This window comes from Perca fluviatilis, chromosome 1 (assembly GCF_010015445.1).
Source record: "Perca fluviatilis chromosome 1, GENO_Pfluv_1.0, whole genome shotgun sequence".
NCBI classification, from domain to species: domain Eukaryota; kingdom Metazoa; phylum Chordata; class Actinopteri; order Perciformes; family Percidae; genus Perca; species Perca fluviatilis.
The window spans coordinates 19,999,733-20,112,994 of NC_053112.1; the positions used below are offsets into that span (position 1 = coordinate 19,999,733).

The 113,262-nt window shown below is 39.7% G+C and overlaps 5 protein-coding genes across 10 annotated transcripts in view; all 5 read right to left on the reverse strand.

The window, feature by feature from the left end:
- tmod1 (tropomodulin 1) overlaps positions 1-6,929 on the reverse strand; it is a 21,252-nt gene extending 14,323 nt beyond the window's left edge. The window contains exons 1-4 of one of the 3 annotated variants that reach the window (XM_039813642.1): positions 6,639-6,929; positions 1,615-1,697; positions 767-815; positions 239-375 (exon numbers count right to left, since the gene is read on the reverse strand). In XM_039813642.1, the coding sequence (XP_039669576.1) occupies positions 239-361 (123 nt within the window). In that variant the 5' untranslated portion in view covers positions 362-375; positions 767-815; positions 1,615-1,697; positions 6,639-6,929. The remainder of the gene's footprint in view (positions 1-238; positions 376-766; positions 816-1,614; positions 1,698-6,638) is intronic. The other 2 variants (XM_039813659.1, XM_039813651.1) reach the window with 2 other exon arrangements.
- Positions 6,930-11,421: 4,492 nt separating this feature from the next.
- Positions 11,422-33,106, reverse strand: tdrd7a (tudor domain containing 7 a). Its single transcript, XM_039810663.1, has 22 exons — positions 32,982-33,106; positions 31,932-32,136; positions 31,574-31,718; positions 31,268-31,382; positions 28,895-28,987; positions 28,538-28,593; positions 26,588-26,628; positions 25,279-25,440; positions 23,514-24,278; positions 23,009-23,205; positions 21,785-21,977; positions 21,418-21,529; positions 21,002-21,213; positions 20,526-20,660; positions 18,076-18,159; positions 17,798-17,932; positions 16,698-16,808; positions 15,458-15,641; positions 15,014-15,168; positions 13,929-14,122; positions 13,448-13,608; positions 11,422-11,647 (listed from the first exon to the last, which is right to left on the reverse strand). The coding sequence occupies exons 2-22, from the start codon at positions 32,133-32,135 to the stop codon at positions 11,424-11,426; spliced, it is 3,678 nt and encodes a 1,225-aa protein (XP_039666597.1). The 5' UTR covers position 32,136; positions 32,982-33,106; the 3' UTR covers positions 11,422-11,423.
- A 1,000-nt stretch (positions 33,107-34,106) lies between these two features.
- Positions 34,107-42,352, reverse strand: stra6l (STRA6-like). The gene is made up of 18 exons (XM_039810678.1): positions 42,144-42,352; positions 41,797-41,869; positions 41,009-41,109; positions 40,329-40,459; positions 40,093-40,213; positions 39,749-39,794; positions 39,447-39,563; positions 39,032-39,105; positions 38,393-38,501; positions 38,100-38,253; positions 37,811-37,886; positions 37,551-37,632; positions 37,178-37,226; positions 36,502-36,619; positions 36,285-36,404; positions 35,760-35,923; positions 35,198-35,341; positions 34,107-34,890 (listed from the first exon to the last, which is right to left on the reverse strand). The coding sequence occupies exons 1-18, from the start codon at positions 42,170-42,172 to the stop codon at positions 34,613-34,615; spliced, it is 1,986 nt and encodes a 661-aa protein (XP_039666612.1). The 5' UTR covers positions 42,173-42,352; the 3' UTR covers positions 34,107-34,612.
- A 679-nt stretch (positions 42,353-43,031) lies between these two features.
- Positions 43,032-44,994, reverse strand: spink4 (serine peptidase inhibitor, Kazal type 4). The gene is made up of 4 exons (XM_039810737.1): positions 44,837-44,994; positions 44,137-44,168; positions 43,849-43,964; positions 43,032-43,214 (listed from the first exon to the last, which is right to left on the reverse strand). The coding sequence occupies exons 1-4, from the start codon at positions 44,886-44,888 to the stop codon at positions 43,169-43,171; spliced, it is 246 nt and encodes an 81-aa protein (XP_039666671.1). The 5' UTR covers positions 44,889-44,994; the 3' UTR covers positions 43,032-43,168.
- A 238-nt stretch (positions 44,995-45,232) lies between these two features.
- LOC120565191 (phospholipid-transporting ATPase ABCA1-like) lies at positions 45,233-88,907 on the reverse strand. Of its 4 annotated transcripts, none has more exons than XM_039810701.1 (49): positions 88,732-88,907; positions 83,794-83,902; positions 82,341-82,434; positions 81,221-81,362; positions 80,838-80,956; positions 75,828-75,949; positions 73,377-73,568; positions 71,767-71,856; positions 66,254-66,497; positions 65,987-66,126; positions 65,772-65,888; positions 63,924-64,118; positions 62,051-62,259; positions 61,777-61,953; positions 61,465-61,687; positions 60,953-61,174; positions 60,648-60,852; positions 60,402-60,515; positions 59,688-59,862; positions 59,403-59,534; positions 59,172-59,311; positions 58,928-59,065; positions 58,045-58,274; positions 57,844-57,916; positions 57,509-57,711; positions 57,293-57,344; positions 56,994-57,107; positions 56,583-56,731; positions 56,295-56,419; positions 55,675-55,773; positions 55,313-55,502; positions 55,099-55,193; positions 54,961-54,993; positions 54,535-54,640; positions 54,179-54,253; positions 53,696-53,865; positions 53,404-53,581; positions 53,125-53,240; positions 52,876-53,020; positions 52,627-52,750; positions 52,371-52,500; positions 51,998-52,181; positions 51,678-51,784; positions 51,230-51,371; positions 50,835-50,969; positions 50,598-50,701; positions 50,379-50,471; positions 49,606-49,849; positions 45,233-47,953 (listed from the first exon to the last, which is right to left on the reverse strand). In XM_039810701.1, exons 2-49 carry the CDS (start codon positions 83,857-83,859, stop codon positions 47,810-47,812), a joined length of 6,816 nt encoding a protein of 2,271 aa, XP_039666635.1. In that variant the 5' UTR covers positions 83,860-83,902; positions 88,732-88,907; the 3' UTR covers positions 45,233-47,809. The 4 variants fall into 4 exon arrangements, with proteins under 4 accessions (XP_039666635.1, XP_039666644.1, XP_039666655.1 ...); XM_039810710.1 differs by having other exon boundaries at positions 88,728-88,907; XM_039810721.1 differs by lacking the exon at positions 88,732-88,907 and adding an exon at positions 84,434-84,569 and having other exon boundaries at positions 57,003-57,107.
- Positions 88,908-113,262: the final 24,355 nt, after the last annotated feature.

Sequence of the window (113,262 nt, forward strand, 5' to 3'; positions counted from 1 at the left end):
AAGCCTTATATCTGAGAAGCTGGAACCACCAATGTTTCGCTTTTTTCTTGATTAATAATTAGAAATTAGCTAACAGCAATTCAGATGAAAACACAAGGACATGTAGGTATAGCAATATACAGTACGCTGCAGTATCACATCAGGGGCCTCTAATAAGCCTGTGTAACCACATAACTCTCCACTGACATCAACATAGTGACAGAAGCTCCTCCTTATGGACTTCATATTATAAACTTACATCAGGATCCAGCTCCTCTAATTCATCCTCTAATCGCTGCAGCTCTTCCTCCGATAGTTTCTTCAGCAGCTCGTCCTCGTCTATGTCCCTGTACTTCTCCATCTCCTTCCTCAACACCGACATGTTGGACAGCACACCTACGATCATGGATAATGTCACTTCAGCACAACATGCATGTGAACTCTTGCAAAAAAAAAAAAGAGCTGATACACAAAATTAAAACATTATTTGCTGGTTGGATTTTCAGTTCAGGATTTATCTCATAAAATAAACATTTGGATAGAAGCTATATATTTTGGCCAACTTTCGTCTGATTTCTGGCAATGACGGTGTGCTTTCAAAAGTTTCCTACAACATCGATCTTGTATAAGCAATTAGCAATTAATCCAAACTTTTACTTCAATCATCGTCTTGTATTCTATTTGTGAGGTTTAGATTTCTGAGATGTGAGATCTGGTGCTGCCAGGGTAAATATATACTTTACAAATACACAATGGGATCTGGGAAGTAATACAATGGTTCCCTCACCTCAATCACCCCTGCAAATAAGAAAGACAAAATGTAGGAGATCAGAAGCCTGCAAGAAAAGAAAAAAAACATTTAACTATGGATAGAAACAGCAGAGAAAGCACTAATAAAATAAAAAAGTTGATATAACGTTGTGGCAACTCATAGTGTTTGAAGGACCAGAGCAAAGCAAAGCTAACTGTGATGGTCAATTAGCAAAAGAAAAGAAAAAACACATGCTTTTCGACGCTGCCGTTTGCCATTTTAAAAAGGTCCCATGGCAAGAAAATTTCACTTTATGAGGTTTTTTAACATTAATATGAGTTCCCCCAGCCTGCCTATGGTCCCCCAGTGGCTAGAAATGGCGATAGGTGTAAACCGAGCCCTGGGTATCCTGCTCTGCCTTTGAGAAAATGAAAGCTCAGATGGGCCGATCTGGAATCTTGCTCCTTATGGAGGTCATAAGGAGCAAGATTACATCCCCTTTCTCTGCTTTGCCCGCCCAGAGAATTTGGCCCACCCATGAGAGAGAGAGAGACATCATGGCTTTCAAACGAGCAAAGTAGCAGTTGATCAAGGCCACAACCCCACACTCTACCTTGCCCCCCCCTCTCTCCTCCTCAATAGCTACAGACACAGAAATGGCACATCCTAAGGAAAGCTCATTGTGGGACTGGCTCTAGTAGCTGTAATTCTGCACCAAGGCTGAATTTTGGGGAAAAGACTTCAGATACAGTATTAGGGGACCACTAAAGTCTATATAAAAGAGACTTCAGATACAGTATTAGGGGACCACTAAGGTCTATATAAAAGCATCCAAAGAGCACCATGTCATGGGACCTTTAAAAAAAACGTGCACCTGAACTCACCTCAATGACCCCCAGCTCAGGGGTAAAATAACAGCAAAAGGCAGCCAAGTGCCTGTAGCAGCGCTCCTGGGAAAGAGACAGACCTGGAGGAGGCAGAGGCACACAGTGAAGAGAGATCGATGGCTCTCAAAATTAGAAAGCCATAGATGCACTAAGACATCTAGGGAGAAAGATATTTAGCATCATATTTCGCTGCTTGCTTTCCTTTTTTTTTATTTTTTATTTTCCCCGTCTTCATTTCTTCCTAAAGTAACTGACAAGGTAGCCACAGAAGGCTGGGAAATAGCAGTGTTGTTTTAAACTGTTTAAACAATTTTTTTTGTCCCATGTCGTAAAAGATGTGTTGCAGTTTTTAGTGTCTCCTTATTAAACGACCACATCTGAAATACTTGTGTAAGAACATAACCTTTACAGGCCATTTGATGCTGTTTTCACTGCAGATGCACTTTACATCTCACAATTCTCTGCTATTCTAATTGCACGTAGAAGCATTTGGATATAGCTAAGATACATCTCAAGTTCCAAGTTTCCTGATAAGGCAACTGGTGTCATTTTAACCTCAACACATTTGTTAGCTGGATTTCTTCAGGGTAGCTGGTCTTGACATTTGGGGAAAAGAATGGTACATTTATTTCCGTTCTTGCCGAGAGTAAGATGAGGAAATTGATACTACTCTCATGTCTGTATGGCTAATATGCAGCTACAGGCAGTTAGCTTAACTCAGCATAAAGACTGAAAACAGGGGAAACAGTTTGCTTGGCTCTGTCCGAAGTTATGTGCCAGAATATTTATTGGCTGTAACTACCTGGAATCTGCGCTGGTTGTCTGAAAACTCCCAGCCAAGAAAGAGTCCAGCAGTTAAGTCCCCATAAAACGACCAATTGTTATTTTTACACAACATGATATAACATGTCAAATCAGTGAGCTTGAGAGGTGCTGGTGGATTTTGTTATCTTTTGAACAGAGCCAGGCTAGCCATTTCCACCAGTTTCCAGTCTTTGTGCTAAGCTAAGTTAACTGGGTGTTAGTTGTAGCTTTTATATTTAACGTAGTGGTACGAGAGTGGTATTGATCTTCAATGAGCGTATTTTCCATACCGTCAAGCTATAATTGTTTATTGGAGATGTAACACTTTGAGGTTTGGTCCATATGTTTCTATATGGTGTAATTTACGCTAACAACTGGACAAAATATATATATAAACAAGACAAGAATGTAATGTTGTACAGGGATAAATATTGGTCTAGATGCCATCACAAGATTATTTACTGACTGAATTGTCGCTGTAATAAAGAGTTGTGTTAGTTTTCTGATGTTTGCCTCATTTTAAAAACAACAGTGTTAAACCTAGACAAGGTTGTCGTGTGATTGGTTGGAAGTTGACAAATCTACTGGGTAATGTAGAATGTGTTATGACAATTTGTTTGAAAAGTAAAATAGAGTTAAACCATCTGAAGTCACTGCAGGTAGCGACCTAGCTGTGAATGTTATAAAAATGACAGATCGATGTCTAACAGCAGAAAGAAAAAAAAAAACATTTGTTCAACATTTAACATTCAAAGTTCAACTACAGACTTCTGAAGTGTGACTTGCTGCAACAGCTAAAGTATATGAACAAGTCCCTTTTATGGGATTATAACAGCAGGCAAGCTTTAAGCTAGCACTACAAGTTTTCACCTGTTCACTTGTGATCTAAACTGACACTCTATATCCTCCCAGAATGATATCCTGTTGCTGACCCCTCTGCCATGAATCACTGTCACAACTACTGGTTTTTTTTCTCAAAGCACTCAGCAGAAATAGGTTAAAGTAAACCCTGGATAAACCAAATCTCTTGTCCAGGAAAGTGTTTTTCTCATGCTTTCCTTCGCTGCTGGCAGAGTGGACAGATAGAGATCTGTTTTCCTCTCTCTCACTCTCATTTCAGTTTGGGCTTTGGGACCAGATGACTGATAATGGATGAGCTGCAGCGGGACATTTGTGGGTCACACAGCACCAAAACGCTTGGCATATGTGCTGTCTCTAAGCCCCAGCTCCTTAAAACTGTGGGTCAGGGTTTGAAATGTGTTGTGACCTGCAGCTGATAGAGGTCCACATGACAACACTAATAATAATAATAATATTAATACTTTTACTGAGCCTGGATCAAAGGATGACAATGTTCTCAAAGTAGGCAGAAAGGGTTGAGATGTAGCTTGAAAACCCAATCAAAGTGCAGACAATGATGCACTGAAGGAGTACCAAACCTTTCTTTTTGATCTCAAGTATGTCAGCAAGTGTGTTCCTAGCAAGTGGAGTCAAGCGTGCCGTTTTTTTTTTTTTTTTTTCTGCTTTCTCTAAGCTCCACGACAAGACAAGTTTCCAAAACTAAAGATGAAGAACTGGGCTGAACTCCAAATAACGCTGCAAGTCTGCTGGAAGAAGCCTGACCTGCTCTGATGATATCAAACAGATCCGTGCCTGTATTTATAACATTTCTACAAGCTTCTGCTTCATTGGAGGACATTCACTGGGCAGAAAGGGAAGACAATTTAAAAAGACCTGAGCCAGAATGTACCCTGTAAAGTCATAAGCACTTGACCTAAACAAGGCCTGTCCAGTCCCCAAGCCTCTAAGAATAGCAGCACTGATACAGGATCCTTAATCAAGTCAGATGTGTGTAAAACATTTAAACTGACTGTTAAATGGCATTTGGTCTCTCATGAGCGCAGCCTTTGTCACATTACATTTAAAAAAAATAGAGAGTTCATAACTGAAATATCTGCTCACACCCATATACACAATGCAGCTCCTCCTGTAACTAAGTGCTATGATGGCCTGCTTTAACTGCTATTTCTTTGTAAATCTTTCAGTTTGATATTAAACATAAACCCTGCAAAAGTTTTTCACCCATCAAATACACACACATCTCTATAAAGCTCACATGCTCTCAGAGTGGCCAAAAACTCTTCCAGCCAATAAATCAGCACATAAAACACAGCTGAGAGCACAGCGGTGGACTTTTAGATGCTACAGCAGACGACTTCCTGCTTAATGTCGTCAAGCAGCTTACACAGTCATGAAAATCTGTCAGATGTACAGTAAAGTGGCGTGTGAATTTTTCACTTAAAATGTCTTCAGTTAAGGAAGTTCGAGATATACTCTAAGCTTATGTCAAACTTGGTTAACACAAGAGCTTGAACTAGGAGGCGCTATCCTCCACACGTTTGTACATACTTTAATAAGTATTTTATAGATTTAGATGCGAATAAAAACGTTATCAATGCTACCAACTCCAGTTCCCGCTATGTTTAAAAAAATAAAAATAAAAAATAGCAAATGAGGTTGTAATTGACAAATTTAACTTTAAAACATCTTAAATGTCCTTATCTGGTCAACCTGAGAATTCTAACCAGATGTTAACTGCAGGTTTGAAGGTGGACCAGTGGACTTGGTAACAACAAATAACCATATTACTACTATAGGAATATGTTTTGCATTTACAAACTCCATTATGCTTTAAGTTTTTTCTTCTTTTTAAGCTTCTCCTGTGGTATAGGAATTAAAGCTTAATTGTGACATTTGTTTGGTGTCTGTCTAAACTAATTTGCAGGATTGCAGTCGTTAGAATGGTCTCTGAAATGACCCAGTAGAAAACAGCTGAGAGGCAACTGGTCAGCTTTCCTATGCGCGTAAATGAGATAAGCTGCAGGACTATGCGCGCGTGTGTGCGTGTGTGTGTTTTCTGCTGTGACAGTAAGAAGGGTGTCCATTTACATAGTGGTGACCACTGATACAATGCATAGATGCTTACCAAAATAGATTAGTACACCACAGAAAGTTTATGTGAACTTGAGATAACAGAGTGTGAAAGCCATGACCAAACAGTCAAACCAAACATTGTCTAATTCTACTAACTTTTAGTGCAGACAAAACTAAACCAATCGGTGATGGCTGCTGTGCCATTTGTCTCCACTTTGGAGTCGTATATCATGAAGTGTGTAATCAGGAGCCTTGCTGCTTTAGACCTGTTGTCTGAACATTTGTGCATTCTGCAGAGGTCAAAAAGTCTGTGGTGTATCACTGCACTAATCAGAGCGTCATTTCAAGCTATCTGCTAACATGCTACATTACTAATCCAAGAGATGAACAGATTTACGAATGCATGTGTGCATGTTTTAGATGATGGAACGCTGTGCAACAATGAGTGTAGCGAGATGACCAAAGATGCCGTTTTGTCTGTCTTTGTATGCACAGCTATGTTAAAACTAAGAGGGAAAGCATATTTACCAAGTAGGTTAACAAAGATCACAAGGATCCATTTACTCTACAGTAATGTACTGTATGTATGTCACAGAGGAACTGACAACCAACCTGTCACCAGACAACTGTTCCGTCTCAGTACATGATGAAATCCTGATTATGCAAGGTGGTTTTACATTTTCTACTTAAATTAACTTTACATGAATAGCTACTGATTTTTATTACATCATTAACCACTAGGGTAACCCACTTTAGAGCATGACCCCAACTTACCTCAAGCCTATTTTTTCTTTTTGTTATAGTGATTATTTTAAAATCCAGCTTAAGTTTGTACAATGAATGTAGAATAAGTATTAGACATTTGCCAATTGATAATAACTGGCATCAAATTAGTCACAGTATAAATACTTCACTAATTTTCTTCCATCAAGGACCCCCAAAGTGGTAAATGAGTGCATTGAAATCCCCATCTGTGCAGGACTTTGGCGTTATAGGACTCGCAGTGCCAGTACTTTAAGAAGGAAGCCCACAGCAGCCAATAAGACATTCTCCAACAGGAGGGGCAAATAACAGTGAAATAAAGCAAATATAAATATTTAAATATAAAATATTCCAGTTTTACCGGAGAAGTCCCCTTTATTCTCATGACCTTATGGTAACCAATTTTCTCCAAGTAATTCTAAAAGTGTTGTACTGTACATTATTTTAACCTTGATATGCAATCTTAACTAATTTGACTGTTTAACAGTGTGCAGTATCATTTTTGCATTTTATTTCCGTACCTCCTCCAGCGCTATTTATAGCCGGACGGTCCCGCTGGGTGACAGCAACGAATACTTTGACCAGATATGGTTTCCTTCAGAGCCGCCTGGAGTCGCACTGCGCGGTCCGCTCTGCTGCAGGCGCACAACCCGGGAATCTGCAAAAAAACTCCAACTAGACGAACCCGTCCATGACCCGCAGATAATCCTGAATTCAGCAGATTTCACAGCGTGCTCACAAAGTTTCCTCCCCCGTTCCCTGGTCGTCTCTCGGCGGAGGCTGAATCTCATCTCCCGCAAAGGGCAAAGTAAACTTATGGGGAAGAGATCCTCCTCCTCCTCCTCCCCAACACGGCTGCCCTGTCACTCCAGTGATGTCATGAGGTGGAACTGCGTCCATTATCGGACACGTGGACTCTCCAGCATTCATTGTACGTCTGACCGCAAGTTTGACCCACTCGAGCTTGCTTGCTTGTTTGTTTCGTGACGCACAGAGGATAATATTGTGGAGTAGTTACTAAGATAATGTAAAAGTCCTTTGTAAATGTATACTCTGGTCCCTGCAGCGGGGAAGTTTTCTGCGCCCAGAGAAGAAAACTTGGTAAAATGGTAAATTAACTATAACGTGTTAATTAGTCAGCTGCAGCTCAGTTGTTTGCTGTTCAAGGCATGCTAGCTAACCGACTGCCGGCTGTCTGAGTGTTCATTATTTTACATGTAGACGCAATCACTTTATAAACTATACACTCACCTAAAGGATTATTAGGAACACCATACTAATACCGTGTTTGACCCTATCCAATCAATATGAGCCAACATTTCTAAAGAATGCTTCCAGCACCTTGTGAATCAATGACATAAAGAACGAAGGCAGTTCTGAAGGCGAAAGGGATCCCCCACACCATTACACCCCCACCACCACCAGCAGCCTGCTCAGTGGTGACAAGGCATGATGGATCCATGTTCTCATTCTGTTTATGCCAAATTCTGACTCTACCATCTGAATGTCTCGAGACTCATCAGACCAGGCAACATTTTTCCAGTCTTCAACTGTCCAATTTTGGTGAGCTTGTGCAAAATGTAGCCTCATTTTCCTATTTTTAGTGGAGATAAGTGGTACCCGGTGGGGTCTTCTGCTGGTGTAGCCCATCCGCCTCAAGGTTGTGTGTGTTGTCTTTAATGTAAGTCTTTAATGACATCCACTCAAATACAGATAGTGGCAAAACTTCAGTCTCAGTGTTACTTGACCTTAGTGCTGCATTTGACACAGTCGACCATGACATATTACCAGACTGATTGAAAAACTGGGTTGGCCTTTCTGTCTTAGTTCTAAACTGGTTTGAATCCTATCTAAATGATAGAATAAAGACTACTTTGTGTCTATAGGCAATTATGTATCTGAGCATACAAAAATGACGTGTGGAGTTCCCCAAGGCTCGGTTCTAGGACCTCTTCTGTTCAACATCTACATGCTTCCACTGGCTCAGATTATGGAAAATAAGATAAGTCACCATAGCTATGCAGACGACACAATTTTATATAACTTTATCGCCAGGAGACTATAGTCCTATACAAAAACTGACTAAATGCATTGAACAAATTAATGACTGGATGTGCCATGTGTCTTAAATGAAGAAAAAACTGAGGTGGTCATTTGTGGAGCAAAAGAGGAACAACTGAAAGTCAGCCTAACGGCAATGTTAAAAACAACAGAAAGCCAGAAATCTTGGTGTAGTTATGGACTCAGACCTGAATTTCGACAAACACATTAAGACAATAACAAAATCAACCTATTACCATTTCAAGAATATATCAAGGATTAAAGGATTTATGTCTCAGCAGGATTTGGAAAAACTTGTCCACGCTTTTAGCTTTAGTAGACTTTTGACTATTGTAACGGTGTCCTTACAGGCCTCCCTAAAAAAAAACCGGAGTGTCTATTTGCACCCCCGGTACGAATAGCTTCGGCCACACAGCTGAGCTATTTACACCCTGTGACGTAACAACAAAAACACGTTGCTTGCATGCACCGAAATCATGGCGGACGTTCATCTTCCATGACAGCAGAAACTGGCATATTAGGGAAGTTTTGTCTCTAAAGTTTATAACAATTGAATTTCTAGCGGAAAATGGATACTACAGTTGCGCTGTCTTCAGTGAAAGCATACAACCGTTAGTTTGTTAGTACCTATTTTTTGTATACAGTACAAAAAATAGTAACCCTGCAACCGAGGCTTGAAGACAGCAAGTAGTAAACAGTTGTGCAATATACTGTAAGAGCTGCTAGGTGAGTGGTTAGAACCCTGAGCTTTTTGTCTGGGAGATGGGAGTTCGATTCCCCTGTGAGGCGATCTTGTTTTTTTCATTTTGGATTAGATAATTTGCCTGCAACTGCGCAAATCAGGGCCCGCGAACGCAAATGTTTTTTTGCAGGGTGGTAGGGGAAGACTCATGAATATGCCTGCTCTGGTTGGGTTGGTTAGGTTTAGGCAAGAGGAGTGGGATTGGTTATGGTGAGGGTAAGAATGTCAGGGCGATAATATTCCAAAAAGGTGTAATACATGAGTAGTATGGATAACTGTGTGTAAATATATGCCAAGGTACTGTAAATGCACAGGGGTGCAAATAGCATACACTGATATTTGTACCAGATAGGGTATTAATAGAACACATTGCTGTGTGCACTGGCGGGGTACGAATAGCATTGATTTCTAATTGTACCAGGGTACGAATAGCATTCATTTCTAATTGTACCAGGGTACGAATAGCATTCATTTCTAATTGTACCAGGGTACGAATAGCATTCATTTCTAATTGTACCAGGGGTGCAAATAGCCTCACCCAAAAAAAAATCAATTAGACAGCTGCTGCCTGAGTTCTCACTAAGACCAAGAAAGTTTTTCACATCACTCCAGTTCTGAAGTCTTTACACTGGCTTCCTGTGCCTCAAAGAGTTGATTTCAAAAATACTTCTGCTGGTTTATAAATCCGTAAATGGCTTGGGGCGAAAACATATTTCTGATCAGTTATTGCACTGTGAACTACTAAGATCTCTCCGGTCGTCTGGGACAGGTTTGCTTGTTGTCCCCAGAGTCAGAACTAAACGGGGGGGGGGGAAGCAGCGTTCAGTTTTTATGCTCCACATATTTGGAACAGTCCAGGTCTGCCGCAACTCTCAGCTCTTTTAAATAAAGGCTTAAGACATTTCTTTTTGATGTTGCCTTTCCTTAATTCTTATACTGTACTATGAATTTTATTCTTGTATTTTATCTCGTATTAAATCTGTATTCATTAATATTTAAAATTTTCTATTTTGTTTGATGTTTTATGTAAATGACTATATACATAAAATTGCCTTGCCGCGTCACAAATGCTTTGCTGCATACCTCAGTTGTAATGAGGAGATAACGAGATCCTTCAATTACAAAACGAGAGATGCACCGATTACAACTTTCTAGGCCGATTCCGATTTTCTTTGAGTTAGGCCAGCCGATACCGATTTTAGCCAATTCAGATTTCATTTTTTGTAACCACTTTACAGCACACACAAATATTTATTTTCTATCTTTAATAGAATTTTTTTTGAAAAGATAATGGATCACTATAAAATAGAACTACATACATTACTCCTGGTGTGGGAAATTCACGCACATCTAAAGTGCAATATTAGAACCACATCCAATATCCAACTAAACGTACGTAAAAGTATGATTTTGGTTTTTGGTGTCGTCCCTCCACGCCCTACTTTTTCCTTGCAGGTGTTGCACATTGAAAACTTGTTATATTCTGCACACATGCTGAAGAATTTCCAAACAGCTGACATGTTGCAGATTAATTCCCGAGGTTCCCTACACGTGCGAGAATAGCGCGGACACGCGCTTCACACCACGAGACATGCACGACACACGGCGCTAAAGTTGAGAGAAAGGAAAAAAAGACTGTACTGTCGCGTGCGTGCTTCCTTGAAAACTGTAACCTGTATAACTTATGTTGTCAGTTAATTGTAGCACTGACCAGCATGAAATCGACATGTCAGACTGACCTGCTGGTCGCCGGTAATGGACGAGCACATGAAAACCGGCCAATTCCGGTCACCGGCCAGTCTATCGGTGCATCTCTATTACAAACTCTTATTTTACTGGCAGTTCATCTTGACATAGCAGCTCACATTGGCAGAACACTCTGCACACTTAAAAAAATAAAAATAAAACTTAAGGCTTTCAGTACACCCTCATTTGGCAACATGTTTTAATAGAACAAATCCTTGTGAACAAAGTAAAAGCATATATACATAGACACAAAATTAAGTGCAAAATGAGCCACACCACTGCATGCATGAGGCACGGCTAACAGAAAACAAAATAGATGGAGTGTAATAAAAAACAACATGCAACACACAAGTGACTTAACTTTAACAAAAAGGTTCACAATGATTACGGTAATGGACATTATATATTTTTTTTGCCTTTCCCCCCCCCCTCATTAACTCAACAACTGCACTCAATAGTGCCCCTGAGACAGTTTCACAGGTCTTAAATCCAGAAAAAATGAACTCAACCAAAAAACATCTTCTGTCTCAAATTGACATGGCCCTTATTTATAATAGATATAACCCACACATTAAAAATAATTCTTTAAAGTCTTTGATTGGGAGAAAGACCCACCACACTGAAAATGAACGAAGTGCAGAAAAGGTGATTTTTGGCCTCCAAAGTTTACTGAGCACTTTCACCATTTTTAGAAAAAGAACTGTCAGACTCACAGTCAGCTTGCTAGTTAATTTACCAACACGCATGAGAAGACATCCTAGGCTGCCGAAGACAGCTCACCGCTGATGTCGGCCATGATGCTGTGAATCCAAAGGTCCTTGTCCTCCAATGTAGTGTCCACCAGGTAAACCGTCAACCTGCGTTCCCACATCTCACGTTTAACCTCCGACACACTCTCCACCAGGGCTACCAGCGCTCGATCCTCCACGTGGTTCCTGAATAACATGGAGGCCTCCTCTGACCAATGTTGCGGTGTCATACCTGCAGGACCAACGGGGTATTAGTAATCTGACTGATCCACCTAGTGTCATCAAGGTGGGATTCAATTAATCATAATTAATTGGCTGATAACCTGATAACGAAAATAAACTTAGTTGAAGCTAGGGCTGCAATATTACGGGAATATGTAAGGTGGAAACCTTCCATGGGAATTAACACGAAGTAAACAGGTTATATTTACCAATTCATATGCAGATAGAAACAAACTTCTAACAAATCATCATATCAGACATAATTGTAAACCCTTCTAATAGAAATTAAAAAAATAGTTGAATAAGTCAACTCATTTAATTTGACATTGCTTGAAATGAGGCTTGACACAGTATTGGCAAATGTACACAGATTGTCCATCTACATTGGTTAGGGTGAAATGTCGACACATGAGATGGTGCATGGGATATGTTCTTTGGAGATTAAAAAAAAGGTTAACTAACCTGTTATAAACTAGTGATGCATCGAAATGAATATTCTTGGCCGAAACCGAAAACCGAAAGAGGAAACCAAGACCGAAAACCGAAACACCGAAAGAAATTATGCCAATTATTAGTACCATTGCATTTATGGCTATGACTGTGTACTAACTTTACTAAAATCAAGGCATTGCAATTGTATAAATTAATATTAAAGTTTAATTAAAAAAATATCTAGCAGAAATATGGCTACAATCTGATAGTCACATACAGTATATAGTACCCTAAGAACAGAACAGCTTAACTATTATTATTATTTGAGGCACTTTCTTGCAGGATTTCACTGAACATATCAGACAACGAGGGTGCATGCCCCTCATCTGGTGCAGAGAGACGAGTCTTTTTTTTCTGCGCTCTGAGCTCCTCCTGCGCTGGGCGCTGCGCTGGGCGCTGCTCCGTGCGCGCTCCGTCTCTGTGCGGGTTCTCCGCATCCATCGCGGCCTGGATCATTTCTCGTGCGCCCTGCTTTATTTCCGCATCCAAGTAATGGTCTTTATAACGTGGATCAAGTACGGTCGCGATGAAGTGCAGAGGATCCGAATAGATCTCACTGAAACGTGTGCTGACAGACTCTAAGAGCGTACTTTTCATTGTTTTCACTCCGTGGTCCGTCTCAACCTCTTTGCTTAGGAGACGCTTTGCAGGTGGAATGGATCGGGTACTGACACACGTGCAGGTCGCGGTTTCGGTTTGCGTCATCACAACATTTCGGCCGTATTGTTTCGGTGATAAAAGTATTTCGGCCAAAAAAAAAAATTTCGGTGGCCGAATATTCGGTGCATCCCTATTATAAACCACCTTTTTCTTTTATTTTCACCCATTTGCCATACCCAAATAAGAAAAGCTTGTAACAGAAGAACTGCAAGAGTGCATGAATGAAGCTTTATTTGAAAGCTAAAATTCTTCTAGTTTCTGAAAATGTGCTTGTTTATCATGCGATTAAAACAATCTACACTTCAGCTTTTCTTAGACATAAGTGGGGGGCGCCAAGGAAAAAAGGTTGGGAACCACTGCTTTATGCCACAATATGCAAATCACCACACAACAGCGCCGTGTCAGGGCTGGAGTATGGTCTGGCTAAACCACGTATTTATTCTGGGATAAAAATTCTCTGGCATGTTTGCATTTCTTTAAACCAATTACAACCGTCCTGGGCGGTGTCAAGCCCCAATGGTGAAGATATTGAAAGGGGACGGACATGATGTCATGCTTTATCCTATCAATGTACATCCATTGAACCTGACTACATATAAAATAACAACTTGAATGCATGTTGACCAGTAAAGCCACAGAGAATTATGTTCTAACTCACCAGCAAGTTGTGCAGCGATAGCCTGGAAGGGCAGCTGTCTGAATTCCTCTATCAGAGGCCTGAGGAGAGTACTGCGGACCAGCTCATGTTTGCCGTAGTCCAACTCAAAGACAGAAACCAACCCATTGGACAGAATCCCCTTCACCTGCACACGGTGCCAACTAGGTAGAGGCATGCATCAATTAAGCCATCAACCATCAGACAATAGCAAGCTCTTGATTTTACATTTTTGTCAACCCAGCACAAAATAGACAGGGTATCCCCCCAAATCTCTGAGATACACACAATCAGTACAATGGCAGTAATCTAGATAATGCATTCATTTACTAAATTATTTTGTCAATATGCATTTGTCCTCATAACACAGGACTGCGGTTAATATAAACTCTTGGTCCTAAAGTGCTCCAAGATCTAATGAGATCAACTACTGTATAAGGAGCCCATGTGGTTCTTGACTTATGGTCATAAGGAGTTTACCTACTTTTTGACTATTTTTGCAGCGTAGATCTCTCCTCTCTGGATGTGTGGAGCTGAGTTGGTCTTCAACGTCTGGTTATAATAGAGGATCATCTCCCCCATCAACACCACCAGCTTATGCAGGTCCTGCCACGGCTGCAGCACAAAGTAACCAGGGTGGCAGGCCACAGGCACAAACACATCCATATTCTGACCAGGCTGAAAGAAGATGTGGAGGAGAATGAGGTGTATATTACCACAAGGTTTTGTTGAATATTTGTTTCTATTTTGGCTAGTGAAGGCATTCCGAGTTGTTTTTCTTACCATTTCTGGGTTACAGTTATTCTACTGCCAACATATATGTCAAAAAGTGTTTCCAGGTTTATTTGACCACAAATTATGAATTGTTGTTTATTTATTATACAACAGCAACTTCAAAACTAGAAATAACCGCCGTTGTATGTCTCCGCCAACCAGTCAAGTTGCAGTTTACATCCACATTATTTCACCGTGAAGTTGACCTTAGGGATATAAAATATAATTCCATCCTATTAGACATTTTTGTGAAATTGTATCATAATTTGAGTATGGATTCTTGAGTAATGGCCAAAGATGTGTTATGTGAGGTCACACTGAGCTTGACCTTTGACTTGCAAAATCTAACCCTTTCATCCTTAAGTCCAAGAGGATGTGTGTGCCAAATTTGAAGAAATTCCCTCAAAGCATTCCTGAGATATCGCTTTCATGGGAATGGGACAGAATGACGGATCTACAGACAGACAACCCAAAAACGCAATGCTTCGGGCCACGGCTTTTGCAGGCACAGAGGCATAAAAATAAATTACCAGTTTGTAGTCTGTATACTGTATAGGCTGATGGTAAATATCTGACAGGCTAATACAATTTGGTTTGGATTTGATCCACAGGCCATTACAAATGATTTTTCTTGAATAGAAATCTACAAACAAACAAATGATGAATCATACAGTAAAATGATTAGGGTGATGATAGCCAGCAGCCTGAAGGACAAGCCACAACGTGCATCATTTACATCTGCTTCCCTCACATGATAAGTGAGCCCCTACAGAAAGTATGTCCATCTCCACACACCTGGGGGAATTCCAGAGGGGGGGGCATCGGAAGTGGCTGCATCCCAATTTTGGTGGTCGTGTCTGCAGAATATGAGTCCTCTGCTCCGTGAAGAGGTCGGGTTGAGGTCTTGACGATGTGGTTTGGGACCGGGCTGCTCAGAGTCAACTTCTCCACTGGTACATACAGGTACATGCAAAACACCCTCAAATTAAAGCTGAGTCAGCACTTTAACCTCATAGTGACTGTGCTTAAATACAAATCCTAAAACAACAAACTGTCTTAATACCTTGACTTTACATGGTAGAACAGTTTGGAGAACACAAAAAGCTTTAAATAAATAAATAAATAAATAAATAAATGGGACAGTTTGACCAGACTTGTTCATCTATACAAATACTGACTGTTAGTGGGAACCGTACCAGACCCAGCATGGACTTTTTGTTAATGTCTGCGCAGTATTACCTGTATCCACGCTGCTGTTTTTGCCAATAATTGTGTTGTGGTTGTTCTGTGTTGTGAGTTTCTGCCACAACTCTGACTGTGCCAGCTGATGGTTGATGCTCTTGTCCAGCTCCTGACTGTCAGCACCAATGAAGAGGTACATATAGACCAGTACGTCCCCTTTGCGCTGGTCTAATTTCAAGATCTAAAATGAGGGAACAAAGGGAGAAAAAAACAAACAAAGATCACACATAAGAAGTTAGAGACCTTGAGGTGACCGTGACTGTTTTGCACTGTTCAACAAGGCCTTACTTGTAAGCTTGATTTGTAGGGTTTATATTTAAAATATTTAGAGCTAGATTAACACGACTCCCGCTACACCATACACTGTTGTTGTGCTTCAGGCAGTCAGCCTTTATAATCAAACACTGTGGTCACTTTATTAGGTACACCTTTCAGTTGTTGCCTGCACCAGTGAGGGGAAGGATTCCGAGAGCGGCCCGGCCTTTTCGTCCAGTGGTGTGAGCTGAACCACCTGCAGCTTACCACTGGGTAGACGGAGGAGTTGGTGATGGACTTCAGCAGGTGGAAAACACCCCTACACCTATTTCATTCCAGGGGGTGGATGTGAACACTGTACGAGACAACAAGTTAGACTGGGCTACAAACAACGAGGCTGTGAAGAAGCGGCGGTCATTCACTGTCTGCATTATCACGCTGAGGATTTTCTACCAGTCTATGGTTAGCAAGAGTGAGGACAACTCCACAACTCATCTACCTCATGTCGAGAGAGAGATGGACTGCTACTACTTACAACTGACTCATTGGCATAATGGGACATTAGGTGCAATATCATGGACATAATCATGAACATTCTGTACTAACCATGTACTTTATACTGTACATATCTATATGCAACCCCACCTAGACTGATCCCTACCATTAATTGTTAATATTTTTATGTTGACATTGAATATATTTTGGCTCTGTACCTTATTGTTATCCTATGACTTTTTTATATTTATACTTTTCCCACTTTGTAATGCAACTGCCACACAGCAATTTTCCTTGGGATACATAAAGTTTGATCTTTTAACAAGCAGGTGTACATGTGTACCTAATAAAGTGGCCACTGAGTGTGGTTCCCTGTCGTATTTATTACACGTTTGTCCTGCGGCAGCAATCATTGTGGGAAATACAGGACAAATAGAAGTGATGTGTAACTTAAACATGTGTTAAATGTTATGTTACAGTAGGTTACCTTCATCTTACAGTCTTCAGAGCCCAAGACAGCCTCCTTCACCCACACAACGGCCTCTGGACTCCAGTCTCCCTCTGGAACTGTGACGTCAGCCAGGCGACATTTGATAGCCTAAAGAGATGCATAAAAAACTGTGTTACAAGCAACTTTATCAGACAACTCTTTTTGACAGATTGAGAGAAATCTAAATATTAAATTATTGTTTATTAGTTATTGTTATTAGTTAGAGAGGTGACCAATAGTTGGTCACCTCTCTAACTAATAAAAGTCAGAGGCAATCTACTCATAACAAATAAATCAGATTATACCGATGCAAACATGTTAAAAACCATGCATCACAAGCCATTCCAAATTGTATCCGGTGCAAACTTTTCTTTATTTATTTTTATTTATTTTTTTTAAATCAGTGCATCATGCAATGTTATGTCTGCACACTAGAGATGCCCCGATCACGTTTTTAGCCACAGTTACAGACTGTTGATCATCAATGAATCAATAAAGGGCCAATGCCAATTATGTTTGTGTTGTTTTGTTTACTAATAGCAGCTGATGTAGCTATATTATAGTACTGGCCAGTTTCCCTGTTTGTAGTGTTTTGGGATCTCCACCAGGTGGCAGTCTATATAAGGGTGTGTCACTATTTTAGGCCTATGAATAAGAATCACAAATCTGTCTCGTTTCTTATACCCTTTTCCCACATAAAACAGACAGACTCCTTTCCCATTGCAAGTAGACGACTATGTTTTAGTTTTTTTTAAGCTATCTGTAAAGTGTCTCTTGTTATGATTTGATACTATAAATAAAATTGTATTGAAAAATAGGCCATAATGGCGGATCATTGGGAATACGAGAATACAGGCATGCGGTTGTTGCTCTAAGCAGAGTGTTTAACTATACAGTATGTGTGAAGTAGTTTATCGGCGGCTAAAAGAGATTAATGCCGCACGCCCAATCACACGTTTTTAGTAAATATCGACCGATAATCAACGGCAGTCAATCAATCAGGGCATTCCTACAGCACACTTTTATAAAAATCTGTGAATCTTTCCATCCCTAATAGACATAAGTTTCAAATAATGTACAGATGAAAGGTGACTGACCAGTGGCGGGATGATGGTAAAGTTCTTGAGAAAAAGAGGTGGGATCTCTCGGAGATCAGTGACCTCTACAGTTGCTGCGACACCCATGTCAATGTAGAGGATCTCAATCACTCTGTTGCTGTACATGTTGGTGATCTGAAAAACAAAAGCAACAGAACGAGAGTGGGTGCCAAAGAAATATGACATCAAACTGCCTGGTCAACAATAAAATATCCTAATACTTTTAATGCCCAAAATAATTTTTTTAAGAAAATACATTTTAATGATTATGTTCTTACCTCCACTCTGGACCACATTCCTTTGTAGCGGGCTAGACAGAACTTGCCACTGAATGGTCTGGACACCAGGGACTCAGAAGTCATCTGGTAGGATTAATTACAAAGAAACAAATATGAAGACCTACCTTTCCTGAGAGGACTTTTGGAGTTGTGTATAAAATCTAATGCAGCAGCTGTGGGGAACACTGCATTTGTGAAATGGCAAAAACCCTAAATCAGAGACTGAATTACCACCTGTAATTAGCAAGAGCTGTCTAAAAACACCAGACCAAAACCGATCAGAACAAAAACTGGGGGTCAAAGTCATCAAGCAGGAGATCAAAGACATTCCTTGCACGGGGGCTCCAATCACCCTCACCAGATCTAGATTTTATTATTATAGATACAGTTTTTAAAAAGTACCACCTCGTGATTTAAAACCAAATTTATTTGGGAGCCAAACCTTTAAGTGGTTGCTAGTAGAGTTTTGAAGCTGTATCACATTCTGGAGCCAGTGAAGTAATTAAGGCCCTGACACACCAAGCCGACGACCGACTGTGGCGTGGCCTCGCGTCGGCGGTCATCAGAACCGAACAGAGCCTAAGGTCCCTCCGCTTCACTCCCCGCTGAGAAGACAGCAGACACTAGGAGATGGCTAACCAGACTATACCTCTCCCAAGCTGTAATCCGTATTCTCGGCAAAGAAGTCTCCCTACAGTGACTACGTTTACAAGCTGTCAATTTTCGGGTTATGGTCTAAGGTCAGTATTCGGGTTTCTGAAACATTCGGAATAACCCGTTTACATGCGTGAGCAGAGAGAGTTACTCCACATGGAATTTGTAATCAAATGGCAACATCCCGATGTAAACGGCGACGCACGGTTAGCGTCTGGACGTAGCCTACAGACAACCTTAAGACGCAATAACTTTTCGGTCACCTTCTTATAAATCTCACTATCTCGGTACTGTCTGCCATCAACAAAAGACATTATATTCATGGTTTTCACCACACTAATAAAGAAATTGGTTCCCTCCTCGCTCCAAAAGTGTGGTGCTGTGCTGCGTCTCGCCATGTTTACCTCTACTTCTTGTTTACTTCCGGTATACTGCGCGCAGGTTTTCTGCATATAACTATATTATTATAGTATATAATTATTATTATAACTGTTTTCTGGCGCATACAAGAAGTTCCTCTACTCAAAAGACCAAGATTCCTTGCGAATAGAACATGCGCAGAACACAAATCAATGTTCCTTTTGATGGGGATATGCCGATACGCGTTTACATGACCAAAATTTCGGGTTAGAAAAGGGGTAACCCAGGTAGCATATTCGGGTTTTTGCCGGTGTTTACATGGCCGTGCGCGACCGGGTTATTGCTAATATTCCGGTTTTGAACGGGTTATTGGCTGCATGTAAACGCAGTCAGTGAGAGCGGAGGGACCTAACAGCCCGCTGCTGACTCGTTAGCTAACGTTAGCTTGCTAATTTCACCCACCTAATTTAGAGGCTAGCCGGCTGGCTGGTAAGATAGCTAGCTTGCTTGCTAGGGGGCTAATTGTTCACGGTCTTTATATTAAATATCCCAGTATAGGATATTAGTTTATTAACGTTAGTTTATTTTTTAATGTGTAGGTATGTAGAGATCTTTTGTACATTTGCCATCTTATGGACATAGTGTGCAAAAATTGATATTCCAATGGTTCGAACCTGTGTGTTTTTTAAGAAGAAACATTCAATCGTAATTTTTGATCATTTTGGCAGCTCCTATGTGTATTGGAATGATCAGATGAGATGAAAAATTAAAGGATCCTTGTGTGTGCTTGTCACAGTTGTTTTTCCTCACTCTCGTCAAGCTGAACAGCCAATCAGATAAATTGGCGGAAGCCGACATCCACAGACGCTGTTGAATCACCCGAAAAAAGGCAGACGAAGGCCGATGTGCGCCGATGGTGCGGGCCCAACTAGGACCGACAGACAGCTTGGTGTGTCAGGGCCTTAAGCCACACCGCAGTCAGGGATCAGTCAGTCTGATTTCACATGCTTAATCATCAGCATGCTCAAAAGGTTTCAAAGATGTGCGACAGTACTGTTTGTGATTCAGTGTAGGTTTACTCTTGCTACAAATATTTGGATAAAGTCATACCTCCTCTTTATCCTCTTCACATCTCAATGACTGTAAAACTTTGTTTGCCTGCCTATGTCAGCACAAGCACGGCTCTAACAAAAACAAGGTGTAGATCCCATCTTATAGGTCTGTTATTATAAAGCACTTTAAAAAGTACTTTATAATTCATTGAACTTAACAGTTAATTTAAACTTGTGCATTATCTTGAGATGAAACAGCCTCTCTGTGTCAAGCAGCCCACTGGGCAGATACCTAAAAACTACACTGCTGGTATACTATATACTATCACAACATGAAATGCTACAACACTATTATGTGCTAAGACAAATGGAGGTCTTGTTAACCTGGGAGATGAAGAAGGTCTCCGTTTCTTCCAGTAACTTGCGGAGTCTTGCAGTTCCTCTGGAGGGCAGCTGGCAGTAGATTATACCATCTGCACACACATTTGTGACACACACATCCTGATAGGTAGCATTTACCTACAGGCAACAGAAAGATTAATGTTAGATAACACAGAGAGGATTGATAAAACGGAGGACCTTGCCATCATTGCTGGCCAGCTGCTTGTTTTAATTCCAACTAAATGGGACTCCTATAAAATGTAACAGACCGTTATGAGAAAGGTACAACAGCACCACTCACTGGTAGAGCTAAGCTATGATGTCAAGAAAATTAAAAAAACGAAACTGCCTCTTTGCAGCCATTTAATTGGCTTTACACATGCATATGTTTGTTAAATACATGCAGAAACTGCTATTGTAAGAGAGGGCTCTCCTTGATCTTATGCATCTATACTTGTAGTTAGCACCACTATCCTTACAGTCAGAGGATTGTTCATGGTCACGTCCTGGAGAATCTTCAGGCAGGTGGAGTTGATGTTAATGTCATCAGCCTGCGAAGTGTCGTACAGCAATGCCACAGGCGTCTCATTGTGTTGACACGGCTCTAATGTCTCCATCAGCAGGATCTTTCCGACTGCCAACTTTTCCAAAGTGGACAGCACCAGTGGATGGGAGCTGAATGCCTCTAGACCTGGGAGAAAGAAAATAAAGGATAGGATGAAAGAGGAAGAGGGAGAGCACAAGAGAAGCAGTGCCATTACTGACCTCTGACCTATGTTGTACATCCACTGGCCAATGTAATGTTTTGTCTGTTCTGTGGTGACATCTGTATGCTTTCATCTACATCAGTTACACAAAAAGAAGTCTGAAAGTTATTTCCTTCTCCTCTATGTACCTGCAAGTCTAACACTGATAGCCTGGAAGGGCAGAGAGAGGAAGTCTTTGTGCAGCTCCATCAGATTAGTCCCACTGGTTTCCACAGAGAAGCCATAGTCCACATAGTATACCTAGCAAACAGACAGACAAAAGCTATTTTGCTGCAGAAACAATGACCCATGTAGCTACTGAATGTCTTCCTCCAACAAACTGAAAATCACTACAAGTAATGTCCCACATTAGGGGCTGAAAGTCTTAATGTCTTAACTGAATACATTACAAAGTGCTAAAAAAAACAACAACACCTTGACATTTTCCAGGGTTCTGTTTTTTTTTAAAGTAAAAACAGCTTGACAGCTAACTAAAAACAAACTAAATTGAATTACCTTGAACCTGTTAAGGGTCATAATCTCCATGACTTGAGCTCTTGCCAGCTCTTCTCCATCCTCCCCTCTGACTGCTACCAACTGACCAACAACAGGTTTGGAGAGAGGACGGTGGGTGGAGCTTTGGCTGTAGAAAGATTGCATGGCCTCCTCCATGGCCTCCTGGGCATTGGAGTAGTTCTCCCCTACATACCTGAACAGAGAGACACATGTTTCTCAATCTGTGCATGGTAGTCTCCAAAAACAGTAACCTGGATTTTGCAATAACAAAACACACATGAATGGTTGCTCATACTTTGTTTTTATGTTGTGATCTTAAGATGGAATGAAATCATTCTGCACATCGTAGTAAGCTAGATGGTTGCTTATTAATATTAAGGAGGCAGAAGGAGATGTTGATAACATGGTGTATGTTCATATTATCTGGAACATTACATTATACATTATTTTAAAGTTCAATGCTGGATGATACTGGACAGAAGGTCGAAATCTGCAACTGCAGTCTGCTGCATTTTCGATTACATTAGACAGAGTGTGCTACAGTACTTGGGTCTGGCAGATCATTAGAGGTGGGGGAAAAAAATCGATACAGCATAGTATCGCGATATTTTTCGTGGCAATACTGTATCGATACACAGACGCCAAGTATCGATTTTTTTATGATATATGTGTTGGTCACTTTGTCTGCTTGACAATCACATTTTGCACCAATAAAATTGAAGTGAGATGAACAAAGAGAAATGTATCTTTTTAGATAAAACAGATGTTGACAAAATTGTCCTTTCGGGACATCATTTGAAATTGGGAAAAATCTGAAGTTGGAAAAAAGGTAATACATTGCAATATATCGCAGAATATTGTAATATGTTATATGGTATTGTGACATAAGTATCGGGATGATATCGTATCGTAAGGCCTCTGGTGATTCCCACCCCTACAGATCATGGTGGAGAAATGAGAAAGAGGTAATTTGTTTTAAGCTAAATACATCTCTTCCTGTGTTGAACTGAGATTTTGCAACACTGCACAATCAAATACAACATAGTTGAGGGTAAACAACTGTCCCACAGAAACATATCCTCACAAAGCTTTTAAAGTATTCTTAAAATAGTTTTCATTGGCAGGTGAACCTCTCTTCTGTTGTGTGTACCCATGTAAACATACCATTTTTGGCTTCAGGAACAATTAATTCCATTAAATGTTTGCAATAATAATGTGTCTCACCTTACAGTAACAGCATTGCTGCCCTTGGCATCGGTAATCAGCACAGAGGGGTACTGCTCTGAGGGAAGAACCAGACAGGGAGGCAAAACAGGACCCATGACCTCCAAACCAGAGGGAAGGGGACGGCTTCTGCACTGCTGGATTTCTTGGCTGTATGTGGCTTCCATGTCTGCTATGCTTGAGTTATACAGGATGGCCTGACCACAGGAAAGTACATCAACGACAAACAAATTAATAGATAAACATATTTTAAGACAAAAGCCTAAGCAGAAACTATGTCCCTGAGCTCCATAAATAATTAAAAGTTGAAATCATGACTGTTGAAAACAATTCCCTTTTTTCCACAACCATCAATCAGGCAAGTGATAAGTTATTCCAACTGATCAAGGTTCACTTGTCACTGGCAAGTGAGACAGCATTAATTTTTAAGCAACTTCACACTACTCTTGAGGACTTAATTAACTTGTACATTGTGTTTAACTCTGTTATCACGTCGTGCACTTACCTTCTTCTTGTCATGCGGCATAGGGTACTCCACAGTGCATATATCCAGCAAAAGAGACAAGTTGTTCAGAACATGTTCGGGGAACGGTGTCTTGTATGTGTCCATAAAGAGTTTGGGCAAAGCGTGGGCCCAAAGACCTTGTCTATACTTGGACAGAAGCTCCTTTAGTCTCTCACGCACCTCAGCCGACACAAGACCAGCAGTCGATTTTAAAGGACAAGGGACAGAATCAGAGGTAGGGGAGAAGGTGACCTTCAAAAGGGGTAACATTTCAGGGCCATGTTTGAGGGAGGAAGCCAACGAAGGAGCGTTCGTTGATGCAGCGCAAGTCCAGGCAGGGGCAAAGTGCCGAGTGTTTTGGTTGAGGGTAGTTGGAGGCAAATTGTTATTATCTTTACATCCACCATTGACTGCAAGATAATCACGGGGGGGCAGTTGCAAACCAAGAGCTGGGTTGCGGGCAGGGCTGCGCAATGTGACTGACGGCAACATCTTGTCTGAAGAGGCAGCACCAAGTTGTGGATGAAAAACGAAAGTGGATTTAGCCAATAGGGAACCTCTAGGTTTAGGGACAGGGGTAGGAAGGAGGGGGGTGGAAGGTTGTTCAGGTGTTGAGGGGCGTGAAGAAGTGAATGTGGTGATGGTATTAGAATCGGTGGATGATGTTGGGGGTGTGTTGGGGACGCTACTTCTAGGGAAAGGCTTAGGAGGAAGAGGAGGGTAGATAAGGCAGTCGGCTCGGTTGGTGCTGGAAGGTTGCTCCACCTGTGAAGGCCAGACGAGCCAGAGACAGAACGAGAAGGAAAGATTTTAACTCCTATCAATTCCTGCTAAGGCTTGGGACAGCTTTTAATAAATACTTCCGATGGAACCTCGAACTGTATTTGGAAAAAAGATTTTCTATTTAAAGCGCCCATATTATACTCATTTTCAGGTTCATAATTGTATTTTAAGATTGTACCAGAATAGATTTACATGGTTTCATTTTCAAAAAACACAATTTTTTATTGTACTGCACAGCTCTCTCGCTCACTGCTGCAGCTCCTCTTTTCACCTTGTCTCTATTTTAGCTACAGAGTTAGACCTCTTTTCTTCTTCTGTACCATCTTTGATTGCACTCGCACATGCGCAGTAGCTCAGATGTAGATCATGTCAGCTAGCTAGCTCCATAGACAGTAAAAGAAAGCCTGTTTCTCCAACTTCGGTCAGTTACAAGGCAGGATTAGCTGGGAGACGACTTCTAAACGAGGACATGTAACACATGTAAGTAGTTCTTTTGTAGATTATGGTGAACTTGTGTGTGTTGTAGCAGTGCTTTGCTATTGAGAACGAGGTAGCATGCTAACGCTAGCACGCTAACGGTTGCAGTTAGCCAGCTCGTTTAGGCTTGTGACGTAGAAAGCCGTGCAGATTTTGAACAGCTCACCTGGAGACTGAAGGCAGGACACATTCAGAAACTGTATCTCACTCAAAACAGCATGGATGGATTTTTTTCAAAGTTTTTATGCGTGTGGAAGCACCAGAGACACAAAATAACACCCCAAATCCCAGAAAGTGATTTTTTCATAATATGGGCACTTTAAAAACACAACTGCCTTTATCAACCGTATTTAAATATCAGATAATTCCCCTGCCCCTCCCCCCCTGCCAAAGGCCAGATATGCAAGTTTGTATAGGCCTCAAACAGACTTACAAAGCTTCATAATACCTACTTTGTTTGATGGGGGTATAATAAATAATGGGGGATATAAAGTAAATGACCCACCATAACAATGTGTGTCCACTTTTTCAGCTCTATGAGCGCCTGAGGGTGTAGCTTCTGACCGAACATTTCACCGTAGACCTTGGATAGTTTCGACATCCACAATCCACTGTTGTATTTCTCCAGGAGCTTAGTTATGTTGTTCTGTACCAGCTCCACGTCATACTGCATGTGGAGATTTCACATGACAGATTGCAACAAGTATATCCCCATGCTTTTTTCCATATAAAATAAACATAGATCAACTAAGTAAAAAATAAACTCAAAAGCTCTGAAGGGAAATGACTGCATTAATTAGGGTGTGGCACAAACAGAATTGACAAGACACTGACACATTATCTTCTAACATCTTATGAAAATGTTATGAGGGCTCTTTTAATATGTGGATTCAGTGAACTTGTGCTCCTGTCTGGTAGCTCCCTGAAGGACTTTAACAGAATAAACAGAGGTAGAGTAGAGCCTGTTTTCAACGGGCACGGCACTAGTTGTTGTAAATTAGAACAAAGCAGTATTTTCAGAGTACCATGCCTTTTTTCTATTCAAAGCTCAGTGCCTGGGCCCTCACATTCCCCCAGGCTAACGTCCATGAAATAAATCATATAATTCCCGATATCAAAATACTGAGTGAAGTTTAGAAAGATGACGTCATTAATGTGCATATTAAGTACCCATGTGGACTTACTGATCCAGCGGAGAGGATGGTTTGTTCACAAGACTTTGTCCAAATTTAAAGACTTGTGGCAAACCATAACAGTTAAAACATACTACACGTTTCCACAGAGCTTGTGGAAAAAAAAACAAAACAAGAATCACTATTTACAGTAGGGCTGTGGTTGTTAAAACAGCACTGTGTAGGAACCGCATGCAGACAGAGCAAATTGAAATATCGCTTTCTTGACAACTGACAATGGCTGGTCCAGCACTTTGGTCAACCTGGTTGTTTTAAATGTGCTTTACAAATAAAGTTGGATTGGATTGGTCGTCAAGTGCAATCATACATTGGGCAAGACCCTAGTTATTTTTTTTACAGCCAAAAATCTCCAAACAGCTGGCATTGCTCCTCTTCCGTCGCCTGTACCTGCTTGACGGAAAAATTATTGTCACACTGCTATGAGGTGGTATCGGTTGTGGTAGTATCGGAGTCATTTTATGACTAGTACGAGGACACGTGCACGGCATCGGACCGATACGGATAATGGCAACGGTATCTGTGCATCCCTACAAAATGCTATGCACCGCAACTCAAATGTAAGTGGTCCGGTCATTTTGGGCAGAAATGTGACACAGTAAGCAGAGAAAGTTTATTCTGTACCTGGGATTGGCCGAGTCTGGAGACTTGTTCGGCAGGAGTCACTGTGAAAAATTGTGCAAAGGAAGAAGGAAAGGTTAACATGTGCCGATACCAGTTAACAGTGTGTAGCAGATTAATTCTGCAGGTTATTGGTTTATCTGGTTAGCATAAACTGTTTTTTTGTTTGGGCAGTGTCGTCCAATATTGATATTATAGACAAATCTGCATATACTTCCCCAGTGAGGGGAAAAGGTCTGAACTGTGTCTTTAAGTTCCCTTCAATAAACCTCTGGACAATGACGGGACAATATGAAAACTAATGCCAACCTTACACCAAACAACTTTTCAAGCGACTCCACTGTCGCAGACTAATTTCCAATATCGGAATGAAATTATGAGTCTTGCTAGAGTTGGGGTGCACTCCCGTCATCTCAATCGTTTGTTATAAGGTGGTCATTAAACTCAGTTCGAGTCAGTCTATTTCCAGTCTTGACGTTCTGACAAAATCAAACATGTTTGATATTATCGTAAATTTTAAGTCTTGGTAGTGAAGTTAAATCATGTGAACATTGTCAACAACCAATGGGTAACGCTCATTCCAGTAACAAACAGGAACAGCAACCGGCTAGAGCCAGTGTTGTTTATGATTGCTATGGCAGCGCGCTAAGCTAAACGCTAAAGAGGAAAGTTGCAGATTTACAACCCTTCTGAAGCGTGTCATCCAACGGGAGTTTTACCGGCAGATAAACACGGACCTTTGGGTACTGCCGCCATTCATCTGCATGTACGGCATAACAGAAAATAGGCAAACGTTCCCTTAAGTTACAAGCTAACGCTAGCTAGCTTGGTTAAATTTTTCTAAATGAATCTAGTTGCAGTCTTGCAATTTGTGACCCTGCAAGATCCCCAGTCTTTACATAATATGACAAACGTTAGATGTGAGATGGCGGTCTTTAGATGCGAGATGGTGTCAGACTTTAGTCTTTTGAAAGTCTGTTCATAGTCTTCTAGTGTATGGTAGGCACAAGCAGATCAGCTGGATCATTAAGACTTTTTTCTCTCTGTGACAAGAAAAGGCAACTGGACTTGCTAGCAATTCTTGAAGAAAAAGGCGAAACGCCTGCAAAAATTTCTATCAAGTCTTGTTGCCTTTGCTTATCACAGATAACGACCATGACCTGAACAACTGCGAACCTTCACAGAAAAGCCAAACAAATGTTAATCGATCACAATTCATTTACGGTACTTTGTTTATTGTGACCCTGTGTGATCTGCCAGTGTGCTGATGATTAGTGTGATCCACTGCACTGAGATGCTAGCTTTATTGTCAAACAGAGGTATTCATTTGTCAAGTGCACTATCTAAATTGTTTTGGATAAATCTAAATATAGATCTACTTTAGGCCATGAATGTCTTGTGCAGCTGTTCTATGCAAGAAAAATAATGGATCGGGACTTGAGTTGCCAGTTTTACAATAGACTTGGAATCAGGGGGAGATATACTGAACAAAAAGAAAAATGCAACTATGTTGCAACTTAACACCCAAATTGCACTGAGTCTACAAACTATAGGTGGGAAGAGGCACCCTTCATCTTTGTGGAGTGCAAACTGATTGAATCTATCGGTATAGTGCAAGAAATATGCAGTTGTTGGTTATGAATTATGCTGGTTGCTGCCACCCAACCACATGCCCCTTGAGGCAGACCAATAAGACAAAAATCAAATGGTGAAAAAACAACAAAAAAAACAGACATTTGAAACAAGTGGGTCAACAAAAAAATCTGTTCTATAAATTATCTAATTATTGGAACCTTGATCATCTTATTATTATTATTATTATTATTATTATAATAATAATAATAATAACAGAATAAAATTAAATTTCAAAAAACACTATTTGCAAAAGCAAGTAGAGTATTACAGTAACACAATACTGATTAAATGTTATACTGATATAAATATAGTACACACCAAGAAGGTCCAGCGTCCCTTTGGGTGTCTGACAGTTTACCAAGCTCTTCTCCTTCCTGTTGACAACATAGCAGTCTGTTAAGCATAATGTGCTTTTCACGGAAAGAAACAAATTCAATACAGGTTGGTTTTTTACTATACAACTGCTTATATATTAAAACAATTGCTCTGAGCAATATTTAAGCACTATATAGTATTTAAAAAAAAAGCTAACTTTTATACTTATGCAGATATGACTCACAAACTGAAAATGTATAATTGCTTAAAGTTAATACTGGATATAGAAGAACCAAGTTTTTGATTCAACAGTGCAAAGTTGCCTAGCTGCATAATGTTTGTCCACATGTGTATGTTCACCTGTCAGGCATGAAAGACTGTTTTACAGCTGGTTGAGGAGCCTGTTGTCTGTGTTCCACCGGGGTGGTAGAGCTTAATCTTTGGTCCAACTTTCTGATGTTTGGGGAGAACAAAAGCAAAAACTATTAGTTTTGTAATTGACTTAAGATTATGCACAGACTGAAGGATAACTATATTGTATTCTTTGAAGAGTGACAGAGAATTCCAATTACTGAAAGCAAACACCGCTAGGGTTTCCACTAGGGGTGCACCGATCCGATATTAGGATCGGATATCGGCCCCGATATTGAAAAAATAGCTGGATCGGGGAACGGAAAAATTAACAACTCCACGGGCCAATCCAGTTTGTTTGTTTTTTTCCCCCTCTGTCGCAGCACCGGGACCCCTGTGAACTGCGTACCCTTCTCACTCATGGTAGTAACTTTATAACACAACAATTAATAACCCACAACTAACTCTTTAAAAGGAACAGTTTCTAACACTAATAATTTTACATTTACAAATGTAGCTACACTGCCCAACGGCATGCTGGGTAACATTATAGCTGCCAGCCTAGCTGCGCTGGTAGTCGCGACACTAGTTGCAGTCTTCTCCTGAACACCGGTGGCGCTAATGAGCAAAGGCTACTGATGTTGCTATTTCTACTGGCTAGAAGAAGAAGAAAAAGGTAAACAACGGCAGAACTGAAAGCAGCATTGCCGTCAATGCTTCGATTTGATTCAATGACCTACTTCATCGGATCGAGCCTTTCATTCACCATGAAAGCACTCATCTTAACCCAGTAAGTTTACCAGAGAGACTTGCGGTCACTCTGAGAGTCCTGGCATCCGGTTGTCGGCGAACTCATTCAGGGCTCCTGTTTCCGCTTTGTCGCGCGCCGCTGAGAAAAAAAAATAATAATAAATTAAAAAAAAAAGAGATGTGCGCGACCTCGGCTCACGCGCCATAAATCGGACGCGCCGGCCGGATATTACATCATTTTGACGTCACGATGTCGCGCGCCACCTTGGATGCGTCTAGTATATAACGGCTTTAACAGTCTGTTAAGCTGGGAGAGGCTCCGGTCGGTACTGCACATTCAAGAACCGAGAAGAAAGTTTTTGTTTCTAAAAAATCTGACATAATTTAGCCACTGTTGTTGCCTGTTGCTCTAACGTTACCATGCTAACGTTACTGTGCTAGCGTTAAAGACAGCACTTCAAGCATGCAGCGGAGCAACATTATGAATGCAATCCACCTACGGTCCCGCTACAGACCGTTGAGAAAGACGGGTTCAGAGCAATGATTAAAACACTGGATTTAAGAGGTCTTGCCTCGCTGAAATACGTCCGGCAACCTGCTAACATTATTCAAACAGCGAAGGAGGCTGACAGCGGAGCTCCGTTCAGTCCCCCACTACAACCGCACTACAACAACCTAACTTACCTGTGGCCATGGTAGTGTTTATACAGTACTAGCTTACAACTATTTAGTTTTGAAAGGGAAACAATGTTCAAGTTGTTTGTATGTGTAGGCTATTCATTTGATTTGAGTTTATTTTACTACTTTGCAGTTTGCACAATAAAAATAGTTTAGCTTCTGTAACTGTTTCATGGATTCTCCTTCATATAAAGTTATTGTATAATGTCATGGCGCCAAATCCTTTAGTAATAAAAGCTTTTAGTAAACATGATATTATGTTTTTGCGATATTCAATGTACCCCTGACAGTAGAAGAAGTCATTATAAACCTATATAAAAGGTGACCCATTATTGAAGGCCTATTATTGTTATTTATTTAAATTTATTTTAAGAAGTTTGATTACATTACATTTTCGAGTTGAATGCACAATTGTTTTTTAAATAACAAATAAGTAAGAACTCCATACATTATATCTATGTTATTTTGTCTTAGTTAGGAAAACAATGTTTAGTTAGGAAGGTCTGGTGCCTTTAGTCTCTTCCACATGGTGGAAGGAAAGTATAAGGTTGAAGGTATACAGTTTATTATTAATTCAGCAACGGTATCAGATCGGTATCGGGTATCGACACATACACAAAGCCCTGGTATCGGGACTGAAAAAGTCGGATCAGCGCATCCCTAGTTTCCACAAACTGATATGTTAAACCTGACATGTATGTTTAACAGTTGAATAATAAGGCTGCTGCATGGTGGCTGGGCTATTATTTCTACTGACAAAAGCCTATCCAGGGACAAGGACTGCAAATTAGCCTACGGCTATTAGTCCCATATACATTGCATCGGTTGCACTTTAGATCTAACAATACATGTATTGTCCCTGACAAATAAACTGATAAAATAAAAATGTTGCCCAAACAAGCTGTAAGTGGAGCTACTGTCCATCATTTTTTGATAAAAACCTTTATTGTTTACCTGTAATCTCCTGAGGCGCTGAAGCCTCTGCAGCCGCCGCGGGACCAAGAACGGTTTGTTGACCAGTTAGAGGCACTATGAGCTGAGGGTTGGCGGAGAGAGGACCTTGGCCTCACTACATTTATAGAAAGGGTTATAATAGATTATGGTTAGGGTGAAAAAAGAAGGTTTGATGAATGATGAAGAATCACCCAGAAGTATTTTGCAAGTTAATGTCCACACCTCTCATTGCTTTCCTTCAAAAAATAAATATATAAAAAACTTTGCAGAGACAGAGCCCTGATGTAAGAAACATGTGTATCCTACCATTGAGCATGTATGGGTTGGAAGGTTTGAATCTCATTTTGCAGTTCACGAATTGCGAGCGGCCAGATTTCTTGGAGCTCTTCTGCTTGGCCACCAGCTCAGCGATGTGGGCTGTCTCTCGGCACACTGCAGCGAAGCATTTCATCTACAGAGCAGATTTATTGTATTGTTATAAATTCATAAAGTGCTAAGTAGAAGTCGGCACAATGCATGGAATTTAGCCAATTTTGATCAACTACAAACGACTTTCTTAGTTCTGTGCTGATGCTAGCTGGCCTAGGGCAGTAGTATAGGGATGCAAATTAACAACTAAGTGCTAATGATCTTAAACCTAGGAATATTAAAAAACAGCCCTTACTTCACCCATGCGATGCTCCAGGCGGACCACAGAGGGGATGCTCCTGAGGTAGTCCTCCAATTGTGAGTAGCCCAGCTTCCTCAGCGGGATGCTCTCTCCGCACAGTGACCGGTACTCTGACTGGAGGGTGCTAATAGACACGCCTGCCTTGCTGGACTGGAGTACAGACCGCAACATTTTTTTGATGGACTCGCTGTCCGACATCCTGGTAAATTCACATAGAAAAAGAAACATTGCTAGATAAAGACCAATGCGCTTAGAAATGCAAGTAACCTTACAGTACTAGTTAAAAAAAATGTAACACTGGCATTTTGGGGGATACTCGGGATTTTGGGCTCCACCTGCTGGATTTCAATCCGACACTGCTTGGTGGATTTAGCTAATGTGGCTATATAACGTTACAAAACATACATGTTCACTGGAACATTCTTGTTTAAGGTTACTTTATTTGCGAAAGCAAACATTTAACGTTTGCTAACGACAATTTGTGTAACGTTAAAGTTATCTTAAAATAACGGAGTTCGTCTTCCAAGTTAGCAGAACAAACTGCAGCGGAGCAAGCTGGCGTAAGGCCAGCGCCCGCCACACGCACAAGACAGTTTTGGTGTCTCAAGCTAGCTAGCTAGATTTCAGATTCTCAAGCAACAAAATCATGACGTTAACTTAAAACACGACTGTAAAACCACATGGCTAATTTTTGTTCGCCTATTTGCTCGGTAACTTTATAAAGTTGGCCTTATTAATGCAAAGCGTGACACGTTGGAGGTCCATTATCACACTTAAATCTCCACGGAGACAACCATAGACAGTAGAGACAACGGGTCTGGTTCGACAACGCATGTCTGCCGCTAGCTAGCTAAATTAGCTGTTGGTTGGCCGAGTGATGGACAATGCGGGCGCTAGCTAACGGCTATCTGTTCGTTTGCAGCTAACGTTTGTTATTTCGGCCCACAATTGACCTTTTACAAACCAGCCAAAAAAAATATGTAATGTGCAATTACGTTAGCTCAAGTTTAATGGCAGACAAATATGTTTCCATATTTACATTACCTGTAAATTTAACTAGCCAAACTACCCTGGTATCTTCAGTGTCAGCGCTTTCAAAAGCACATGTACGTCAACGTTTACGCCCATTAGTTCAAAAGGTCACTCCCGGTTATTTCGTCATTTTAGACTAGGCGTTCAATGTTGAACATATAGATCACATTTATCTAATGAGAATTTAACTAGCTCAAATAATAACTTTTATGGTGATCAACAACTAAATATTGCAGAAAACGGTTGTTATTTATTATTTTTAATTAAGGCTGCTTTTAGTGCTGTCGGAAATCTTACTTAAAGATAAGCGGACCATTTAGCTAAAATATTCAAAACATTAATTCAAATCATATTATGTTTAAGTCAATCACACCAAGCTTTTACAATTTTGTTTTTTTATTAAGAGCAGATTTGTTTGTGCAGCAACAACACAACTTCCAAATACATAGTAGAAGCTTACACAAGCTTGTTTCAGGCCTAACATATGCAGAGTTCTAGAATTTGCATGACCACCATGAAGTGCCGCCACAATGATTATTGATAGAGCATGGATACAGCAGCTATAAACATTTTTAGCTAGTTACATTTTACAACACAACCTAGAACGACAAGCAGAATGGCTGATTTTAATAAAAAAAACAAAAACATTGTTAGATGGAAAAATGGCCAGCTGTAGTACATCACATCCATTTTTTGAACAGATGCTGTTCTAGTGACTAAAGGTCAAGGTCTAGACCACGTGTCAAACTCAAGGCCCGGGGCCAAATCCGGCCCTTTGCAAATTTTGATCTGGCCTGCATTTCAATTTAGGTTCACAGCTAATTTTGGACTGAACAGTTTTTCATACTGTAATTATGCAACACTGCCGTGCAGAATTTGACAGATTTGCCGACTTTGAGACTCAGAATTCCCCACAGAAGCAGATAGATGTATACTATTCAGGCTGTGAAACAGGTTGTTGTGAGTCGGCTGGGTGGTAGCTGCTTTTAAAAATGTAATGTTTGTTTTTCATGACTTGCTAAATTCTACGACGGCTAAGAAACGTATTTGCTGACTTTTTTTTATTGTTTTATGTCAACCAAACTGTATGGGAGAAAGCTATATGAGACTTGCAATAATACAAAGTTAATTTACTTTTTTTGTTAAATAAAAGCATGTCAATAAACTCAACATGTTTGGCCCTTATTGTGATCGTCATTTCCAGTGTGGCCCTTAGTGAAATTGAGTTTGACACCCCTGGTCTAGACTTTACTGCAGTTAAAACATTTTCAGCAGATGTTTTGGTCTGACCATTCAGATACAGGCAGGGCATAAACACTCTGAACTCAAGAGTGAATACAATTGTATATTCCAGACAACAACACACTTATTAAAACCCTTAAACTCAACCTATACAACCATTTTGTGGCACATGATCTCACAGTTTCTTTAAGTCAAATTCAACATGAGAACATTTCTAAGGATGAAATGAAATGTCTACTGAGCTGATAGAATGGTGACCTAATTATTGACGAGCATTAACTAGAATATATCTTTTCAGTCAGATGTTGGTGCTCAACATTTTGAAATGACATTGAAAACACCACAGTACTCCTTCTACCACATGGGGATCCACCGCCAAACGACTCAAACAATTTTGGATTCTAACCTATATTGTTTTTAACATGATCACAATCAATGGAAATGTCTTCTGCTGGCGTGACTATGATCGCTGGTGGTGACTGTGACTCTGCTTGACGACTCTGTGTTTGAGACGCCATGAAGCAAGCCTGCACAAGTGTGTGTGACTGGGGAGATGATGATGTGTGTACTGATGAAGATGAGGAGAGGTGGTGCTTTCTGAGCAGGATCAGATGAGGGTTCCTCAGTAAGGTATAAAACAACATCCAACGCCTCCTGACCCGGTTGTTCACAGAGGATTCTGGAAAAAAGTAAAAGTCTAATAAACTGGAAGTTAAGAAATAAATAATGATGAAACAAACACACAAATACTAATAACAAAACATCAGTTCTGATGAAGCATCAACAATAAAACTGCATAAATGCAATAAAGTGCATTTTGTGAGCTAATTTAAAAGAAGAAACTATAGTTTGGTCACTTGGTGCATCTTAAAGTTATAAGTAGTTATTTAGTAGATGATTTTTCATGCAAGAGCTACAAACCCACACACACACACACACACATACACACACACACACACAGACACACACACACACACACTACTGACCAGATGACACATTGCTGAATGTGGAGTATGCAGATGCAGTGTGTTTCGCCGGCGTGTTGGAGACCAGCAGTTGGCAGAAACACACCATGACTGGATTGTTATGATAGTGGTCAGCAAAGATCATCCCAATCCAAGTGCTGTAGCCTGGAACATGCAAGAAATAATGTTAGAGCTTAACACCATATATGAGAAATAGCACTGAATTAACAGTATTTCAACAATATGTGTTTGAGGAGTATGCACTGCACGACTGAGGAAAAAATCCTTTTTCTTTGGAAAATGCTGGAAGAAAGATCCTGGAAGAAAATAATCTTCAAGGATGAATGACAATCTATAATATAACCCTGATGAACTACACCAGCATCAAATCATAATAATAATGATGATAATGATTGTATATGTATAGTATGATGAGTCTCTTATCTACTATCACTGTATATAAAAAAGAAAGAGGTTTGGCCGTGACATTTTATGGTGATAAATATGGAGACTTAACTTCTTAAACCCTTAAACCTATATTTCATCTTTGTCTACACAAATTTTGGTTGAAAGTTATGCTTACCGGCATCTATGGTTTCATATCCTCTCTGCATAATGGTCCGGTCTAAGCGGGACACCAGCCACGTTCCCACTACAATGCTGCACAGCAACCTCATTATGCAGTTGCTGATCCCCATCACCACGTTGTAGAAAAAGAAGAAGTAGTTGAAGCAGTGGAACGCCTTCCTGAAGAGGGGGAAGAGAAACTTTGATTTCAAGCTACAGATTTACTTTTAATTATATTCTGTTCCATTAACATGTGACATAATGGATTTTCCACACTGTACAACACACCATCACATACTCTGTCTGCATGTTTCAACAATCATTGAAGCTACTTTACACTACTGAGTAAGTAAAAAAGTGCATGTTTTATGGCTTCACTATCACTCACTATCTACAGTTAGTAATTTATTACTATTATAGCCTTTATGACCAGCACTTTCCCCTTTCAACAATCAATGTTTTCTGGCAAATAAAGGACCTGCATGGGTTTAATAGTCTTATGGTCCACGCTTACATAATACCTATGTTAAAAAGTACCCACCTGTTATTAAGGGCCAAAGGTTTTTGTTTATCAGTGGGAGACATTTTGTCCTGAAGGAAGAAGATCTGAACCAGAACTATCTGGAGAATCACCAGGCCGATGACTAGACCGATGGTCAGACTGAGAGAAACAGGAGAAATATATCAACTAACGTATCAATCAAACCATCCATTCATATACCGCCATATATCCACAACTACAGGGAAAGCAGACTTACAGTATAAGACCCAGGTTGGTGAGCATGATCAGTGCTTTTCCATGCTGTATAGGAAGAATCAGCATATAGACCAACAGCAGAGCAAACAGGAAGTAGATAAAATGGACAATCAGGTAGCCTAAATAGAAAATACAGAAGAGACATCCAATTATTTCATATAATCTCTCTTTATGTTGCTTATCTTCACATTTTACTCACGCAGTGGAACTGTGCTGTTGCTACTGTCTGCTGCGTTTTATCATGTTTCTATTTCATTCTCAAAACTATTCTTTTCTGTGTGATAGGACAATAACAGATATGCAGATATATTCATGCTCCTTAAAAGATCTCAACATGACCACTATCAACAAATGTAATGGCGTAGTAGGATGTTTCTCAACCACCACACGCCTGTAATGAGTTGAGTTGACTTAATAATTGCATCCATTATATGGGCTTGATCACTGAAAAGTTAATAACTGCCTAAAGCTCGCTGTTAATGGATACTTTCCCTCCTTCTCTTCCCTCAGACTTCTGAAAACGTCCCGCTTTTGAGCAACAACAGCGAGACAAATGTTGGGTTCAGTCCCATAACATAGGATGTGTCGATGTACATCTGCTAAGCCGCTGTTTTTGTTTTTTCAAAGAATGCAGTACATGTCAGTTCTTCATGTATATCAGGAGACGAAAGTCTTACCCCACAGTGTAAACGCTATTTGCCAACCAGAGTATCTTGCAATGCAAGCCTGCGGAAATTGAAAGAGAAAACTTGTTTCAAATGCATAAAACAAGAAGAAGAAATAAAATGAGATGCAAACTTATAGCATATTCAGTAGAACCTGCTTGTGGGGTGCAGTGGCCATGTGGTTTATAATATGAGGACCACATTTTTCAAAAATATGTCGATCATAGACTGTGACACAAACATAATGGCCTGGAAACAGTTACACTGCGGCCAATGTCACACTACTGAATGCTGGTTTGGAGTTTAGAGCCTGATCTGAATCTGATTTGCATTCTTGATTTGCATCTGCCTTGTGTATATGTGTGTGTATGTGTGTGATACTTACTACACTGACAGCAGATCTAGGGTTGTGAAACTTTTCAGGAAGAAAACCCTTCTGCCCTTTCCACAGCCTCTTCATGTGTTTTCTATGGCGACAGTAGACCACTCATCTATGTTTTTGTTGTTGTTGTTGTTGTTTTAATACCTGCTTAGGAAATGTCATCTAACTTCCCATGAACTAAATCAGTTTATATACTTCTTTTGGGAGATTTATCATACAATTCCAATACATTTAATTTATTTCAGATATTTTAAGGACCTTACCTGTAACATGCCAAGACATGGAAGCAATAGGCTACAGAGTTGAGAGTAGAAAAGATGGTGGTAGCTAGCCAAGACTCTGGAATAAAAGAAATAACGACAACGTTACTTAGTTTGATTTATGAGGTCTCAGTGTATCAGCGTAGAGTTGATTTTTTTGGCTTTTTCTTATTGGAAATGTTTAGAATTATGGAAGCAGGGCAAATGTTGTGTAAATGTTCTCAAAACTTGTCTGATGTCCACTATGGAGCATTAATCACACAGACTGTTAGGGGGGAGCAGACCAACTCACTCCGAGCCACGTCGATGAATTCTTCCAGCTGTGGTATCATGACTCCGAGAGCTTCAGTCTGGTTACAAGACGTAACCAGCTGTTTTAGTGTATTCTTCCACCTGTCTATTTGGTCAAAAGCCACATTACTGAGACTGTAGTCTACCAGGGTCAACTAGAGAAATGACAATAAGGCAAATTAATACCTACAGCAGAGCCACATATAAGTTGTTCATGTAACACTTTTCCAAAACAAAGTGTATGGATGAGACGTTTGGTTTACATAACTTAACATAAGAGAAGTCTTGCTGTACCGTATACAGGCCTATAAGGGATATGATGACAGTGCCGATGATTCTGTTGGGAAACTTGAAGTAAGGGTCCCACTCATACACTCTGCTCTGGAACCAGCTGAGGGTCTTACTGAACAAGAGAAAGGAGTGTCAAATCAATTGTCTCTATATATGTACGTATGTGTGTCTATAAATAACTGTGTTGTGAGAAGCTGACTCCCAAGTCTTGGGCGTTAGTGTCTACCAGGAGCACCTGAAAACACCAGACTGGACATGAAGTCACTGAACTGCATGACCACGCAACAACAACGTCACTTTGAAAATAGATAAGATTTGAAAGACATGGGTTTAATAGTGTAAACAGATAATAGTTCCTGCAACTAATCTGACTCAGAAAATCTCAATGTCCAACTCTCCATGTTGAGTTTAATATTTTACTGAAATAAATGATATGTCGTCAGTGAGTGAAATGTAGTAAAAACAAAAGAAAGTAATGTTATGTTTATGAATACATTTAACTGTTCTCAATTTTTGGTAAACTGGTTAAAAAAGTGCAGAAATAGTGGATCCCTTTACAAGAGAAATAACTGAAAATACCTAGTTGTACAAGGGACACTTGAATACAGCATTGGTGAACACGTGCATGAGTGTGTATTCTACCTGTGTGCAGGTGTTTTCCTCAGCAGTCTCTTAACATGCTGTATCTGGTGTTTTTCAATCAACTCTTCAGGGTCCTGGCAGCAGATTTAGCATGTTAACAGTCATACAGAGTTTATTATTCAGAAAATTCAGTTATATAATGATTGCAGACCCTACTGGGAGGGAGAAGAGAATGCAATAGAATACAATGTTTCGTATAAATGTCTTAAAGGTCCCATGGCATGAAAATTTCACTTTATGAGGTCATAAGGAGCAAGGTTACCTCCCCTTTCTCTGCTTTGCCTGCCCAGAGAATTTGGCCCACCCATGAGAGAGAGACATCATGGCTTTCAAACAAGCAAAATGGCAGTTGGTCAAGGCCACACCCCCACCCTTTCCCCCCCCCCCCCCCATTTCATACATTAGGCATACTGACCTCCTGTTCCACTATTTGAACAGCTTTAACCAGCATGTAAAGAAATCGTCCCAAAAGGAAGATGAGGGAGAGGATGCAGGGCCACTGGACAATCCACCTCTGGTATTTACCTAGAATCTTTAAAACCACACACACAAAGTCAGTCATTAATTATTATTTAGTTTCAACTAAATACCAACAGGCTAACGCTTCATAACTGAATGTGTTTTAGAGCCTCATTTATTTAGGTGTAGGAAGAGGCTGGCTCCTTGTTAGAAGCAACAGGCACATTACATTTACACTAGCTTACACTACTCACCTACCTTACCACTGGGACAGGTGAATGAATCCCAGACTGTAACGACGATCCTAAAAAAAAAGCATCGAGACATGATGTATTTTCAGAGACTATTAAAATGTGATCATCCACATATCAACCCATGTATCTATTCATCTAGCCAAACTTGTCTTCTTTACTTTTTTTTATTAATGTAAATTATGCTTCTGTTCAGCTTTTAACTGTGAGTGTGAATGCTAATACACTCAAACTCAAGTAACCATCATATACATTTTTTTTATTCTTTTTTACAATGTTGTGTAAAAGACACACACTAGTGAAGGAAACCCTTTCCTGTACTAATTCACATTTTGAGACATGTACATTTACCAGGCCAAAGAGTAGCATATTCCCAGAACTGCCCCAGCTGCTCTGAAAGGTGTTGACAGACAGGCAAAGAAAGGGAAATAGACCAGGCCCACCTCTAAAGCTCCAACCAGATACACTATAGCTGAGGAGAATAATCAGGAAAACATTACATCCGTCAAAGTGTTTATTTCTTGTATCTGCAAGGTACACAGGTTCGAATATAGAGCCTGAATAACAATGGCAAACAGTGGAAGTACCTCGGGCCCAGGCCGGGACAGAGAAGGGGATGTAACGTTCAGAAAAGAGCAGAAGGACGCTGGCGGACACGGCCCCAAATGCAAACCCATAGGACCAACGATTACTGAGGCTGCCTATAGTATCCAAAGGCCTGGGACACAGTAATATCATTAAGACAAACAAAGCCACATTGCTGAAATATATCAGGCTGATATATATCAAAACAGTATGGATAGATGTTACATGATTCAGTTGCCTAACAACTTCAGCAGTGAATTTTAAAGCTTTAGTGCGTAACTTTTTTATAATAATCAACGTCCGTTACATTCAAGCCATTGCCAAATGAGTTGATTCAAAGCTAATTAATAAAACAAAACACTCTCTGTATTTCTCAGCATGGCTATGTTTAGAAATTGGTGTCGTCCGGCGACTCTCGTGCGCAGAAACTCGAGTAAAGATAATTTTCCTCTTCCTCTTCTCTTTTTTTTAATCCTCTGTGTCCTCCTTGGCTACGTAGCAACTGTATGGAGGAAAGTCATGGAAGGCTTGTATCATGTGGACGCACCGACAGAATTGTTGTCGTTACTCAGAATTGCTCATGGGGGAGACAGAAAGTATGCACTATAGATTCAAATACTTTAGTTGTGATAATGAAAAAAATATCGTTGCTCTTTTTCTTTTGAGATTCCTAGCTGCTTACACCACAATGGCAAAACGTCCCCGCAGGAAGGGCAATCTGTGATCGATGGCCAGTTTCTGGGCTCTCTTCTGGAGGAATGAGAGCACCCCTACAATCACAACCTGAAAAACAAGAAATCAATACATAATATATCAACAAAACTCAGTGAATTGAGAGGCTATCTTGTAAAAACCAAGGTCTCACACTTTGTGCATCACCAGCCTTGCAAGTGTCCAATCAAAGTAGTTTTGATCAAGCTGCTGCACCTACCTGCTTACCTGTTTGTTTTTTGTTTTTTATTTAATGCACGTTAATTAACATAAGCACTCTAGTCCAACATGTGAATGTGCCAGATATAACCATACAGGCTAATTTTCATCTGCAGTCCCTGGCAGGTTGATGACATACATAAGCACTTCATTGTAGATGTAGTGGTATGTGTTGTGTTGCAGTTTTTGTTGTCGGTATTCCAAGACACCCTTCATCATTTGCTTATATGGTGAACACAGAACGGCAATTTCCCACAGTTGTAAATATAAGATGCTTATGGCATTACCATGTACAAAACTATTCCTTTTCCTTGCTGTCCTGTGGAAATCATGTATCTCCAAATGTTGTGATCTTTAATGTTTCAGGAAGACTAAGGGATTAAGTGTTTCTGGTTGAGAATATTTACCGGTCGGTTTTACAGAACAGGAACCAATAAAAATTCATTGTATTGTATCTGTAGAAATTTACGGAAAGCCGTTTAGTATGTCAACTTTCCAGCCAAATATTCATATCCCCGGTAAAATAGATGGACAACTTACTGCTGGTATGAGTGAAAAGTGCAGGAAGAGCTCAATAGATATTCCATTTTGACAGTCCTTAATGGTGGAGACCCTGGAGAAACAGGACATAACTATAATCTAACTGATCTGAACTATAGGGCCACAGAGCAAACTGATCAAACAGGGTTAAAAATAATGAATAGGCTATACTTCTTAATGCATCAATAAGATCATTGATTGTTCGTTGATTCCAAACAGCTGAAATCAGGTGTAGTCCTAAACTCTTCGTAACATGACCATGACGAGTAACAGCTGCTAGTTACACAATAAAGAGCAGGATCGTAATGCTAGTAGCAGTGAGCAGAGTATTTGCAGTCTGTACTTACTCATGTTCCACTCGGTTTCTTATCATCATTGGTAAGTCAGTTCACTGAAGTCTGAAACGCTTTGTTCCTGCGCTAAAGATGAGGGAAGTGACTGGATATACTCCACTTCTCTGTTTCCTGGTTTCAACCATGTGACTCACACACTTGACCTTTGACCTCAGGATTCAACACTTTATGTCTCTGTTTTTTTATGTCCTCTCTCCCAGTGTGTTGCTCTGTGCTTCTCTTGCCATTGCATTTGCTCACACTCTCTCTGTTTGTCTTCATCACACACACACACACACACACACACACACACACACACACACACACACACACACACACACACACACACACACACACACACACACACACACACCTGAACATTATTGACCAGTGTGTTACCCAGTATAAGGAGTGTAAATATTTGTCTTTCCCACATATAACCAACCGTTCATTTACCTCCTGCCTTCACTATCAAAGGAATGTTTTTTAGATAAATCATTTCCTTTAATTTTTTTCCCTTGCCCTTGTATCACCTCCATTGCAAAAAACAAAAACAAAGCAAAACATATATACTAGTTGCCTTTCCTTGATTTCTTTTATTTCTAGCATATGTTTAACTCCTTCTATAAATATGATCCAGACAACTTTCTTGACTGGAATATGGATTTTTTTTTATATATATATATTTTTGGCATTTTTTTTTATTTGTATAGGACAGCTTAGACTTGAAAGGGGAGAGAGAGGGGGAATGACATGCAGCAAAGGGCCGCAAATCGGAGTCGAACCCACGGCTGCTGCGTCGAGGAGTAAACCTCTATATATGGGCACCCGCTCTACCATGTGAGCTAACCAGGCGCCATGGAATATGGATTTTATTGACAAAAAAAAAAAAGTAACAGATGGTTGTTTACTGCTGATATACATTTATTACTCATTGCATTGACAAACATTTAGGAATTGTAATTTCACAGATCCATGTTGGGTCGATAATTAGATCCTGATTGGTCACCCCATAGCGGTGACATCATCCCCTGCGCAGGTCAGCAGCTTTCCTCTTTGGCAACCAAAATGTCCATCTTGGTTGTTCTGCAAAGAGGATCACAACATGACATTGCTGCGATTCATTCTGTTTTGGTCAGCTGAGATCTAGTTCAACTTCGTATCAATGTCAGTGATCAGAGTGAAAGTAAGGCCAGTCAAAAGATTTTTTCTGGGAAATCACAACTTATATGAAACTGTCTGAATGTGGGAGTAGATTCCAGCAACAGTGTTTAAGTTAAAGCCATCACTGAGGATTTTAATAAAAAACACGAAAGAAGATAAATAGAGACAGAGACAAAGAGCACTTTATAGAAAGAGTCACTTGCTGTGTGAAATTGTTTTGCCAGTATTTTTTCAATACAATGCAAAATCATCGCTTGACATTTTGTGCTTTTTCAAGATTTGGTTATCAGAAAAATGACATATCATTATCTAGTAATGACTAATGGCCACTAGCTCATATCCTGTAAAGACAAAGAGATGAATAAAAGACAAAACTGTAATGCTTCCAGTCATTTAAAATCAGCCGCTCCTGTTAGCCAATCAAGGTTCGGTATTGTGACTGTAGTCCTTACATTCATCCACCACCAGAGGCTGACTCCAGCACCATACAGTCGACTTGGATGATGTTGAGCTAATGTGTGAATGCCATGAGAGTGGAGCAGCTGTGTGTACTCACTGTCTCCGGGCACACAAGGTACACTCGTTGGCATAGGTGTTTCCATCGCTGCCGCACACGGGAGCGAGGTTCAGAGGGCACGCCATGATCTCCTCACCAAAGTTAGGACAGGAAGGCTGCCAGGAGATACACACAGGATCTGGTTTCTGGTGCGACTTCTCTCCTTTCATTACCTCATAAGAATGTCTCAGAATACATGTTTATACATAATTCCTTCAATGACACAGTTTAGGTATTTTTTTCATTCTCATTCTCTCACACAAAACACCTCCTATATGCAGCACACACCTTTCTCAGGAATCCAGAGTTCTCCCCTGCATCTGTAAAGAAAGCAGATGACTCATAAAACCATAAATGTCTAAATAATTGACTCCATATATCATAAATTCTTGCCTACATGCAAATACATGAGAATATTGTTAGCATGTTAAACTGACCGAACACCCAGAGACTCAAATTGCATGAATTTATACTGGGATGAGCAAAGGTCAGTATTCCACCTTTGATACATTTTAATATAGTCCCTGTTATTGATATTTCTAAACAGTTATTGCTAATTGACTATAAGTAGAGTATATTACTATGTAACATTGACATACAGTGCACATGATTTTATGTGATATCCCTACATGTGAGTATACTGTATAAAATAATGTACAGTGCCCAGCTAAGCCTGCAAACAAGTATTTTATATTTGTATATTTCTCTCAATTTCACTTTGTAGATATGTTTTTTTTTTTAAACTTTGAAATCAATGTGCCTTTTTCGTTGTTGATCACTGTAAAAAAAGCCACATCAAATCTCCTTTGACACAATTTAGTAAGACAATAAAACATTGACACTTCCAATGTGGGTGACTTCTTTTAACAGGCACTGTTTGTTCATTCAATGGCAACTAAACAGAAATCCCTCAAAAGACATACACGTTAGCAACCCTCAAACTAGAATGTAAAAATAGCTATAAAAAAAGTGTGCTTTTCTTTGTTACCTTCAGCCACACAGATGAGCAGCAGTCCCAGAAAAACAACTCTTCCAATCATGATGTTGGTGGATGAGTAACTAACAGAAACTTCTGAGCGTGTTGTCCGTTTTTACTGTCAATATAACTGGGGGTGGGTGTGGGTGTGTGTGTGGGAACACAGCAGGTGAAAATAGACACTCAAATGCATGCACACTCTAGAAACTTATAGTCATCAGCGCGCATGCGCGCGCACACACACACACACACACACACACACACACACACACACACACACACACAGAATACATTTCTTTTGTTGAGTCATTAACTACAAACTTCCATTTAACAACAAGGTTTTTTGTGTCTACTACACAACTAGACAAACATGCAAAATAATCAAATCAGGAGAGTTTTTCTTCAAAATGTATGAATTTGTTTATTTATTAATGTAGTAACTATACACAATTCGTAACAGACTCAAACAGCTGTTTAATACTTAAAAATGTAAACAAATAATAATATTGAGCACGAGAAGAAACCATCACCACCGTAATTCTGCCCTGCATGTCTCTCTTTATCTCACTTTTTCACTCTCAATCACGTCTTCCCTCTCGATTTCAAGTTTCAAACAAAATGTTTTAATTCAGTGGTGTAGCTTCATTTTGTCTGAATTTTACCTGTTATCCAGTGCAGAGATTTGATTTTTAAAGTCTAATTTACCATAACTGAAACCCTACTTCTACGTCTTTGACACAACAGGCTATGCAGTCTATAAAGTGCTGACATTTAGCTGAGGGTTTTGCTGCGTTCCAAGATTTGAGAGAGAACCCGTAATGACAATCTCGCATCAATTTAAACCCTGAATACAATTTCTTTTTGGGGATATTCTATAAACTGTAATTGACGTGGTCCCTGTTTATGTTGTCTGGCTTGTTGACTAGCTCTGGAAAGATAACTGTGTGTGAAGCATCTCAACCTCATGTCTAAAAAAATTACTGAGAGTTACTGACAGTACAGTTAACTTCAGTGTGGCAGCTGATTAATGTGGACTGACGGAAAGATGAGAATTTGGCAACATGACTAGAAGATAGAAAAACTAAATGAGGTAATGTGCTAATATGTTTCGAGCTGCTAGCAATAGATAAAGAACTGAAATCAATGCACAACTTAAACTTTACAAAACAGTTGCCTCCTCCGTATTATGCTGGTTTGATCAAAGATATATATTCAGCTCCATTTGGCACAGATACTGTTTGTTTACTCCACCGATAATGTTTTTTTTGACTCGACATCACAAAGTTGCTACTGTACATAACATCCACATCGGTGCTGGCTCAGGTCTAAAACACTCCCATCGTGCCCCCGCAGGCGAAAAACACGTTACTGGAAAGGTCACCATCTTTAGATCCCACACGAGCAGACTAGCTGTGAAACTGTCTTCGTCATGTATGAGAGCTACAGTTTTACCTACAGGAACATTTCCACCTCATCGCCAAAAATCCCATTTTGATACAGAACAACAGAACTTTGGATTTGGACTCCACATATACATATGTGCCAGTAATCCCACAACAATGAAGCACAATTCAGTCGTCTCCAGTTCTTTTACAAGCCGATCTGACGGCATGCTTCGGCACACACGCGCACACACAGAAGCGCTGATAGTCCCGTTGTGTGGCCCAGTGGAAAGCATGCAGTATATATTTCCAACTTTGAGAAACCAGTCAAATTTCTTCAGCAACTTTCAGCTTTCTCTTGAAGTCACAACTGCTAAGTTTGTGACGGTCATCTTGCGTCCTCTCTGATTAGCCTTCAGTTCCTTTGAAGAGAGCAGGAAGAGTAAAAACAAGCCAGTACAGCAGACTGCACATCTTGTACAGACATCAAGTAACCACAAGATTTTTTTGTTTTTGACAATGAAGGACACAGTTTTTATAAAAACAGTCAAGTTTCATTCATCATCTTCACAAAAAGCCCCCTTTTTTGTGCTTCGATGTATGATGGTATCTGTTTTATACATTCATGGGCAGCCTACATACATTGTTGTTGTTTTTTGTTGTTTTTTTAATGGAGTGCTCAGATTTCTCTCTCCACCATGATACAGTATAGGCACTGTGCTAGACAATGTCAAGAGCACAAAGAACATTAAATAAAAAAGACAACTTGGTTATCAATCTCAATTATAATCCAAACAAAGAAAGAAAAACTCCATAGAGGTTAAGTTTGTCTATTAGAATTAAATTATCTTAAAAAAAATCAATCAAATTAGTAAAAATTAATATGTTGCTTGATTGTGACTGAAATCAATTGGATTGTAAATGATGGTTTTACCATCATCTGCATGATAAAACTGCGATTGGTAATGAAGAGAGATCGAGAGAGGTTTGACTCTGAATAAAAAAGTAGTCAGCTCGTCTTATAGCAGCTGGCAGTGAGTGATCTGAAATTTTTGTTTCGTTTTTTTGCTGTCGTGATGTCACGATACAGAGCAGCACATACACAGTCCCACTGACTACTGCTAACTACTTTTAGGAACAGGGATTAAAAACTAGAGATATTTCCTTCCATCGTGCCCGATGCCGAGCCCATTGAGTGAGTAGCAGGGCTACAAGCTTTCCAGTTCAGCGCAGCATTATAATCCTGCTGTCGCTTTAAGTCTTTTCTTTCTTTCTGTCCATCTAGTGAAGGAGAAGCACCGGTCTCCAAACCATCACAGGAATCATCTTCTCATCTTAAATATATTTATATATATTTCTTGCATTGATTTGCATTGGGTTTTCATTATTTCAGTGTCACAATACCTGCAGTCTCTGCCCTGTCAAGAGGCTGTGCGCTGAAATGCAGGTCCACTGAAAAATGATAACAATTAAAAAAGACTAAAAAATAGAAAATAAAAAAATGAACAGAGTTTGTCTCCCCTGCAGGTTAGTGGTCCATATTTTCTGGGTTGGGGGAGGGTGGGTGAAGCAAAGCAACTCCCACTGATGGTATGTTGTCAAATCAGACACAGCTCTCCCTGGTCTTGTTGTCTGTGAGGAAAGTGTTTAGCTTGGAAATGTCCACTACCACAGCGTCCAGTTTGTTCAGATGGGCCTCTTTCAAATGGTCCTCATCACTTTGGTCCTTGGCGAAATTTACAAACACCTGCAGGAAGGGAAACAAGATGAGGGAGAAATTAGCATGAAGGAGAAATTAGACTCAGCCTAAACTAAAGTCACAATCCAGTTATAGTGAGATCCAGAGGTGGAAAGTATACAATACATTTACTCACGTTACGGTTTTGAGTAGTTTTGTTGTGTATATTGTATTTTTCAAGTAGTTTTTAAAATCGGTAATTTAAATTGTACTCGATTAAGTTTTGAGAGAAGTATTGTATTTCGCTACATTACAAATCCCATCCGTTACTGAGTACAAAAAAAACTCTAGCTAATGAAAACAGCATTTAGGCTGCCTACCAGGCGCCAAGTCTTTCTGTAGGAGATTGAGAACGAGATGGAGGTGGATCAGCCGAGCGACGACGGTTCAGAGACTGTTTCAGTAGAAATGCTAACTGAAACATCGAATTCTGCTGCCCAAATCAATGAAAATCCTTGGCCTCATTTGAAAGACTGTTTTTCTGAAAGAAGAATTTCTCCCATCTAGCGGTGAACTTGTATATGACAACCAACTGAATATTACTTTCTAGCCCTTCCCATTCCGAGCACATTTCAACTCCTACGGTGGCCAAACCCGAAATTAGCTCTTAGTATCTCAATTGTTTACACGCAGCTTTTCTAGCCACTCCAATTCAGGTCTTGTTGCTTTGCCTGTCGCGTTGTCGTTTTAATTCTCTGTTTTGCTTCCCTGGTGAGTAATCTCCCCCTGGCATTCTTCACGGTGCCACTGAGTTTAAAAGCGCGAAAGGCGGAGGTATCTCCCTCTCTGGCTAATGTATTTTAAAGACGGAGGCGCTACATGGCGGCCGTCATTCGAGCGACTCGCTCGTATGTATTCTGAATGATTCTAAATGGCAGATTCTATGCTTACGAGAATACTTTGATTAGTTGGTGGAAGTAATTACACATGAATGAGCACATATTTGTGAAAGAACAAAGGGGATTTTGCTAAGAATCAACTAAAAAAATTACACAATGTAGGTTTAAATTCAAGAGGGCCAACAGTATCATCATGCAATGCCAGATGTGCCTGAACTGGCCGCATTCAATAACTCCACATCTAATCTGCGGAAGCATGTTTTGGTAAGTATTTGTTCATTGGTACTTCAAACAAAGTTTTCATGACTAATAGCAAATTGCCAATTAGCAAAACAACATGTTTCGTGGCATTGCTAATTTTTGTCTAGCACTAGCAACCTGATTGTTTGAAAACGTTTTATAGGATGGTCTGAACTAAAATTGCACATTATACCTTAAATGTCTTAAATGTCAACAATGTGTGACATGTGTTATGTTGTTATTGCATGTGTATACATTTGTATAAATGTTTATACATTGGTATAGATTTTTCTTTAATTAAAAACAAAATAGTTTTGGATTTATGACCCCTTGTCCTATTTTCACTACATGGGAAAGATCCCCCCCGCACCGTTTTTTTATTTTTTTATTTAACTAAGTAACTTTTACTTAAAGTACATTTGAAATGAGCTACTTATTACTTTTACTTGAATATTTTTTTTCAGATAGGTAATTTCACATGTACTTGAGTAATATTTCATCAAAGTATTGGTACTTTTACTTGAGTACAATATTTTAGTACTTTTTCCACCTCTGGTGAGAGCCGTGGGTGCACTTCCTTACTTGGTCTAAAGTTGTCTGTGAGACGGAGTAGTCCTCTATGCTGAGGGCCTCCTTGTTCTGTGAGAGCAGGGAGAAGATGCGGGCGAGGGAGGTGAGGGAGGTGGGCAGCTGGTACTGCAGCATGTTGCGGTGTTTCTCCTTCAGTGTGCTGCCAGGCAGCTCCCGCTCGATGAACTCCATCGCCGGCCGAAGGTCTGGGTCTGGGCCAGCCACCCGCAGGATGATGGTGTAGCCATCACCGAACCTGTTAAGAATGCAACGGAGCACATTTCACTCAAGTGAACTGTTTAAGTTAGGGATCTTCAACAGGGGATCCCATACACCTAGGGGGGTCCTCAGAGGTTTTTTTTTAAGTCTTAACATGAATCCAACATATTATTAGGAAATATAAATCCCCACTGCTGACTGGCCTATAGTCAAGGTAGTCACTAAGGCCATCCACAGATGTGTGCCACATGTATGTTTAACATTATTTATAAAATCAACCCAACAATTATTAGGCTATTTGAAAAGCGTAGTATTCTATGGAAAACAATGTATGTATAAAGGCTTTAGGCTGCCCTACAAGTTATTGTATGCCTAATTTAAACTTCATTTTATAAAATATATGTAATAGGGGGTCCCTGCTGCTTCTCTCTTTCAGTTAACTGGTCCTTGGCTTAAAAAACGTTAAAGACCCCTGGTTTAAGTGACAACCTAGGGGAAAACTGTTATTCTTTCAGTTCTTATATGTGTGAGCTTTTGTGAAATACTATTCTGGCATGGGTTCCCACCTGTTTTTGAGGTGCTGCACACTGCCCAGACAGCGGAACCTGCCGTTGACCATGATGGCCATTCTGGTGCAAAGTGCTTCACACTCCTCCATGCTGCAAAAACACACAGGAACACACCAGGATGAGGTTAGTCATGTTGAGGTAAATATGTAAATACATTTTTTTTTAACTGTATAGTTCGGTTAATTGAATAGATATAATTCAGACGCCGAGTCTAACCTGTGAGAGGTCAGGACTACAGATCGTCCCTCTTTGATGATGCTCAGGATTGCGTTCCACAGAGCACGACGTGCTTTAGGATCCATGCCTGTGGTTGGTTCATCCTGTAAACAGGAAACAACAAATAATCAGCTGCTGCTACAAGGTACTGTTGAAAACACAATCCACTGTCTTCAGGAACTTCTCGGTCACCCAATTCAGAAGTATTTTGTGTATGTTCGAAGATGTTCTACTGACCAGAAAGACTACAGGTGGTCCTCCTATGAGAGCGATGGCAGTGGACAGTTTCCTCATGTTTCCTCCACTGTAGCTGCCCGCTGACTTGTCCACATATTTGACCAAGCCCAGCTTCCGGATGCCCCACTCTGCCACCTAGTAGACAGGATAAGGTTTTCATGAGGGTCAACCATTTTCTTTTTCTTTTTGCACATACATAAAAACTGATAATTATATAGTCTGTTTGTTTATTTGTATAGACCGATATCCCAAATAATGCCTCAGTGGACTACAAAAATAGACAAAACAAGAAGTCTTACATAATAAAATACCAATACAACAGGACCAATACAACATGTCATAGTAAATACAGTAGGCCCATGTATGTGTGTTCATGTATTTTGTTTGTTGCTGACCTCACAGACTTCCTTCTCAGGCACTCCTCTCAGGATGGCGTAAAACTCGAGGTGCTCTCTGCCGGTCAGCAGGTCGTTGATGGCATCAAACTGAGGACAGTAGCCCATGTTCTGATGCACCTCATGTATCTCTGTAGTTACACTGGAGTGAGATAAACGTATAAAGAAGAGTTTAATTAATTTTTATAGAAAGCAACAACATTTTTTTTTTTACATATTTTAAACAAAATGTTGCCTTGTATCACATCTTTTCTCACAAAAGAAAGAAAGCTGATTTGATTCACAGTGCAAATCAGATTGTTTCATAGAGTTTGGTTTAATTAGATCATTGATGTTAAGAATATATTATTGTGACTACTATTTCTTGCCAGCTAGGCAGGCTAAATAAACTAGCGGAATAATAGAAAGATCGGATGTAGTGTATGTTTTGAGGTAAGATGTGTCTTACCTCTTGCCAGCCAGGAAGGCCTCTCCACCGGTGACCAGAGAGTCTCCCGTCAGCATTTTAAAGGTGCTGGTTTTCCCTGCGCCATTCACTCCCAGCAAACCAAAGCACTGCAGGAAAAGTGGGACAACATCAACATCGGGACACAGTATGTTTATTTTTCACAGGAATACTATAGAGTCTTATCTTTATCTTGCACATTTGTTGTATCGGCTGATCATGCTGTATCATCCTCTTGCAAAAAATAATTTTCACAAACTGTTTATCTGTAGGCTACTGAAGAAAGCTTAGAATAATGTTTGTATATCTTGTCTGTATTTTACCTCTCCAGGGGGGATGCCAACACACAGCCGGTCCACTGCTGGCTTTTGTTTCCTCTTGTAAATCTTGGTGAGCTGTCTGAGCTCCAGGATGTCTGACTGTCCTCCTCCGCTCAGGATCCTCTGTCGCTCTCTGGCCACATCCTCATCTTCTTCCCCAATAGGCTTCAGATGACTGGTGGACGACCTGGAAGGGCCACAGGCAACACAGGGAGGAGAGGTCACATTCAATCCTTCACCCAGAAGGGAATTCAAATCACTGTTTTGTTGTGAAGTCGTAGTTATGCATACAGTGTTATAAGGAAAACTCTGGAGGAGTGTTTTTGTGTGAGTTACATTCTGACAGATCACATGATGTATTGAAGGTTTCACCCACCTGGCCTTGAAGAAGAAGTGGTACTGAATAAGGACGGTGATGCCGAAGAAGATTACGCCCTCTATGGCCATTGCAAACAGGTTCTTTCCCACCATGTCCCAGGCCAGAGGGGAGCGGAATCGGTTTTCCCCTGTAGAGAGCCAACCAGAACCAGAGAACATTTAAAGACGCTTAGAAAATGTACATTTACTTCCCTTCCCAAAAAAAAAAAATAAGGATACATTTGCGGTAGTTTGTAAAGGTCTGCTATAATTACCAAATCTCTCCAGAGCGTCGGCCATTGCCTGATTCTTCACCATGTCGATCAGTCCTCTGCCCAGACAGAAGTGAGGGAAGATGAGGAACACGTTCTTCAGGATGTCGTTGATGCCACCGACTTCCTGAAATAGGAATAAAGTCAATATATAACAGTTAATATTCAATCGTGAGAGGTAAAGCATCCAATCGATCAATCTACTGCTACTCCTAACTATCTGAATAAATATGACTTGGAGACATTATTTACATTGCTTCCAAACAGCTCCAGGACAAATGTGGAGACACTGCCGTTGATTCCTATCAGGATGTTGACGCTGGTCAAAACCACGTAGGCCGTGCTGGGGATCTTAAAGAAGAACGAGGCTGGGTACATCAGAGGGGTGATCGACCATCTGGAAAAGAGATACAAAGATCATTTTAGATGAGGGGAGGTTAGAGAATTAGAAAAAATAAAGAAAAGTAGTGCCAAAACAACTTGAATGTGTGTCAAATTTACCCGTAGAGCAGCAGCAGCAGTGCCAGCACAGGCAGATTGGTGGAGGAGACGTAGGCGTCTTGTTGGAAACAAATGAAGATAATGATGACCAGCGTGGCTGGGACGATGTAGTTGCACTGTGAGAAAGGAAGAGGGTGAAAAAAGGGCTTCAGTTAATTTGATCATGAAAATAACTGCATTATTTTCTTTGTTTTATTTGGACTTTGCTCTCGTGATATTTAATATAGTTTGGAGGGGAGCCAATAGGGCCAAGGGTCCAGCTCGACTGAAATATCTTACCATATCCCAGACAAAGTTGGCCAGCCAATAGAGCAAAGGCTGCACTCCGCTGATGAACTGCAAGTGTTTAGCCTTGTTCACTCTCTCCTGGATGAGGAAAACAACAAAACTGGCAGGGACAAAGGACATGGCGAAGATCACGCAGATGGAAACCAGCACATCTACTGATGTCGTCATCCTGAGAGAGGGAGAACAGAGCAACAGAAGAAGTGAGAATGATAAGTGATGTGTCTTAGAAGATCAAACAGATGTTTTTTTTTAAGTGCACCCCCGTATTAACAGTAATACTCACAATGCGACCTGTGACAGCTGCTCCTTGGTGAGGTTGAGCGGATGATTGGAGGCAGTAATGCCAAACTTTGTAGGGTCTTGGCCAGCTTGCAGACTTGCCCGCAAGATGCCGTTGTTCAAGACATTGAGAAAAGAACCGATGCTGTGCCAGCCCTTGTTGTTGAACCAGATCTGGAAATAGAGAGAAAGACAAATGATACAAATGAAGAGTATACACAGTATATTGTAATTCATGAATAGAACAGCAACAACAAAAACAAAGGGGAAAGACGTTTATCAGCAGTGTGGAGTTAAAGCCGTGCATCTTATAATCTGCCACAAAGCAGAAATCAATTAGTATGCAATCAAACCCCACAATAGGAATAGAGTGAATGAAGCATATTGTGTCTATGTTGAAGAATATGGCGAGGGAAGCTTGAAGGAAACCTACAGAGCCACGTGTTGTTGTATAACCACTGGCGTGTGTGTGTGTGCACGTGCTAACCTTGACGTTATTCTTAGTGTCCAATCCTTGGATAAAATTGGAGAGACTGCTAAAGAAACGATCCGCTGCAGTTCCCTGGAGGGTGGGAGAGGCAGAGAGAGAGAGAGAAAGAGGGTGGGAGAAGGAGAACGTCTTCTTTAGCACATGGGTAACCTGAAACTGTTCAAACCGGCAGTAATACAAGTCTATCCAGTCTAGCTCCAATACAGTTGTAATTATTAAAAACAGAAACATGTGCAGTTAGTGTCTTAACCTGACTAACTGAACCCACAGTAGTAAGATTTACCACATTAGTGTTTTCTTGCGTATTAGTTTAGTGCAGTTTGAAAAAACAATACTGTAAGGAAATAGCTTACTCTCTCAAGATGGAAACGTCTCCTCAGTTGAATGATCGCATCATCAATTTCATCTGTGTGGGACATAAGCTGAGAACTCCTGGCGCCCAACGAGAAGCCACCGTATCTGTTTAGAGAACAATCATTTTTAGGCCACGCAGCTTTATTTGTATAGCACATTTCAGCAACAATTCAAAGTGATTTACATACAACATTAAAGAGCAGTTAAAAACATCTGTTAAAGAGAATATAAACACAGCTAAAATAGAATAAGATGGGTATGAAATACAAGAGTACAAGTTACAGTGCAGTGTAAGAAATGAACAACTTAAAAGTCTTCGGCATTGATTTTTTTTTTTTATATCAGCGAAGGACACAGCAGAGAGGCACTCAGGTCAATATTATATCGACAAATAAGCTCAAGATGGATCATGTCTGATTATGTACCTGAACTCGTTGACCAAAATCTTGTTCTTCAGACTGAAAGAGAAAAAGAAAACATGACTCAAAGTCAGTAAAAGATAACAACGAAGCAAGAATTAGAACTAATTTAAATGTGTCACACAAATGTAAGGCGAGTGTTACCTCTTGCCAATGATCTGAGCGTAGGTTTTAACAAGATAGTCTGAGATGTTTCTGCCAGTCAAATTCTGAAGAGTGTCTTGGTCGCTGATCTTCATCTACACAGACAAAACATTGAATTAACATTATTTTGTGCGCGTATTTGGTCTTTACCTTTGTAATTTTTGGATTGATTAACACTTTAGTTTTGACTTTCTAATTGTTTGGTGTCACCAACCTGTGGTGGTTGAAGTCCCCCAGCGCCAGCAGGACACTCCGGAAGCATCCTCTTGCGTCCTCCACAGCTGCACTCACACATGGGAGAGGGATTCTCCATGGACCAGTTGCCATTGGCGAACATGTCCTTCACACTTTGAGAGACTTCCGGGACCGACCACTCATCTTCAACTGCTGTGCAGGGAGTGTCCCTGGAGCACAGAAATAGACACGTTTTTATTTAACTCCAAATCTCCATTTTATGTGCCTGTGCAGACTACCATATTTGTGTTTTTACTAAAACTGCATGCAGAGCTACTGTAGATCTACCGTTTGTATTTTTATATTGCTAAATGTATGTTCACTTTTCTTCTCAAAACTCACTGTATGGGTTGTCCTTCCATGCAGTGTCTTCCAAATCCTGGGTTTTCTGTCAGAGCTCCCAGTATTTTGTTGATGTGAGGGTCCTCAGGCATGTCATTACTACAAAGACACAGAAAACCCATTGCCTTTAATATTAGATAGCATTTATTAACTGTCTTAATGTGGAAATACACAAACAAATCATCACAAACAAATGATGTTTAACTATCAGTTTAAATGAATTATGATGTACAGCTGCTATCATTGTGTTAAGACTGATGACAGGTTCAAACATCGGGACATGTCTACTAATAATAGATTGACATTTAAAATAGCTTTATCATCAATTTATGACACCACAACTCTTTGAAACCTGTATTTTGAGTTTCACAGTTAATTCACAATAGCTGTGGGTAAAATAAACGTCCTTACAACTGTGTTCAGCGCAGATTTAATTAGAAAATGTCCTTTTTTGTTTCTTTTGGAAGAGAATGCTTTGATTAAGGTGAATTGAGGATTAAAAAAATACAAAAAATTTATAGAATGAGCAGAAATATCTTTTTTGTACAAGAGCTATTAGATCTATATTGATGACAAGGAGAAAAATGCAATTTTTCCAGACATAAAGAACGATATCTCACCTGATGAAGGTAAACTGTTCTCCATACATGCTGTGATCCAGAACCAGACTTGGGTACTTTCCAAATGGAGGGACAATCAGACTGAACACCAGGGCAATACACACAAACACAGCCGGAAGAACAATCTGAAAAACAACGATACGATGATTTATTATAACAAACACGCATGGAAACACACCTCAGAACTATTGCTTCATTCTAAGAGGCATGGTTGATGCAACGGAGAAAGATCTACATTGACTACCTGTATATTTACAGTACGTGAATATGAAAATAGCATCATTGTACCTGAGCAAAGAAGCCTTTCCTGGAGCGCCGAGCGTAGAGGAACCGTTTCCAGAGTAGCGCAACAAACTGCTGTCTCTTCAGACTCCAGCCTTTGACCTGGTATGAGCCTTTGCCATCTGTTCCACTGAGCCAGTCGGTCTCACGGGATTCTGGACACAGACAACCCGATACAAATGAGCAAACTTGTCTGTGTCCTGATTTAGTAATATTCCTAATAAGTTGTTAGTAAGAACGTTGCAGCATAAATGTAGTTCTTTAAACAGAAACTTTTTCTCCATTAAAAAAACTTATGTTTCCTAATTTTCTATGTGGCGAAATACAACTTGGTGCAAAGACAACAAAGAGCAAAAGCAATGATAGCAACAAAACCATTGCTATCATTGCACTGCATGCTGGGTAGTGCAGTTCTACCTGGGTCACCTTCAGAGTCGTTGAAATCAAAGTCGTCCTCAGTGAAGGGCTTCAGACAACTCTGGTGGTCTCCAAATGCATGATGGCGACGAATCCTGGTCGGCACGACTCCATCTGCAGCCACACGAGGGTCAACATGGTCATTTAAACTATTCAAGTCTTCTGTTTTGTTTAAAGATCACTCCCGCAATTTTCCAATAACCTAAAAGCAATTACTGATTCTACTAATATTTGTCCAAAACATGGGCGTGTTAGGTGTGGAAATGCAGTGAAACTTCAAAATGCATCATGGATCTCACCTGATAGCTCAACAGCATCCACTCCACTGTCCTCAGCCACTTTCAAGAAAATCTGCAGAGTTTGAAGACACGCGATTAAAACATTAACAGAAGCATGTAAACAATAAATAAAACAGAACAAAAAAGCCATCCACACAAAGTATATTTTACATGAGTTTTATTCTACTTTTTAAAGTGTTTACTATGAAAGGTGTGTAAGCTCTTTCTGCTCCTTACCTCCTCCAGGGTGGTATCAGATATTCCGTAGCTAGATATTCCCAGGTCGGTGAGTCGGTCATCTAGCTCGTGGAAGAGCTCTACAAAGGCTCCATCTTTAGCTGACTGGTAGGGCAAGACATAGGTGATTTCGTGGCCAAGGTCCTCAACCAGGCGAGCCTCGTGGACGTGCTTGAATATCAAGTTGGAGATGAGGGACACATCTATAGGGAAGAAATCGGTAGAAAGAGGTTGGTGAGAGGGAATGGTAAAACATTAACATCTTATATGCCTTGCAAAGTTTATTTCAAAGGAATAGATGTGTCACCATTTAAAGTAGCCCATTCAGTTCTTACCAATAGTGGTGGTTTCACTCTCTGGTTCACTACCAAGACCGGCATCTGAACTGCTCTCTGATACACTGTCCTCCTGAACCGAAGACAAAGAGGGTAAACAGTTAAGTATTTTTTTTTTTTTAAATCTCTTTAACAACACTGGAAGTGAGACTACATATCTTGTATCTGTTAAGAACACGTTCTCTGTAACATCTTTCTTACCTTCCCGGCCTTCTTGCTGTAGGAGACGGTGCTGGCAGAATTCCTGCAGGACTGAAGTGTTAAGTCGTAGTCTCTCTTGACCAGCGTCAGGTAGTAGCCCGTGCCCAGATGGGTCTTCAGGAAGAGCGAGGAGCCTACGCAGCACAGCTTGCCGTGGGAAATGATGGCGATGCGGTCCCCCAGGATGTCAGCCTCGTCCATGTGATGAGTGGAAAGGATGATGGTGCGGCCTGACAGAGGAACAGAGGGACAAACACATTAAGCTTACAAACTACAGAATTACATATAAAGTCACAGAACATTTTATTTTAATTTAATCTTTATTTGACAGGGACAGTGGATATTAATAAACATGTCTGTAAATATGCCAGAATTAGCCAAAAGGCTAGTTTTCATCTGCAGTCCCTGGCAAGATGTTACAATAGGCTCCCTAAAAAACAATGATAGGCATCCTAACATGAGCACAACATTAAAAATGTAAATATAAATACATGTGCACTAGATAAAATCACATTACATTCTTGTATTGTATACAACAACTAAAATCACATTTCAATATAGTTTAAAAAAAAACACCAACATCAACATAATTAGATCAATCTATAGCCTATATAAACCAGACAAAATGAATATAAAAATATTAAAACAACACTATGTAACTTTTAGCCCTACAGGTTGTCTCAATGGAACTACAACTTGCGCTACCCGACGCGAGTTGTAAGTTCCAATAAGACAACCTGTAGGGGGACCGTCCCCCTACAGTTTGTCTCATTGGAACTACAGCTGCAGCTAAAAGTTACATAGGGTTGCTTTAATATTCATTATTTAAAAAGAATGATTAACTACTGTTACTGACTAAGCACCAACAATCAGTTGTATTTACCTGGTCTGTATTTAAGCAGCAGGTCCCAGATGCCCCTGCGTGCGTATGGATCGACCCCGGCAGTAGGTTCATCCAGGATCACAACCTTGGAGCCCCCGACAAAAGCCAGGGCCACTGACAGCTTCCTCTGCATCCCTCCTACAAAGACAACATGAAGAAAAAGTCAATATGACTAATGTAAAACATCTCTGATATTACTTGTGAATAGACTAAAAGGTAAAAAAAAAAAATTTTAATAACTGACCAGACAGCGTGCTGGTGAGAGACTTTCGTTTGTGAGGCAGTCCGACATCGTTCAAAATTTGCTCTGTCTCAGCCTTCACCTTCTCCTCCGGCAGTCCCTTCAGACGGGCGTAGAACCAGATGTGTTCCTCCACCGTCAGCCTGGGTTACAGCAAACCAAGAAATCACACAATTACCAAAACACAAGAGGGCAAGTGTGCAAAGAATTCAGTTCTTGATGCTGAATACATACATGCTGAAAAGTACGTTGTGCTGGGGACAGACGCCCAGATTCTGCCGGACAGCGCTTAGTTCACTGCGGATGTCCTTGCCGTGGATATAGGCTGTGCCAGATGTGGGTGGAAACAATCCCGTCAGTATTGACCTATCAGAAAGCAGGCAGGAACACAACAGTCACCATCAATTGCCATCTCAACTGAGTAGATTTAAAAAATCTTTTAACTAGTTTCAGATGCTCAGCTCGGTTAAATTTAGGATTATTGTAGAATCCCTGCAGAGAACATGTGTATCATCTTACATAGTTGTGGTCTTGCCAGCTCCATTGTGACCGAGGAAGGAGGTTATCTGTCCCTTATAGAACCTCAGGGACAGTCCGTCTACAGCCAGCTTTTTTCCATGGCTGTAGACCTTCACCAGATTCTCGATGTAAACACCGGGCTCGATGTGGCTCGGCTCCTCCTCAATACACACAGCTGAGGACGAGGACAAAAGCATTTTAGCAATAACATAAAGGAGGTTTGAAAAGATACATAGAGGTAGGGATCATCCATCTGCACTTTAAAGACTTCTTTTGAGAAAATAAGTGACAATTCTGGAATATTGAACCTCATCTCTAGCTACCTGAATGAGGGACATGGTGTTTAAAAAGCCTGCAGTTCTTTACAATGTTCTCTGTGCCTCTGGGGCTCAGCCAGCCACAGCTGCAAAATCTGAATGCTTTGTTGATATTTATTTAGTTTCTTTTCCGTTTGAATGAAGTGTGCTTTATGATGAGTAAACAGGGTAATTATTCTAGTCTTGCTTGGTGAAAGAGACAAGAGAACTTGCATTCTTAGTCAATATAGCACACACTCTGGATTTGTTTTCTCAGTGGATTACATATACCATTAGTACTGATTGGACATCCAAATTAAAGGTGGCAAATTTTCCCTTAATGGTTTATTTACTGAAAATTCCTCCCTAAAGAAACTGTGACAAAATAAATAATGATAATAATGATAATGATTTGTACCTTCAGCGTTGCCCTTCTTTGACAGAGGGGTGGAGATGTTGTTATTCTCTTTCTCTCCACACCAGTACGACTTAGTGAAAGGGAAATACCAAGGCCTGGGGATCCCATACTGACCTGGAAAAGAGTGAATTGTTTGTTATTACTACTGTCCGCCAAAACAACCCTAACTATTATAATGTACATCATTGATTTAGCACTTTACGGGGAAAAAAAATACTACAATTGTAAACCATATCCATGACTCACCAGGGAACACATTTTCGATGTACCAGGTCATTATTCCGTAGAGCACAGCGTCAAACAGCATGAGGCTGATAGAGGTGGTCAGGTTGTAACTGTCTTCCTCCAGAGGGCTGGCCAGCAGGTTCGACCACTGGATACCCACTCCTTGCTCCTCAAACAGGGCAAAGTACTCACAGCCAAAACCAAAAGCCACCGGAGACAGCAGACTCTGTGAGAAGAATAGAAAAGCCAGAGTTTAGCTCTCAAAACAAAAGATTGAGTATTCATGTCTGTATTCAAATGTGTATTATTCAATTTCTTCTACACACCACTATAAGTTTTGCTCCAAAGCCCACGTAGTCTTGCCAGGCGACACACAGCACATAGGGCAGATAGAGCGTGAAGTATATAATGCCACCGCAGGCGGCTGCCAAGTTGGCACGAGAGAACAGGGTACTGATGAGGAAACACTGCATGATGGTAACAATGCCGAAGGATCCAAGGAAAAGAAACACCACGCCTGGGTCACTGTATGGCAGCAGGCTTCCCATCTGAGAAGTGTAGAAAGGGGGGGAAGAGATAGAAAATGAAATAGTTTCCTTGTTACAGCAGTATGATATAACTTGTTTTCCACAATTTGATGACATTTCTAGACAATGAAGTCCTCTGTGATCATGGAAAAACAGAGTGACTATCAAGTTAAATGTTGAGTATAAACATGATGAATGTGATTATGTTCACTTGTTTTCTATAATTTGCTGACATTCCTGCATGATGACAAAGTGTATTTAATGCATGCATGTGTGTGTGTGTGTGTGTGTGTGTCTGTGGCAACACCAACCTTCAACAACATCACCAACAAGCCGGCGCTGATCAGGAGCGGGATTAGACTGCTGATGAACCAGCTGAGCCACAGGGTGCCGTTGTTCAGTCCCATGATCCTCATGGTCTCTCTGAGCCGGGCCTCCTTCTCGTACACCACGCCCTTGATGATGATGGCTACTGAGTACATCCATGCCAGGGTCATGAAGAGAGGCATTGACCGACTCATCACCCGCAGGAAACTGAAAAAAGTGAACAAAATTAGTTACACACATTTTAGACTAACTGTACAGTTAAACATGCAAATAGTGTTATTACTTTGGTCACTTACATGTCATCGACATAGCAGGGGTAGGGCATCTGCTGAATGTAGATGCCTGTCTTCTCTTTGGTGCCAGTGATGGCTCTGATGATTCCACGCTCAATGATGTCCTGCAGGTAAGAAAATCCGCCCCAGACGTACCGAAGGTCCTCAAAGGGGTCTGCCCTGGGACCGGGGTCCCAATAGCTGCAAAGCAAGATGAAAATCAGTAAAGCTCATAAAAAAACATAGGAATTTGCAAAGGGTTCTGCAATTAAATAACACTTGGGGCACAGCTTCTTACCCATCTTTAATCTTGTTTGTCCTCTCCACATTATCAATGTCCATGCGGATCTTATAGTTTACGTTGGGAGGCAAGTCAGCGCTGTTGCTATGGGTGATGTCAGGAAACACAATTCCAGCCCAGAACTTCTGGTTGTTCAGAAGACCCATGGACTTGTTGACCAGCCTCTCCTCGTTAGCTACTGGCTCCAGCTTGTCCAGGTTCACACACTGAAAAGGAAAAGAGATGGGTTATGACATATTTTACTATGACAGTTTGACTAGGAATGAAGATGCATTTGCATGAGGTGTTTTTTGGGTCCAAATGGTGTATGACGGTCTGTGTCACCTAGTTAAAGAAGGATGGAACAAGAAAACATGCCTGAAATTACAGCTTTGCAGAAGTAAAATAGTCTCACGATATATCTCGAACAGCTGAATGTCCTATTTGCAAGTTGTTCTAATAAAGAGCATCTCCTAAGTACGTTAAATGTTAATGTAAAATTGTCTTAATGGTAAGCTTCTCATTATAATAATCAGAACCCTACCAGGCTGTTGGACTTTTCACAGCTCCAAACAAACTAACCCACAAAAATCATAAAAATCCCTGCTTACAAAAATGACATGCTTACCTCACAAACACCACTGACAAGTTGATAATTACAATGAACCCTATACCCTATTACTCAAACTCATGTGCCTCGGTTAGACACTGAGTAACCACACCAGAGTTGTTTGGCTGATTTGTTGAGACCTCCTACAGATTAGCCTCTCACATAGCTGGCATAACCTGATTTATACCTTGTTGCCTCATACTGTGTGAGAAGCCAATGAGTTCAGAAAGCATAAGAAAAATATGTGTGAGCGTGAGCACCCCTAATACTGCAGGTATTACAGACATGTATGTTCGTGTAAGGCCTTGACATAGTTTTTGGCGCAAGGAATGTCAGTTTACACACATGTTCTGATCTCCTCTAAGGTTGAGACACAGTCAGTAGGTCAGTGAGTTGTTTGCAGTGTTGCTAGTTAAATAATATGTGATACCTAATGTACCTTAAGTTTAAAATTCCCTCTTTTTTAAATTAGTATTGTGTTTATGCATTTTATTGCATTATCCACATTCGTAAGAGGCGTGGAGGAGACTAAGGGGAGTCTAAGTGCAGGAGGTGGATTTAAACCCACAATAATCATTTATCATCAATTGTTTGCATCATCAGTCTATAGAATGGAAAACATCATTACTTATTTAACTCATCTTAACATTATATATCAGAGGTACATCACAAGGCTATTAGTTCACATTTACTACTGAACCGTGATGTTTATTTTATAGACATCCCACTGAAGAAATTTCCTGACATAGATAAGTAAACGTTAAAAACATTAAAATTCACGAGAGCACGAACATTGATTAACATTTGGCAGGAGTTTAGGGTTTTTTATGACTTAAGCTTGGCTTGGCTCTGGCATACTGACCCAATACGCAGAGACAGGGAGCAGTGACACACTGATTTGATTTGGTGAGGGAAGGAAAGGGAAAGAACATTTGATTTCAAGGCTTTAATAGTTGTGCCTGGATCTAAATGCAGTTAAAAGTGCATTAAAAAACAATGGAAGATTTTATAATGTGATGACCTTTTTGGGCAATTAGTATTTAACCTACAGTATTTCCCCACTAGGTTTTCTGTGCATCTTGACCGAAATGGCAGATACTAGATAACAGCTATTTTACAGGCACAACCTAAGACCTGTGCGAATATGGATTTATTGGCACTGTCCCTGAAAACAAGGACTGCTACGCAGCAATATAATTTCACACGTCTGCAGACTGGACTTGTACTTGAACGTTTTAGTTGCGTGTGTTGGGGTGATGCATACTGCGCTAACACACAAACCTCCATGAAGCGTGAGATGGTCTGTATGGCATGGTCAGTTTCGTTGAAGACGTCTCTCCAGGTATAGGCCGATCCTGCGGGTCTTTGGTCCTCTGAGACCTTAGACAGGAAGGCTGACACATCTGACACACGCCACTCAGTCCCACTGAGCTGGGCATTAAAGAACGCGGCACTGGCGTTATTCTGGAGCAGGGTCTGGAAAAAGGAAGGTTTAAATCGTTTATTATAGAGAGTCAATGTACAATTGCCGGCTACAAAAACCTAAAATAATGAAAAGGATACAGATAAATATTTACAGGCGGCTCAGAGTCTTCCTGTCATAAAACTTTCATTATTAAGCTAATTATTCTTGCGCCGTAAAACTGTATGTCAAACAACAGATACAAAAATAAGCAGTTGAATAATCACTGTATTCCCTTGGGCTTGTTTGGTTTTGTGACCTTTATTACTGTTGTGTGTTTGTGTGGCTTGTAACCTATTTGACTATCATTAGTCGTTTTTTGTGATCCCTGTTCCAGGCTTTTCTCAAATTCATTATCTCTATTATCACAGCCATTTTCCTTTTTCCCAGACCGAGAAAACTATTGCCTGACAGACAAAGGTTAAAAAGGCAGGGACAGCCATCTGATCAAATTCAATGTGAAGCTATTTTAGAGAATCACCATTCGCCACTAGGTGGAAGTGGTGCTTATGCAATTTACATAGGAAGAGTGGAGTTTGGGCAAAAATCTGTGAGAAAAGACAAAAACATTTCTAGTAAGGAAGAGCCATGTTATGAACTTTTTCCATCTGACATGACTTTTTTTTCCTTTTTTTTTTTAAAGAAGATGACGGTAAATGTTTTATTTCAGTGGGGTGACTGTAATTTCATACCCATTGATCTATACAGATCAAGTAGTCCTGTGGGCAAGAAAACCAACACTTGGTGTGCTTGTCCCGAGTCTTGCTTTGCTTTATGGTTTTAGACTTTATGGTTTAGATTTTAATACCACACTGAAAATGACTCTATGCTCTATATGTTTTAATTAATCAAGTTTTATGGTAGACTTTAACTCATTGGCCCTTTCGGGTGAATTATCTGTCTGTATATTAGTCTCTCATTTTTGTCGCTCTTACGTTTACCCAGCCAGTATGAAAAATTAACTTCTCTTTGCCTCAACCCACAAGATGTGGAGGATAAACAAATTTTCTTAACATTAACATTCAGAGTCAGTCAGATGCTCTAATATAGTCAGAACATGGATCCATACTACAGCAGTCTGGGTGGTGACCTCTACAGAAGATTCCAAAGTTGTATGGTCATTCCTTTGCAAGTCACGTCCGACACATAATTATGATTACGTCACAAAGACGCACAGATTTCTATCTTTAAACCCCTCATGTAAACAGGAAGAAGACTAAGAACAAGCAACAGATATCTACAACAGACAAGTTTTGGGGAAGGCACGGTCAATCTTAGCCATCCCCGACCAACCGCTCTTGGAGGAATTTGTTCTTCTCCCTTCTAGGCAGAGATACAGATTTCCCAGGGTAAAAAGCAATCGACTTAAATTTTCCTTTGTTCAAAATGCAATAAAAACGCCTCATTTGCACTGAACCTTCACTGCTCTGCTCAGAAGCACCTTATCATGGCCTCCATTTAAATGGTTTGAAACTTTAAACGAAAAGATACATACAGATATTTGGTTGTTTTCTGTCATTGTTGTGATATATGTCTCATGTCCTCCTGTATGTTGTGTTTGTGGTTTTGCCCTCTATTGCAAATCAAATTCCCCCTCGAGGGACAATAAAGTTCTGAACTGAACGCAGCTTTAATGTGTGCATGTGTTGGCAACGTATCCAACTTACCCTGATCATGTCCATTTCCTCGCCATTCTCCATGAAGTTCCAAACTTTGGGCCTCATTTCCTCCCACATCCCTCCGATGTCCCTCAGCACGCCGAACTCCTGGAAGGTCTTATTAACCTGCAACACACACACACAAACACGCTCAGTCTCATTCAATGGGGCTTCATTCATTATTCTGGTGAGGGTTTACAAAGATGAGAGGGGCCTTTTGATACCTCCTGGATGATTCTCTGTGTGGCTGGAGTATCTGGGGTGTACAGGATCTTGCCCATGAGCAGAGGCTTCAGAGCTCTCCAGATCATCCTGGAAATGGGGCTGGACTCCAGGCTCCGCATCATGTTGTTACAATAGGGAGCTGGAAAATAAACACAGAGACATTTTGAGTCTTGAACCTTGTCTGCCTATGAAAAATAAATCTGAAAAAGGTAAAAAAAAGAAAAAGAAAAAGAAAGAAGTTGTTTCAGGTAGCTTTGGACACTTACTGGAAGAGTTGTCGTAAGCTGAGAAAGGTTCACTCTCGCTGTCGTTGCCATGGTTTCCAAACAGGGCCTTGTAGTTGTTGTCTTCATACCAGTTGAGAGACTTGATTTTGAGGCCGCCTCCCTCGGGGTGTCCGCAGACGATACGTGAGACAGCCTGGTACATCTGGTTTGGAGAGTCTGTGGCATTTGCAGTTAGATACAGGATCTCCTTACGCATGTCGTTCCAACTCTTCATACTGGCAAACTGGAGGGACAGACATAGATAGAAATATTAGCATGATGGTGGATGTAAGTACGCAAGTACATGTATCATTCCAAAATCAAATGTTGATAAGCTGGAGGATGCAAATACAGACATATCTCGTAGACCCATAAAGCACATTTGAGATGACAAATATTGCCCTTAAAGAGGCTTTTCTCGATCTTAAGATTAATACATGAAGACATAAGAATAATAAAGCAGCAAACAAATATTTGCTACGTGAAGATATAGTGGAGGAATGGCGTCCTGAGCAGAAAATGAAGTCACACTCCTTTTCAACAAAGGAGAACTGTGCAGAAAATGAGTTTAGTCTGGGAATTCATGGGGATCCATGTCTCAGCTTCTACTAACAGAAAAAGGACAATCTATAATCTCTGAGTTTGAGATGTGTCACCACATCTGTGTTCAAACTTGATGTGTACATGCTTCTTCCTTCAGGGAATGTCACATGTCACATATACTGTAACTCAGTGTGAAAAGTGAAATTAATATGTCTACATTTGAAAGGCTATCATCTGTCACAGCAGAAGCAGCTTATATGAACCCTGTGTGTGTGACGCTGTAGGTTTGAAGTTATTAAAAGGTTATCATCTGCACTATGGGTGGTAGTCCAGACAGGGAAGTCAAGTGCTGCACTGCGGGGTGGAGACACTTAGCACTTAGCCGTCTGCCTGGCTAAGATAAAAATAACTGCTGTTCCCGGTCCTATCTTTCTCCCTCTGTGTGTGTGTGCGTGTGTATTTGCATTTCACTCCAGGAGAGAGGGCAGATAGCATATAACGCAGTGTTACATACATGTTTTCACATTGTTTCTTATTTAAGTATGTATGTATTGTCCTGTATTCACTGGTGTTAATAGGTTTACATCTCCAGTGTGCAGCTGCTTCTTTCTCAAATACATTCTCAATGCTGAAGGCTTGGGGTCAGTGCAGTACTGTTCACTTGTTATCACAGTGCAACATACTTTTATATTATTATAATTATAGTTCAGTATTGTTGGTAATTTCAGAAACAGGGCAATGCCTGATCATTTAGTTTTTAATGAATTAAACCTAAGCTATTAAGTCTCCACTGAATATTTTTGATGAAGTAAGATGAGCTAATCTCCACAGGTTTCAGTGTTATTCTTCCTCATCAAAGCAAAAAGTATGCTTGATTTAGGGAAATCATTTTCTTGTGATAATTGCCAGACATTGGCACAAAATGATAATATATACAAAAAATGAAATGATGTGGCCATGCTAATCATAACTACAAAACATATTCCTCTAGTTCCCAGAGAAACTGTCCTTGATCGTCTAGCAACATCGTCTATCAAATCAGTGTGACGTCTGGCTGAAGGGAGCAGGGAGTTCATTTCCATTCATTGTTTCCTGAGAGTGAACCGCAGGAGATTACTTGGGCCTACGATAGGCTTGGGCTCTCTGTGTGAGAAGTGGAGGAAATAATAATAATGAAAAAAATCACACCTTTCCTGAGGTTGATATGGGAGGAGGTCAGAGATAGGTGACAGAAGTGATACTGAGAAAGAAAGAAAGAAAGAAAGAAAGAATGAAAGAAAGATCATAGGAGTTCGCAGCAGAGCAGGAGGTGGAAACGAGAGCAGAAGAAGCGTGAACAAAGAGAGGTTACTATCGGTCATTCTCTTAATAGGCAAACTTCCTCAAGCTCCACAAGTAGAGCGCTATTATACTGACAATTGTTACCAAGTACAGACTCATTAACATAAAAACACACACATGCGCAACACGTTAAAGGGCGGACACACCATGCATGGCTGTTTCATGACAAATAACACTGTTTTCTCAACTGTGTAATTCTAATAAACTGTCCAGTCTACAGCATGCAATTCTTATTCTGCCCGTCAAAAAGATATTTAACACTGCCTTCCAACAAAGCGATAGTGAGACTGAGACACACATGCAAACACACACACACACACACACACACACACACTCTCACACACACACACACACACACACACACACACACACACACACACACACACACACACACACACACACACACACACACACACACACACACACACACACACACACACACATGCACTCCCTGAGCTCATTGTGTATGCGGTTGCTTTGCAGCTAAACATGCAGCCACATCAAACCTTCTCCTTCCTTCCGGCTCTTTCACACGCAAAGAACTGGGTGTAATAACGTGTGTGTACATGTGTTGTGTTGGCATATCTGGGTCTTTCTGTAGGTGGTTTTCTTGTGTGGCTGTCTGTGTGTATGTATGCATTATAAATGCCTTGCGTTGTGCATACTGCACGAATTACATATGTACATGTCAATATGTGTCTTCGTATCTTCACTGCCAGATCCTACAGTAGCTGTGACAAGAGAGCGAGCGAGCAAGAGAGAGAGAGAGAGAGAGAGAGAGAGAGAGAGAGAGAGAGAGAGAGAGATGACTTACAGAAACCTCAGCCATATTTTGTTCCTCCTGTTCACACACACACACACACACACACACACACACACACACACACACACACACACACACACACACACACACACACACACACACACACACACACACACACACACACACTTCTAAAGTAATGTGTGTAACCAACTGTGTCTACCAAAAATTTGTGTTGATCTGTGCGAGTGAGTATTAATTTGCCTTTGCTGAAAACGCTTTTGTGTGAGTGACATATGTGTCATTTCCCCTCGAGGGATGACGGCCATGTTACAGCAACTTAAGTGAGAAACGCACACAGACAGGCAGCAGAAGAGGATTGTCCCAGAGTTACCTCGTAGTGAAGCCTGTAAGGTTACTTAAGTTCAAATTTCCACTCCAGCACACAGCTATTTAGACCAGAGCAGCTCAGGGGCCAATCATAAATGAATTGTTGACATGAAATGATACATTATAACTCTCTAAACCAGTTGTGACCTGAATATTACAAGACTTTAGAGTAGGATTAGGTTGTCTTAAGGTAACTAGGGTCCACTACTGCTCTATCTAACAATGTAAACATAGTAAAACAAAAAAGAATAATACAGCTTACTGTGAAGCAGTAAAAAAGACCAAAAAATTGTATAATTAGCATTTGTGTAAAGCCTTACTTAATATGACACATCTTTGTGTTCTGACCATATCAACTTTAAATCTCTAAGGTAGTGATCAGGTTTTGGAACAGAGAGGTTACTAGAGTTTAGTTTATTCACACACTCTACCACTTAGCTAAGCAGCTTCTTAAGCTACTTAGGGCAAACAATACAAAGGCACGAATGTGAGAAGCATTTTGAATACATTTTTCTAATGAGTTTGCATTTGTTAGGCTTGTAAGGGGAGGAAATGAATTACATTGTTTCCTTAATTACCAATCACTCATGATGAAAGGTTTAGTCAAACTTGTTGTAGATCATTATTAGGAGTATAAATCTCCACACTGCCAGCCTTGTGAGCTAAACAAAATAATCTACTTACAAACAGAGAAAAGGCTTAAGGAGAAAAATTTAACTAATTAGCATTTAACGGCACAAAATCCAGAGCATGGATGGCTGTTGAGCACTATTGATGAGGAAAAGGACTAAAATCTGCCACTTTTTCAAGTGTAACTACACTTGTTTCAGAATTTCTTGGAGTAACATTTCCTTGATGCTAGTATTGTAGATAAATGCTGGTTTATTTAGGAAAATTCTAAAAACAGCTCTGTTTATGTGCATACAAAGTTGTAATTTAAAATAAAATCACTCCAGTGGCAGGATATTAATGTGGCTTGTCACATGGCTGACAATGTAAATTTTTCTTGACTACTGAAAAGACATTTTGAAAATACATTATATAGTTGTTTTTGCCTTCCAACAGTGATACGCCCTGGATTTAAACACAGGCTACAGATGATTACTGGTTAGGAAGTAGAGGTTACTTGAGTGCATATCTCTATTCGGCCACTTACCTCATCTACCAACCAGCTAAGCAAACCCATATAATCTTCTTTAAACTAAATAATACACACTGAAGAGGAATTATTTCTGTGAGTAACAAAATAATCAGTGATTAAATAGATGCTCTTTCAGTAAATATGCCACTGTGAAATTACCAGCAGCCTAAAATAATCACAATGTCTCCACAGGAGTATAAAAGACCAACAAGAGCTGGTTTAGACAAATAAAAACATGGTGAAACACGGGAGGAAGTTGTGCAAGAAAGATTTTGGTTAACAGTCCACTTTTGTCTTTTACATTCTTCATGAGTTAATGCATGCTAAGCATTGCCCTCATGCAGTGACAAGTAAAAAAGAAGACTTGATGTGGTGGAAAGGTGATAGAAAAGGATTGGTGAAGGTTGCAACATTATTACTTTAGGACTGAAGAAAGGTCATCACACACAATGGCAAGCGCCATCACACACACAAATGTACACACACACACACACACACACACACACACACACACACACACACACACACACACACACACACACACACACACACACACACACACACACACACACAATGGTGCACACCCAGTTGGGTCTTTATGTTTTGCCAACTCAGCAAAGCAGGAGCCTGAGAGAAAGGGGGTTACTACATTCCAGCAGCTCCGACTGGGTTACATGAGCTTAGGTCTGGCATGTGAGCGCACTGCATGTGATGCCATACTGTGTGCGTATGCAAGACAGCGAAGACAGTGCACCTGGTTGCTGGCTAAGCAAGGCTCTCGTGCCACCGCCTTTCAAAAACATTTCGCACAGCTTGTTCTTGTTTAAACTTGAGAAAGATAATTTTGTAGACCTTTTATGAGTCAGAGATGATTTAGATGTGTAATCTTTAGGCAGAAAAGTAATCTTAGGTGAAATCTAGCTTTAGAAAATCAAAGCCCACTGTGGTAGAACAAAACCATGATTAATATGGCTAAATGTTGAGGTGCTAGACCCATATCGACACATAATGGTCGCGTGTGCAGTTAATATGCTTCGGTGTGGTTTATAATCATGCAATCATGTTAGCAGCTTTTCCAAAAAAAAATATATATATTACAATGAAGCAGTGTGCTCTGGCCCAACTTGTACTACTACATGGAAGCTGTGAGTAATTTGTTTAGTGAGTGAGTAATTAAATTAGTATTACTACTGAGAGCTGATTCTTGGGAAGAATTGATTTTAAACAGTACTACTCAAGACTGAACTTTGGAAGTAAATATTTCAGTGGTCCTGTTTGTAAATGTTAGAACATGTGTGGGTTGTTTTCTGTGTGTGTGTTCGTGTGTGGTGTATCTACCTCCACGGCCAGTGCTCCCAGGCTCTCCAGAAGATTGTCGGTTGCAGCTGAGACATCCTGAACGACTTTGGGGTCCGACTTCACATCCTTCTGTTAGAGAGAAAGGGCATCTTCACTATGTTGCAGATATTTTACACTGTATTTTTGGTTTCTGGGCACAATAAATACATCCTGAAAAAAGGCATTCATTGAAACATAAAAAGAAACTAAATTGATGTCCAGATGTATTATTCATAAATTAGTTAATTTCAAAGGATCTTTATTATGTAGTTATTTGTTATTTATCATGTATTATTGTATTAACATCTATACTAGCTTTAATTTTTTTTATCTGTTTATTGACTTTAGTATTAAATATGAGATAAGGAGGGAAAAACAGCTGTGGTAAAGGAGAAAGAAGAGGGACAACATTGGGTTCAAAGGTGATGGAAGAGGGGAGCCGAGAAAGAAAAACATGTCAGCATAGCTTTGACCTGTTCCCGTCTGTCAAACTGTGTGTGTGTGTGTTTTCTCATCTATCAGACTAAGCTGTCAGCTGCTGAAATGCCTGACACTCGATAAAGCTCAGATGTAGCTGAAGACAGAACAACCATCTAGGAAGACAGAAAGATACTGTAGCTTTCTCCTGTCTGTCTCTCTCTCTCTCTCTCTCTCTCTCTCTCTCTCTCTCTCTCTCTCTCATTTGCTCACCCTTTTGTCCCATTTTTCTGGATTTTTTTTCTCGAATTTCTATTCATCTCACTTACACACATATACACACCCACACACACAGAGAGCAACTTGTGGGATATCGTAAAGTTCTTGCCTTCACTTTTACACAATTTTGTTACTTTTGGAAAGGAATTTCCATTATTGCATCAACATGTGGACACTGAGTTCGTATAAAAAAGATGAAGAGAACAGTCTGTTTTTGGGTAAATCAGGTCCACACTGAGCCAGGTAATGATTTCATTCTCATATCGAGAGACAAGAAAGCAGCATTTCTTATCTTTTCAACAGCACAGCAAACAGCAGAATTGCTGACATGATTTATTTCTGAAACCGGGATAATACTCTGTCTCTCTTCCTTTGTCTGTTTCTCTCTCTGAAGATCAGTACAGAACACAATGTTTTTTTTCACCTCTTGCCACACTACACCATTGTGACTCACATTTGGGTCACGGGTTTAATGGGAAAGGGGCAGGCTGTTCAGGAAGAAACAGGCAGAGGAGAGGTGACGCTGGACAGGGAAGAGCGGAGGGAGGATGAGAGGCGGAGGGAAAACAAGTTAAGAAAACAAGGGACTACAGAAAGCCCAAAGTTTCATAGTAAGCAGAAAAGACGAGGGATAAGGGATTTACATGTCATGGCTGAATGCGGGGGTCTGGTGATTTCATGCCAGACCTATACAAACAGTGATTCCCCTTGTCACATAGTGTCACATTCAACAGCTCCCATTTAGCAGTCAGAGTAAAGATGCGTGGCCCTAACTGTGACAGAAGGATCCATGTTGTTGAGAACATTTTTATCATCTTTTAATTTAGTAGGTAGGTTTTTATTGTGATGTTAAAATTCGAATTCACTGTAAAACTACAACTGGTTGATGTGTTTGACTCAACGGTTAAACTCACCCGAATAGGTTTGAGGAAGTCCAAGTTGGACAGAAAGTGGCTCTGGGCCTTGTTAAGCCAATCACTGGAGGAATTGCAGATAATTTCTTGCGTCAGACGGGAAACGTTGCGATCGGCAATGTGGACAAACTCCTCCAGGGGCGTGGTGTTACAGAGGTCTCTGAGATGAAAGCCGAAACCTTTAGTCAGCACCTGGACAGAGAAAAAAATAGCACATTGGTTCAGAAAGAGTAGAGAATTGCGATATCACATGTGTTCTAGATACTATGAGAGGACATATAGAGAAATATATCCAACAAATAAATATCCATAAAAATGTGTCAAATGTTAATGTGACAACATGGTGGCATACCAGACTGATCTCCTTCAAGTTGAAATTATTATAAGTCCACTCTTCAGTTAAAATAAATAACTGTTTTACTTTGAAACATAAAAGAGAAAAGGAGTCGAGTGTCCTGCCAATAAATATTTAGAGATGATCCAGTCAATTTCTAGGTCCCTTACAGGAGCATAAAAAAATCTTAAACAAAGCAAATGCAAAGATATAGAGGAGTATTTGCACATAATGTTTGGGTCTCTTTGCCATCACAAGTAATATTGAATTAATATGTGGTGAGTAACACTGTGTTTCAACACAGAGTACCCTTGGTGGTTTGTCCTGTTATGTAGCAGTCTAAAAACATTACATCCTTAAAACCTGACCATGAGAACAAAACTATGATGCTCATAGAAAGATATTGGCGAGCAACCATGAGGGAAAAACATCTTATGAATGTCAATGCTGGATCTTGCCAAGGACTTTTTATACAAGAAACGTCATCCAAATAAATAAAAAAAACTCAGAGAGACTCATCTTGTGATCAAAAAAATGCCATATTCTTTTTCATTTTCTCTACATAAACCATCTTTGTCATTTAAACAATGCTTCTCTTCCCTTAGCAAAGCTGAGCCTGTGCAGTTGAAAGAACATCCTTTTCTGGGACATCAAAGCATCCGAGTACTGGACAGAGGCTGTTTTCTCTGACAGAGTCAAGATGTTTGGAGTGTGTGTCTTTGTATGTGAGTGATTGAGAGAGACAGCGAGAGAGCAAGGGGAGAGCACACTGACTTATCATCTAGATGTCCTTGCCCAGTCTGTGTTATGCCATGGTGTCTATCAGACTATAAACTGGTTGCACACACAATCACAGCTGGTAATCTTTTCATTGGAAAAACATCAGGGCTTACAGCAGTTTGGAGGAGTGGGAATGTAATACTTATTGTCTGATAGAGAATTCAAAACATATATTTTTCCTCAAGAAATTTTTATGATCATCTATATATGTCTTTGCTCTTGTGCATCTTATTGCTGTTCTAACAAGTCATTCAATAGAAATAAATAAATATATAATAAGCTTTTCCTTCATTTTCACTCCCCTCCTTAAATAATGTTCCTAATGACTTTCATAGACTACTGCATCCAATCAATAGATGTGGAAAAAAAGGGATGGTAGAAGACAGTCAGATTGTGTAACGTGAGTTTGTCTTTGAGCCTCTGTCTGTGCACGCGAAGAGAACTGGGGGGGTGTCATGTGACATCAGCCATCCAATTGCAAAGCGGGGACGATGTGGTAGGCCGGGTGTGGGGCTGTTGTTGAGGTGGACCCTTACAGTCTATGGGTGGAGGATCTATGTAGTGGAATCTGTCCATGTATGTGCGTGATACTGTGTTATACAAATAATCTTGATTTGAATGGGAGGTGTGAATGTGTATGTGTGTGTATGTGTGTGTCTGTGTGTGTGTGTGTGTGTGTGTGTGTGTGTGTGTGTGTGTGTGTGTGTGTGTGTGTGTGTGTGTGTGGAGGGGGTGTGGGGGTGTCATCATGTCAGCTTAAAAAAATAAAAAGGGAGTTGGATTTTCTTTTTGTGGGAAAATACACAAGGAAGAGACAGAATTGAGGGAGACTTTTGGTGCCCGGCAGCCTCTTCACCCAACCACCCCTCACCATCAGTGATTTTTCTGCTGGGTATTTAGGGCTTAGTTGTGGACCAACAAATGCTGTCAAGGCAAGGTCATTGGATTCATGCACGTGCACTGTGACCAGGGGGATGGGGGTGGGGGGGTATGATTAACTCATGTGAAAAGGACTAAACAAAAAGGCTGCACACAAAATAATAGATTTGTTGTCTGCTATAGGTAATATGGGCCGCTAATACTTGTGGCGAGACCTTTATTATTTAACATTCTTCAATGTGGTTTAATCATTTCATCTACGACAATCCACTATTTTTGTGTTAGAAAATATCAAACCAATAAGTAAACTATTAGCATTCACTGAAGAGGGAGGATGGGAGAGGAGGGTTTATTATTAAACGTTGGAATATGTGGGTTTAAGAAGGGTATCGCAGTACTTTAATTTCAACCTTAATAAAAAGATAGCAAAGAAATAATAATCTTAGAATTGTTTCTACCTTCTCCAGATTGACGTCAGCTTCCACTATTTGCTTCAGCGCGTGATGAGGAAGTGAGGCGTTGTGGTGCAGGAAGTGGGAAAGGGTCTCATCGTCTTGCAAAAAGTCCTTCAGCTTGAAACCTAGGGGAAAAAAACATTGAAGCAGTGAGTCAACTAACTATTAGACACACAAAAAAACAAAAAACATTTTGGTGTTTGATAGTGCCAGGACTCACAGCAGTGTTCCCAGCATGATATACAATAAAACCCATCCATTTATCCATCCATTTATTTTCCACTAAAGCTGCAAACCACTTTCTCATTCAATGACTATCAATACTAACCCTAACCCTCACTATTTCCTTGTCCCAAATATAACTCTTACATTCCCTAATATTCCAGAAATATATGACCAGTGAAAACCCTAATGCAAAAACTCCATGATATAATGCTCAATGAGAACCACAATATGTAATACATCAATAATTAGTAGACTCAAACTGAAAACATAAAAAAACATCACTGAATTCAACTCCAAATGACTCCAAATCAAATGGCATATTTGAATACTCATAACTTCACAAACACAGAGCCACACTGTCCTCTCTGAACTCTGAGAGCTTATTGTACTTTTGCTGCATTCCAAAGAAGTCAAACCATTTCTGAAACTGGCCTGAGTCAGCTGTGTGGTTGCACGTGCTCTTCTCAGTTTTCGTACACCGGGGTTACTACAGGGTGTTCCACTTTGGTCCAGACACTGCCTACCAGTCTTCCTGTCTCTCCCTCTCTCTTACACTTCCTTCCTAAATGTCTTTGTCTCTACCTTTCACCTACTTTTCTGTGCCCTGAGCCACATCTTAACCATTTTCTCTCCATCCACCTACTAGTTCTACCAGAACTTGTCCTAGACTTTGGGTGACGCTTTAAGAGGAATCATGAAGAGAGAACAGGAATAGCTCCTGCAGCCTGCAGGCTGTTATTTTGGTTACTAACTGTGCTGTCTCGATCTGTTGTGTAACTTTTATGTTAGCATGGCTTAATACTTTAAACTTAACTGATTGTTTTTCACCCTCAAGAGGTTTACACATTCTTTTACTGCCTTGGATTATCAATATGAATACATTTAACAAAGAATGAATGCTTACTGCTCTGCTCTCGTCTAGTCTGTTCAATTAGATTGCTTATTTTAAAATGTCTTCCACCCCCCTTCGTCTTCTGTTGCTTTTATCTCCAGTAAATCTTTTTCAGCTTTTTAATCCGATGACACACACACACACACACACACACACACACACACACACACACACACACACACACACACAAAGAGGAAACACTTCGCTTCTACTGAACTGAACATCCCCTGGGAGGAAGTGAAAGAGAACAGTTTGTTTCTGTGTGTTCAGAAGGCACATATGTGGCGTCGCTCTCCCATACTGCATCCATGGCTGTGCACCAGGATGTGTGCTATTTGAGTTTGAGGTGTGAGTGTGTATTACACATACATCCTTACCCTGACTCTGCTCTCCATGGGCCTCTGTGCATGTGTGTATGTGTGTGCGTGAGTGTGTGTGTGCAATTGTGCACCTGTGCCTGCAGTGTGTAACCTCAACTGTCAGGGGTGAACAACCAGGGAGTGCTAATAAGGTCTAATCAGTGTCCCAGTAGGAAGTCACAGCTCCCATGGTGCATTGCATCCAAAGGCCCTTGAGGACAGACCAGACTGGATGCAAAGTCGGGCTGTACTTTGTGCAGTCAGAAAAGGTGCTTACGTGTCTGTATTCAATTTCCTGGTTTTATCTTATCTGTGTGTGTTTGTCTTAGTGTGGGCTGCCTAAGTGGTTTAAACCCCCTGAGATAGCAGGAGCAGAGAGGCTTTCTAAAGTAAGAAAATATAAGTAAGAAGAAGATAAGTAAGAAGTAACAAACCTTATTTGTGTTTGTTTTTCCTATGGTGGAGCCAGTTAATGTAGGGCAAGCCCTACATTAACATTCAAGTCTGTGCTTGCTCCTGGCGGTGCCTACTCATATTTGAAAATACTGTGACACACTTAGAAACCAGTGACTTCAGTGGTCAAACCGGTCCATAAAGTTACTGGGATCTCTGCGGAACAAAGTATTCCCCATATCTACCACAGCTTGGCTAACAAGCATGAAGTAGCAATCCTGAAGTGGCTTTGAAGTCTGATCAAGAACAGATGGATGGATCAAATTCTGACCGCAGAGTCAGAGAATCAACACACAAAATGGTTGTGTAACGGGTGGACTGTACATTTAAGTAGTGCTTTGATGTAGACAGTTGGAGAAGCAATAACTTGTTGGATTGTATATAAGCTCTGTGTGAGAGCATATTAGAGTTTTTGTGAGGTGATCTTATTTCTCACTTTCAAGGAGCTAGGGCCTCAGGTAGATCAATTAGGTTAACGGTTAAAGTGAGGGTTGACCTATAGACATGTTGGACTGATGTTTATGGTTAAGGTGATAAGGAAATAATGTACTGGATGTTTTTGGGTCTATGCAAACTCGAGTCATACATACATTCAATAAAAAAGGCAGCACAGTCCCCATTTTAAAAGATCAGGCTCAGACACATCGAGCCTTTGAATCAAAATGGAGGCAGCCAGATAAAATATGAAGTTGATGAAAGTCTAAAAATGGCAGATAAAGTAAATTAAAGTAAGTAAGTAAATGTTAACGTAAAATGTTTCAGCTTCACTTTTGTGAAGACAGATAGGGAAGACAGGAAAAAATGCTGTGGCCTTTGAAAAGCTCAACACTGACCATCAGACCATACTTATCTCTCAATCATTTATCTATTTGGTATTTAGAACATCTTAAAAAATGTTGCACGTCTCTGTTCTTTAAATGCTCAAATGTCTGTTGATTTTCTCCATTCCATCTATCTGCCATGTCATTCTGTACTATCTCATAAAGCAGGAATGCATTAAACCTCATCAAGAAAAGTATGTGCTGTGTGATTTATCTAGTTATCCTATGGGGGGGAAAGCATATGCCTCTTCCTGACCCTTTACAGGGCTCCTTCCCTGTCAGTGTAAATCTCATTCGCTGACACCCGTCGGTTGCTGAATTATTAACCGACATGTCAGGGTCTCCACTCCCTGCTCTTTAATCATGCTGTTATTCCTATAGAGTCACTCTGCAGGTGCAGTGCTCTGTTTACTTTTTCCTGCATCATACATGAATGTCCCTGCGTTACGTCGGTGCATTCCCTCACATGGATTAAAGACAAATACCGAGCGGAATATGGGATTAAGCACAATGCTGTGCATTTAGAAATCAGTTGTGATAAAGTGCGCAGATGCGCTGTTAAAATGATAAAAAGCTTGAATTAAAACAAAAATCTAATTAATATGTAGTGACCCACAGATAAGATGAAGATTTATGACTGGGCTCCAATGTATACTGCTCACAAGATGGAAAGTAAAAGACACAAAAAGAGATGAGGACATCCCAAATGAGAAATTAGCAAATTTAGGAATTTGTTAATGAATAAAAATGATTTTCTTTTCATTTACTCATTACATGTTTACTCTCCATTTTTTCAGGCCATGCTATGCTTTGTAGGGCCGTTGCATAACGAAGTGTACCTTTGGGCTAGTAAAGCAGACTGTAGCCAAAACAACAAGAACCTTGATTGTTCTGCTTTGTTGCATAATTTCTGATGGTACACTCTGCTCAATTTACCCTTACATTAGTGTCTGATGAGAAACCAAGCTAATACGTCTTTATTTATAGAAACTGAGTATCAGAGAAATATCTGGTAAAGCAACACAAATGAAACAAACGAAAGGACTCCAATTAGACTCCCTCATTTCATGTTAGCAATTAACTGAGGTCAGTACTTACGTCATTGCTGTTTACTGTTCTTGCACTCTGTCCTGTAATGCCCTTTGTTGTGTTATTATCCTCCATTTTATACAGTGTTTATGTTTTTTTTTTCCGCCATTACATTGTTTTCCATTTTCTTTTTGTCCTGGTTGTCTTTGTACACATGGTCGGCTGGAAAACAGACATTGCTCCCAGCATGCCTCCCATGTCAGAATGGATACTGAATTGAAATGAAAAGATCTTTTTCACTCAAGTTAATGTCTTTGTATGACTTATATGCAAGTCAAGTAAAGTAAGTGCAGATTCAACACAGCCAGCTTTCCTATTTGCAGGTTGCTTTGACGGAGTAAGCACAGTGAAGTCAACAACAAGATGTTATTTTAGAAAAATTACCTTTCTCTGCTTCAAGAGGTAATGATAACAAATATCTCCCTCTTTCTTCTTCAAAAAGAACGCATTTTAAAATGTTATTCTGCAAACTTGAGCACTAACATTTCAGATTAGGATGTCGGTAGAACTGACAGCAGAGATAGCAGAATCACGTCTGTGACCGCTCCTCGTAGACAGGAAGCAGCAACATTCCAGTCAGAACAACTCGACATTTACTACCAGATCTGTGCAGGGATTGTATAATGATTTTCAGGGTGGTGTACACGTTTTTCCTGTCTTGTACCACCACTGGCACGTACAGTAATAACAGAGAAACCCAGTGGCTTCTGGGAGAGGGGCCCACCACGGCTGGCAGGCAGTGATAAGGAAGGGACACGCTGCACTCTGATAACCGCTCTGAAGACTTGGAGCTAACATCAGCTCAGTCAACCATTTCAGGTAGTTGAATGGTTAGTAGACTGACCAAACTACAATCTACGTTGTTTTCAATAAAGGAAAAGATAATCATCAAGATGAAATATCTTGACAAAAACTACTTCTTGCTTCTTTGGAAAACAATACGTTTCCCCCCGAGCTGAAGCTCAATACCATCACCAGCAATGTGTGAATAAACTGAAGGTGTGAGTTACCGACACAGTTCGATCATATCAGAGTTTTCCTCTCTGTTTAAATGAGCATACAGGCAAGAAAAATGGATGAATGGGTGATCAATGTGTATGGGTGGGTGACTAAAGGGATCAATCAGTATACAAAAAAACAGAAAATTAGCACAACATCAAAGGGATGTCCTTACGAGCACTGTTCTTCTGCAGCTTCTTGAGGGCCCTCAGCAGTCCCTTGTAGCCCTCGTAGCTTTTATCATTCTGTGAGTAGAGCAGGATCTTCTTGGCATCAATGAACAATCGGGAGATTCTAGTGAGGTTGGCAGAAAGAGACAAAATCAGACACACTGTTTGACATCTCTTAAGAATTCAAAGCCTGAGAGGATCTTTTCTTAATTTTCTAAAAGAATACACTTTGTGACTTAATCCGAATTATTATATTGATAAAAAGATTGAAAATTATAAAACAAAATGACACAAAACTCATGTTTCTTTGCACTAAGTGAATACCTCGAATCAACCCAACTAATGCATTGATTTAGCTATGAATCAGCAAGAGGGCCGTGTTACTCACATAGAATCATTGAAGTTTCCGACCACCCCGGGACTCTCGCCAGGGGTAGGATTACGAAAGCACGGGTTGTTGGCGTTACAGATGATGCCTTGCACCCAGGGCAGGGACCCCGCTGAGGGCATGGCCTTGTTTGGGAAATGGCCTGAAAAGGAAAGGGACAGCATACATTTTTTATAATTAGTTTTAAATTTGGAATATCGTCTCAATTTACAGACATCATTCAGCCTCACACAAGAACATTGTTAACCAATATTGTCATTCTTGCAAATCAGGTGAATTCTTCCGTATTAACGCTGCGTTCCAGGCAACCTGTAACTTGTGTTTTCACAACCTTCTACCCGTGAAAGTGCCCTGGAACGGCAGTCAAACCAGTAACTTACTACCCGTGAACTCGTACCAGATTGTTGTACTCCCAGTTACAGTTTTGATGTCACACACACATAAACAACAATGTCAACCCCTGTCGATGCTGAACAACGGTGAAAAATAGACATAAATAGGCAACGTAAAGCTATCTTTAGCATTGACATTATCTTTACAATTGTTTGTATTCTTGTCAGCAATCTTAACTGCTACTGCTGCAATTTACTGAGGTTAACTAGCTATTATACTGAAAAGATAAGTGTAGAGGGCACAAAGGGAAAGTTGGAGTTCACTGGGTTAACTGGGTTCGGACTGACTTGTGATACACTTGTTACAAATAGGGGAATTGTTTTCCTTGCTGATTGGATTTTTTTGGGGTTCTTTTTATCAGTGAGTTGAAACATGGTCAAAGTTGTGAAACCACCTCTTCCAGGAGCTAAAGTTCCTATCACACATTCACACAGTGCAAACAAAGGTTGACAAATCTGAGCGATATTACTGTGACAATAACATGGAAACCTTGGATGACTAACATTATTGATCTTACCAAGAACCAAGAGGCAAAAAATAATGGCTAAAGACAGACAATGTCTTAGAACAGTTGAATAACAGGCTACCGGTTAATACTGTGTATCATTTTATTATTTTGAAGAATTTAACTCTCAACTTGTAATACTATATCTGTACTTTTATTTACTTTTTATTTATTTTATGTATTAAATATCAGATGGTTAAAAAAAAAAAGTTGTCTGCTTACATTCATGTTGCTCGTAGGGTGGATAATGTATTCGGACTGAGATTAGGATGAAGAAGATAAACAGGGGCCAGATGATCTCAATCAGCAGCTGGATCTAAGAAAGGAAGACAAAAAGAATGATTAAAGAAGTTAATCAAGTAAATAAAAGTGCTTCACACTTTTGGGAAACAAATGAGTTAATCGTCCCAAAAAAGGGTTTCCTTTGCGCTTTGCAGGTTTTGTGTAATTTCAGTTCAACTAAGGTCATTTCTGCTGCTTTAGAAGAAGAAGAAAAATCATGAGTGTGTGTGTGTGTGTGTGTGTGTGTGTGTGTGTGTGTGTGTGTGTGTGTGTGTGTGTATGAAGGGAACTGTCAACTGTTGTCCTTTGTAAACAGTAATCCCCACCATGAGTCTGGGTAAAGCATGTGGGTTAAGGGGAGACAGAGTGAGACAGAGTGAGAGGTCTGCAGGGTTTAGAGGACTTTGTCCATCTGTTCCATATGGCCCTTCTGCTTCAGCTGCCTGTGTTTCAGCTTTAACCAGCATGGCAGACATGCAGCGCGGGGGAAAAGAATAAAGCCTGTTTTAGAAAACGCGCTGTATCCCTTTGTTGGAAATAATTTGATTTAATGTCAAGCAACCACAGCCATCACTTTGAGGAGGAGTTTCTGCTTGAAGGTCAAACTGCTTAATTGTATGCAGATGAGCCTCCTCACATATAAAAAACAACAATGCTATTGGAACAGAATTTGATTTAACTTTGAGTGTGTGGGCATCATCAACCAGTACAAGATGGTAACTGGACAATGGATTATGTGTCATCATCACATCTTCGACTGACTCATAGAAATCTGTAAACTGTAATGCTTTTCAGTCCGAGTGGCCCAGAGGAGAATTACATCAATTCCATTGTTGTGGGTTGTGTATTGCAATATGCATATTATTTATGAGGAAAGACATAAACATGTACAAAGTCTTTCTAATTCCCTTATGACTCGTCACGTGATACTGGAAAATCATCTCTGATTTAAAGTCAGTCCATTGAAAATGTGGCCGACACAAAGCATTCAGGGGAAATTATACAAAAGAACAGATGCCCCTCCATTTAGCTTTTTAGCCTTATTTTATGGATTGACCTGAACATGTGCTTCATCGCATTATTAGCACAGCTAACTTCAAACAAGAGGCCAATGCAATGAAAGATAATGATTCTGACTGGCAGCATTAAAATACTGTATGTGATACTTTTTTTCTGAGTGGATCATTAAATAAATCAAATACACAAAAAGAACCCAGCATTGATAAGTGAAAACCTCTGTTTTAAGAAACTATCATAAGGAATGGAATATTTATATTTTGAAATTAATAAAAAAAAAAAAAATATTTAAAACAAATGACCAAATAAATAATTGACTGTGTTCTCATCCAGTCCATTCTTAAGTAAGTAAGTCATTTAAAGCACTCCTACTTACAGTCTGTCTCCGTCGGTAGGTAAAGTTCTTCCAAAGCAGTAAACCCAGTTGAGTGGAGACTGCCATGTTGACGTCTTCCCTACCTCACTGAGCAAGCTCCAGCTCCTCACTGTGAACCCAAAAAGACAAAGAGAGAGGGTCAACCACTGCCATTTTGTACATGTAAAACAGGCAAAACTCAACAAATAACACTTTCCTCACTATGAAAGGGCCACAGATAAAACACAGTCAGCTGACTAACACTTTACAGTCCAGCTTTGTTCCTTTGGAAAAGACATGGTCTACAAAAAAAAAAGAAATTGTAAATCCCACATACACTGACGCACAAAACTGATGTGAAAACAGAACAGAAAGTCTTTTCATCAGCAAACCATAACCAAGTGCATGCAACTGTACCAAATATGGCTGTAACGTCAAGTTGATCGTGCCACAATAAGGCATGAAAAGCAATTCAGAGTCAGAAAGAGAACTTTCATAAAATAAATAGCATTACAAAAAATCATCAAGGAAAAAACAAACAAACAAACAGCAACACAACAAACGTTAACTGGCTGCTTATTATTATTATATTCTAAAAAGTTGACAAAACTAAAATGCAGTAAATTGCCATCAGATCAAATAATCATGACAACAGATTCACCTATTGAACCAAACGCCGACCAGCCAAAAGTAGAGCAACACTCAGCAAATGATGTCGCCTGATGACTGAAGAAGGCTTCTAACAACTGCAGATCCAAGTCTGCTTGATGTCGACTCATCTGTCCAAAGGTCAAGTGACAGTTAAACTGGGAGGATGAGGGGGTGGTGGGAAGTTTCCAAGTGGTGAAACGTTTTTGGTAATCCCTTTTAGGGCTGTGCAATCAATCAAATTTGAATCACAATAATGATTTTGGCTCCTAAGTAGGGCTGCAACTAACGATTATTTTCATAGTCAATTAATCTGTTGATTATTTTCTCGATTAATCGATTAGTTGTGTTTGGTCTATAAAATGTCAGAAAATGGTAAATAATGTGGATTAGTGTTTCCCAAAAGCCCAAGATGACGTCCTCAAATGTCTTGTTTTGTCCACAACTCAAAGACATTCAGTTTACTGTCACAGAGGAGAGAAGAAACTAGAAAATATTCACATTTAACAAGCGGGATTCAAAGAATTTTTACTTTTGTCTTAAAAAATTACTCAAACCGACTAATCGATTATCAAAATAGTTGGCAATTAATTTAAAAGTTGACAACTAATCGATTATTGATTCATCTTTGCAGCTCTACTCTTAAGGATCACAAAAACAATGCAATCGAGAGAAAAAACAACTATTTTCCACATTACGTTTTGCAAGTAAACTCAATTTGTCTGGAAAAGTATCAAGGGGAATTTTTTTAAGTTCAATAAATGCAACATCTTTCCAAAAGTCAATAAATAATTGTGTTAAATAATCAAGATTTCAATATTGATCAAAAAAATCGCTATTGTGATTTTTTCTATAATCAAGCAGCCCTAATTTGCTTATCATCAGAATTTTCACCCTGACCTCAGTATCGCATGCTAAAGTACATTTAAAGTAGGCTAAATGTGACAAGAAGACATCCCTGCCCCCTATGATCAATCTAAACAAAACAACCACTGATCAAACAGCATTAGTGAGTTTACCCAAAGTAATGTAATAAGCAGATATACACTTTTACGTAATTCTTTTGGTAGGCAAACATGATTCAAACTTTCTAGGGCACTTGCTTTTTTATGCCCATTTGTTTAAATTCTATTTGCAGATTCGAAAGACCTTGTATTTTTGACTCCAGAAAGAAAACTAAAATACACTAAATATATATTTTTATTTTGTTATTTTGTTTGTCATTTTTCCCAAAGAAGAATAACTTTGTTATCTGGATGCTAAGTAGGCCAAAAAAAACACAAATCAGAAACATGGAGTTATCTAGCTAATTTTGTAATCCTGTTTTGTCAGACAGACACCTGGCCATCAGGGGCTACAATTAGCTCAGCAACCTAAGACTGAGACCGTAACTCCTTTATTAGCGTCATCATGCTTTACAGCACATGAGGAAAATATAGCTCAGGTCTTAAATGTTTATGTAATCACCGTTACAACTCTAGCTATGAAACTGATCCCAGCTCCCACTATAATTCTTATATTCACAAAAAGCTAATCAAGACATTTCATCACCGTTTAAAGTAAGTCCATACAATATCTTACACACCAAGAATTGCTATTATTAATGTTGCTGCCTAATTTTTCTGGCTGTTACTTCAAGTTCGGTGGTTAACTTGGAGTTGTTTTGTGAAATCTTCAGACAAAGAATCAAAGTTTATTATACTGAATTCCCTTTAAATACAGAATAAAGCTGACTGGATGTCATAGAGATTGGAACGACAGCACAACAATGTCAAGGACACAGTGATGTTCAAATAGTATGCTCTCCACTGATCATTTGCTTGTGGGTGAGGCCCTGCCCCAATCAAATCATTAATCCAGACTTCTATGGCTTTACACCCCATTTTTTCTAACGCAATCATAATGACACCATAGTCACATCTAACCACTTCCCCAGCAGTCTCCACTTACTTGCAGGCTGAAACTCATTCATAACACCACTGCCAGAATGTATGCCTTCTAGCATTAAATTATTGCCATTGGGATGGGCAAAAATACGGTAGGTATCAAAAGAAAATCAAATACAATACAGCTGCCAAAAACATTTTAGTTTTTATAACTCAAATGCATTGCACAAATTTCCCAGTAACATGCAACTGGCTGTATTAAGTAAATCCCCTGGAATGCATGATATGTCACAATAAAAAACCAACAGGACCTTTGGGATGAACAAACAACACAGTGATCCAATATCTGCTGTACTAGTACATCTGTTTTCTCTATGAGTCACTTTATTAAATAGCAGCAGTCACGGCACAGCAGGCACACAATGTAAAATACCTACTGAAAGACAAACACAAACTGATAATCACCAAATAAACAGCTGGCCATTTGATAATAAAAGACTGCAAAAGCTGATCATGTGATTTAACAAGGGCACAATATGAAGCTATTGAACTACCCTAGAAACAACGTTAATGCTTATATTGCTTTTGGTTTAAAGACAAAAAACATCATCAGCACAGGCCTTGTCCTTTAGTCACAAATTAACATTTTCTCTTTCAGGAGATGTTAGATTTTTTCAGCAAATATGCCAATAAATACCAAACAAATCATATGAAATGAATAAGGGGAAACAAAACACCACCTACATTGCCATATTGTGGTCTGCAATGTTGCTGTATGTGTAGGCGGACAACAATTTTCCACATTTGGATTGAATTTCGCCCCCTCCTAATTATATCCCAAATTCACTATCAATTTTGATTACTGAAATACATAGTGTCTCTAAAACTCGTCCACCGTCATCTTAGGATTTATATCATAACATAGCATCGTGCTTATGTTCATTACCCACTGAAAGACCTGATTTTCATCGAGTTTGCATCAGCTGGATTCAACTGATGTTTTCTGTCGGATTTTGGTAAACACTGAGGTGAAAATACATCGTATGCAGAGATAACAGGGACTGTACTGAGTGTTCAACAGCACAAATGGTGCAGAGCCAGGGCGCCTCTAGTGGTACACAGAAAAATCTTCTTCTTTTTTATACTTGTTTACCATCAATCCTCACTCACGTGCTGTATCGCACTAATAGGATTTTGTTTTCAACTCCATTGTCTTCGTTGTTTCAGAACACATAGGCCTAATTGAAAGATCATTTAAAATGGAAAACGAATCAAAAAGGACAGTTCACTTTTCCGATGACAAAGAAGACGATAAAAGACCGTCGATTCATTGTATGAAAGAGACATTTTTGCTTCTTCAAAACACGAATGTAAACAGAAAGCGAATGTATGTCGTCGACGTTGCACCATCACTGCAGACATGCACATGAATAAAAGCACTAAAATCAATAAGCTACATTACTGCGCTGACCCAGAACACATTGTGGAAAAATACATTTTAACATGAAATGAAGGAAATGACTGTTAATTGTCATGAAGGGGCATATTTTTCACTGCGCCTTAATATCAAAATTATGACAATGTCAAAATTCATCATTTGACTGACTGACTGACTTATAGCCTATAAATGCTACTTGTGTTACTTGTGTTTCATTGTTCTATTAAATGAGGTTACTGTCGGTCATTCAGTTTCGCGATGCTGACCCAAAGCAGCGTCAAGTCAACCAAAATGAGACTACAAGTAAGGTGAATGTGCTTCCAGCATGTAGGCCGTAACAAATGTGACTTAAAAATACTTGCAATTGGGTACGGATATGCCCTCCTGTAACCTTCAAAATAATTTAGACGTGGCTTTGAATTGCATAACATTACGAGGGAATGTGAAAATTTGCTTTGTACTTCTCACTTTATTCATGAATGCTTATATTTCAATCAAATAAAGGACGTTGCCACAGGAGGCTTTTATTTTTGCAATAGTAACCGGAAACCTTGTGTTTGACTGTAGCTAACTTGACACTGGTCCAACTCATTACACGGTCGAAGAGGATGATAAAAGAGCAAAAACCAGCAAGGACAATACTTGTCATTTTACCCAAACAACGACATTGCCTCGAACATATAACGTCCATTCAGCACATGGCAGTTCTTGTTTAACTTTGCGACCTTAAAATGAAGGAAAAAACAAAAAAAACTCTGCTACATTATCATCACTCAATACCAAAATTGGTTTTTGTTTTTAACGTTCAATTTGCCTACTCAAAGCCAAAAACAGAACATATGAGATGACAATATATGAAGTGATATGAAAATATGTTTTTTACTGTAACACGGTGGCAAAGCCTACATCTCTTTGTTGACCCAACAAAGAAAGTCATAAACCTCCCCCAAAACTCCAAACCCCCCAAAAAACTCCAAACTCACCGACCTTGATCCTGAACGGTGTTAATATCCACTGTCTCTCTTTTCATAAATTAAAATCCTTCGTCCAGAAAAAAAAAACTTGCAAATGGTAAATGTAACGTACTCCTCTGCCGTTGCTCAGTGTCTCAGTGTCTTGACAAAACTGTTCTTTTCTCCTCCGGCAGGGTTTTATAGCGCTGCTCGATGCGGAGCAGAGCAGAGCGGAGTAGAGCAGCAGCAGCAGCAGCAGAGGTAACTAACGGTCACCGTTTGATGCTGCTCCCATAAAAGGCAAGCACGTGTGGAGTCAAAACATCTCTTAAAGGGCCAGCGACACCTCAACACCTCATCAATGCACCGTGGGGCTTTTCAAAGAATATTAAAAGACTACTTACTACTGGGCTAGACTAGGCCACGTCCACACACAACTACTAGGCCTACTACTGATATAGCAATAATCATTATCATCATCATCATAATAAACCTGTAACAACTTAAATATTCACACAATCACAACAAGTGATGGCATACAGTTAAGACAAAAAAAATGGAGTAATATTATTATTATTAGGCCTACTTATTATACAGAATTTGATATAGATACATGGATAAATGGATTACTTTATTAATTCAAAGGGTAAATTGCAGTGTTACAAAAGTCATATCACATACAACAATAAAGAGAAAGGTAGGCTACTATAGATATAGGCCTATAACTGAAATGGAAGATGGGAATAAAAGAACTGACCATAATCTTTAACTCTAACTTATTTTTTTAAATCGATTCTTTTCCCCAGAGGCAATATTTTTTTGATTAATGTGTCTACCAATAATTCACCAAAATATTTTCTGTTTATACGGTAGCCTACCGCCGACGGCAACTACATCATATCCGTTTCCAGCAAAACAGAACATGCATGTTATGTACTTTTTTACAAATGTAATAAATGTCAGACTGAATGACTAATATGTAATGTGCATTCCTTTTAGAAAACAATTAGTTTTTAGAAATGTCTAGTGATGTATTGTCTCTAGAAGTGTATTATGCAACTGTTTTTATTAAAGAAGGAAAAGAAAATCGCAATCGCAGTACTTCTAGAATTGCAACAAATGAAAATCACAACACAATTCGAATCCGCATGTGAAAGAATCAATTTGGGACAAAGGCATATCATTCCAGCCCTAATGGATAAAGGATAATAAGATAAAAAAAAATACAGTGGTAAATGTAAACTGTAATGTATTGTAAGTGGCTCTGAGAATTATGTAAGCATGTACTAGAGACTGTACTGCAAAGTTCAAATACTTGAATATACCTCTTTCTTCTTTTTTAAAAAGCATTCTTCTCGGTGAGTGTGAATTTGGTTGTCTGTTTATATATGTGTGTAAGTCTTGAGAGGGACTGGCAACCTCGGAGCAGCCTCTCGCCCAATGTCTGCTGGGATACGCTCCAGCCCTACGTGACCCTGAACAGGATAAGCAGCTTAGAAAATGGATGGATGGATGTTAACAAGCCATTGCTTCATTTGCACTTGCTGCTGTCATCCATCAAACCTGGACTGAGATCACAAGGACACCAGGCTTATTTCCAGTGATGCTTGTAGCAAAGCACAATATACCTGCAGTACTGTATTGTTTTCTTTCACAGTTGTTGCAATATAACCCATCTCACGATTCTAAGTTGCTGCACTCGGAGATACACATTTTCCACTTGACATCTCGCTGCAAGGTTCTTAGCAAGTTGAACATTTGTGTCTGTTTTTAACATTTCTTGAGAGATTTTACATAGCTAGGTTGTTTGATTTCAGTTTTCCACAATATTTTTCAGCGTAAGTAAATAGACCCCCAAAAGATTCTGTCTCAGGAATAAACTAATGTATCTGATGTTTGGTTTGTGACTGTGTCTTCACTGGTAAAAATAAAAATAAAAGCAGTGTGACTATACAATTGAAAAATAAGCACTGATATTTTTAACCCTCATCGCTACATGTTGCACCTTGGTCTGGCTGCTGCTGTGAATCATGTCAGTCCTATTGCTGTAATACTGATGCTTTGTGTGCCCTTCTGTTGATTGACTGACTCCTTAAACAACTAATTCTAATTTTAAATGGAACAATACATCTTTTGAAACCAATTAAAGTAAAAGTAAAGTATGTCATGTCTACGCAAAACCAAGAAGTAAACACATTACACAAAAACAAATTAAGTTTACACATGTACTGCAAACCTGAAATTATCTAGACATAGGAGACACATGGAGGAGCTGCATATGAGAACATACAAATGTGCCAATCAGTTGGAACAGACTTTACCCTGCCAGCCAGTACAATGTTCGACTGAGCCCATTCTATTGTAAATAGAGCCGGTCATTGTCCGAGCAAGAGTGCCGTTGATTATGTTTCTATCATGGCTTGCGCAAGACCGAAGAAACAAATGTCAGAGGGTGAAGAAGAAGGGTGAATTACACGAAGAAGGCAACGACAATGTCAAACTGGAGAGACGACAAGATTCGAGAACTTCCGTCGGTAAGGGCCGACACCAAAATTGTCACACAAATTCAAGGAACGACTAGAGACTCGGTTGTTTGTGACCAAATTATGAACCGGCAACGTGGCTGTGGTGTAATTTGCGTCATGTCTTGCCTCTCGCACGCTCTACCCAGGGGCCACCCCTTGCCTCAACCAAACATGTATATACATGTAAGTGAGAACGCGTCTGAGACGGACAATCTACTGTTGTGTGACAAAAGGGCAACTGTCCGGAGCTGATTCTTCAGACATTGTCCGGAGTTCATATGAGAAAACGGCTCAGGTAAATTGCTGAGAGTTGCGACTGGTTGTCACTCCTGGCTAATCAGGTTTCAATTTGACAATCACTTTCAGTTTGATCAAATAATGTACCTGAGCCTACAGAAGACTATGGCATTAAGATAAATACTTTTAGAAATTTTCTATTCATGTATTTCCTCATCTCTACTTTACGTTATACTTTATATAAGACATGCATGAACGTAAAGAAATAAGTAAACTAAATAAAGCCTCAGTTTGTAAGGGTATCAATAGATTACAAAAAGGAATGCTCCTCTAAAACCAGACTTAATATGAAACATGAACATTTACAGCAACATTTACATGAATTTAGAAGAATTGATATAACCAGCATTGCAGCATGAGTGTATTTTATGTATTTTCCTGAAACAAGTTAAAATGCAGTCCGTTCTCTGCTGTCTTGCTGCCTGCTCAGCGAGTTTGTCCTAAAAACTTTTTAACCCCACCGATGGCTAAACAATGACAGACTGTGTTGAGAATGGCCAGTGGGTAACTGGACCGCTCTAGCATTCTGTTCAGGAGCAACTGTAAACACCTCACATGTCATCACACCAATATCTGGCTGGACTGTGTGTCTGCCTGCATGGCTGCCTGCCACCAACATCAGATTAAACACAACTAAAAGGTGGTCTGAGGGAGGACCTTGTTAGCAAAAATTATTAGAGGCATTTTGCCTTCTTAATGATAAAGTGGGGGTCAAGAGGGAGAGGGAACATTTGCACAACTAAAATTCTTTTCCTTGCACTTTAACAATGCCTGTTGATTGTCACCCATGCTTTAAATCAATCCCCGTTGACAAATCCTTAGACTAAACAGCAGCGTTTCCCTTTAACACTAATCCTATTTGTTTGCTGGCTCTCTTTTGTAGATGTCTGAGAAAAGATGCGGGAGCGTGCTGTACAGTCCAGGCTAACTAATGTACAAAGAACACGGCAACCATCTGGCAGTGATTATCTGGCCTAGTGTGCCTCCACTGTCTTTTATTTTGTGCTTAGGGGAGCAATAACACAGTGTCTTCCAGTGGCATGCTGGACATCAACATTCCCCTGCAACATTCAGGGAAGTTGAATTTTATTTATTTTCTCAAACAACCTCAGTCAAACATTGTCAGACTTTCCTGAAATGATCTAACATGAGTATTTATTGTTCCACTCAATTAGGGCTGGCAGTAGCTCAGTCTGTAGGGTTTTGGGTTGGGAACTGGAGGGTCGCTGGTTTGAGTCCTCATATGGACCTAAGGACTGGTAGCTGGAGAGGTGCTCTACTGGGTATTGCCCAGGTGCTCTTGAGTAAGGCCCAGCTGCTTGGGGTACCTCTTTATCAACAGCTGCAGCCACCTCACTCTGACATCTGTCCATTGGTGCATGTATAGGTACTGAGCAGGGGTGTGTGTGTCTTTCAACAACAGCGTGAAAACATTGTAATTTCCCTTAATAAAGTATAAATTATTATTAATCAAAACTGGCCAGTGCAACCCCCCCTCCCCCCACCAAATAGCTTATAATAATTTCCTTTACATAATGAAAAACATTTGCAACATACATTGATGCAGAAAAGGCCCAAATTGTTGCTGAAAAATTCACTAGAATGGTGGAGATCTCAACCCACCCCCACCCCCACCCATTTCAAACCCAAGATTACGCCCTTACACTCAAGAACCATTTAGAGCACACGTTCTTTGATGTATTGCAACAAGTGTTGACTGCAGAATCCATTACATGCATTACCCTTTGATTTTAAACATTTCAGCTGATTTAAAAAATAAATTAACATGACAACAACTGGGTTTGTGGCAGCTGAAACAAGATGAAACAAAGTGTAGGTAAAGGTAAATGTGTGTCATTTATAAACCTTTTTCTCCTCCACTTGCATGTGGGGCACAGTGAGGTCTCCCAGTATGGGGTCTCATTAAAACAGTATCCTTAATCAGAGGGATTAGTCATTTAATCAATCAGAGAAGCTCAGTAACTGTCTGCATGGATTAATGCATCATGCAGTCATCACACCGAACGATGATTTAAGATGACTGTAAGAGTTAAACAACAGCTCATTTTTTTATCTGAAGAATTCAGGGTAACTAAGCAATATTGAAGTTGTTTGAAAAGATTACTGATGTAGAAATGGCTGCATATTACAGTGAGGGACATCTAAATGTATTCTACTATGAAGCCCAAAAGTCACAAAGCGGTTAAAGTATGAGGTTTCGTGGTGATTCTAAAAAAATAGTATTGTATTATTAATTAAGGGCGAGACTATTTTATACAAAGCCTGGAGATTCTTAGAATAATTAAAGACCTCCTCAGTTAATCTAATCAGCTAGTGAATGGGTTAATTTTACAAATCCATTTAGAAAGAGACAGATTACATTTGCTCTTAAATAATACTATTAAAAAGAGTATAAAGTGTAACTGAATAAATGAATGAATTTCAAAGGGATTATTAAAAGTAAAATCAGAACAATGCATATATTGCCACCTCCTGTTCTTTTCAAAAGGTCAGAGGTCACTGTCAGCTTGGAGCTTGTCTATACGTTCCACTCCCGGGATTGCTCACTCTTTTTGGCCTGATGTCCGTTACCTTCCGCTTTCTTTGTGTCTATATGGTTAACTGCTCCTCAGATCTCTGCAGGGTAAATCCAGAAAGCTAGCTAGACTATCTGTCCAATCTGAGTTTTCTGTTGCACGACTAAAACAACTTTTGAACGTACACATGTTCCACCAAAACAAGTTCCTTCCGAGGCTATTTTGCAGCGGCACTGTGGCTCCGTCTGTCGCTTAGCGCCGCCCATGAAGATTGTGATTGGTTTAAAGAAATGCTAATAAACCAGAGCAATGTTTTCTCCCATCATGGAATGTTGTGTGGACAAGCCACACCCTCCTCCGCAGGGCTGGGGAGGAAGGTCTGGCAAAGCGAGACTAGCTTGGAGCTAACAGGCAAGCATTGTCTTGTTCCAGGAAATTTGAGGACACTAAACTGCAAGAATGACTGGTTTTCAACAAGTACAAGTTTTCCCCCTCTGGACATTCCAGTACAAAAGTTGGAGATGGAGAGTGAAGGCAACAATAGTCAATTTTCATCAAATTACACTGGAGGGTGAAAGATGTGTGGCTATAAAGCCAGTTGTGTTGAAATGGACAGACCTCAACATCTCGCTCTTTCTTGTGGCGAACTCAGCAGTTCATATCTCATTCATTGTGATTATGTATAGTAAGCTGTCAGGTGCAGTTATTCCCACTGGGTGGAGAACAATGGTTTGTTATGGCTGGCACAGCGTGAGGTAGCTTCCATACTCAGGACTGATGGGATCACTGGACTATAACCCACTTAGGATGTTAAAACGCTCTTGAGACGTCATGGAGTTGTGGATGCAAAGGTATGACAATTAGGACAAAATCTTTGCTTCTTTTTTGATACACGTGTATCAGCACAAAGTTAGACAATGTTCAACCAACTGGGCTGTATGTCTCTCAGAGAGACACAACTGCTTAGACATTAAGAAACTAGAAAGAAAAAGAAAAATGCATTAAACTAGTATTGAGACTGCCTGAAGGAGGATTGTTTTAGTAGTGTGACAGTATGAGCCATTGTTGTCTTTCAGTAATAAAGCAGTTGTCCATTCATGTTATGTGTAAGTCTCAAAAGAAGGTCATTCAACATTTAGAAGGGTCAACACACTTGTGATCACATTTAAAGGTTAAAAGGGAAATTCTTTCAGAGGTAAAATGTGCGCTAGTTATTAATACATCATCAACCATTAATCTTGAGATAACAAATTACAATTTTGTGCATTTGTTTATCACAAGATAGAACAATCTAACAATATTGTCATGCATCATGTTGTCATTTTGGGAGCTTTAATATTGTCTTCTTGTAATCCAAATTGGATTGTCCCAGTTGCGTTGCTTAAGAGTTTATCCAAGACGGCTTAACCTTCAAAGAACTGACCGAGTCAGCAGACAATCAAAGTTTACATTGAAAAGTAGCCAGAATAAAATGATTTAGTTCACTCAAAAAACATGAATTGATCTCTGTATTATGAAATCTGTGATCATATGGAAACATGTAAAAACCATGGTTGCTTCGGTGTAAAAACCAGCTTCTGCAGAAAAACATGCTGCTTCGTCAGAAGCTACAAACCATGCCGGAGAAAAGACTGATTGCAGTGTTTGAGTCTGCTGCCTTCAGTATTGACTGAGTAAAAAACTTGTACCTACCACTTAAACCTGTAATACCTACAGAAACTCTTTAGAATGCAGAGTTGGTAGGCCTACTGTGATCTGAAAAGTAGACCTGCAACAAAAGGGCCATTTTGCTTCTTACTTCGATCAGACACACTTTATATTTGAACCTATATCCTGAGAGTATAACAGACCTGTTGTGCACTGAAATGTTAACAGCCTGTTCATTCACTTGTCTTATTTAGTTTGACATAATGATCACTCCATCCTTTATTTTTTGGCGAAGGGAAGCATTTGTGACTTGATTTGAGCCTTCTCATTTTCACTTTGACCGATAGTAACCCGAGATAGACCTGCAGCTGAGAATATCTACCGGTGTTCTTTGTACGAATACATTAAACTGCAACGTGTCTCACTTTCCTCCGTGTGATTTCCGTTGTCGACCTCATAAATATGCGTGCTGCATAAACATATCACCCCTGCTGTGCTGAATGAACAAAACAAAATGGCATATGCAGGCATGACTGCACTATGCGGGTGCAGACAAATAGGATGAGAGAAAGAAGACGAGGAGGATGGCAGGTTTGTCCGATAGTAACCCCAGCACAGAGAAAGAAGGAGCACGGGAGTTTTGACCGATAGTAACCCCAGCACAGGAAAGCAGAATGAGAGGGGGGTGGTGCAGCCTACGGACTGCCTAAATGTATCTATTCACAGCTAAAATGGGTCACATCTGCTTGATATAGCCTACTGAAAAAAAGACTGATTGCCCTAAAAATGCATCTGTTTTTTTTTTTTTTTTTAAACCAATGCAACATCAGCCATTTGACTTTACACAAAGCCGTATGCGGAAAGAACTGCGCGAGACAAATCTGTTATGTTGCAGCAAAAACATCGAATGAAATGAACAACCGATGGGAAACATTTCTCGAAAATGGCACGATAGGCTACACGATACGCACAAAAACGACCTCGCTCGGCTGCAGGAATTCTGTGTTGGATAAACATTGTTTTGGGTTTCTCCTGCTTGCAACGTCGGCAAGTATGTGGCCTTCAGGTGCTGTCGGAAATATTGGTAATGCAAATGAACGACCATTGATCAAGAAAAAAGGTGGGAGTGGGAGAAGATGAATGTTCGGATGGTGAATAAATGAACGAACAACACACAGCACAGCAACACAATCCCTTTTTTTTTTTCTTCTTTTGAGTCTGACCATCTCAGCGTCACCTTTTTATTTATGGGCTTTCCATCATCAGACTCACACACTGTCTGTTAACGTAGACTTCCAAACGTGACAAAGAAAAAAAGAGGTGTTCAATGGCTTTACGTCATAGGCCGACCAGGGCTATGCCATTTGTGGAGGGGCCACTCACTGATCCCCCTGTAGCCTACATGGTTGTGACCGTTAGGACCCGCCGTAAGGGTTGAGCAGAGGCTGCACAGTTTGACCAGCGGACCGGGCAGCTTGGCCACGGGCAGCGGTGTTGCTTGCAATGTAGCCTATAACTATTATCAGACCGGCCCTCGCGGCCTCGAAACACTACCGGCCCACCGGGAAAAGGCCCGACTCTCCCGATTGCCATTCCTTTGTAAAAATTCTACAAATAGGAGTCTCATATTTGTAGAATTTTTGTGAACTGTACTTTTTAGCTGATTAACAGCCACACATTAAAAGATAAATCCTGGCTTTCTCAAGACATAATTTAGCCTATTTGTTTAGGCCTATAGCTTTTGTGGTTGCACTTGGAATAATTTTTTTTTTCATCAATACACCACTGTCCAACTCACGTAAGACCTCTCTCTGTGTGACATTTTTTTTTTTTTTTGTTGTTGTAATAAACTGTCAGTTATTTCCATTATTTATTCTGACAAAATCAGTCCAATTCTCTTCCATGTCTTACTCTGACGTATTGGATGTACGAACTTTGGAAGAGCGCGTGAATGCATCGTGGTTTGACCGCTAGTTACCTCGTGCTGCAGCCGTCAGAGAACTGGGTGAAAGGGGAATGATGTCACTGCCTGGCTGAGGAGAACAGCTAGGCTACTGGAAATGGTTACTGGGCAGAAAAAGAAATGTCTATGGATCTTTAACGTTAAAGTTAACCCTCATGCCCTCCTTAAAAAAACTTACTCTCGACACCTTCGAGGCAAAAATGTCCACGCACACAAAAACTGTTATTAAATCATCATATATCAATATGTTTTTCTGCTTTTTTTTCATAAATCACTTAAACAACTTCTAACCTAATCAAAACTACCAAACATTCAATCATTTTCAGGATTTTAACCCTTTAAATGCCAGTTTATGTATTTGAAGTATTTCATTTTTTATTACAAAAAACACAAAAAATGATTTTTTTTCCATATAATGAATAATATCTAGATGGGGCTTTGGTGGTGAGTAGAGGCTTGGATATGTCAAAGATAAGCAACAAAATTAATTTGATTGCATTAGTATTTTTTACATAGTTCCAGATACTCCCTTTGGACACCTTCGAGGCAAAAATGTACATGTCCAAAAAACTGATATTAAATCATCATATATCAATATTTTTTTCTGCTTTTTTTTCATAAATCACTTAAACTACTTGTAAATTGCTCAAAACTACCAAAAATTTAATAATTTTCTGGATTTTAACCCTTTAAATGCCAGTTTTAAATCTTTGAAGTAACAATTATTTATGAAAAACCCAACAAAACATTAATTATTTTCCATAAAATAAATCATAGGGGAATGGGGCTTTGGTGGGGATTAGAGGCTTGGATATGGCCAAAGATAAGCAACAAAACTGATTTGATTGCATTAGTATTTTTTATGTAATTCCAGATACTCCCCTCTGGACACCTTCAAGGGAAAAAATGGCCCCGTTGACTTCCATTATAACCACATGTTTTGATCTCACTGCCTTTACAGTATAAAACCATGCATTCTGTAATGTCAGCATTTCATTTGGAAGAAAACTAGTCATATTTGACATTTTTACAGTATTTCACCAGATTCAACCATTTTGCCCCTTGTAGGCGATGCATGAAATTATAGTTATATTATGTAGCGTGTGTGTGTGTGTGTGTGTGTGTGTGTGTGTGTGTGTGTGTGTGTGTGTGTGTGTGTGTGTGTGTGTGTGTGTGTGTGTGTGTATATGTGTATGTGTGTGTGTGAGAGTTTGCGTAAATCTGTAAGCAAGCAATGATCACTTTAGGGCTGAAAAAAGGCATCTTTTGAAGGATACATTTCATGTGTCTTTGAAGACGTGCTTGAATAAAAACATTGTCTCCTGCATTTGCTGTAAACTGGCGCTTATCATTTCAAATGGTTTGTGGGACATGGTGGCCCTGAAGACTGGTCTCCCACTATGGACATCCCACAGGCTCCGGGTGGATTCCCCTTTGGACCGGTACACACCAGCCAAGTGTGAAGTCCCATGTATGTTCAAATCTCTTGAGCATCCACATCACTCCATCCTGAGATTGAACACCTCCCGTGTAGGTTTGTCATTTCCTGAATCAGCTGATCATGTCAGGAGTGAAGAAAAGGTCGAAAGAGGATGCCACATCATGGATTCTTGATATGGCATATCTCGTGGGCTCTGGCATCATGCCGGTCGGTGCTTGAATGTTGCGCAGCGTCTCAGTATTAGATGGAGACCAGACTTGCCAATTCTTCACTGTCCATTCAATGTTAGGATGGACAGGATCTTCAGTGTCCTCTCCACTTTCAGAGGAAGGGTTAGAGGCACTCACAGAGTTGGAGGACACCAGTGACTATTTTGTCAGACTCCAGAAACTTGTGTCATCTTCAGATGAGTCCTGCAGTTGGCTGGAAGATAAAGGCTCCTTCTCTTTGCTCCAGGTCTTTCTCCTTCTCTAGAGCCAGGTGCATCAACACACTAATAGTTGTTTTTGTTTACAACAAATGCAGGAGACAATGTTTTTATTCAAGCACGTCTTCAAAGACACATGAAATGCATCCTTCAAAAGAAGCCCTTTTTTCACCCAGATTTACACAAACTCTCTCTCACACACAGACACGCATGCATGCGCACACACACACACACACACACACACACACACACACACACACACACACACACACACACACACACACACACACCACACCGGCTCCATAATATAACTGGCTAAAGTAAGGTGCGCTTTTTTCACCACTAAAATTATCATTGTTTGTTTACAGATTTACACAAACTCTCTCTCACACACACACATGCATACATGCATGCACACACACACACACACACACACACACACACACACACACACACACACACACACACACACACACACATACATACACACACACACATACATACACGCACACACACACACACACACACCCAACCCACACACACACACCCACCCACCCACAGACACACACAAATATACATATATACACACACACACACACACAGACACACATACACACACACATATACACACACACACACATACACACACACACACACACGCAGGCACGCCACACACACACACACACACACACACACACACACACACACACACACACACACACACACACACACACACACACACACAGCTCCATAATATAACTATAATTTCATGCATCGGCCTACAAGGGCAAAATGGTTGAATCTGGTGAAATACTGTAAAAATGTCAAATATGACTAGTTTTCTTCCAAATGAAATGCCAACATTACAGAATGCATGGTTTTATACTGTAAAGGCAGTGAGATCAAAACATGTGGTTATAATGGAAGTCAATGGGGCCATTTTTGCCTCGAAGGTGTCCAGAGGGAGTATCTGGAATTACATAAAAAATACTAATGCAATCAAATCAGTTTTGTTGCTTATCTTTGACATATCCAAGCCTCTAATCACCACCAAAGCCCCATCTACATATTATTCATTATATGGGAAAAAAATCATTTTTTGTGTTTTTTTATAAAAAATGACATACTTCAAATACATAAACTGGCATTTAAAGGGTTAAAATCCTGAAAATGATTGAATGTTTGGTGGTTTTGATTAGGTAAGAAGTTGTTTAAGTGATTCATGAAAAAAAAGCAGAAAAAAATATTGATATATGATGATTTAATAACAGTTTTTGTGTGCGTGGACATTTTTGCCTCGAAGGTGTCCAGAGGGTACAAAATGAATCATTTAAGTATAAAAGACATGTAAGAGTAAAAAACACTGGATTTAAAAAATTTGACTGAAAAGAAGGATTCCTACAAAATTTCATGCCATAAGAAGTAACACAGCAAAAATGATCACGAAATGAAAAAAAAAACTTGAGAAAAATGTACAAAAATGACCGAAGAGGGCATGAGGGTTAAAGGAGGCCTACCATGTAGTTTTAAAGTAACATTATTTCTGAATCTCCTATAATATCACCATAAAAATAATGAAATTCGTTTTTTGGTAATCCAAAGTGATTTAATAATGGATGCTTTTTTTTAACATAGAGGAAGGCAGTATATTTATAGATATAGTTACCTACAGTGTTGGGCAAGTTATTTCCAACATGTAATACATTATAGATTACTAGTTACTGTCATTTGAGAGAAATTAGTTATATTACAATATTACTGTCTCTGAATTGTAATGCTTTAGACGTAGACTTAGACTTAGACTTAGACTTCTCTTTATTGATCCCTTTGGGATGACTCCCGCAAGGAAATTAGATTTCCAGCAGCAGATTTTAGCATCAAAGATAGAAAAAATACAGTATAAGAATAACAATAAACTTTTAGCTAAATATTTACACTACTTTTGCATTACTTTTGAGTTACTTTCACCAAAATAACAGCGGAAGTTTGACTTGGCAGGTAGCTTGTGAATTTCACAACCGGATCAATAAAGTCTCCTCTTTATCCACTTTAATACATCATAGATTATTCATATTTTGTATAATTAATATGAAAATTGAATTAGTAATGTGTTATATTACTGCGTTACAGCAAAAAGCAATACATTACTGTAATTGCGTTACTTTTGTAACGCGTTACTCCCAACACTGGTTACCTATAGAGTAAATAGTGAGAGTTCCTAAAGCTTCCTTTTTTTTAAGTTATGAGCTATGGATCGGTTCAGCAAGTGAAAGGGTTATCAGACATTGGGGAAGCTGTTTGCCTGCACGAATTCCAATAAGATTCAGCGATGAATTTCTTTAAATGATGGAGATTTCTTTTTTTATCTTAGAGGTCTGTGGCATTTCTACAGAGCCCCTAAAGGGACACGGGGGATACTTTTCTTGTGCTCATGAGAAACCAATCTGAGTAGCTTACCAGTCAGAATGGCTGCCGTGGAGGAGGTATTCATCCTCCTGAAAACGCAACAAAATAGGCTACCTGATAGTGTCATCAACAAACTTAAAGATGATAAGGCAACTGTTAACCGATTTCATTCTGTGAATGTGAAATATGCTGTGAATGTGAACTATTAACTTTAGCCACATAACGTCAGCAGTACTTGGTTAGCATCATTTTGCTAGCCTTACATTGGTTTCTCCTGAGCACAGGATACTAAAGTATCTCATGCTCACAAGAAAGTATCTTGTGCACACCAGAAAGTTTCTGGTGTGCACGAGAAAAAAAAAAATCCCCATGTCTCTTTAGGGGCCCCGTACATTTCTATCTCAACAAAGGAGCATTGCTTTGCATGCATGACCCTATTACAAAATGCTATCAAATAAAATATATGGCCTCTATGCATTATGTGTTTTTTTTGTTGTTGATATTTTCAAGGAAGGAGTCATCAGATATGAAAGCAGGGACCTTGAAGTGCCACCCTGACGTCCACCCTGCTCCTGTCTCTGATCAAAACGTGAGTGAAAATAAAGTGCCACTGTAAAGCCTAATTAGGAAATTTAGAGACATTGATTATGTTACAGCATTCTTGTCACATGACATACAATTTGTGTGTATTTGTATATGCACCGTGTGGACCATCGGCAATGATATGAACAATTTGTTACAAATGCCCCCAACTCCTCAATTAGTGACATAATTATAATAAATTATATAGTGGTTGTCATACACACATACTGTACACATCAGTTCACCCTATACATAGTGTGTTTGTGCATACATCACTTGTGTGACCTATGGGCTCATATTAAATAATGATACTGTGCAGCTGCAATGGAGCTCTTTATTTCTTCTAGAAAGTGTCCTGCTTAGTTGGTGAATGAGGCCATTGTTGCAGCACTGGTTTACTGGACATACAGTATTGGTCTGTGTATTGCTTGAAAAGAATTCATAGGTCATGACCCTAACTAATTTCAGAACTGTTATGTGTGCACTGTGTACTATTTCGGTTTTCTTTTCTAAATAGGACTTTTGTATGTTAAATGCTTCAGTGTTTGTTGAGTGAGTTCACACACACACACACACACACACACACACACACACACACACACACACACACACACACACACACACACACACACACACACACACACACACACACACACACACACACACAAAACATTACCAGTTTGGTACACATAATAGCTGGGCAACAAATGGTTTTTGTTGTGTACGTTTTTAATATTCAATTTTTGTTTACACTTTGTCAGAGATTTCTCTAATTGAACATTGTAGGTGCCAGGTTTTGTAAAGGAAGAAGAATGCAACTGTATGATCTGTGTTATCTATGTGATTCCAAAAACATTTACTGTAAAGAGACAAGAAATTGAAAATATAAAGGCCCATGTCTCCACCGCAAGTATAAATCTTTTTAGCCTCCCATGAACAATGTCGAAAAACACTGTGCCTTGGCTGAGTCTGCGGTCCTCTGGTCCAGACTGTCCAGGACTTTCCCTCTTTCATGCATTCTTCATTTCATGGGTGACTTTGAAGATAATAGCAGATCAGTTTACCCAGGCCTGTAAAACAATCTTGTTTGACATATCTTCAGTGGAAATGGCCACACTCTTTTACAGACACACTGAATTTGACATTTGATTAGGTTAAATGAATGCATCAGTTCTGTTTCTGACAGCGTTTTGATGTGACCTATTGTGCTCTGCGCACTTCACCATCATCTTTAAGAAGGTGAAAGTACAAAAGACACAAAGAACCATGTGGAAATGTAACTCCTATGAACCGTTCCTTATGACCCACCAGGCCCCAAAAGCACACTTAGTCCACAGATGACATAATAGAGGTTAAGCAACAGTTTAGCGTGATCTGTGAACACACTTCAAAATTGTGGCCAGCAATTTGTTTCAGATTTTTATAGACACTGCAAAATAAAAAATTTAAAACACTTTTCCGCCAACGCACACTCGCAGGTGGCTCTCTCTTGCCTGCATCTGGCAACAGGTATGACTCATGAGTGTGTGTGTGTGTGTGTGTGTGTGCATTTGACTATATGTGTGTATATGTGCATTTCAGTTGTGCCTTTAATAGATTTTCTAAGAAAAAGTCTGAAAGAGGATAATCCTTTAAAATAGCTAAATATACCTAAACTCAAAAACTAAAAAAATAGCAAAAATAGGATTGGATCAGTTGAAGGGGCTGTACTCAAAATACTGAAAAAAAGCGGATAGGATTGCCTCCACATGGTGCTCACAGACTGTTCCCCAACTCGTCAAATACCAATGCTTTGTCAAGGCACTCACATGCACTCACACATGCACACGTGGCTGGACCGGCTATCAAAACAAAGAACAGAGAAACATGGATTACAACACACACAGAGGGAGTGTGACTTCATTCTCTCTTCAGGACGCCATTACTCCACTATATCTTTACATGGCAAATATTCGTTTACTCCTATATTAATGTACTGAATGTCGAGTTAAAAAATTAGACCAAAGACATTTTCACCCAGGTGGAACTAAAGTCATTAACGACAGCTCTGTTCCATATGTGCCCCAATTACGCCCTACCAGTGAGTCTTCACACACACTAGCCCTGAAACTGAAAAGACTAAATGGGATGCAGCCCTCGTTAATGTTATCACTGTAATTACCTGTGCTTTTCCTACTGTGACATGTCAAGATTATCTCCTGTGTAAAGGCTGTTAATCCCTGCTGGGGGTTATTCCCTGCAATGCAACGACACAGAAAAGAAATTGGGATTTTGATAAGAATAGAGGGATTTACACAAGTAATGCAATTGACAATTATGAATATTAAAGACACATATTTGAGTTGAACACTAGCTTCCTTTCCTTTTAAATACCTTCAAATCTTCTATCAAGGGGAAATCATTTGAGTATGTTTATATATTCTCTGATTATTTAGACATTTCTCATTGTTGAGTAAAGTTTCTATTGTGGCTCACTTGTGTTTTTTTTAAAGACTATTTCTTTGGGCTTCAGCTAGGTGAGAAAGGGGAGAGAGAGGGGGGAAGACATGCAGGAAATTGTCACAGGTCGTTATCGAATCCTGGACCTCTGCGTCGAGGCATAAACCTCTAAATATATGTGCGCCTGCTCTACCCACTGACCCAACCCGGCAACTCTTGTGCCTTTTTTATTGCCACATTGCCACTTCAGACTTGAAAAAGCATGTGAAGAAAAGGCTGACCTCAGTGCACTGAAGAGTCACTGTAGCGGAATGTTTAATGGTGTTAATATAATCTTGGATGGATTATGTCAGATGGGAAAGGGTGCTTCAAAGTTGGAAATCATAATGATGGATGGGTCATGTAATGTAAAAAATGCTAGCCAGTAGAGAACTAACAGCCCACAGCTCCTCAGTGGCCAGCAGTAAAGGACTGTGTTTGTACTGGTCAGTTAAATGTGAAGCCGGCTGGTGCTAACAAGACATTGTACAATTCTCTGGATTCATGAAGCATTCAAAAGTAACATATTGAGTTGTGTATTTACTAAAATGGAATTATTATGCCTGTATCATATTATAGGATAGAATGACCCTGTATACCCTATGTTTAGCTCTAAAGATAAACATTAACAAACAGGTTAAACACACATGTGCTACATCAATTAAATTCATATAAAGACTAAAGGGAAGTGTTGCTTATAATATAGATTTTAGAGAAAGTGAAGTTGTTTGTTGAATGCTGTGTGTTGCATAATGCGTTCATACCGTGCTGTCAGTGGGCGGCCATCGTGGACTTTTAACTGACCCGACCACTGTGTCTGTGTGTTTGTGTTGTGTGTGTATAGGGTATCTGTTTGTATCTTATCTTTTTGTATCTGAGTGCATTTAATGTTTAGTGTGTTTGCGTCAACTCATATCTTTGAGTGTGCGTGTGAGTTGATGTTTCAGAGTGCTTTGAGTCTGATTTAATCAGGTGTTGGTTAAGTATGTTGTTTCTTTAACCCTTTCGTTGTCCTCGGGTCAAATTTGACCCATTGTCAAAAAGTTTCTATATCAGATTTTTTTTTTTTTCAATCAAAATTGTCAAAAAAAATGTCATTGCATTTGTGTATTTTATTCAATGTTATAGCATTTGACGAAAATAAATGATAAAAGAACGTTGAAATAAGTGACAAAAACTTTGAAAAGAAACTTCAAAAACATGGTGAAAAGTGACAAAAATGTCGAAAAAAAGTTAAACAATACATGGGTGATAGCAACAAAAGTGTTGGAAAAGACAACCAAAAAATTGAAAAAAGCTTCAATTTTAGATTTTGACCCAGAAAAACTAAAAGTTGCACGGTCGACGGAAAGACAACACAAGGGTTAACATTCTCTGATATAAATTACTTTTCTCTCTGATAAAACCTCACTCATCATCAGTTTAGATACACAGGAAATCATTCTCATTCTGTTTTTCTTTCGTTTCCATCTTTAAATCTGTCTTTGCTGAAGAGGGGCTCTTTTTGTTTTTTAGAGATCATGCTTAGGGTCAAATGGTGTGTGCATGGATTTTCTGTTGATGGAATTCCACTGCTCGGGCTAACCACCCAACATCAAAACAAATCACACAAAAAAGTGCATTAGAGGATTTTACCAATTAGACCTAGCAGACCTTGAGTAATGCAAACGTGAAAACATGTAAAATGTAAACATATAAAGTTTATACATAATTAATTAAGGCTGTTAGCTGTAATGATAAGTCAAACAGACATTTATTTACATTAAAGTGACTATACACAGTATGTAACTTTTAAATGTTTCTGAAACTAAGCCGTTGAAATCAACACAAACTAAAAGTTACATATAGCCACTTTAAATGTCAGTGATTTGTATTTTAAATGTCCTTACCCCATCTCCAGATTACCACTACACTTCCATTCTATGCTCAAACTAATTTAAAAGAAAGTTCTTACAAATGATTACATGTCAACCAACAGATTGTTTTTCATGATTGTTTTCTCTTTATAAAATGTACTCTGTGTGTGTGTGTGTGTGTGTTGACTAACCATCTGCTGCCCTCTGTTCTATATAATGGTCTATTCATGTGTAACAGCTGGAGGCCAAACTGACCCCTGTCTGTCTGTCTGTCTGTCTGCTGTTATTCAGATCTCCCACTGCATTTGGAATCCCTGGAATATCATGATTATCGACTTAAATACTTTCAGGATTTCAAAGAATATCACAGTGGTCATTTACAGTTTAACTGTATGGAAACATCATGACTTTAGAAAACATTAACCTTTCTATTATGTTGGTCAATCACCCACATTCGTTACGTTCACAGGTCAGCCACATATATTGTACTATGATGATCACTTTATATAAAAACACGTTCACAACTTTTATTTTCTGCTTCAAAACTAATCTGTGTAGCAAAATTACACAAGCAAATAATAGAAAGCATCTTCACCAATTTGACAACACATAGCTGCAAATAAAGAAAACTGTCTAATACAAAAATGTGCAAAAGGGTTATATTTAATTAAAATACATGAACATAAGTATTTATAACTCATATGTACGTATATATCTTGCTATTTCATTGAACAGAACTAGCTATCTCTTCAATGTGCCATTTCTTTGTGTAGTCCACATACGGTCATGTGTGTTTGTAGCCATCTAAAAGACAAGAGAAGCTGCATTAAACCAAAGTGAAACAATGTATGGATGACTGTTTGCAACATCAGTTGCTGCATTCTATGCTATACTATTTGGGACCAATTCTGATCCTGAATGGCACAAGAGCATTAAACTGATCATCTTTACAGTAATTTAGCATGCACATATTGTCACTGTTAATGATATTAGTAGGTTTTTTGTTAAAAAAAAGGTTTATGCATGTTTTTGTGGAGTCTGAAAAGAGTAAAAAGTTGATCGGGACATTAAATAATGGAGAGAATACAATGATTTTGAAATTCAGTCTCTATCTTTCCATATCTCTTTCTCAGGTCATTTGTCTGTGTTACTCTTTGTCTGTTTCCCTGTATTTGTGTCTTTTCTGTCTCCTGTAATTTGCTTCTCTCTCTTTATTTAATTGGTAACCAGTCCGTCCACTTTCAGCCATTTTAGGAATCTTCAGTCTGTGTTTGGAGAGGGGTAACGCTGTGTTATTGTGTTTGTCCAATTACTCCTCTCTCTCTCTCTCTCTCTCTCTCTCTCTCTCTCTCTCTCTCTCTCTCTCTCTCTCTCTCTCTCTGTTTCTGTCTCTCTCTCTGTGTCTCTCTCTCTCTCTCTCTCTCTATCTGTGTTTCTGTCTCTCTCTCTGTGTTTGTGTGTGTGTGTCTCTCTCTCTCTCTCTCTCTCTCTCTCTTCTACCTCTCACACCACCATCTGGAATAGTTGTCCCATATTTTTCTTTCTCTCTTTCTGCTGCCGTGGTTGTTTTCTCCTGTCAGGGCCCCTCTCTGACTTTGCTGATTAGGCAACATTTTATGTCCCACGCAAGTTATTCATGCAAACACACACACACACACACACACACACACACACACACACACACACACACACACACACACACACACACACACACACACACACACACACACACACACACACACACACACCGCGCAAGAGAGCATTTAAGTAATCTGAATGTGATGAAATGAATCACTCATCTCTGAAATTTCTTCTGCAGTCAGTGAAACTCTGCTGGCAGTTGTTTCTCTCTTGACCTCAAAGGATTAATCTGCAAATGTCTCTGGATGGTGAAACTAGAGCGCTGGGCTCTCAACAGAATATGAATCAAGCAGGTTGAACAACACATTACATGAAATATTAATTAATAAAACGTGCACATATGTACATGCTAATGAATAACAGTTTTGTCCTTGTAGGAATGAATTGTTGTTCAAACACACACACACACGCACACACACACACACACACACACACACACACACACACACACACACACACACACACACACACACACACACACACACACACACACACACACAGATTATTACAGCAAAGCTCTGCTGTAGTTCCCAAAGGAGAACCCATGGCTATTTTCGGCAGTGTGGAGGACTTAATACTCAGTGAGAGAGAGAGAGAGAGAGAGAGAGAGAGAGAGAGAGAGAGAGTTTATAGCAAAGGGATTGAATAACATAGGCGATCTTCTCTAGACTGAAGGAGAGCCAGGATTATTGCTGGTATTCTTATTGGCATTATGACATGGCAAAACAAATGAGAATTTTAAAGGAATAGTTTGACATTTTGGGAAATACATTTATTTGCTTTTTTTTTTTTGCACAGTGGGCAAAGAAAGGGAAAATCAATACCACCCTCATGTCTGTTTACACATTTGTTTCTTCAGCCTGCAGCTGATTGGCTTAAAGTGCAGGGAAACAGCTGGTCCAGCTCTGTTCGAAGGTAAATAAAAGCTGCCTATAGCACTCTACTTTCCTATATCTTGTTTGTTTAATCTGTACAAAAGTTTAAAAATGACAATAACCAAATTAGATATAACATATACACATAAGAGTGGTATTGATCTGCTCAACCAACTCCCATCAACAAAGCAAATGAATACACTGCCCACAATGTCTATATATACTACAAAGCACTGTAGTGCTCATGAACATTTGACCTATTCTGGAAGAGAAAATCAATTAAATTGTTCAAAGTCTTCTTCCCTGCTCCCAGTTGGCTTACTGTAAGAGATCCTGGTAATCATTATGGAGACAGTGTCCAACCTTCAGAACCACAGAATTCAGCTTTATTGTAGCCTGTACTTTCTCAAAATAATACGTTACAGCAGCTCCTGCAATGTGCAAAAGGTCTTTAATTTTGTCCAGAAGCGCACTGTGCAGCTGGATCTATTAGTGGATGGTGGATAAGATGAGAACGCATTTCATTCAGAGATGATAGGAAGCTCTTGCAATGACAGTACACACTGCAAGAGCATTGCACACATGCACGTATAAAGACAACGATGTAGGAGCTTCCAGTGATCTTGAAGGCAACAAAAAGAAAAGAAGATAAGACAAAGAAAAATGACGAAGAACAGCAGAGTAAAAAAAAGAGGAGAGGTAGAGACCCTCAGGGCAACGAAGGGAGATAGCAAAAGATAAAACAAATGGGGTCCAAAAAGAGAGAAACCCAAAAGAAAAGCGTGGTAAAATAAGGAAAGGAAAGATCGGAGGTGCATAGAACAGGTGAGAAGGGAGGAAAGAAAGAGTGGAACGCAAAGCAGCGCAGCTGCCCCCAGTAAGGAACATATGAGCCTATTTTTGGGTTTCCCCTCATGCTGCTCTCGACTCATCCACGTGAGAGAAGGGGAAGGGGAAGGAGGCAGGCAAGTTGGAAGAGGGAAAGGGAAGAGGATCAGAACTGATCACAACACCGCTGCATGGCAATCCTGCTCCATCCTTTGGCCAAAAATCCAATTTCACTAGTTGTGTGGTTGAATATTTAGTTGTAAAAAAATCTTTTTCTTATGTAAAAGTAAATGAAAAAATAGGCAACAGGAGCTGCGAAACTTGCTATTGTTATTGTGATTATTATTATTAATATTATGAGTGGTATAAATAAAAATCTTAACCATCATTTTAACATTTAGAATAGAGAAAAAAAAAGTTTAAAAATCAATAACATTTGGAAATATCATTAGTACTCTAGACAAACATTTATAAAGTAATTGATAATGGCAAAGGAGAAAACTAGCAAGTCTAACATCAAATATAAAATTCTACCAGTATCTCTGAAATGTGTCTGTCTTGTTTCTTGAAATATACTTTGCCACAAAAAGAAGAGAGAATAAATCAATATTTAGGAGATCAGCTATGTGTAATGAGGGTTGCAGATGTACATGAACATACACACAGACACGTGTTTGGTCTCAGAGTAAGCTGGTTTGGTGATGGTCTAATGACTTGGGGAGAGGAATAAATCTGTTATGAGACGGTTTTGGCTGAGGGGATGGGGAAATCGACTACAGTATACCATCATCATTTAGTCAGCCATATTCAGGCTCAAAAACAACTGCAGGGTTCTTACTTCATACTTTGGCATCAATGAACATGTATCTTATACAAGGATGGGAATGTGGATGGAATTTAACATACTGATTATCTAGACCAAAAGGAAACATTTTGCTAAAGTAAAGTCAAAATATTTTTTATATAAGAATGTGACCCAGACTGAATCCACATATTTCTGTAATTGGAAATAAAACGGTAAGCAGCAGTCTTACAATGACTCATAACCTTAGTAATCATGCAAGCACTTATTTTGTGGGTGTGTAGGCCTTTTATTTAAGGAAGTGGTCATTGTCTCATTTTAAAACCTTTAGAGACCAGCCTCAATGGAAAACAATTTTTCTGAAAATGTCAGACATCCCGGTCATTCAAGTATTACATTTTAGTTTGGCTGTGAGCCCAGATGTGAATAAGCATCTTCTTAAAAAGAGCTGCTTGTCTCCTTCTCTAAGAAGAAGAAAAATGAAGAATGGCCTTCAGTTTCTTTGTCCATACAATAAAAAAAGAACAACCTACACAGCTCTTTCAAAGGGAGCGTGCCTATGTTCTCATAGGCCTATGTTCCCACATTTCTATGATTCTTTTCCAAAATTAGGCCCTATGTTCCCACATTTCCTTTTTCATAAATTTGTATCAGATTTTATCCCCCTAACCCTAAAAAAATTTGTGGGAGGATAGGGCTTAAATTGAAGGGAAATGTAGGAACACAAGACCTAATTTTGAAAATATCTTAGAAATGTGGGAACATAGTGCTGTGTGAACATAGGGCCTAATTTTAAGAAGAATCTTAGAAATGTGGGAACATAGGGCCTAATTTTCAGTGAAAAGAAATTCTTAGAAATGTGGGAACATAGGGATGTGGGACTATTGGGCTGTGGGAACATAGGGCTGACCCACACAGATGACATTTTGACATGCCACAGAAGAAAAGCACAGGTGTAAATAATACGATTAATGATGGCTGAATTCTATTTAGCTGCTTTGATTTCAGGGTCCAGGCATCGTGCATAGTGGCTCATTGTCACACACTTGAACAGAACAGAGCTACTGTTAGTGTTATTAGTAACACATGTGCTTTTCCTTCTGGAAAAGTCAAAATGTCTGCTGGGAAAACGGTCTACTTGAACTTTCTGGTGTTGCTGAACCAGTTCAACAGCCTCATTTCAGAGTTTGTTATCTTTGAATTTGACATGCAAATCCAGTATTTGGTTATTATTAACACTGCTTTTGCTTAAGCTCTAAAAACCTAATCACTGTATTATATCTTTGACAACATATGTACATGTTTCTTATATGTTCCTTTGTTTGCTATATGTTTTTAATTTCATCTTACTGGCACAGGTGTTACTAATTACAGTAACGATGACCCTGTTGTGTTCAGTTGTCTCTGTAAGCCATGGCAGTGTGACAGTGAGCCAGCATAGACAATACCGGGACCCTAAAACTGAAGCAAGTAAATGGAATTTAGCCATCGTTAATTTTATACCTCTGATTATACTGTGAGATGTCAAAATATCTTCAGTGAGACAGGCCTATATGTCCAACTCAATAGTGCTGTCAGTAGTTGTTGAGGCTGTTTTTCATTTCCCCTGATGATGATGATGATGATGACTTACTGTTGCATTTTATTGCATCAACATACTAGAAGGATGATCAACCATTTTAAATGCAAATCAAGTTGTTTCAAGGAATGCATTCTCTTGCTATAATCTGTGTCTTCTGCACGTATTGTAAGATTGCAAGACGCTGACTCTTGTTTCTAACACAGTTGTTGACACAAGTGAAACTTCATTGCAACTGAACTATGACTCAGTCTAATTTGAAGGATTTCTTACAGAACAATCTTAACATGTTCTCTTTCTCCTCTTGTATCCCTCACAACTTCCACATCTCTCTCTCTCTCTCTCTCTCTCTCTCTCTCTCTCTCTCTCTCTCTCTTATCTGCACTGCTCATTTTAACAGTGTGTTATTCCTGATAATGTGGTGCTGGCAGCATTTCCCATAATTCCTGTTAATGTACGAAGGCCACAGTATCGTCTAATCTGGTCCATCTGAGCCATTTCGGTCTCAGAGGGGCAGCACGTCCTCTCCCTGTGAAGGACAATGTTGACAGTGCAAAAGTGCATAGGACTTTGCATGTGTTTTCATGTGTTCTTTCATGTGAGCAAGCCTTCTATCTTTTTTATTTTTATATTTGTGGGTGTACCCAATTATATATGTGTGTTTGTGTATGCCAGCAGTGT

What these genes read in the sequence shown, in the direction of transcription:
- tdrd7a (XM_039810663.1), bottom strand. Translation starts at nt 32,135, where the DNA reads ATGTCGGACAGCGAGTCCATCAAAAAAATGTTGCGGTCTGTACTCCAG. An exon ending in CAACCCATACATGCTCAATG is followed by an intron (nt 31,383 to 31,573) that starts GTAGGATACACA and finishes CTATAAATGTAG; the next exon opens with TGAGGCCAAGGTCCTCTCTC. An exon ending in AGCGCCTCAGGAGATTACAG is followed by an intron (nt 28,988 to 31,267) that starts GTAAACAATAAA and finishes CCCAAACATCAG; the next exon opens with AAAGTTGGACCAAAGATTAA.
- LOC120565191 (XM_039810701.1), bottom strand. Translation starts at nt 83,859, where the DNA reads ATGGCAGTCTCCACTCAACTGGGTTTACTGCTTTGGAAGAACTTTACC. An exon ending in CGACTCTGAAGGTGACCCAG is followed by an intron (nt 56,732 to 56,993) that starts GTAGAACTGCAC and finishes GTCTGTGTCCAG; the next exon opens with AATCCCGTGAGACCGACTGG. An exon ending in GAACAGTTTACCTTCATCAG is followed by an intron (nt 55,774 to 56,294) that starts GTGAGATATCGT and finishes GTGTCTTTGTAG; the next exon opens with TAATGACATGCCTGAGGACC.
- stra6l (XM_039810678.1), bottom strand. Translation starts at nt 42,172, where the DNA reads ATGATGATAAGAAACCGAGTGGAACATGA. An exon ending in ATATGCTACTCTTTGGCCTG is followed by an intron (nt 39,795 to 40,092) that starts GTAAATGTACAT and finishes CTTTTTTTTTAG; the next exon opens with GATCGTCGTTACAGTCTGGG. An exon ending in ATTCATCGACGTGGCTCGGA is followed by an intron (nt 37,887 to 38,099) that starts GTGAGTTGGTCT and finishes CTTTTATTCCAG; the next exon opens with AGTCTTGGCTAGCTACCACC.
- spink4 (XM_039810737.1), bottom strand. Translation starts at nt 44,888, where the DNA reads ATGATTGGAAGAGTTGTTTTTCTGGGACTGCTGCTCATCTGTGTGGCT. An exon ending in GCTCATCTGTGTGGCTGAAG is followed by an intron (nt 44,169 to 44,836) that starts GTAACAAAGAAA and finishes CTTTCTTTACAG; the next exon opens with ATGCAGGGGAGAACTCTGGA. An exon ending in ACCTTGTGTGCCCGGAGACA is followed by an intron (nt 43,215 to 43,848) that starts GTGAGTACACAC and finishes TCCTCTTTGCAG; the next exon opens with AACAACCAAGATGGACATTT.